Source organism: Diospyros lotus, chromosome 14, assembly GCF_014633365.1.
Source record: "Diospyros lotus cultivar Yz01 chromosome 14, ASM1463336v1, whole genome shotgun sequence".
Classification (NCBI taxonomy): Eukaryota; Viridiplantae; Streptophyta; class Magnoliopsida; order Ericales; family Ebenaceae; genus Diospyros; species Diospyros lotus.
Window position 1 is genome coordinate 3,135,221 of NC_068351.1, and position 126,942 is coordinate 3,262,162.

A 126,942-nucleotide genomic window follows, 5' to 3' on the forward strand; every position below is an offset into this window, starting at 1 on the left:
GGCTTTTCAATGAACAATTTTAATAAAAGACAAATGAGGTAAAAATTTAAAACAAATTGAAAGTCTAGACTTAATATATATATATATATATATATAAAATGAAAGTGCCATGCATAATTAAAAACAAGATAAAATTTGGGTTTTTTTTTGGATAATTAACCCCGAAAAAAGGAAGAGTGGTGTGATATATAATATTTTTATAAAAATAAAAATAAATAAAAAGAATTAATATTTTGTAACGGAATGACATGGTATATATGACTTTAGATTAGTCGACTTTTATTAATTAAATAACTTATTTCCATTAAGAAGATATATTCAGTTTTGCATTAATTAAGCATGAATCAGTTTAGAAGGTATTTGGCTCATCTTACATGTAATTAAGGTGTATTTATACATATATATAAGTACACAGCGTGGGAGCCTTTTGTGGTGTTTGAGCTTCAATAGGAGTCAGAGTTGCATGTGTGTGCGTATATTTAGAGAGAGAGAGAGAGAGAGAGAGAGAGAGCATTGATACTCATCAGCTATTTTATACAGTTGTTTGAAAATTCTTTAATGGCTTAGGTTTGCGAGTGGAAGTTTGAGCTCGAAGAAAGTGACAAGTCACACGCACAGCATTACACATTCTGATTCAAGCAGCATACAGCCAATATATACGCCCATCGATACGCTTCTGTATATATATGCAGTAATACACACACACACACACACACACATATATATATATATATGTAAATGAGAGAGAGAGAGAGAGCAGTGGCTTGGCTATATCTATGGCTGAGGGCCTTTGAAAATAAGGGTAAGATAAAGGAGAGAGAAGGCGGAAGAGTTGGCTTAAGAGAGAGTGTGCGTGTGATGATTTTTCTTGCTGTTTTCTTGTGAACCAAACAGGGGTGATAGTAAAAACGGATGTCTAATGAGTAGGAAGAGTCCGAAATCTTGGTATATTTTCTGGGTTTTAAGATTCTGAGATTCAAGATTGTTTTTGGGGTTTTCTTGCTCTTTTGGCACAATCCGGCAGTCTGAGTATAATTTGAATAACTCCAAGGATTTCTCTGTTTGTTTTAGGTTAAACTCTTCGTGCTCTTTTGTTTTATTACTCTTTCTTCTCCTCAAAGCTACCATTTAGCAGTTCATCTTGTAAGCACTCGATCTTATAATTTGCATCATCGTCATCATCATCTTCAAAACCACCTCTGATCTCATCAGATGCAAACCATGTCTGGTGATCATGTCTTCTCAATCCCCTCTTCCATCAAAGGCTTTGCTCAAGAACCCGATTCAAACCCTAACCTTAAACACTCCACTGCTACAGGTGTCAAAAGAAGAAGAAATCTCCCGGGCACACCAGGTAAACCAACCTTCCAATTCTGATTCAGTCTATTCGATCCACGATATAATTAAAGATAGGATTTTTAATGACCTATATATATATATACATATATCTGATTACCTGATCCTTTCTTCTCTTCTCTGATTCATCAGATCCCGATGCTGAGGTGATTGCTCTATCGCCAAAGACCCTAATGGCGACCAACCGATTCATCTGTGAAATCTGTAACAAAGGGTTCCAAAGGGACCAAAACTTGCAGCTTCACCGGAGAGGCCACAACCTGCCATGGAAGCTCAAGCAAAGGACCAACAAAGAAGTCCGGAAGAAGGTGTACGTATGCCCGGAAAAAGGCTGCGTCCACCACAACCCGGCTCGAGCTCTAGGCGACCTCACCGGCATCAAGAAACATTTCAGCCGGAAACATGGCGAGAAGAAATGGAAGTGTGATAAGTGTTCAAAGAAGTATGCTGTTCAATCTGACTGGAAAGCTCACTCCAAGACTTGTGGGACTAGAGAGTATAAATGTGATTGTGGCACATTATTTTCCAGGTACGCATATATATATTGATTCATCATCATCGATCAATTCATCATTCCTTCAATTTCTAGAATCTGTTTAAGTGCGTGCTTCAATTGAAACATGCAGTTTCATGTCAAAGAATTGATCATGTTTCGGTTTGGTTGAATTCAAGTTTCAAACAATAAATTTTGCATTGATTTAAATGAATTGTACGACTGTCCTACAGATGATTATATATATATAGTTGAACTCAAAATATATATACTAATCGCGGCCGATTTGTTTACAGGAAAGATAGTTTCATCACCCACAGGGCTTTCTGCGATGCCTTGGCTGAAGAAAGCGCAAGGTTCAGCTCCGCAACAGCTACAGATGCCAACTTCGCGAACACCGAGGCTGCTCAGCCCAATTTTCACCCAGGGATAGCCGGAATTTCCCAATTTGACGGTGGTTTCGGGCCATTGTACGGCGGTCCGGCGGCCGGGGATTCTTTACTGGAGGAGCAGCAGCAGCAGAACCCCAGATTGTCACTGTGGCTGGACCAGGCAAATTCTCAAATTACTCCCATTGACATTGCGGTGAATTCCGATGCCTTCTCTGATCATTTGGTACAAATGGCAACTCCGAGCATGTTCACCCCGTCATCAATGGTAAACCTCGGAGCCTCCAAAACCACAAGCCCCTCCTCGCTATCTCAACCGGTGGTTTCTCTCCACTCCAACAGCCAGAACCACCACCGGAAACCGACGTCCGAGCCGATGTCGGCCACCGCCCTGTTGCAGAAGGCGGCGCAGATGGGGTCCACGGCGAGCAAGCCCTCGCTCCTGGCCAACAGTTTCGGAGTGATGAATTCATCTTCTCCTTCTTCTTCAAGGGAATCCAGCTTGAACCCTTTGTCCCAGTTCAGAAACGAGCTGCAGCAACAGGATGTTCATAGACAAGCAAGAATTGGGGGTCGCCCCAGTCTGGGCTCATTGACCAGAGATTTCTTGGGCATGGGAGGTGATGAAGATGGTGCAGCTCCATTCTTGCCTCAAGAACTGGCCAAGTTTGCTTCCATGGATTCGGCCATGGGTTTGAGCCATTTCGCCACCACCCATTGAAACCCAAAAATGTTAATTCTCACTTCATTACCATTAACTACACTCTAGTGTGGTTAATAATTTTGGAGCATTGAGAGTAACAAAGCCACCCAATGTTCAGTATCATCCATCACTTGCTACTGTATTTCAATAAATCAACCACCTTGGAATAATTAATGCATGTTAAATTCATTATATATATATATATACGTATATATAGATCAAGATGTGAACTTGTGATTGTCAGATGGTGGTGGTGGATGTCGGAGGCGGACAGAACAAGAGGTGACTTAGGGACTCACCCATGTTGTTTTATTGTTTCATCTCGCATATGTTGTTTATCTGTGTGATAGCCTCTGGTTTCTTATCTTCTCTCTCTCTTGACCCCACCCTCCATCTTGTCAACGTTGGTGGGCTTTAATACAATACATTTTACAAAGCCCCATATTTTTAGTTTTTGAATTTTGTATTTATTTTAGTATTAGGTGACCTCATAAAATTCTATTAATGTATATTACATTAGTTTATTATTTAGACGATTGCTATTGATATTTAATATCACACTTTTATATATATTAGTGTATTATATTATACATATAAGAGTTGGGGGATGATTGGGCTCATGCTCTCCCATTGATTTTGTTTATGTCAAAAAATATTATATTAGTTAACGTAAATTACATAATAATTTTGTTATATTATATGTCTAATCAATAAAAATTTATAATATATTAATATAATTATTCCGACATTTGCAATTTCAGTTATATAACATATGCTACTAAAAGTAATTATTCAAGTGCTATATTGTCCCAAACTAATAAGTTCACATCTGAAAAGATAAATTTGGTGCAGTGCCTTTGAAGCCATCAGCCCATCACTCTAGGCCTAGAACTAAAAGGGCGGCTTTTGGCTTTCTGATGCACTTTATTCTGCAAAAGGAGAAGTATTGGGGAAAGATATTGGAAAACCTTCTGGAAGCTTAACTTTTACACAATCTTTGCATGGTTACACAATCTTCCATTTCAAAAATTATAACACTTTAAAAATTAAAATTGTTTCTAATTTGGGCTTAGTTGGGCCTCTAGTTTTCTTGTTCATAACTGATTTGGGCCACAGGCCCTTTACTATTCTTGATGTACCACAAGTATGGTGGTTTAGCAAACTGATATTGTAGTTGGGCCTGTGAGGCCCAACTGGACTCTCAGCCTACAAACCTATAAAAAGCCCACAATTTTCGATAAAAAAAACTAGAGATGTCAAAAGGGCCGGCCCGGCCCGAGTCGGCCCACGAGCTTTTTAAAAGGGTCGGACCGGCCCTTTTACTAAAAGGGCCGGGCCCGGGCCCTTTTTCCATTGATAGGGCCGGGCCTGGCCCACGACCCCCCTACAACGGGACCGGGCCAGCCCGTGGGCTAGAGGGCCGGGCCCTTAGCCCACAGGGCCTAGTGGGCCGGGCTCGGTGGGCCCGACCATTTTTTTCTTTTTTTAAAAATAATACATATAATATATACATATATAAATATCAAAATAATACATATATAAAAATCATTTTTTTTCTTTTTAAAATATTTTATATCTTAATTCTTAAGTTTTAAATATTATTTCATCATTTTATATTTCAAAATTCTATATGCCCTATAAATTTTCTTATGAATTGATATGAAAAATAATGTACATATAAAAAAGAGAATGTTTATTTATAATTTAAATATATAAAAAATTTAACTTAAAAATTTTAAATAAATTGATGGTTATTATTTATATATATTGAGAAATTAAATTTTTTTAGTATCCAATATCAATAATTACTAAAGAATAATAAAATTAAAAAAAAAAAAGAGTAAGGGCCCAACGGGCCACGGGCCGAGCCCTTAGATGGGCCGGGCCGTGGGCCCAATTTCTTTGGCCCAGCCCATTTGAACAGTAACAGGCCGGGCCAAAGCCCAACCCGTCCCGACCCTTTTGACACCTTAAAAAAAACTCTAGAAAATTCATCTTCTTACTAATAATTCTTTAATTATTTTTTAACTTAATCAAAATAATTATTTAATAATAATCATAAACATTTGGAAACAGGTGACAGTTATTTTATTTTCCCCAAGGTTATTATTCTTATGTAATATTTACCAAAATAAGTAAAAAAAAATTCGATAATGGTATTTTCCACGTGGATAGTTAACCAAAGACTCATTGTCCACGTGTTTCCCACTCATTGGGTCAAGTAACGTGGAGGGACCTGTAAATCCCTGGACGCATACAGGCAAACCATTCCCTGCAAAAACAAGTTTAGTAAACATCGACTCATCGAGTTCTTCGGTCCCTCCAAACGAAGAAGAGATTTGGAGAGAAAGAAACAGTGAGAGAAGATGAATCTGCTAGGGCTTGCGTCGCCCATGGATTTGGTAGCGTGGAGGGGACTCGTCTTCACAGCGTTCATCCTCAACTTTGTCTTCGCCTGCCAGTTCCTCCTCCTCCAGCCACTCGTCTCTGCCCTAGGTAACACTTCGACGTTTTATTTTTCTTCAACCTCCGATCTATTCTTCTTGAATTTCACATTGATTTCGCGCCTCTACATGTGTTCATAATGTGCGTGCATGTTGTGTATATGTATATGCGTGTGTTGAACCTTAGCAAGACTGGAAAGTTCGAAGATTGGCCTTGGTTAGTCTGCAGTCTTTCTATTTTGTTTATTTGTTGAATAATGAGATTAGGGACCATATTTTCGTAAGTTATTGGTCTATTTCTCCATTTATTTGACGAGTTGTGTAAGGAGTGGATCATATCGTGGCGCTGGAATTTTGGGATTTCCTTAATTTAGTATAGCCTGGTTTCTATTCGGATTTTGAGTCTTCTCTGTCAATGAAAATCTAATGCCTACGGCCTAAACAACTGGAGTTAAAAGAATGTTGAGAGTCTCTTCTTGTCTTCTCCAACTTTGGATGTTCTGGCCGGAATCAACCATTGTTAATGCCTTATTCCCGGGTATAATGTGAGAGTTAATTGATCTCTGGCGATTTTTTCTGGCATTCCTTTGTGAATCATCGGACTCAAATATGTGTCCTTTCTCCTATTTTCCAGTGAACATTACACTGCATCGCAAGATGACAGCTTCTGTGAAACAAACATTAAACGTGAAGGTTTTCACGTGTGCGATGTAACTAAACTTTAAAGCTAGAGAAAAAAAAAGGGGTTTTAGAAAAAAAAAACATAATTAATGGGCCTCCTAAGAAATTTTTACTAGAAACAGAAGAAACTGTGTAGAAACATAAATAAAACCAATGATAGAATGAAATGAAGATATAGAAAATGTCAATTTGAATGTGTGCCAGTAGACAGGCAACTGTGCATGTGGTCTCATATGTTCATTTTCCCGCACGAATCAGTTTGTGTGGTGCAACATGTGATATTCCCTTTACTAGTTTTGTAGTTGGCCTCGGGCTTCTCAACTAGAAAATTCAAATTTGAAATGTGGCGGTTGGGTAGATGAATGAAATAAACTTGTGCATATAAACTACTATCTATTTCACCCTTTTGAGATAGTAGGACTTTTCCTCTAGACATTAAGCTTTAATTCTGTTTTCTGCCTTTCTTTTCATTCAAGAGCCTTGTTGTGGAACGGAAAGAATTTTTGAACTTAGATGCTTGGTGCGTTCATCATGGTATGTGTTGCAAATTTATGATTCAGGTTTTTCATGTATATATAGGGGTATATTTTTTTATTAGTCTGATTTATGAGGGATTTTAATCCAGAACAATTTTCTTGAGTTTCCAAACATAAATATAGTGCCTTTGAATTAGACACATACTTCCTGCCATCATCCTTGGAAATTCCACTGGCTTTTGGTGACATATATTGTGGATATGCAGATGGGAAACCTGGTGATGCTGCTGAGTTGTTTGAGAGAGTTACACAAAGTGTAAAGGTGAAACGATATAGTGAGGCTCTTGATGATCTAAATGCTGCTATAGAAGCAGATCCAACACTTTCAGAAGCATATTGGCATCGTGCATCTATACTTCGTCAGCAGTGCAGGTTGTCATTTGGATGTTCTGTTTCCCTGTTCTGACAAAATTTCAATTTTGCACCTTCTACTAAGTATATTTTTCGTTAGAAAGTTATGAAATTCAACTCTTGATATCCATATATTTTCAGAAATTATTAATGAGATTCGGAACAACTGTACAAACAAAAAGAAAAAGGAAAAAGGAAAAAGGGAGTGATGTCCATAGATTTTCTTTGATATTGAGTTTCTTTTTCTGTATGCAACAGAGAAAGAATAAGTAAGAAAAGCAATGCCAAAAAGAGAACCTTGACAACTACTCTCATGGACACATCAATGGAAAAAGACAAAATTGTATCTAAGAGGGAACATCCTCCAGTAACTACAAAAATAAGGAAATGAGAATAGTTCATTTTAACTAAAGAACTGTCTTATGATGCCCTCAAAGGTTATGCAATTACAATCAGACCAAATAAAACATAAGATACAATGAGGAGTAATTATTGAAGTGGATCTCAACCTATTCCTAGGACAAGCCTTGCCTTGTGCCAAGCTCTTAAGAGCTTCAACATGATAGCCAGCATGATGCATTCAACCCTACAAATTAGAGAACAATAAACTCCAAGGACATCTATCCATAATTATTCTGGCACTTCCTCCTTCTAGATATCACTTGCATGCATCTCCTATGTGTTTAAGCTTGATTGAGATTACATGCTAAGATCACTTCAAATCGTCTTCTACTTTATCTTACAGTGTGTTGGTCTTTTTTTATTTTTTATTTTTATGTTTCATTTCATAACATTTTTATAGAAACCTCATGCTTGTGAGGTTGGTCCATTCACATTCAAAAACATATTGAATTGCTTCTCTCTCTCTCTCTCTCTCCCTCCCCCTCCTTTAATATCTGATTGGAAAACTATATGATTCAGGCAATTTTTGGCTAATGTAGATATGAGGAGTCAGAGAAGAACTATAGAAAGTTTCTTGAGATGAAACCAGGAAATTCTGTTGCAGAGAAGGAACTTTCTCAATTATTACAGGCTCAAACTGCACTTGAGACAGCCATGACTCTCTTTGATTCAGGCGACTTTATAAAGCCAATGGATTACATTGATAAAGTCGTCCTTGTATTTTCTCCTGCCTGTTCACAGGTATTGACTTGGCCATCTTGATCAAGCTTATTTTCATGAATGCTGTTAATATTGGAGTTTGATGAGTTGAGGCTTAGTATGGGAAATAATAGAAGTGCATCTTTGATGCAGGCTAAACTTCTTAAGGTGAAGCTTTTGTTAGCTGCTAAAGATTATTCAAGTGTCATCTCTGAGACAGGATATATTCTTAAAGAAGATGAGAACAATTTGGAGGCCTTATTACTACGTGGTCGTGCATACTATTATTTAGCTGATCATGATGTTGCTTCAAGGTTTGTCTGATGCCAGAGGTTGAGCTAATCTAACATCATCAAACCCTTCTCTGGGAGTGTTTTGTTGGGGGGGGGGGGGGGGTTGTGTGTGTGTTTTAGAAGAAAGAAACAGTAAAATATCAACACTTAATCCCACTAGTTGAGTTCCTAACATTTTTTAATCTTCTTCAGGCATTTCCAGAAAGGTCTACGTTCAGACCCAGAGCATACTGAGCTGAAGAAGGCATACTTTGGATTGAAAAATTTGCTGAAGAAGACTAAAAGTGTAAGCTTGATAAGCTTTTCTAGGTTTTCAATAAGGCCATCTATTTTATGTTGTTATCATCTTCAGACCTTAATTTTCTTCATGTCTTTATTTTTTGAGTGCAGGCAGAAGACAATGCAAATAAGGGCAAACTGCGTCTTGCAGTGGAGGACTATAGAGCAGCCCTTGCACTGGATCCAAATCATCTTGCACATAATGTACAGCTGCATCTTGGTTTGTGTAACATCTTGGTTAAGCTTGGTAGGGGAAAGGATGCTGTAGATAGTTGCACAGAAGCACTTAACATCAATGGGGAACTTGTTGATGCTCTACATCAGGTTTCTTTTCTTGTTTCTTTCCTCCAGTGAACTTCTAAAAGCAAATTTATAGGACTTTGTGTGCATTGAGATATGTGGAAATGGATTCAATTGAAAAGATGCCTTCTCTCTGAATGAGCATTTGTTGTTGAGGATCCTTACTGCTTTGAAGGTGTTTGACTGGAGAATATGTTTTTCAGAGGGGTGAAGCAAAACTTCTGATAGAAGATTGGGAGGGAGCTGTTGCAGATCTAAAAGCTGCAGCTGAAAATTCACCTCAGGTATGAAATGTGACCATAATCTGCAGCAAAAAACTTCTAATTTATGATTTGAAAACATAATTTGGAGAATTCTTCAGTTGCCTCTCCTCTGCTTATTTTCTACCTGATGGTCCTTATGATCTGTGACCATGAACTGCTCTACGGTCTGATTATCAGGAATTTAGATGACCAGCATGTTCATTCTCATTAGTTTCTGGTTGTTTCTCTTGTTTTTTTTCAGATAGAACGAGTGGGTTGGGCGTAGCTTTGTTGTTTTCTTCAATTTTCTTCTTTTTTTTTTTTTTTTTAAATCTATTAGTGAGCTTTGGGTTTGATTTGAAGTATTATTAAATGAGGCTTCATGATCACTGGTTTACTAGCTTGCACGAGGGGATTAATGAACATTCTCTTGAATGCGCACACCAAGACTGGGCGAGGGTTACCTATTCCTCACTGCTCATTTTCTTTTTGTCATTTTGTGTAGCATGATAAGACCTTTCCTCTGCTTATTGCTTTTCCATCCATATCCTATTGTATTTTGATTGGTAGCATTTTTAGAGAAGATCAAAATAATTGTTACTTGGTTAGTTTACTAAGGGCTCTGATTCTTGTTATATTTTTATTGATCTGAAATGATAAAGCATCGAGGCAATTGTTACTCATGTCAAGTTGGGTAACGTGAATATTCTGCTAGCTGCATCTATGATATTCTTGACATGTTGTATGAGCCAGCTTGATCTGATTGTATTATTTTCTACTAAGCTTCTTTGTAATAATGCTTTCACTATTCTTTGTCTTGGAGGGGCAGAACGAGTTAAGCAATATGTCTGATGCAAGACAGTCTTAAGATGGGGGAACCAAAATTTCTATTGCGTGTGGGCCTAACAACAAAAACAACAACCACAAGCCTTAATCCTACTAGGTGGGGTTGGTTACATGAATTTTTGACCTCCAACCATTTGTAGCCGTTGCCATATCCTCCACAAGGCCATTATAGCCTATGTCATTTTTAAGTGTTTTTCATCAAAGTTTCTTTGGTCTTTTTCTTCTTCTTTTGCTCTAGATGTGTCTACCAGTCTTTTTTTCACATGTTCAAACCATTGTAATTATGCATGGCCTGAAAATGCAAAATAAGCTCATCATAATTTAGCAGTTGAAATTTTGTACTTGCAGTCATTTAGCTGCTGGTATTGCTGAAAGAAATTAAAAATTTAGTGGTTTAATGTATGTGCCTGACTAGTTTATTTTTTTATATTTATTTCTTCTAAATCATAAACCTGTATGGTTTTGGAAGTAATACCTAATCTGCCTGCAGGATATGAATATTCGAGAAACATTGATGAGGGCTGAGAAATCTTTGAAATTGAGCCAACGCAAGGATTGGTATAAGATTTTAGGAATTTCAAAGACTGCATCAGTATCAGATATTAAAAAGGCTTACAAGAGACTGGCTTTGCAGTGGCACCCTGATAAGAATGTTGACAACAGAGAAGAGGCAGAGGCCAAATTCCGAGAAATAGCCGCTGCATATGAGGTTTGATAAATTTAGTTCCTTTGATCTGTGTTTCCTAACAATTTGTTCTTGCTCACATGCTGTTTGCGATCTGAGGTTGCACATACATTTTATGTTTAAGTCACAAAAGTTTCTTTGGTATTCAAGATTTGTTAGTCCACCAAAAATTTGTTACTTTATCCCAGTCTGTCTGCTTACTTGAAGTCATAAAGCTAGTGAGCTAACATATCACTCCCAGTCATAAGCAGAACCTAAGCTTTAGCAGAATAAAATATATCCCCTTTTGTTTAAGGTTTCTTACTCCTTGCACTCCATGAGGTTTTGGAATTTACAGTGACCTCTATTTTTGACTATAGTTGCAAATGTCCTCTCCTTAAGCCTTTGTTTGGGAGATGGGTGGGGTGGACGGAACAATAGATAACAGAATGGAATATAAGGGTAAGGAAAGCACTATAAAGTTTGTTACCCTCTCACTGTTTGAGAAGAATAAAATGTAAATGAGCGTAATATAACTTATTTTATTTGGATGTAGAATGGAAGAGGACGGAATGGTAAAAAGGGGAAAATTAAGTTACTATTATTCCCCCAATTCACTTTTAAAAGAGATATACAAAAATTGTTATAAATATCAAATCATTAGAACAATATTTAAAAATTAAAGTAATAATATGTACATATGAATGGAAGGTACAAAAATTGTTATAAATGTTGATGTGCAAACCTGTAAAATAACGTTCTCTAAGGGCAATGTTAATTTAGTTTAAAAATAATTATATGATTTTTTTAGATTAAGGACAATATTAGATTTTTATAAAAAAAATAAGGATAATATAGTAAAAACAGTGAGAATATTTAAAAATGTTTTCTCTTCCCCCTCCTTACACCCTGAATCGGGGTGTAAGGAAAATAGAGTTACGGGAGGGGAAGGGAGTGTGTCAGTACCCTTCCCTCCCCTTCCATTCCATTATGAAACTCTCCCAAACAACATAAAGAGTCTTCCTTCCCTTCCCAAACACCTGGCTTTTCACTTTATAGTCTTTTGGTTTTGTCCTTGATTTTACTATTTTAGGATATGTTTATCCAATTGGGTGGGGATTAGGTGAGGCCAGATGCACGAAAGACTTGTAAAGCACTGGAAACTATTCCAGTCTTTGTTTGAATTGTTTTGGTTCAGTTCCATTATAGTATTTGTTCCGTATTGGGTTTAAAAATTAATCAATCTAACGATTTTGGTTTGTTTCAGTTAGGTTAAATTCTTAAACCATTTTCTAGACCCAAACTGACCCAGATTGAGGTAGGTCGCTTGCATTACTATATATATAATTTATGTATCGTTTCTTACTTTTTCAAAATTGAGCAAATAATCTCATGTGTTGTGACTTGGTCAATGTTTTATTTTGATAAAGTTTTTTTAAAAAATAACTTCAATTCATGAAAACATGGTTTGGTCACTTGGAATTGAACCCACATACTTGACAACCAAACTGAACCAACTTGGATTGGATCCTCATCCAATTCCAACATTAGTCCAGTTTCCCCATTGTATGCATGCATGTTCTCTATTATTCAATTGTGCAACAACAACAATAACAGCTCCATGCCTTAATCCCACGAGGTGGGGATAGTGTCAAATTATGCAATCAGGCATTTATCTTTAATGGTTTTTACACATGGTAAAACCTTTGCTTCCTTAGCTGATATCCTTCTGATTGCTAAAAGTTTCATGCTTTACTGTCCTTTGACAGGTTCTTGGAGATGAAGAAAAACGAACCAGATACGACAGAGGGGAAGACATTGAAGACATGGGTATGGGTGGTGGTGCTGGATTTAACCCCTTCGGTGGTGGGGGGCAGCAGTTCACATTTCACTTTGAAGGAGGGTTTCCTGGTGGTGGATTTGGTGGATTTCATTTCTGAGCTTCGTCCTGTAGCTGAGTTCAGCATTCGTAATATTCAGAAAGGTGGTCAAGAGGGCTGCTGTTTTCTATAATTGCAGGACACGCTTATTTGACTCTATATGTCGGGTTCGTGGTGGTGAAACTGTTGCAGGCCAGATTATTGCTACAAGAAAGTCATGACTATTTGAAGAGGTTTTGCTGTGGAATGAGAGAATTCATTGTATACAACTCATTTGAAAATGGGATTTATCACCATTCAACTTTTGTAATAGGTTTTTCTGGACCCCAGTAGGCGTTGGGATCGAATTGAGTTATACCAAATTTTATTTTGTGTCAAATGAAAAGCTATTTAGAAGATTTCACAATTAGCTATTTCTTCTATTGCCCCTTTCCTTCTTACCAATCTACTAAGCTGAATGTCACAAAAAATAAGCTTGATGCCTGGCTACAATCAGAACAACCATGCAGGAAGAGAGAAAACATGCCCGAGTTGCTGTGTGTTCTTATTGATAGCAGCAAAAAGAGAAGGGGAAGAAAAGAGAAGGGACGCCCACTTTGTTGGCTTCTTTGGACGCCTTCGGGCTTCAGCTGAACTTCTATTTCATCGTGCAGTATGGATTAAACTGGGGTGTTTGTGAGAATGAGAAACAGTTAGGTAGGTTGTTCTGTAAAAGAATTGGGTCTTCATTGAGTGGGGTGAGATGGGAATTTGGAGGTGACTAGTGCGTGTGGTTAGGTGAAAGGATGAGCCGAAGAGTTGTGCGCTTTGAAACCCCATTAATTCATGAATTTGGCATACCAATCCTGATGAGCTGTTCTGCTCCTCTGTGGTGATCTTTCTTTTCAATCACGTCCTTCGCCAACACCTCACTGCTTAGCCTATCTTGTGCCTGATGTTTCTCTTGGAGGTTCTTTCTTGCATCATAGTCATGTTAGAAAGAATGTCAATGGTTTTAGGGTCAAGCAAAGCACCACTTGGATTCCAATTCCCTTGGGAGCTAGATCTGCAACCATTCACTCACCAAGTGATTTTTGTCTTTTAGATAAGAGAGTAATCTATCTGCGTCTGTAGATTCTTAAAAAGTTGCTTTTCATGATTGCTGGCTGAAATTTCCATCAAAAGATTCAACCAGAATGAGCCTGGTACCAAGTGAATGAAATAGCCAGGGGAGAGAGTAACAGAGGGGCACCGGTTTTGCTCAAAAAAATTATTCATTCAATGAACACATAGCAGTAGCAGAAAGCCTCTTGTCTCGAAGGATAAAAAAAAAAAAAAAAAATCAAACACACAAATTCAGGGCTGCAACAAAAGAGCTTAGAAAGGTCACTGCACTCAGAGCATGGTGAATCACTGGCATTGCACCAGAAGCTTGAACTGAGGCATCGGCAGTGGACACTGGAGTAGATGGGGACTCTTTCACAGGCTTTGATGGTGCTGGAGCAGGCGCAGGCGATGGAGTTACGAAGAAGCGCCTTGGAAGGAGAACCTGGTCCACCGCATATACTGCTAGGTGCCCATTGGTATAAACTGTGTTGGATACTGTTGTATTCACAAATCCACTTGTTAAATTCACCTGGCTCCCCGATATGGTTACGTTTAGCGGGTACTCAACTTTAGTACCGGCCTCTGTGCTCACCGGGTTGCTCACGGTTTGGAACTCGGGGAGGGAAAAGTACGAAGATATGAGATGGAATTTAACGAGCTGGGACTTTTGGTCATCATTGTATGCGTTCAGAGCGCCTGCTGAGAGGTTACCAAAGGCATAATCATCAGGGGCGAATACAGTGAGGCCTTGGCTTGATGTGTTGAGCTGCGTGTAAATGTCGCTGTCCATCTTCGTGCTCCTTAGAAGGCGAATGAAGGTAGTGAAGTGGCCAGCCTTCTCAAGGATTGCAGTGATGTTAGGTGGACCTGATGATGCTGGACCTGGTGCCATAGACTGAACCACTGGGGGAGGCAGAGCGACAGGAGCCTGTGCCGGTGGGGGAGCTGCCGGAGCCTGTGCGGGAGGCTGAGAAAGAGCAGTGGAGCAGCAGAGGAAGATTAGTAGTAGTTGTAATGGTGAGAAAAGTTGCTTCACCATCTTCATGGAATTTTTTTTTTTTTTGAATATTGTGGGCTGAACAAAAGCTTAATTTGAAGTGAAACTGAATGGTTGTGTGGGATATGCTGCACTGGAGTTGGGTTTTTATTGTGTGGGGTAAGATGGGAAGTGAATGTAAAGTTAGGTAAAAAAGTTTCTCTTATATGTTGGCAAGAGAAATTCATGCCATAGCTATCTGTTTAAGGTAGAGAGAAAAGAGAGAAGTGAGGTGTTGATGGTGCTGAAGCTGCTACTGCTTTGCTTCAGAATTGGGGGAAAACAGCAGAGAGTCTGTTGATTGAGCTTTTGTGGATACAGTTGAATGATCTCTATTTTGTAGTGCTTTCTACAGCCTCAAGAAGAAATCTTTTCCTTCAAAATATGGGTTAAAGTATCAGATCAATTTGATGGTGACCAAGAACTTGCTAGGATTAATCAGTTTGGACACTTTATTCATCTAATTACAGCATAAGCTGAGCAATGGAACATCGCCAATTTCACGCCAACTTTAGTAATCATTGCAAATTGGAACTCAGTTTCTTGGGATTACCGCCCTTGCGCGATCACTTATCACTTGTGTTCTTGATTTCGACAGAAAAGTTAAATCGTAGGCGAGTTTTTGGCCCTTGCTTAGGCCGAGTATCAAACTCATGACCTATTGGTACTAACCTTATCGTATCACTTGTCCGTCACTTGAACTATGCTCTAGGGACAATTGGAACTCAGTTTCTTGATTTAGTAAGATCTTAATCTAAATCAAGGGAAAAAATAGTGACATTTTCTTAATTCTGTAAGTTGTATGAGTTGACAAAATGAAGCAGAACAGCATCCATTATTTGATATTGGTTGTTTTGATTATTCCTTGCAATTTTAAGTTTCCCAGGAGACCGAAATAGATCGCTGGCTTCTGTTTGAGAAGATGGAGTTTGTTTGTTCACATGACGAAGGAAGGACATATTGTGCTCCGCATTAATGAAGACTTAGCACACAAGAGAGTTTTCTAGGATTTCATAATTCATTGGGCATGGTTGAATAATTCATTGGACCGAGTTGGCTACAGTGCAAAAGGTTAACTAGATGAAGCAACTATTATATGATTCATATCATGGGCTGCAAATAGGCGGCTAAGGGAATTATGATGCACAAATTAGACTTCTACTCTTCTTATTTTTTGCTGATAAAATTAAGCAATTCTTATGTTTTAAGTTTGGATTCTGCAAACTGAAGTCTTGCATTTCGATTATATCAGAAAGGTTCTGCTAACAAATTTGCATAGTAAGTGGTTTTGGAAACATGTAGTCGCCAAGTGATCAATTGAATGAGATGAGTTGCCAATCCGCACAAGAATGCTCTTATCTTGTTTGTTGTCGAAATTTATCCATTAAATCCAGCAGGTTAAAGGAAAGAACTAACTTTATGGACTTTCATTTTTTGCAGCATAACAAGAAGCAAGATCAATTGGTCTCAGTTCTGGCCATGATTTTGGAAAGAGAGATAAGAGAGTTTACTCAGAAAATATCAACTTGATACAAGTGAAAACAGTACATTATAGAAGACGAGGCACAATCAATATCAAACAGCAAGCCACTCAAGGGAATAAAGATAAGGCTGCAATAAGAAAGCCAGCAAAAAGGATTGCATTCAGGGCATTGTGAATCTCTGGCATTGCACCGGAAGCCTGAGCTGAGGCATCTGCAGTGGACACTGGAGGCGGTTGATCCGTTTTATCGGGCTTGGAAGGTGCAGATGCAGATGCAGATTCAGATGAAGATGAAGATGCAGATGTAGATGCAGTTGCAGTTGAAGGCGCCGATTTAGGTGATGGAGCTCCTGAAAAATTTAATGGAAGCAGCACCTTATCCACCTGATATACGGCTAGCTGGCCATCAGAATAAATTGTGCTGGATACTGTTGTATTAACCAGTCCAGTTGTTAACTTCACGTCATTCCCTGATACCGTTACATTTAGCGGGTATTCGCCAGTACTCCCAGCCTCTGTGTTCACGGGGTTGCTCACAGTTTGGAACTCAGGTTGGGAAAGGAAGGAAGAGATGAGATGCAATTTTATGAGCCGGGCCTTCTGCTCGTTGTTGAATGAGTTTAGAGAACCTGCTGAGAGCTTGGAAAAGGCCTTATCAGTTGGGGCAAATACGGTTAGGCCTTGGCTTGAGTCGTTGAGCTGTGAGGTAATCACACTATCCATGTTTGTGGTCTTGAGTAGGCGAATTAAGGTGGAGAAGTGAGCGGGCTTCTCAAGGATTGCAGTGATGTTTGGCGGACCTGATGGTGCTGGACCTGGCGCCAGTGGAGCTTTAGGTGGAGGCTGAGCTACTGGAGCTTGCGGTGGAGGCTGAACAACGGGAGGTTGTGCTGGAGGCTGCACAACAGGAGCTTGTGCTGGAGACTGAGCAAAACTCGTGGGGAAGCAGAGAAAGATCATTAAGAGTGGTAACACAGAGAAAATTTGATTCAACATGTTTTTGGACTTTCTTCAGGTATGTGTAGAATGGGAAGAAGTACTGCTTTAAGATGAAAATGGAGAAGAGTTGTGTGGGAAATGTGGTAAGGGAATTCGGCTTTTATGGAGCGAAGTGAGTTTGAAGTTAGGTAAGACAGTTGCTTTTTATGGTAGCAAGATAAATTCATGGCGTATCCATCTCTGTAAGGTATAGAGAATAGAATACAGAGAAGTGAGGTGATGAACCATTTTCTAGCTGATTGAAGTTTTTGTGCACGGCTGCAAGTTCAGTTCGGTTCAATTCTAAGTTAAATCATCTTCAGGAACAAATTGGCCTGGATTGAGGTTGTTTATCTGTTGATTCTTACTTGTTTGAAGTTTTGCAAGAATGCCATTTATGTCGTTATTTGTTCAATGTTTTATTTCAATAAAATTAGTATAATCTCTACTCCTGAAAACACAGTTTGGGCTTAGAATTGAACCCACATACATACTAGAGTCCTGAACTGAACCAACTTGGTTTGGTTCCATCCCCACACGGGTCCGGTTTCCCATTGTATGCATATATGTAGCAACAACAATTCCATGTCTTGGGTTTATTTTTAATGCGTTTTTCAGTTGGTAAAACGTTTGCTTCCTTAGCAGATACCCTTCTGATTGCTAAAATGATTATCGCCATTTAGCTTTTGCAATAACGACCCCACTAGGCCTTGGGATCCGACTGAGGTATATCGAATGGACAGCAATTTAAAAGATTTTGGCTTTAGCTATTTCTTCCATTGCCCCTTTGCTTCTGGCAAGTCTACTGAGCACAATGTCACAATAAGCATAAACCCCAGAAAAGAAGCTTTTATGCCTGGCCACAATGAGCACAACTTTAGTAAATTCGTTTACATTACACTATTGGACAGAGCAGTGAGGTGTTACCATCCAGCTTGAAGAGAAAAAACATGCCGTAGAAGCTGTATGTTCTCATTTATAGCACAAAAAATTTAGAAATAAGGAATGAAAAGATTAAGAATGCCCAATTATGTGGCTTCTTTGGAGACTTCTGCTGAAATTTCTTTTCATTATGCAGTATGGATTAAACAACTGAATTGATAATGAAAAAGAGGATGGTTAGGTAGGTTGTTTTGTAAAATAAATAGATCCTCATTGAGTGAGGTGAGATGGGAATTTAGAAGTGATGAGTGTCTATTGTCAAGTCAAAAGATGTGTTCCGACTTTTTGAGAGTAACTGTCACTATTTAAAGAGCTCCACTATAGAGTCAAAGAAGATCACAGAGAGATTTACAAAAAGAGGTAAAAAGTCAAAATTGCCCCCGCCCCTGCTTCTCTTCTCTCCCCTCCCATGGACGCTGCCCTAGCCTTGCCATCGCCCTCGCCTCGCCTTGTCGTTTCGCCTCGCCTCTGTTGTCTTGTTGCCATCGCCACCTCGCCTCACCTGATTGTATTTGCATCTTCAGCGACGATCGGCGAGATGAGGTGAGGGCGGCGATGAGGCCAGGCAAGCGACTATGGGAGGGGAGATGAGAAAAACATGGCAATTGCAATCCATAGGAGGGGGAGGGAGAAAACAGGGCGTGTAAGCAACGCTGCCCGGATATCCCAACCGCCCGGTCTATCCGAACGAGAGCGCCTACATGAGAGAAGAGAAACAAACACAAGACAAAAATACCCTGGCATGCATACATACGAAAAATACAACAGCGGAAGCAAAATAATATACATGCACGCCTACAAGTACCCTGCTGGAACAGCAGTCAAGGAGTATATAAAAATATACAGACACCTGTGCCAACGATAAAAGATACAAGGAACAACCGGGCACAGTCAAAAATGAGAGTCAGAACTCTTAACAAAACATCAGAGAAAACGGGGGCAGCTAACTGTACACCCTACCGACACGGCTGGCTACTAGGTGGCACGGTCCTCGCCCTCGACTTTAGCCTTACCCTTACCTGGAATGATGGAAAGCAAGGTGAGTCGCAAGACTCAGCAAGTTTATATGAAAAGAAAGGCTGTAAACGAAACAGAAGAGAAGATCACCCCAAATATAAACCCACATGTACACACAAGTCATGTGACGCAACAACGCAACAGTGCCGCATAATAAAACATATACCGGTCCTTGGGGCCCACATAGAACACCTGGCACCCAAGTCCCATACCAACATGCCGCTGCCCTGAAAGGCAACATAAATCACCACAAACCTGTGCGCACTATCCCGGGTCGGTACTCCCGTCACCCGTATCCCTGTCGGTACTCTCGACAGCCGAGCCAAAGGCTCCCTCGGAACGGTACTCCCGTCCGAGAACTAATAACTACCGGTAACCATGCAATGCATATAAAATGCAAGGCGTAATGAGCACCAACGTGATACAAGGCGCCCATACATCCAGGCATCAAGCCATGCTCCGCCCAAGTAGTAAATCACACGCGATGCATATGCCCGTGCTGGATGCAACCTGACTAATCTAAAATGTCCGTGATCAAGCATAACCAAATCATGATGATCCCATCATGCAGCCCGAACCCATGTGCATACCAAACCATGCAACAAAAATGAAATAATCAGGCATGCTATAATCACATAACGGTAGAGTAGGTTAGCAGTGCCTGACACCAGTCAGCGGTTAGTGACCAGGAGAGACCATCTGACGGCCTAAAATAGACCATACAACAGTTTCACCGTCACCGAACGGCTAACCCTTGCCCCCACTGCCCAACCGCTCTAGCCAATAAATAACCGGAAGTCTAATAATAATACCCGACAGCTAAGAACCTAGCCCCGGGTGAGTACGACATCATTCCCATAGGCTTGGGGGTGATACAAACCCTCGTAGGCAACTAACGAATAATACCCTCGAAACCAGGTTAATAAATTAAATTATTACACACACCGTTTAAATTCCATAATCTATTAACAGTTAAATCCAATGAAGGGAGGTCAAATAAATTGACATCAAAAGAATCGACAATGAGGGTATATAGAACTTGCCTTTTCGAAGATAGCCTTAGGCTCAATTTGACCAAACGCGGTCAAAGTTATACAAACTGTAATATTCCAATTATAGACAAAATTAATAAAATTGGGCCCCAAATGAAATTTCAACCGCAAAAAATATTAATTACTAGCTGAGGTACATACTTGGATAATTAAATCAGGGATTAAACGGAGTTTAATCCGATTTTTGAAGCCCAAATTCCTCAATTTCCCTCACGCATGCTGATGTTTTTTTCTCTGTAATTTCCCACTGCTCGAACTGCAAAAATTACGCCCGAAATCGGGCTTAAAAATTCGGCCGAAAGTGAGCAAGGGAGGGGGCGCCACGTGGCAGCGCGCGGCAGGCCGCTGGGGGAGGCCACCGCCTCTATCAAAACGACGTCGTTTTGACGTCAAGGGCTAAATTAAATCAGCCAAAATTCCTCAGCCTCGCGCGCCTGCCCGCGGATTCGATCCCGCGTCCACAGCCTGGTCGCCCGCTCGCGCCCGCATGCCTATTCAACCTATATAGAATTTAAGTTATATTTAAGGTGAATTTTTGGCTTTTCCGTGATTCATGCCAGCACTCTTAAGTTTCCATTAATCACACAATCACCCCCTATAATAATTACAGAAATGCCTGAACTTTCTAAAAATCACACAAATTAATTAATTTTAATTTTTTTTCTCTTTCTAGAAATTCCCAAATAACAAAATTAATTATCTTAATTTCTTATTTCCATAAAATCATATAATTAAATTTTTATTTAATCCTAACAACTTATTTTAATAATTCTTTTAAATCCAATTACCCCAAAATTAATTTAATTACCATATACGGGGCGTTACAGGGTGTGGGAGCAAAATCGTCTCTTTGCCCCCTTCCAGTAAGCCTGTCGAGCTTTCTATCATTTTTCTTATTTAAATTCGCAACCCAGATTAGCCAAAGAGTCGTGCAGTGAAACCCCGTTAATTCATGAATTGGGCACGCCAATTCTTATTAGCTGTTCTGCTCTTCTGTGGTGATCATTTTTTTCAATCACATCCCTTGGGAACACCCCACTGCTTAGCCTTTCTTGTGCCTGATGTTTCTCTACAGCTTCTTTATGGCATCATAGTCATGTTAGAATGTCAATGGTTTTAGGTCAAGTAAGCACCATTTGGATTCCAAGTGATTTATGTCTTATAGATAGGGAGTGACGTATCATTGTCTAAAGGTGCTTGAAGAGAAAGCTGTTTTTATCAAACTTCCATGAAAAGATTCAACTAGAATGAGCCTATTACTAAGTAAACATAATAGCCAGGGGGGAGAGTAAAAGAGGGACACTGTTTTTACACATAAAATTTATTCATTCAATGAAAACATAATAGCATTGGGACATCAAAAATCTCCATCAACCAGATCTAACTTAAAACAGCCTCTCGTCGAAGAAAAAAAATGGTCAGATGCAAAAAGTCAGTGCGGCAATAAAAGAGCTTAAAAAGGTCACTGCACTCAGAGCATGGTGAATCACTGGCATTGCACCAGAAGCTTGAACTGAGGCATCGGCAGTGGACACTGGAGTAGATGGGGACTCTTTCACAGGCTTTGATGGTGCTGGTGCAGGCGCAGGCGATGGAGTTACAAAGAAACGCCTTGGAAGGAGAACCTGGTCCACCGCATATACTGCTAGGTGCCCATTGGTATAAACTGTGTTGGATACTGTTGTATTTACAAATCCACTTGTTAAATTCACCTGGCTCCCCGATATGGTTACGTTTAGCGGGTACTCAACTTTAGTACCGGCCTCTGTGCTCACCGGGTTGCTCACGGTTTGGAACTCGGGGAGGGAAAAGTACGATGATATGAGATGGAATTTAACGAGTTGGGACTTTTGATCATCATTGTATGCGTTCAGAGCGCCTGCTGAGAGGTTACCAAAGGCATAATCATCAGGGGCGAATACAGTGAGGCCTTGGCTTGATGTGTTGAGCTGCGTGTAAATGTCGCTGTCCATCTTCGTGCTCCTTAGAAGGCGAATGAAGGTAGTGAAGTGGCCAGCCTTCTCAAGGATTGCAGTGATGTTAGGTGGACCTGATGATGCTGGACCTGGTGCCATAGACTGAACCACTGGGGGAGGCAGAGCGACAGGAGCCTGTGCCGGTGGGGGAGCTGCCGGAGCCTGTGCGGGAGGCTGAGAAAAAGCAGTGGAGCAGCAGAGGAAGATTAGTAGTAGTTGTAATGGTGAGAAAAGTTGCTTCACCATCTTCACGGAATTTTTGTTTTTTTGAGTATTATAGGCTGAACAAAAGCTTAATTTGAGGTGAAACTGAATGGTTGTGTGGGATATGCTGCAATGGAGTTGGGTTTTTATTGTGTGGGGTAAGATGGGAAGTGAATGTAAAGTTAGGTAAAAGAGTTTCTATTTTATGTTGGCAAGAGAAATTCATGCCATAGCTATCTGTTTAAGGTAGAGGGAAAAGAGAGAAGTGAGGTGTTGATGGTGCTGAAGCTGCTACTGCTTTGCTTCAGAATTGGGGGAAAACAGCAGAGAGTCTGTTTGATTGAGCTTTTGTGGATGAAGTTGAATGATCTCTATTTTGTAGTGCTTTCTACAGCCTCAAGAAGAAACCTTTTCCTTCAAATTATGGGTTAAAGTATCAGATCAATTTGATGGTGACCATGAACTTGCTAGGATTAATCAGTTTGGACACTTCATTCATCTAATTACAGCATGAGCTGTGCAAGGGGGCATCCTAAATTCATGCCCACTTCAGTAATAGTAGGTGAATTGGAACTTTGTTCCTCCATTTAGTAGCATCGTAATTTACATTACACTGGTAAAATAGTGCCAATACATTTTTGTGATAAGTGCTGCAGATTCTAAGGGGGCCATAATTACCTAAATATCAGGTCACTCTAAACGACGAGCAGCTGGGCAAGCATGCTATTGAAGACATTATTGGCACAGACATGGGAGTAAGGGTCAACGCCTTTTACTAGGAGAAAAAAATTAGGTTTATATTTTCTTAATCCTGAAAGTTGTGTGATTTGATCAACTGAAGCAGAGCATCATCCATGATTTTGTTGAATTTTGACTTAGAAGCTGCTGATATGGTTTGAAGGAGTCAAAATAAATTAAAATTATCCATAATCAATAAATTAGCAACTATCTAATATTGTTTGTTAGCTGTTTTGGCTGGATGTTATGTCATATTATTCTCCACTTTATACTCATTTCAATTTATATTTTAGCTATATAAATTGAAGTTTACGATTGAATAAAATATATGACTTTTGCTTTGCTATTTTTTTCCCTTTCCTTTTCTTCTTTCTTCATAAAATACCAACAGATTTAATATTGATCGTTTCAAATATCCCTTGCAATTCTTTTTTTTCTGGGACTCAAATAGCTCACTGGTTTCTGTCTGAGAAGATTGAGTTTGTTTTGTTCACAAAGGAAGCAAACATTGTGTATTAATGAAGATTTATGAAGTAAACAGTAAAAAGAGTAGAAAATTTATTAGAAAGTTTTCTGGGATTTCACAATTCATTGGGCATGGTTGAATAATTATTTATCATGAAAACATGAATTAGGACAGGCAACCGTGGAGAATGTTATCGAGATGAAGCAGCTGCCACTTGTTTCATATCACATGGACTGCAAATAGTTTGCTAATGAAATCTTGTACGATTCTCCTTTTTTAGTTTTTTTTTTTTTTGGTTATTTTTTTTGCTAATACAATGAAAACATTCTTATATTTTAGTTATTCTGCAAACTGAAGTCTTGCATTTCAGTTATATGAGAAAGGGTCTGCTCACAAATTTGCATAGTAAGTGGTTTTGGAGCCATTTAGTCACCAAGTGATCCATTGAATGAGATCTGTTGCCAATCTGTACAGGATAACTCTTTAACTTGTTTGTTGTCGGACTTTAAATCCAGCAGATTAATGGAAAGAACTCCAGCAGATTAATGGAAAGAACTAACTTTTTTGGAATTTTCTGTTTTTTTGTTTTTTGTTTTTTGGGCAGCACAACAAGAAGCAAGCTGAATTAGTCTCAGGTCTGGCCATGATTTTGGAAAGAGAGATAGAGAATTTACTCGGAAGATATCAGCTTGATACAAGTGAAAACACTACATTAATATAACGAACTGCACAATCAATATCAAATAGCAAGCCACTCAAAGGCATAAAGATAAGGCTGCAATAAGAAAGCCTGAAAAAGGGATTGCATTCAGGGCATTGTGAATCTCTGGCATTGCACCGGAAGCATGAGCGAGGCATCGGCAGTGGACACTGGAGGAGGTTGATCCGTTTTATCGGGCTTGGAAGGTGCAGGTGCAGATGCAGATTCAGATTCGGATGAGGATGCAGATGCAGATGCAGTTGCAGTTGAAGGCGCCGGTTTAGGAGATGGAGTTCCTGAAAAATTTAATGGAAGCAGCACCTTATCCACCTGATATACGGCTAGCTGGCCATCAGAATAAATTGTGCTGGATACTGTTGTATTAACCATTCCAGTTGTTAGCTTCACCTCATTCCCTGATACCGTTACATTTAGCGGGTATTCGCCAGTACTCCCAGCCTCTGTGTTCACGGGGTTGCTCACAGTTTGGAACTCAGGTTGGGAAAGGAAGGAAGAGATGAGATGCAATTTTATGAGCCGGGCCTTCTGCTCGTTGTTGAATGAGTTTAGAGAACCTGCTGAGAGCTTGGCAAAGGCCTTATCGGTTGGGGCAAATACAGTTAGACCTTGGCTTGAGTCGTTGAGCTGTGAGGTAATCACACTATCCATGTTTGTGGTCTTGAGTAGGCGAATTAAGGTGGAGAAGTGAGCGGGCTTCTCAAGGATTGCAGTGATGTTTGGTGGACCTGATGGTGCTGGACCTGGTGCCAGTGGAGCTTTGGGTGGCGGCTGAACAACTGGAGCTTGTGCTGGAGGCTGAGCAACGGGAGCTTGTGCTGGAGACTGAGCAAAACCTGTGGGGAAGCTGAGGAAGATCATTAAGAGTGGTAACAGTGAGAAAATTTGATTCAACATGTTTCTGGACTTTCTTCAGGTATGTGTAGAGTGGGAAGAAGTACTGCTTTAAGATGAAAATGGAGAAGAGTTGTGTGGGAAATGTTGCCAGGGAATTCGGCTTTTATGGAGTGAAGTGAATTTGAAGTTAGGTAAGATAGTGGCGTTTTATGGTTGCAAGAGAAATTCATGGCGTATCCATCTCTGTAAGGTATAGAGAATAGAATACAGAGAAGTGAGGTGATGAACCATTTTCTAGCTGATTGAAGTTTTCGTGCATGGCTGCAAGTTCAGTTCGGTTCAATTCTAAGTTAAATCATCTTCAGGAACAAATTGGCCTGGATTGAGGTTGTTCATCTGTTGATTCTTACTTGTTTGAAGTTTCGCAAGAATGTCATTTATGTCATTATATGTTCAGTGTTTTATTTCAATAAAATTAACATAACCTCTACCCCTGAAAACACAGTTTGGACTTAGAATTAAACCCACATACATATTAGAGTCCTGAACTGAACCAACTGTTGTGTGAGAGTGTATATGTGCTATGCGTGTGGGTGTATTTGTCTCCCATTGTTTGGTGAGGAGATTTTAAGTAGATATAAATAGCTCAAATCATAATATTGGGTTTGGGGGCTAAAGGATACCCAAATTTTGTGAGCGAGCTAACTCACATGCGCATGCCACCGTCCGTCTAGTCGGTCGGACATAATCAATAAGAATAAAATAATATATTTTTAGTAAAAATTTATTTAATATATTATTTTATTTTAATCCGGACATCTTTTTGGAAATTGCTCTCCAGAATTCCTGTTGTCGCGGTCCTAACTTCCCAATTTTTTGCAATTCATGTCGTGGTCCCAAGTGCCACCAACGTGTTTTCTGGTTCTATCTCCTTTATGTCGTGGTCCTAACTCCTTTTCCTTATTTCATGCATGGTTGCCCGGCTCTATATTCATAAATTCGAGCCTCCAAGTCCAATTCGTGGGGTTACACAATTAGATGATCTATTCCTTTCTCTTTATCCTTCACATTCCACACTGTTCACCAGAGAGTTAATCGCTTCATTTTTCCAATCCTTCTTCTATTCAAAATAGAGAGCTAAATACCCCTGCGAGTTCTGCTAGCTCCGGTAGTTCTTGGTTGATGTTCTGTTAATCAGATCGTTTCATCCTGTTAAGACTATCGTCGTAGTTTGTTAATTGTCGGTGCAAGACGATTCTATCTTCAAGACAACACGTTTACACAACTCAATCTATCATATTTTCTGTTCATTGTGATCATGCCATCTTCATAGGCCATTATTTACAGTTTTCTTGTACCAACTTTTATGTATAATTATTGTTGTTATCCCAACACCAACTTGGTTTGGTTCCTTCCGCACATGGGTCCAGTTTCCCATTGCATGCATATATGCTACGAAATTGGACCGAATACAAATCACGAATCAATCACACACAAATACAAAATTTTACGTAGAAAATTTAAATTGGAAAAAATCACGAGTATAAAAAACAAAAATATCACTAAACAAAAAAATATTATTACAAAAGTGATATCATTATATTAAAATATCACTAAATAAATATTATTATAATAAAAGTGATATAGTTGCAACTAATTTCAGAACATTAAACACTTATTTATAGATCTAAAATTATTTATAGATATACATATAAAATCATATCCTGATTAGAAGATGATTCGTGAGAATATTCTTTCAAATTAGATAAATCTCAATTAAAATTGAATTTGACAACATTTTAAATAACAGTCAAATTCGAAGTTATAATTACGGTCAATTAAGAAGTTTCAATCTCAATCTAATTTGAATTTCAAATCATAATTATAACAATAGATGCAGCAAGAACAACAATTTCATGCCTTGGGTTTATTTTTAATGGGTTTCACACTTGGTAAAACGTTTGCTTCCTTAGCAGATATCCTTCTGATTGCTAAAATGATTATCGCAATTTAACTTTTGCAATAGCGACCCCACTAGGCCTTGGGATCCGATTGAGGTATATCAAATGGACCGCAATTTAAAAGATTTTGGCTTTAGCTATTTCTCCCATTGCCCCTTTGCTTCTGGCAAGTCTACTGAGCTCAATGTCACAATAAGCATAAGGCCCAGAAAAGAAGCGTTGCTTTTATGCCTGGCCACGATCAGCACAACTTCAGTAAATTCGTTTACATTATTACACTATTGGACAGAGCAGTAAGGTGTTACCATCCAGCTTGAAGAGAAAAAACATGCCGTAGAAGCTGTATGTTCTCATTTATAGCACAAAAAAATTAGGAATAAGAAATGAAAAGATAAACGATGCCCAATTATGTGGCTTCTTTGGAGACTCTTGCTGAAATTTCTTTTCATTATGCAGTATGGATTAAACAACTGAATTGATAATGAAAAAGAGTGACAGTTAGGTAGGTTGTTGTATGAAATTAATAGATCTTCATTGAGTGGGGTGAGATGGGGATTTAGAAGTGACGAGTGTGTGTTGTCAAGTAAAAGGATGTGTTCCAACTTTCTAAGAGTAACTGTCACTATTTAAATTTGCAACGCAGATTAGCCAAATAGTCGTGCTGTGAAACCCGTTAATTCATGAATTTGGCACACTAATTCTGATCAGTTGTTCTGCTTTTCTGTGGTGATCATTTTTTTCAATCACATCCCTTGGAAACACCCCACTACTAAGCCTATCTTGCGCCTGATGTTTCTCTACAGCTTCTTTATTGCATCATAGTCATGTCAGAAAGAATGTCAATGGTCTAAGGTCAAGTAAGCACCATTTGGATTCCAAGTGATTTATGTCTCATAGATAAGGTGTGATGTATCATTATCTATAGGTGCTTGAAAAGAAAGCTATTTTTATCAAACTTCCATGAAAAGATTCAACCAGAATGAGCCTATTACTAAGTAAACATAATAGCCAGGGGAGAGAGTAACAGAGGGACACTGTTTTTGCTCATAAAATTTATTGATTCAATGAAAACATAGTAGCATTGGGACATCAAAAATCTCCATCAACCAGATCTAACTTAAAACACGAAAAGCCTCTCGTCGAAGAAAAAAAATGGTCAGATGCAAAAAGTCAGTGCGGCAATAAAAGAGCTTAAAAAGGTCACTGCACTCAGAGCATGGTGAATCACTGGCATTGCACCAGAAGCTTGAACTGAGGCATCGGCAGTGGACACTGGAGTAGATGGGGACTCTTTCACAGGCTTTGATGGCGCAGGCGCAGGCGCAGGCGATGGAGTTACGAAGAAACGCCTTGGAAGGAGAACCTGGTCCACCGCATATACTGCTAGGTGCCCATTGGTATAAACTGTGTTGGATACTGTTGTATTCACAAATCCACTTGTTAAATTCACCTGGCTCCCCGATATGGTTACGTTTAGCGGGTACTCAACTTTAGTACCGGCCTCTGTGCTCACCGGGTTGCTCACGGTTTGGAACTCGGGGAGGGAAAAGTACGATGATATGAGATGGAATTTAACGAGCTGGGACTTTTGGTCATCATTGTATGCGTTCAGAGCGCCTGCTGAGAGGTTACCAAAAGCATAATCATCTGGGGCGAATACAGTGAGGCCTTGGCTTGATGTGTTGAGCTGCGTGTAAATGTCGCTGTCCATCTTCGTGCTCCTTAGAAGGCGAATGAAGGTAGTGAAGTGGCCAGCCTTCTCAAGGATTGCAGTGATGTTAGGTGGACCTGATGATGCTGGACCTGGTGCCATAGACTGAACCACTGGGGGAGGCAGAGCGACAGGAGCCTGTGCCGGTGGGGGAGCGGCCGGAGCTTGTGCGGGAGGCTGAGAAAAAGCAGTGGAGCAGCAGAGGAAGATTAGTAGTAGTTGTAATGGTGAGAAAAGTTGCTTCACCATCTTCACGGAATTTTTGTTTTTTTGAGTATTATAGGCTGAACAAAAGCTTAATTTGAAGTGAAACTGAATGGTTGTGTGGGATATGCTGCACTGGAGTTGGGTTTTTATTGTGTGGGGTAAGATGGGAAGTGAATGTAAAGTTAGGTAAAAGAGTTTCTCTTTTATGTTGGCAAGAGAAATTCATGCCCTATCTGTTTAAGGTAAGAGGGAAAAGAGAGAAGTGAGGTGTTGATGGTGCTGAAGCTGCTACAGCTTTGCTTCAGAATTGGGGGAAAACAGCAGAGAGTCTGTTGATTGAGCTTTTGTGGATGAAGTTGAATGATCTCTATTTTGTATAGCTTTCTACAGCCTCAAGAAGAAACCTTTTCCTTCAAATTATGGGATAAAGTATCAGATCAATTTGATGGTGACCATGGACTTGCTAGGATTAATCAGTTTGGACACTTCATTCATCTAATTACAGCATAAGCTGTGCAATGGAACATCCTAAATTCATTCCCACTTCGGTAATAGTAGGTGAATTGGAACTTTGTTTCTCCATTTAGTAGCATCGTAATTTACACTGGTAAAATAGTACCAACACATTTATGTGATAAGTGAGATTTCAAGGGGGAAATAATTACCTCAAATATCAGCTCACTGAAACGACAAGTAACTCTGCTAGCAAGCTATTGAAGACATTATTGGCACATATTTGGGAGTAAGGGTTCAATGCCTTTCACCAGGAGAAAAAATTAGGTTTATATTTTCTTAATCCTGAAAGTTGTGTGATTTGATCAACTGAAGCAGAGAATCATCCCTGATTTATTATTGATTGTTTCAAATATCCCTTGTAATTCTCTTTTTTCTGGGGCTCTAATAGCTCACACTGGTTTCTGTCTGAGAAGTTTGAGTTTGTTTGGTTAACATTACAAAGGAAGCAAACATTGTGCATTAATGAAGATTAATGAAGTAAATAGTAAAAAGAGTAGAAAATGTATAAGAAAGTTTCCTGGGATTTCACTATTTACTGGGCATGGTTGAATAATTATTTCCCATGAATACATGATTTAGTGTAAAAAAAAAAAATTAATAGCAGCTTAGTCTAAAAAAAATTACAACTCACCTCAAAATTTATGATATAGTCAACCCCTGGCCATAACCCATTTGTAAGTAGAAAATTATAAAACTAAACCCACTCAAATCCTATCATTAATTCAAACAAACCAAAATAATAGTTTTTTAAAAATTAACTTTTATCATTAATTTCAAACCCAAATTCTATTTTTAATTACATAAAAATTTTATTATATTATTTTTTAAAAAATTTAACCCTCTCAACATAGATTTTTGGATCCACCTAGTTGTCACAAATTTGCATAGTAAGTGGTTTTGGAATCATTTAGTCACCAAGTGATCCAAGATAAGATAACTCCTTATCTTGTCTCTTGTCAGACTTTAAATCCAGAATATTAATGGAAGGAACTTTCATGAAGCATGCTGAATTAGTCTCAGGTCTGACCATGATTTTGAGAAGAGAGAGAGAGAGTTTAGAGGATGTTTGGCTAAACAGTTTGATCACTTATAAATTAGGCAGTGCTTTTCTTTAAAATATTTGGTAATACAAATTAGTTTAAAAGTTAAGTAACTTAACCACTACTATGATAGTATTTGAGAAAAGTCGGTACCCTTAGCTTTTATAAAAGAAGCTATTGCATTGAATGATGCTATTACTATTTTGCCCCCAAACATTTTTAATATTTATATTCCTTGTCTTTGTCTTCTCCCATCTTCCCTTGAGTTTCTGTCGTTATTGTCATTGCAGTTGTCGCCTCTTCTCTAGATCCGTTATCTTTGCCTTCCTTTCTTTAGATCCGCTATCGCCGTCATCCAACAGGGCTGCTGCAAGCTGTCGTCGGGTTGGTGGGTCACGCTCGTGGGCTACCGTCCCCATCGACCGTTGCCCCTATCTGATTCAATTTCTCCTCTGTGGCTGATTGTTCGTTACCCCATCGACCACTACCCCTATTTGCTTCAATTTCTCCTCTGTGGCCGGCTGTCCGTCGCCCTATTGGTCGCTGCCCGTCACCTTCGCCACCCTCTTCTCCTCCGAGCTTCTCCTTCCCGTTGCGTGTATATATATATATATATATAACACATAATAATTAACATATATAATATATAATTTATCAATATTTAATATAAAATTTTACATCATTTAATATTATGTTTATTTTGTTCTTTTTGTCATGTTTTAATAACTTATCAATTTTTTCAAACCAAACACATAATTATTAATTGATAACTTAAAAATATATTTATCCAAATACATTAAAATTACTTAACTTTTAACTTAATGAAAAAAAGGGGAAAGCCAAACACCCTCTTACTCAGAAGATATCAACTTGATACAAATGAATACAGTATATTAATAGAGCACACTGCACAATCAATATCAAACAGCAAGCCACTCAAAGGCATACAGATAAGGCTGCAATAAGAAAGCCTGCAACAGGGATTGCATTCAGGGCATTGTGAATCTCTGGCATTGCACCAGAAGCTTGAGCTGAGGAATCGGCAGTGGACACTGGAGGAGGTTGGTCCGCTTTATCGGGCTTGGAAGGTGCAGATGCAGATTCAGATGAGGATGAGGATGAGGATGAAGATGCAGATGTAGATGCAGTTGAAGTTGCAGGTGCGGGTTCAGGTGATGGAGTTCCCAAAAAATTTGATGAAAGCAGCACCTTATCCACCTGATATACGGCTAGCTGACCATCAGAATAAATTGTGCTGGATACTGTTGTATTAACTATTCCAGTTGTTAACTTCACGTCATTCCCTGATACTGTTACATTTAGCGGGTATTCGCCAGTACTCCCGGCCTCTGTGTTCACGGGGTTGCTCACAGTTTGGAACTCAGGTTGGGAAAGGAAGGAAGAGATGAGATGCAATTTTAGGAGCCGGGCCTTCTTCTCGTTGTTGTACGAGTTTAGAGAACCTGCTGAGAGCTTGGCAAAGGCCTTATCGGTTGGGGCAAACACGGTTAGGCCTTGGCTTGAGTCGTTGAGCTGTGAGGTAATCACACTATCCATGTTTGTGGTCTTGAGTAGGCGAATTAAGGTGGAGAATTGACCGGGCTTCTCAAGGATTGCGGTGATGTTGGGTGGACCTGATGGTGCTGGACCTGGTGCCAGTGGAGCTTTGGGTGGAGGCTGAACAACTGGAGCTTGTGCTGGAGGCTGAGCAACGGGAGCTTGTGCTGGAGACTGAGCAAAACCTGTGGGGAAGCTGAGGAAGATCATTAAGAGTGGTAACAGTGAGACAATTTGCTTCAACATTTTTCTGGACTTTCTTGAAGTATCTGGAATGGGCAGAAGTACTGCTTTAAGATGAAAACGGAGAAGAGTTGTGTGGGATATGCTGCAAGGGAATCGGGTTTTTATAGATTGGAGTGAGTTGGGAAGTGAGTTTGAAGTTAGGTAAGACGGTGGCTTTCTGTGGTGGTAGGATAAATTCATGGTATATCTATCTCTCTAAGGTATAGAGAAAAGAGAGAAGTGAAGTGCTGATGGTGCTGATGCAGCTTCTTGTTCTATCAACAATGATAGAAAAACAGCAGAGAGCTAGCTGATTGAAGTTTCCGTGAAGAGTACAATGATCTTCATTTGAGTGACAGGTTTATGCAGGCAAGTGAAGTGACATAATCTACTTGTTTCCTCAAATTTTGTGGTCGAGTATCATATTAAATTGATTTTGATTCTTGACAATGAATGTTCTCCAAAAAGTCATTCTATTTATTTATTTTTATACATTTTTTTTGTGACCTTCAACTGCTTCTTATACAATACAAGATAGATGGAACAAAATTGGGAATTGAAAATTTAGTTTCTTGATTTTTTAGAAACAAGTTTTCGAGCATCTTATCAATTATGCAACAATGGTAAATCAATTACCAGCTGATCCATCTTGTAACTACTATACATTTGAAGGGACTTATCAACTGCCATCAAACCAACAAAGCTCCCGAAGCAAGCCTATAAACTTTCAGCAAATTCGGCACTCTCATCTTTTGGTAACGCTGCAAAGACCCATTACAGGCACAAGAAATTTAGGATGCGTTTTCTTTGCTTTTCAATTTTTAGTTTTGAGTTTTGAATTCATTTTCAGTTTTCTGTTTTGGTAATCTATTTTTAGAAAATTAAAAACGCGTTCTCTTTATCATTTTGAAAAACTATTTCTCAAAACAGAAAATTAGAAAACGCGTTCTATTTGAAATTTTAAAAATAATTTTTTAATGATATTTTATTCAATAAATTTGATTATTTAGTAAATTAAAAATATTTAATGTTTATAAGTTATTAAAAAAATTCTACATTTTAAAGTTAATGAATTTTGTAATATTTTTTTTATTATAATAATAAAATATGAATAAATAAATAAATAAATGTGTTTTGAATTTTGAGTTTGTTTTGGATGAAAACACTCAAAACAACTTTTTGTTGTTTTGAGTTTTCTTTATAAATATGTTTTTTGTTTTCAAAAATGTATTTTTAAAAACAGTAAAGAGAACGCATTTTCATTATTTTAGAAAATTAAAAACTAAAAATGACTTGAAAACAGCAAAGAGAACGCAACCTTAGTCTTTGAATCCTACCATAGAAAAAGCTTAGTTGAAACAGCTTCTAGTTTCAAGCATAGCTAAACAATGATAGAAGTTGTGATGCCTGCTAATTTCGAGTACTACTGCACCTCAGTGGTGCTGGAAGGCTCTCTTCCGTTTTATTGGCAGTAGACAAAAATTTTGAATCATTCAGATACCAAATAATTTTAGTGGTTTGAGTTAATTGGTGACCTCTGTGTATTGGTGCTTCCATTGTAGCTGTTTCCTTATTACTGTGCTGGGATTTTTTCTAAAAGCAGGCTTGGTAACTTGAACAAGAACCTAAGAAATGGGTTTTATTCAATCAGTTAGCTTAATAAGTTGTAATTGGGAAGTTAAAAAATTAAAAACAATATGGTGAAATTGGGTTGATAAATTGATCTTAATGGTCCACTAAAAAGGGGAAGCCAGGGTCAGCAATAGAACTAGTAAAAGTTGGTGAATAATTAAGGATGGGCTGAGTGGCATTTTCTGCATCGTAAATATAATTAGCATGCAAAAAATGTGTTCATTCTGTCTATGATTTTGGAGAAAGGGGGGAGATTGAGAGTTTACTCAAAAACAATCGAAATGATATTAGTGAAAATAGAACAGTAGTCGTACACAAAATCAACAACAAACAGCTCTCATCTCAGAAGATTGAACCCAAGGGATGTTGCTAATGGACACTGGAACAGATGGAGACTCTTTCTCAGACTTTGCTAGTGCGGGCGATGGAGTCACAAGGAAATGCTTTGGAAGTAGCACCTGGTCCACCGCATATACTGCTAGCTTTCCATCGCTATAAACTGTGTTGGATACTGTTGTATTCACGAATCCACTTGTTAAATTCGCCTGACTCTACGTTTAGCGGGTGTTGAACTTTAGCACCGGCCTCTGAGCTCACTGGGTTGCTAACAGTCTGGAACTCGGGGAGGGAAAAGTATGAAGATATGAGATGGAATTTAACAAGCTGGGACTTCTGGTCATCATTGTATTCGTTCAGAGTGCGTGCTGAGAGGTTACCAAAGGCATAATCATCTGAGGCGAATACAGTAAGGCCTTGGCTTGATGTGTTGAGTTGCATGTAAATGTCGCTGTCCATCTTCGTGCTCCTTAGAAGGCGAATGAAGGTAGTGAAGTGGCCAGCCTTCTCAATGATTGCAGTGATGTTAGGTGGACCTGATGCTGCTGGGCCTGGTGCCACAGACTGAACCACTGGGGGAGGCAGATCAACTGGAGCCTGTGCTGGAGCGGCTGGTGCCTGTCCTGGAGACTGAGCAAAACATGTGGAACAGCAGAGGAAGATCAATAGGAGTAGCAATGGTCAGAAAAGCTGCTTCAACATTTTGGTGGATTTTCTTCTAGTATTCAGTAAGGGTTGAAGAAGTTGTTAATTTGAGGTGAATAAAGAAAGCTCTGGATGTTATGCTACCGACTGCAAGGGAAATGGGATTTATAGAGTGAAGAGAGTTGGGGAGTGAATTTGAAGTTAGTTGAGAGAGTTTTTCTTATGGTGGCAAGAGAAATGCAGGACATAGCTATTGCTGTAAGGTGGAGAGGAAAGAAGTGAGGTGTTGATGGTGCTAAAGCAGCAGCTAGTAGTTTGATTAATAATGGTGGAAAAACAGCAGAGAATCAGGTGATTGATCCTGGAAAAATTGAAGGATGTTCGTTTAAGATTGGTTGGAACAATCTTATGAAGAATCAGTTTGGATACCTTTTTCATCTAATTACAGCTTCATGCCAATTGAGTAATATAAGCATATAATATATGTGCCATGACATTAACATTTGTTTCATTTCCACATTTGAAGCACAGAATGAACTAGAAATTTGGAAATCCTTGTTGATCAGAGGGTCATTTTCAATCTGGCAATAGGGCACGATCAAAGACCATAAAGGTGCAATAGGCTTCAAGCAGAGTTATAGAAGATTGGGTTAAAAAATCATTTGGAATTCTCCAAATGTCACGAAGTGGCCACCCGCTTCTGTTTGACAAACTTGAGTCGGTTTTTGTCACGCCCCAATTCCAGAGACCATGACCGACAATACCCCCAAAGAAGCCGTAGACTCCAATAGGGAATAATAAACTTTACAATACCGTTTATCATCTATTATTTTAAACATTCCAAGTTAACTAGGAAAGTTACTATAACCTTTATTTCGAAACTACCAAGGGTTTCCCTATAGAGGTGGCTACCATCATAGGTCACGCTAGAAGGGGAAGGTCCTTTACCTAGTCGTGGGGCAAATTTTCATGATACATGTAGACCTTGAGTCAAACAAAACCAAGGCGTTAGTGTAAGAGATGGAAATCGTACCTATAACAATGGCATTGGAGGCCTCGACATCCTATGGTGTCATGGTGAATACCTTTGTGTACCCCCCATTGTTGCCTCCACCATGGCCACATTAGCCTCTACTTCCTCGACCTCTACCACCTGTGGGTTGTGGTAAGGATTGAACTGGTGCTTGTGTTTGAAGTGGTGTTGCCTGAGCCGCTCCACGCCCTACCCTTTGTCGAGCATAGGGGGAATCCTTCCTAAGGTGACCCATCTGACCACACTCGAAACAAGCTCTTGTCTATCGTCGACACGATCCGAAATGGAATCGCATGCACATAGGACAAGGTGGTATTCCCATACCCCCCTGGCCACCCCCTCCAAATCCTCCTTGCTTCTTGTCCCCCCTGTCTTGGTGTGGTCGTTGCCCCTATCCGTTAGGCCCTCCACCTCCACATCCTGTGACATCACTCCTTGCCTTCTTACACTGTTCTCTTTCAGCTCGCTTGGCCATAATCCTTTTCTCTATTAGCATTGCTCCACTTATTGCGCAACCATACGTAGGAAGGTTAGAAAAAACCACAACCTTATAGAGGGGCCCCACCAATCCATTCACGAAACGTTGTACTCTTTCTTGCTCGGTGGCTACCAACTTAGGAGCGAATTCCGCCAGGCATGTGAACTTGCGGCTGTATTGCTCCACTGTTATGTCGGGTGTCTGCTTCAATTCTTCGAACTCTCGAGCCTTTACCTTCCTCATAGCATCAGGGATGAATCGCTCCCTAAAATTACTACTAAATTCCTCCCACCTTAGCAGTGGTGCACCTGGCTGTTTAGCTGCCTTCATATGCTCATACCATGTAAAAGCAGGGCCATCCAATCGAAAAGCAATACACTCCATTATCCTCTGCTTGCTACATCCTAGTGCTTCGCAAATCTTTTTACACTTACTCAAAATTGCTCCAGCTCCACCTTGTCACTAATTTCATCAAACCAAAGTAGGTTGTATTACATGAATTCTGTCAGGTGGACGTCTACTCCATGACCCAACTCGTCTAGTAGTGTGTCATCTGCCTTGCGACCCTGACCCATCCCTAGGCTTCTCCAAACTCTTCAGTATCTTGCTTACCGCTGCCTTCACCCCCATTTGAATTTTGTCCTCGATAAATTGTGGTAAGCTAGAAGATTTGCCTACTCCTCTAGTGTCTTGGTTGATGAGTGGGTTCCCATCCCTTTGGTAATGGTAGTCACTATCTCTATGTGGTCACCTACCATGGGCACCCCAAGTAAGTATGGGCAAGCCACGGTCGAAAGAATTTGTTTGTCCTCTTCCAAGGCCATGGCCACCCCCACGATGACCGCCACATCTACGTCTTCGGCTAACACCTCCTCATGTCTTAGGAGGCATGATTCTCCTATATGCAATATTTAGACTGTGTTATCATACAGAACAAAATAGGATACCAAATAACATAGAACTTCACATACACAATCATAATATGCATGGGGAAATTAGAGTTCTTGGCAAGGCAAGGTTGTGAATATGCCGCGATTCATATTCATACCCATTCTGCTAAAAACTTGCTCTGAGAGTACAATATATGCAATACAATGCATGTGAAAGTGTTTAACCCCTTATTCATGTACCCAAGTGTCATGTCATTTTCATTTTTACATCCCAAGGTCTTAAGCCTAAGCTCTGATATCACTTTTGTCACGCCCTAATTTCGGAGGCCGTGACCAACACTACCCCCTAAGAATTCGTAGACTCCAATAAGGAATTGTAAGCTTACAATACCATTTATCATTTATTATTTTAAACATTTAAAGTTAACTACGAAAGTTATTATAATCTTTATTTTGGAATTTAAGTGTCCAGCGGCCTGAAATCACCATTTGATTACATTGTCCAAAATTAATTAGAACACAAAGAAAGTAACATTAATTTCCCCATAAACAAGACCAGTGAAGTGTGGTGAACGTGTTGTAGCCTGAAATGTGTCTAGGGTATAAACAGTAGAATTGCTTATCACGATCCTTACTATCAGAGTCGAAGCCAACCTACAATTCTGAAAATATTAAGGGATAAGTCTATTACTAACTTAGTGAGAGGTAAAGAGCATCATCATGGGGGAAATATAGAACCAATGCATCAAAAATAAATTATCATGCCAAGAAATAATAAAAACAATGTAGGAGATAACGAATAAGCATGCACATTTAGGAGTAAACAAGTTAGAATCATAATTCACATATTCCATTAACTTAGGGGTGGAATGACTCTAACCCACAAATTATACTTCAGCAAAACCATTCACGCCTAATTTGAACATAATGACAGAACCTCTCACGTCGGATTTGTATATGATGGCAGAACCTCTCACGCCAACAAAGGTGGACCAACTCTCACCCTAATGTACACGTGGTGCACTAATAGCTAACTTTTATTGTAGTTAGCAATATAGGGTTCTAATTAGTTACTCCCTTTAAGACACATTTTGTGCTACCATTTAGTGTTAGAAGTGTCACATGCAGTGTATCAAATATAAATATCAACATGCACACATCAAGGCAACATGAATTATATTTTTCTCAAATGCAAATTAAAGGAATTTAATCAACTACTATTAATATGCGCAATTCAAGCAACATGGATTTTATTTTCCCAAATGCAATTAAAAAAATGTCATTGTGATAGTATATAAAGAATACCAAGATGATTAGAAATATGAATGCAACAATTGTCACTATAATACAATTTACCTACTCATAATGTTATATTAGATTTGGAATTCCCTCAGTTGTCTCTCAATTAGGTTGTGTCAAAATCACCTAAAAAATATTAAACTACATGAGAGTTAAATTAAAAAAATGCAAGATCTAAAATATTCCAACCATCTAAAACATCCATCTTAATTGACCAACAAACCACAAATGGGATGAGCACGGAAAAACAAGTGAGGTGAATATAATTCTAACCCTAGGCTTTTAAGGAAACAAGTTGAACTTTAATAGAATATGAGGATTAAGCTTTACCAATTAAATTTAGATTTTTAAAAATAAACTTGGGCCGATTTGAAATAAAATTGGGCTTAGCCCAAATTGGATTTGTGTTAATTACTAAATTAAAATAGGAATTGGTTAACCATTGAATTGGCTAACAATGTTAACATACATCTATTTAAGAAGTAGATAAACGGGGGACATCATAAGTTAAACCAAATAAATTGAGAATTGGACAAATAAAAATATCATAACCTTAATCCAAATAAATCAAGGATTAAATAAACAGGAATATTACAAACTAGGCTCAATATTAGGTATTAAATCAGGAATTGGATAACCATTGGAATTGGCTATCCCAACTACTCTTTTATCAAATTGGGCATTAAATAAATCTGGATTGACTTGGAGCAATCAGGTGTAGCCTATCCATGGATTGGATTAGGCTTGCACCAACCAACCAAACACCCTAAATCAAATTTTGGGGTTTGGAAGATTTCAGCTAAGGGTTGCACGTGGGTGCGTGTGTTGAGGGAGGGGTGTTGGCCGCCGGCGGTGGCTTCCGACCACTGTCGTCAGAAGCTGCCAAGCCACGGCCGTCGCTGTTGGGGTCAGGGTTTCATCGAGAAGAAGAAGAAGACGGAGAAGGAGAAGAAACAGAGGAAGAAGAAAACGAAGAAGGCAAGGCAGAAGAAGACGAAACAGGAGAGGCGGAATCGGATCTGGTATCCGAGAGTCCCAAAGATGAGTCTGAATCGAGAGGGAACAGAGAGGAAACGAACCAAGATACCACAATCTTGGCCATGGCGCAACCCCTCAAAGAAATCAAAATCGATGGAGTGGCGGTACAGGGCATTTTATTACCTGTGAATCTCGGCCACCCACAGCACCGAGAAGACGAAGAGCACGAGAGAGAGAGAGAGAGAGAGAGAGAGAGAGTGTGACAGGGACAGAGAGATCGCGAGAGAGAGAGAGCTTGGAGCCCTAGTGGCTCTCTTTGCCACATGGGCTTGGCACCCCTTGGGCCTCTCAAGAATAAGGCCCAGAAGTCGGGCCTTACAGTTTCGGTCTCCTTGCGTAGAACGCAGGCATTGTGAATGAAGGGTGCGTTTTTAAATGGAAAGAAAATAAATTTTAAATAATTAAATTGTAATGAAAATAAAAATTTTAGGCACTGTGAATGAAGGATGCTTTTTAATTTTTAGTTTTGAGTTTTGAATTCATTTTCAGTTTTCTGTTTTGGTAGTCAGTTTTTAGAAAATTGAAAATGCGTTCTCTTTGTCATTTTGAAAAATTATTTTTTAAAATAGAAAATTAAAAAACACGTTTTTTTAAAAATTTGAAAATATTTTTTTAATGATATTTTATTCAATAAATTTGATTATTAATTAAATTATAAATATTTAATATTAATATATTATTAAAAAAATATATACATTTTAAAGCTAATAAATTTTATAATATTTTTTTCCATTACAATAATAAAATATAAATAAATAAATATGTTTTGAGTTTTGAGTTTGTTTTGGATAAAAACACTCAAAATAATTTTTTGTTATTTTTAGTTTTCTTTATAATTTTTTTTTATTTTCAAAAATATATTTTTAAAAACAGTAAAGAGAACGCGTTTTTAATATTTTAGAAAATTAAAAACTAAAAATGACTTGAAAACAACAAAGAGAACGCAACCTAAAAGTTTAAGATGTTTGATTGGTATAATTTTTATTTGAAAAATAATATTATTTTTTATCTTTTATTGTTTGATTGATAATATTTTTTATAGAATTTGATTATTTTCTTAATATTTTGTGTTTGGTAGGTATTATTTTTTAAAAAAATTACACATTTGACTTCACTCTACGAGGCTAGAAAGTATAGTATAAGAGAGTTTTAAGGCATTTGACTTCACTGGAAGGAATTTGCATTGAGACAGCAGCAGAGCGCGAAATATTAACTGGACCAAATGAAACCTGCAGCCAGGAAAAGAGAAGCGTGCCTGCTATGATTTTAGGGGAGAGGTCACTCAAAAACAATCAGTTTTTATTATAAATAAATGCACAATCAATTTCAGTAGGGGGGAAAAATGCAATCATTTCGGTGTAATCAACATCAAACAACTCTTAAGTCCAATGTATGAAGACAATGCCAACAACGACCAAATATGCGAATGACATCGCATGGTGAATCATGGTAATTGCACCAGAAGCTTGAACTGAGGAATCGGCAGTGGAAACTGAAGGAGGTTGATCCGCTTTATCGGGCTTGGAAGGCGCAGATGCAGATGCAGATGCAGATGAAGATGAAGATGTAGATGCAGTTGCAGTAGCAGGTGCAGGTGCCGGTTCAGGTGATGGAGTTCCAGAAAAATGTAATGGAAGGAGCACCTTATCCACCTGATATACGGCTAGTTGGCCATCGGCATAAATTGTGCTGGATATTGTTGTATTAACCATTCCAGTTGTTAACTTCACCTCAGTGCCTGATACTGTTACATTTAGCGGGTACTGACCATTACTGCCAGCCTCCGTGTTCAACGGGTTGCTTACAGTTTGGAACTCGGGTTGGGAGAGGAAGGAAGAGATGAGATGCAATTTTATGAGCCGGGCCTTCTGCTCGTTGTTGAATGAGTTTAGAGAACCTGCTGAGAGCTTAGAAAAGGCCTTATCGCTTGGGGCAAATACGGTTAGGCCTTGGCTTGAGTCGTTGAGCTGTGAGGTAATCACACTATCCATGTTTGTGGTCTTTAGTAGGCGAATTAAGGTGGAGAAGTGACCTTGCTTCTCAAGGATTGCAGTGATGTTGGGTGGACCTGACGGTACTGGACCTGGTGCCACTGGAGCTTTCGGTGGAGGCTGAGCAACTGGAGACTGAGCAACTGGAGCTTGCGCTGGAGACTGAGCAAAACCTGTGGGGAAGCAGAGGAAGATCACTATTAGTGGAGACAGTGAGAAGATTTGATTCACCATTTTTCTGGCCTTTCTTCAAGTATCCACAATGGCCTGAAGTAGTGCTTTGAAGTGAAAATGAGGAAGAGTTGTGTGGGTTATGCTGCATGAGAATTGGGGTTTTATGTGTGAGGTGAGTTGGGAAGTGAGTGTGAAGTTAGGTAAGAGACTGTTTTCTTTATGGTGGCAAGAGAAACTCGTGTCATAGCTATCTCTGTAAGGTAGAGAGAAATAGAGCAGCTATGTTTTTCTCCTATCGGTGGAGGGAAAGCAGCAGAGAACCATCCTTATGAAGACATCTTTTTCTTCAAATTTTGGGTTCAAGAATAAGATCAGTTTTATGGGTTACAATTGTTGTGTGTGAGTGCATATGTGTTAATATGTGGGAGCGTTTGTTATCCCACACTACTTGATGAAAGAATTTTAAGTGGGTATTAATAGTCCAGATCATAAATTTAGATTTGGGCCCCAAGGAACACGAACACTCAAATTTTGTGAGCGGGCGAATGCATACCCCCACACGCACTACCGTCCGTCCAATCGATTTAGATCAAATAAAAAAAAATAATATATTTTTTTGTAAAAAATTTATTTAAAATTATATATTATTTTTCTTTACCCGAACAGCTTTTCGGAAATTGCTCCACACTCTCCAAAATTCCAGTGCACATTGAGGTGCTGTCGTGGTCCCCAGCAACTTTCTTATTTTTCTCTGCCTATATCTTTCCAGCATGTCGCGCGAATTTTCTACTGTTTTCAGGGCCAGTTTCACGGCTTGTCTATTGGGATGCCTGTCAACGTGTCGGGATGGGTTTGGTTATACATAATCGAACTCCATCCCTCTGCCAGAGTGTTACAAAAAAAATTTCAGCCATTTTACTGTTCACCAGAGAGCATAAGAGCTCGTTTTCACTGTTCACCAGAGAGCTCAATTCCTTTCTCCAATCTTTCTTCTATCCAAAACAAAGAGCAAATACTTCGAGTTCTGCCAGCTCTGGCCGTTCTCGACTATTGTTTTGTTGGTAAGATCGTTTCATCCTACTAAGACTATCGACGTAGGCTACAAGCTGCCGGTGCAGAGCGATTCTATCTTCAGGACAGCGCGTTTGCACGACTCAATCTATATTAATTTCTTTACTCGTTGCAGTTCCGTCTACTTCGGCCATTATTTACAGTCTTTTGTTGTACCGATTTTATATAATTATTGTTGTTTTCCCAACAACAATAAACTTTTCCCCATAAACTACGAAATCGTTTTGGTTTTTTGCTCTTTTCTGTATGCTTCATTGCCACTTTAGATTTCAAGGGAAGGACCCCTTGCCTGGGGACCAACAATCCCTCAGATCAGCTCATCCAACTTTAGCCAACTTACAAGCTTCAACAAAAGTTAGGTCCTTATCAGTCAGAGTGATCTGTCTTTAAATCCTGCTACCAGGCTCGAATACAGAGCCCGAAGGTGAAATTAGCTGCAACCAGGATTAGAGAAGGCTGATTGAAAATCGTATGAGGTTGCCAAATGTGCAATGAATGAATTTTTTAGTGCTAAAGATAAAACAATCTACGGCACATGAAAAGACTTCATATATAACAGAGTAGCAAAGATCAGTCCTCCTAGCTAATAAAATCTCCAAAAAGCTAGAAAGTTAATCATTCATCAGTATTAGAATTCACCAAATCATACTCCAAACCAATGCTTGTTAAGAGCAACCAAATCTTAAGAACAGATGTGTATGAACTGGGACATAATTCAGGACAATTTATCATTAGACGGTTGAGGCATGAGAACAACCACGTATTTCTGAGAGTAAAAAATGGCTAGGTTTGTGGATATGAATAAAAATGCGCAAGATAAGAGAATATGTCAGCGAAGACATGGCTATGCCTATGAGCTTGGTGGATTAACCCCTTTGGTTTGGGGGAAGAAAGAATGCTCTTTATGAATTTGGAAAGTCGCAAGTCCTTTCTTAATGACCGTATCCAATGAGCTGAGATTTAGGCAATTGAGTTGGTTTTGTTCACATTATAAACTAGTAAACGTAGTAATAAACCAAATTTTATGCAATAATTAGAAAGCAGCATATTACAAGATAGTTTTATGGGATTTCGCCATTCACAGCACAGATTGGAGCTTCACAATGAATAGTGAATTATGAAAAAACCAACAATAATGCCATATGTTAGTTCACGAAGCAGCTTCTGGATGGTTCGTGGTTGTGATCTGCAGCTAGCAAATCAAATCAACTCAAACAATTGTAATATAATTCTGATGCACTATTTTGAAAGATTGCATCTCAACTATGTTGGAAAAGTTGTTACTTTTCCATTGGAGCTTGTTCAGTAACCATTCAGTTTCCCTAGACTGAGTCGCTGAGATAGTTTTCTAGATGGCTGGCTGACATTTTATTTTAAAACATCAGCAATAGGAGCAGTAAATGTGTTTGATTCTTAAAAATGGATGATAGCTAAGTGTTTTCTGTATCAAAAGATAATCATGCCCAAATGTGATCTTTCTGCCCATGATTTCGTAGAGAGTGGAAGAGTCAAGAGGGCGATAAGAGACTTCACTCAAAACAATCAAATGATATTAGTGAAAATAGAACAGTAGTGGTGTACAAAAACACAATCAATATCGGACAGCGCTCAGGTCAAATGTGTAAAGACAATGCTGCAATAAGAAATGCTACAAGGGACATTGTACTGAGAGCTCGGTGAATCACTAGCATTGCACCAGAAGCTTGGAGTGAGGCATCAGCAGTGGACACTGGAGTAGATGGAGACTCTTTCACAGGCTTTGATGGTGCTGGGGCAGGCGCAGGCGATGGAGTTACGAAGAAACGCCTTGGAAGGAGCACCTGGTCCACCGCATATACTGCTAGGTGTCCATCCGTATAAACTGTGTTGGATACTGTTGTATTCACAAATCCACTTGTTAAATTCACCTGGCTCCCCGATATGGTTACGTTTAGCGGGTACTCAACTTTAGTACCGGCCTCTGTGCTCACCGGGTTGCTCGCAGTTTGGAACTCGGGGAGGGAAAAGTATGAAGATATGAGATGGAATTTAACGAGCTGGGACTTCTGGTCATCATTGTATGCGTTCAGAGCGCCTGCTGAGAGATTACCAAAGGCATAATCATCAGGGGCGAATACAGTAAGGCCTTGGCTTGATGTGTTGAGCTGCGTGTAAATGTCGCTGTCCATCTTCGTGCTCCTTAGAAGGCGAATGAAGGTAGTGAAGTGGCCAGCCTTCTCAAGGATTGCAGTGATGTTAGGTGGACCTGATGATGCTGGACCTGGTGCCATAGACTGAACCACCGGGGGAGGCAGAGCAACCGGAGCTTGTCCCGGTGGGAGAGCCGCCGGAGCTTGTGCTGGAGGCTGCGAAAAAGCAGTGGAGCAGCAGAGGAAGATCAATGGGAATAGAAATGGTGAGAAAAGCTGCTTCAACATCTTTATGGAATTTCCTCAAGTATGCAGTATTGGCTGAACTTCTTAGAGTGAATGAATGAAGCCCTGTTGATTATGCTGCAAAGGGATTGGATTTTAATAGTGTAGAGTTAGGTGGGAAAGTTTTTTTTTTTTTTATGGTGGAAAATGAAATTCTTGCCATAGCTATCTCTGTTAAGGTACAAGGAAAGAAGTGAAATGTTGATGGTGCTGAAGCAGCTAAGTAGCTTGCTTAGCAATGGGGAAACCAACAGAGTAAATGATTGGATGTCTTGTGGCTACCACATCTCCATTTTGCTTGCAGTCTTATTGATAAACCTTCATGTCCAGATTTGGGATACAATTAACAGATCAATTTAGCAATGAAATGATGCATTTAGGACTTGGATGATGGATTAATGAGTTTGGACAGTTCTTTCATCTTTTTGAAGCATAATCTGTGGTTGGGAAAATGGAAACCACGCCAGCTTGAGCAGCAATATTTAGGCTATATTTGTGTCAAACCAGCTTCAGCAGCAATGTTTAGTAAATGATTTTTACTGACAGATTACAACGATGGCACAAATTTAGAAGTGTATCCTCTCCGATTCTCAATAAAGGGTGTTATTAATGCACAAAACCCCCTCCGTTTTATGAGGGTTAGTAGAGAGTCTCCTCCTTTGTCTCTTGCAATGAGTTCAATCCACATCAAATTCATGGAAATGAAAAACAAATTCAGGCAGTCCCATGGCCTCTATAATCTGAATTTTACAGAGTTCTTTTTTTTTTTAACAAATTCAAGGATTGTTGTTGATAAATGATAATTTATACAGTTCTTGTGGACATGAACATTGATAATAATGCAGCAGAACAAGACATCTAATCTGAAGAAAAATTCAAGGAAATGCTTAGCCATGGCTCATCTATAAACAATTCAACAATTATCACTAGAAAAAGGGGCAAAACTGCAATAAGTCGTGTAACAAGCCTGGATTTTGTCATTAACAACTACTAGGACCTGAAACTCACTTGAAATGTTCTATTGATATCACAAATGCACACCATGTTCTATAATTCAAGTCCTGGCCAAGGATTCAGCAAGCTTGATCTTTTCGATGTTTGTGCAGCTTCTGACAGGAATAGCTCAGGAGGAAACTTCACCAAGAAGATTCTTCAGAGAGCCAAAATCTGTATTTCAACTAAATTTACATATATCTAAGTTCTACATAAGGTAGGACATCATAATCTTGAATCAGCTGGCATGATGGATTCCTGAGTCCCGTTTGGAGTTCCAGATCGAGGGTCTGCTTGTGACATACTTCCAGTTTCTGGCAACTGATGTGGCTGTGTTACCTCCTGGGAGCCCTGCTGTTGATCAGGCTGAGAATTCCACCGTGCCCTTAATTTCATGAACTTAAGAAAGATGGAAGACCCACTCATTGCGCCTCCAAACCCGACAAGCATGGCGAGAAGAACTGCAAGAACTGCATGCACATGAAGCTGTAGCTTCCACACAAACAGACGGAAATGTTTCACTTTAGAAAGAGCACCCTCCTTTGCCTTTTAGGATATTACCAAAATTTCTACACTATCAAAGGAATGGATTAAAACCAGTTGAGCAATGTAAAGTAACTCTTACCAGTGAGTAAAAAAGGTGAGCAAAGAGAACAACCAGCGCGAACTGAATAATAGCATACAGCCAGGCAAAGTTTCTCCTCACTGAGGGCAGAGTGAGAAATCAGTATCATATCAAAGCAAACTCATGCTTGCAAAGGGTCTACAATTACAAAAAAAATATATTTTATATACCCATAGTTGTCGAAGTTATGGATGCAAGGAGACCCAACATGCAGGAAAATGGAAGCGATATGGCAATTGCACCTGATCCCAGCTTTTTAACCTGAAAAGCAGAAAATGGTATAGGAACATAGGCAGACTTGGAAGTTATGTATCTCAAAGTAAATAAACTTACCAAAAGCTGCTCTAGAAAGCAAAAGTACGCAAGCATGCTGACGATGACAAGAACAGGAACATCCTGCCAAATTCTTGTAAAAAACAAAAATACTACTTCAGGCACCAAAGTAAAAGTTAACAGATCTTGACATCACTTCATTTAAAAATAAATAGAAAATGTAAAATCAGAATTATATCAAGACAATACATTACAGCAAGATACTAGATATCTCCATGTAGCAATTACAAAGTACCCTTGGTGATATGCCAGTAACAATCAAACAAATAATAACTGCGAAAAGACAAACCGAAAAGAAAAAACATAGACTAGGCTTCTCCTTCTAGCCATTGCAATAGAAAGCATCATTGACTTGCCTGTATGGAGTAATTTCAGCTTGCCAAAGTAATCTTCTTCCTTGGAAGTTATATATCGGTGCATTTTGAATTCGCAAAAGGGTGACAGGTAGGTTTTGAACCTCTTTTTTGCACACATCACATGTCTTGTTACCTTTGATGCTAAACCATTTCACGGCACATTCTTGGTGAGCCAATGCAAGCTCACCCTTACAGTTACATTCCATCTTTAAGGTGTCAGCACCCTCTCCAAGTTCAACCATGCAGATCCTACAAATAGCTTCTTCTTCAGCAATATTTTGACCAGCATCACTCTTTCCATCTGAACCACAAGAACTTTGAGGCATAAGTTGGTTATCTCAAGTTTAATCTCCGGACAAACTCAAACATATTTCTTTTTTGCTCAGTAACAAACTCACTATATTTCAGCATTGGTTTTAGAGGACTTTCCATCTAATATCAATGTTAAGGAAAACTAGATACAGGAAAAATCTTAGGTATTGCTCCAAGAAAAATAAAAGTAGTAATAATAATAATAATATCCAGGCATCACTTTGAATGGCCCATTCGTAGAGCAGTACCGATTCTAAACTTAGAATCTGTTATCAACGGGCACCATAGATTCAAAATAAGGTATAATAATCTATGGTCTATCAAAAATGCAATACTGTGTTTGGCTCCAGGTGAACTATAGCTCTTTTAGATATATCACAGCCATTCCCAGCTTGCTGTGGATCCAACTCCATTTCACACCAATCTTAGTCAATTAAATTTTTAAAAAGCCCTTAAGTGACTTTTAGAGGAAAGTTTTCAAGTGAATGGATAATGCCATTCTCAAAACAGTTGTAGTTGGAAGAGAAGAGAATACCAGCATCTTTTGCTGGATTTGTGGTCAATGTAGCAACACGAAATACAGCACTTGATAAACCAATCTGCCTAATGCTTCTGGCTTTAATCAAGTCAGGAACGGAATATGAACGATGGATAGGAACCTGAGTCCCACTTTCCTGTAAAGTGACAGATGCTACAAGAATTAGATTGAGATTTTGACAAAATGATTAATGACTGGAAAGAAAGTGCAAAGACCAAGTAACCTCAACTCCCCCAGCCCCCCACCCCCCAAAGAAGAAGAAGAAAGGTCAACTAAGTGTGTGATGACTGCAAGACGAATAGGATATCAATTTGGTTTAACTCAACTGCATCTTTAAGGTTGCACCAGGTGACTGAAGGATTACTTTGTTAAAAGATTTAACGTATGATTCTAACAATATGATAAATGACCCAGTACTTTACTACCAGTTCATAATAATTAAGGAGTCCAAATATTAGCTCTAGTCATTATAGAAACTTCATGAGCACACATCTTCTTCAACAAGCAGATGCATATAGTGCAGAAATGAGGTCATTTTTTATCTACTTATCAGGATGATAAGTCAAATAAAGAAAAATATTTGATGCTGAAAATTGACAATGCACTGGATGAATCTTTAGACAATGCATGCTAAAAAATTGGAATTGACCATGAACTTACAATAGTTGGCAAGCCTATGAGAATTGCTAAGAGTTCAGATCAATTTGAAATAAAAATTACAATAATTAAGAAGGAGCCTAAATAGGAAGAGCAAAAAAGGGATTGATGAAAAAATAAGCAAATATTATCATTTCCAACTTGAAGGATCTCTTCATCCAAAAATTTGTATCATGATAAAGCATTATTAAGATGCAATAAAAGGTGTAAAGGTAACATGGGGCAACACTTACAGCATAATCCTCAATTTTGTTCCCTCCATGCGTAGACTCTGGATTTGAGTGCACAATTGGGGTAACTGGTAAAGATGAAGGTCTTCTCATCTTGGGCATAAAAAATCTTTTAACAGACAATGTTCTTATAACCAAAGGCTTCTGCTGTGTCCCTGCTGGTGAATCTCCTAAAGCTAGGATTGCAGCTTTCTCTAACTCCGAAGTAGAATTCTGGAATTTGAAGCTCAGTTTTGGAAGCAGGCTTTTTTTGTATGATTTACCTCTAGATGAAGTGGGACTTGAAGAGCCCGTGGACCTGCAATAACTAGGGCTGGGCATTGGTGAAAAATTCATTCTTCTGGCCATTGGACTTGGTGCCAGGGGCATATCTATTGCAACAAAATGCTCACTAGGGCCCTCAATTGTTCTTGAGGGAATCTCCAAGGTCATGTTTTGACTCCGTGGGTGTTGACTGATTGGTGGTTCTTCAACTATTTCAAAACAATCTCCAGCCTACAGTAAATCAGAAGATTCTACATATATCATGTAGCGATTATGCATTGGCAGTGAACCCAATGTCCAAATCAATGAACTATATGCAATGAAAATATTGTACAAACCATGTCATGCATCCTAATTTGAATAACCATGTAGAACTAAGAACAAATGAACTATCAATGAAAAGCAATTTTGAACACATATATTGCAATAATTCCTCATTTACGTTAAACACATGGCACAAGAAGCTTTTGGGATATCTAGAGCTAAGAAGTCTTTGAAGGGTTTTAGTGCAATTGCAATGGAAAACAGATTGTACTAAGTTAATGGTGTAGAATCCGATTTATGCACACAGATATAACACAGAGTCACATGTACAAGCAGCTAAAGGGGAGAATCATGTGACAGTTATTAAAATGATGTTACAAAATAGGATTCTTTGTGAAGTAAAGGGGAGAATCGTTTAAAGGGTTAAAACAGTTGAGTCCACAAAGAGAGAGGAAAGAACCTATAACAGTATGTGAGATTTTCTGAATATTCGAAGATACCCAACCCATCAAAGAACTTAGAACAAGAATCATGCAGAAACCAATAAATTAAAGCCATAAAGTTTAGAAAGACAGAGAAGTAAAATTCAAAAACCAAAATACCTTCTGAATTGCAGGAGAAAAGGGGGGACCAAGTGGGTTTTTGCAAGCCCCTTCAGCACCTTCCATCTAAATTCTCTGTATATACATACATACATACATACATATATATATCACATGGAACCCATTGAGTCTCTGAGTCAATCAACAAATGCTGATCAGCAGAAATTATTGCACAATCCTGCAAAAACCTCCAAACTGAAGAAACAGAGAGAGAGAGAGAGAGAGAGAGGGTTTTGGGGTGGTGTAAAGCGTGGGCAAGGGAGGAGGGCTGTGAAACAACCAAACAAGCAAGAGAGATTGTTTCGCTGCTCGTTAGGAAGCTGTTTGTTTACAGATACGACTCAAATTCTTCCGTTTGGAAGGGACTAGATTACAATTATATAAAAATATCTCCGAACAGATTACTTCATTTCAGTTCAATTAAATTCGGTGGAGATCTAGTCAAATCACAAACTAATTACACCTCAACATTACTTTAAAACAGTTCAGAATTATCAGATCAAACAAACTTCTACAGTTTCAACCACAATGCCACCCGCCCTACACTAAAATGGAAAATGCTCCGCAATGTTAATTGGAATGCTTGAGTTGAGACCCATCTTATTAAATACATTTATTAAGATATCTTAGAACTATTACATGCAACCAACACCCAATTTAGTGTTTATTGGAATTTTATAACATATCATTCCACTTGTAAATAAATGTTGATTAACTTATCCTAGTTTACAATTCCAAGGTCAACTTGATAGTAAATAAGAATTTGAGATAGAGAATAAATCACAGTTAAATTATCAATCACATAATCAAATACAAAAGCTTTATTTGAAAAATCTAAATTGAAAAAAATTATAAAAAAAAATAAAATATCACTATGATAATATTACTACTATAATAGTGATATTACTATAATAATTTTAAGATATTAGATACTTATTTCTAGATTTAACATTCATCTATTAATATATATAAAAAATAATTTATATAAATCTATACTTTGATCATAAAATGAGTCACGAAAAGAAATAAATTTTTTATTATAAATGTGTTTCAATCTTAGTCAAATTTAAATTCTAAATCACAATTATCACAAGTCAAATAAATTACTCAATTTTAAAAAATACGAGATAAATTATTTTACTTTTAGATCTAAGATCATGCTAGCCCCTATGCTAAATGTGTTCTTAATGTTGTTGTTATATATATTTCTCGCACTATTCCTTATAGGTTAGACTTAGTCCAGTGGGCCGACCCAATCACCTAAAACCTAGAAGGTTCAAGTGACATAGTCAAATAAAGCTCATACACCATTGAAATCCGAGCTCATATTGCGGATCCGTGTGAGCTCCTAACGCGCCCCAAGCAAGACCTCTAGCGAGCTCCTTGAGATCTATTCAACGAGCTTTTGATAAAGCTCATAGTTCGTTGGCCCAACCGTTCAGCTCGCTAGCCTAAATTCTTCAACTCGCATAGGCAACAAAGCTGCTGAATAGCCTGAAGCGAGGACCCACTCACTTTATCCAAAAGCAAATCATATTCCTCGTAATGAGGATTTCACTCTCAATTTTATACAGAAGATAAGGACTGTTTGTCCTCCATTATATCATCTTTTTATTTTTATATCTTATGCAAATTGTAAATGTTCCTCATTATAAATAGGGGTCAGAAATATCATCAAGGGAACAACAAGAAAAATAATCAGATACCACCACTCTGGAAGAATAATCAGGATACGGTCGTAGAGTAGGCATCGTTCTAATCGAATCACGTAAAAAAATTTTGTGTTCTTCCCATCTTGTTCTTTCTCTTTGTATCTTGGACTCACGGCCCAAACGAATCACGGTCGACTAAAATCAAACATGGAGAGTTGTCTAAAAACATAACATTTTAATTCTATTAATAGTGTCGCCTCTATTCCTAATCAAAATAATTTTAAACAATATTAAATGTTAAAATTAAATCTCATGCCGTTACAGTTTATGTCTTTTTTAAGCACAATAACTAATTTAACTCCCAATCTTAAAATATAATATATGATTATATTAAACGTTATAATATATAATTATAATCATAATTATGTGTGCGTAAGCAGACAGCAACAGCAAATGGTGCTCTCTGCTTACACGACAAGCACTGATCATTGCAAGGAGACTTCCATGCGTTAAGAAAGGTGTAATTTGAGGTTAAAACTTTGTTTTTTATTTTAATCGAGAGGAAAAAGAAGTTTTATTTATAATTATTGTAATTTGAGAATAAATTTTGTTTATTATTATAGAATAAATTTACTTATCAATAATTTTGTTTATTATTCGTGAAAAATTAAAGTGAATTTAAAAAAAAAATTCTTGTTTATTATTGTCGCAATATAACAAATAAAATTTAATAAACGAGAGAGATAGAACACAACAAGAAACAAGGTATTCAAAAATTACACCCTAAACAAATAGAGAGGAAAACGGAGGCCAACTCGAAGGTTGTTTTTGTGGATAGCAACTCCTCTTTTTTCAATTATGCTGCATACGTTTCTCTTCTTGTATAATTTCTTCATCAAATAAGGACGAATATTGTATAAAACTCTGAAATTTTTGACATCGTCTATTCAAATTCTAAAATTTTTGACATCGTCCATTCAAAGTAAAGATGATTGACTTTTGGTGATTATCTTTTTTTTTATTTATTAAATATTACTTATTGTACGATGACAATAACACTTTTTATTAAAGGGAGATAAAATTTAAGATTTATATCCTTTTAAAATAAGATCAAATGGGGAAGAAGAGGAGTAAAATCTAAACCCACTTTGTATTTATCAAATAATAATGTTTGAAGCATACGAGGCAGGCTTGACTTGATGTGCAGGCAAAGGAGTATTATCTTATTGGTCTGCAGAGTCAACTAGCTTTTTAATGTTTGATTGGAATTAATTTATAATAATTTAAGATAAATTTCTACTGATTTTGGGTTTGACAATCAGTTTAGTTGCCTGTCACTTTGCTTTTGTCTAATGTTAAAAATTAATTGCAGCCAACCTAAGGTTTGAGAACACAAAATTAAATAATTATCTTCGTATTAAAATATAAACTTATTTATGGTCTTTGACCATTAAATTTTAGAGAGATTAAATGAGTTCTATCATATTGTTTAGTTTTACGTAAACTGAGTCACTAAATTTTATTGAATCCGTCACTTTGTATTTTTAAAAAAAATTATTATTTGTACACTAATTTTCTAACAAGAGGGATGAGTCTAAATGGTGCAAGGATTGGTTGTACCTATTGCTCAATAGAAAGTCAGAGAAGAGGATTATCTGAAGTTAATAAATAATAAGAATTATTAAAGTTGGAAATGTGAGTGTTAATGATTTAATTTGATTTGTCACAATGGATGTTGATATTGTGGAGAAGGTGGACAGAGAATGTCAGAAGAATAATTCAATTAATAAGGTCTAATCATTGGCCCAACTTTTAATATGGTTTGACAGTGACCCTAGTCTTTTTAATAATAATGAATAAGTGAAATTAATCCAACATGGTTGACAATTACTGTAAAATTAATGTATTAGATCATGTAATATGAATTTATTAGTATTAATCTTAGGCACCAAGCAAACTCTCCATGCACATATTAGTTAAGATAACGTTAGAGACGTATCAGTTATATGACACATGCTTATTAAAAAAGATTAATGAGATCATGTATTATTATTTCATAGCATCTCCTATAATGAGTATGATTGTGTATCATTTTGATTATTTTTTGTAAAAATTTCGATTAGTTTTTGTTGATTCGATTATCAATGTCGGATAACTGAACAAATTGAATCGGCTAAAATTACAAAACGACATTATTTTGGGTGTACTATAAAAGAAAAATAGTAGACAAAATCACAAAATGGTGGAAGATCGAATCGATTTTTACCCGTTCAGTCCTTCTATTCTATCTTCTTCGGTCCTTCGCTATCGTCCATTTCCCTTCCCAACTCCCGTCGCCTAGCCCTCTTCCCACCATCATCATGGACCCTTTCTTTTTGGTCTCTCCATTTCAAGACATGAAACGTGAACATGATCGCAGAAATATCCAAGAAGTTGTTCTACAAAGCAAAAAAGTTTGACAGTAAAAATAGGAGGAACTTGAGAGTGACAATCAAGGAAAAAGATAAAGAGAAAGAGAAAGAGAAAGAAAAAGAACAAGAACCACCATAACAAAAAGGCAATTCAAATTGAAACCAATGAGAGTCACGGAAGTGGAGAAAGTGTCGCCAGGGAACATATGGGCTTGGGCCCCTTCGATAAGTTTTCTGGTAACTTGTGGGTTTGTATTCAATATTAAAATTTAGATCTACTAAAATTCAACCATTAGATATTTTTTATTTTTGGGTATGTGAATCAATAAGCCGAGACGAATCTTATGGTCGATTTTGATCATCGGAATCCGCCATAGATGGTGGCTGGCAACGTTTTTTCAAAAATGAGTTTTGAGTTTTTTTACAATAAAATTAATTTTTATATTTACAAAAAATCAACTATTTGATCAAACTCATTTTTTTATATATGAACTAGCACGATTGGGGGAATCCAATGATCGATTTCAATCATTAGAATCACTAGCTAGCTAGGTGGCTGGTGCAACACTAAGGCCATCACTTTATTCAATTATTTTGTAAGTTTGTTCAATTTTCAATTCAATTCGGTTACCACGATTTAGGTTTCAATTAGTTGGGGTTAGTCGTTCAGTTTGATTTGATTATTACATGTGATTTAGTTTGGTTCAGTCAATAATTTTTAATCAGTTCGATTTGAGCCAGTTATAATCGATTGCACATCCTTACTAATGAAAATGCAACATATCAATTATAACTCCTAACATATTCATTAGTTAATGGAGATTAAGTTCCTAAATAATAAGGTTTTGTCATCTATGGCTAGCTCGATATAGATTGGATTGATGCCAATTATTTAATATAATCATCGAAAGACAATAACTCTAAGCAAATGACCATTGATGACATGAAGAGTTAAAATAGAAAGTTGAATGTTATGAGGCGAAATTCATATTTTTAAATTTTTTATAATTATTTAAAATTTTTATTATTTAATTATATTTTTAAACTTAATTTTTGAATCAATTTAATTTCTATATTTTAAATTTTTTTTCGTATAGTAATTCTAACTTTTCATTATTTCGATTACACTTCTAAATTTATATTTTCAAATCAATTTAATATTTATATTTTATCATCTTACTTTATTTTTTTTTTTACACATTATAGATAAAAGTATATGAGTTAAATTAACTCGAAAATATAGGTTTAGAGGTGTAAGAGAAATAACAAAAAATCTAGTTAACCACATAAATAAAACGTAAAAGTAAGAGGATAAAAATATAGATTTGGCGAAGTAATTTTAAAGATTAGTTTTTCTTTTCCTTTTTTACAACGGATATGATCATGCAGGCCCATAGGAATTTGGGCCTAGCCCACTTTTTGACCCAATAGTTTTGTGGGCTGAATGTGCCACAAGGACATTAATCATAGCAGAATCATTTCATTTCTTCCAAATCATTCTAACAAAGGTTGCAAAGCAAACTGATGCATTGACTCAAACCAGTTTGTATTAAAGCCCTATCGAGGGCAAAGGCAAATAGTAGATACAAGGAAGGGTGGATTCCATTTGCCTGCCTGCCTTTCTGGATAAAATCTAGCTCACAAGTTTCCTCATCATATCTAAGATCGATCCACATCATTTAACTAAATCAAACCAACTCAACTGACTTCATCGTGTACTTGAGATGGCTTTGAAGAGTGAGTACATAAACTAAGAACAACCGCACATCATCCAAGGCAATAACTCCCTTGGTGATTCCTTTTAGACAGAGACTTTGAGATGTCATCCTTTGCATTTGGTGTTTAACATTGGTATTGTTTAAACACAATAATAAATTTTTAAATATACAAGAGTGTCTTGAAGGGATAGAGAATGACCTGTTGTTAATAGATGACTTGAGTGTGAATGACCTACTTGTGGATGACTTGCAAGGAAGAAACTGATTAGGGGTGTGAGTGAGTGTCCCACACGAGCTCTATAATGTTTAAGTCTGTCTTTAAATGAATAGATAGAATGCAAAGAATAAGTAGAATTGCAATAGTCTTAAATTTCTAAGCATATTTTTACCAGATGAGTAGTCTCTTATTGATAAGTGGAGGGAGAGTCACAATCTTCAACGAGTAATTTGGGCTCTCTTTCAGATTTGTAGGTGAAGATATCAGAGCACGAGAGTCTTTCAAAAAATAATTGTCAAGTGATTCATGAATTCTCAAAAGAGTCTTTCTATGGCATCGAGAAAGGCTTCTAAATGAGGTCACTTGGTCTCGGTTTCGGTTATTCAACCATACTAGTCTTTAGATGACCTCATCGACCTCAGCCACACTAGTCTCTCAACCAAGTCTTTCACGAGCCTCTCACTTAGGTTTTTTGATCACTTGAATTGGTGTTTCTCAGTCTTAATCATCCGATGACTTATTGCTCTTGTGTCTTGTTTACGTGAATTTTTTTTTTCAATAGACTGTTTCTTTGGGTTTGGGCCTATTCTTGGACATGAACTCATTTTCTTGAACACAAGTTACACAACAAACACTTTTTTGAGGATGGCCCATCATATAATTCATTGATTTATAGGTAATAAGCTGATGAAACTATCTATACATGTTCAAATAATATTAAGAGCGAGCATATTTCAGCGAAAGAGTGATGTTTTCATTGTCTTTTTTATTCTTCTGAAATCAACCCATCTAAGCATATGCAAGAATCTTCAATCTTTAGAAAAACCCATGAAGCTCAAAGAGCCATACACAAGGTCATATCTGAATATTGCTCCATTCTTGAAGGACACTGCTGCAACAAACTGAAAATCAGCCAAAGTCATGCAAAGAATTGAGTTTTTATCACCTATGATTTGGTCTTTTCCGTGTAAAAACCCAACAAGCTTGTGAGAAAGAGATGAGAGAGGGAACGAGATACAGAGATGAACAGATAGAGAAAGCAACAAAATGCCATGCATGGCTCCTCACACGCCATTGATGAAGGCCACCGATTCGCCGGGGAAACCTCGCCGATGGCATGCGGGGAGCCAGGCATATGCACTACCGTTGTTGCCTCTCTTGCATATACATACCTTTAATAGCTAGAAATCTCCAAATTCTGGACTCTGTACCAGAAGGCAGCTCTGCCTGCAATGTTGACACTAAAGCCTTCAAACATACACAAAAGACCACACCTTCGTACTGCCTTCTTTTTCGATGGATGTATTTATAGATGAAGAGGGTAGCTTGTCTCCGAAGCCAAATCACAAGAAAAATGAGTTCTCACACGGCCCACACCTCCATACTGCCTTCTTTTTCGCGTTTTCCTCTCCACTTTCGCCTCAGAAGCCAACTAAACAGCTTTTGGGTTGGCTGGACTTGCATAAAAAGCCATGGATTGCTGAAAAAAGGCAATTCAGATTGAACCAGCACCACCTCCTTTTTCCACCTTTTCTTTGTTTGGAAAATCCATGAGGGTGCTTGGTAGGTAGGGTTGGAAAGTAAAGGGGAAGGAAGCTACGGGTGAGGGAATGTAAGGCCAATCGCTCTTTTTGAATCGATCCTCCTCTGCTTTTCATCGATATCTACCTTCTTTTCCACGGATCAAAGCGAAACAGGCGGTTTTATTTCTGTTTTTCTTGTGGGGACTAGGTTGTCTCCTAGAGCGCGTAACATGGATGACTTGGCCTTTTATCCGTGGCTATAATACTGTATCGGTTACCTAATCTTTATACATAAATACAGAATTATGAACATACCCTGCCAGGAATCTTCAAAGCAGCATCATTGATTAATTTCCCACACTTGAACCGGTGGGCTCTACATGACGAGTGACCTCTCAAGCAATCGTTGGGCATCTGATTCGAACTGGAGATCGACCACAAGTCACCTACCTAAGTGTTTTTCATACTGTCTTGTGGACTCTGCGATTTCCCCAACTAGCCCCAAGCCTAAAGAACTTTCTCCACTTCCAGGACACCCACATCCAAAGAATCAATTTTAATTGTCTCCACCATGGCTAAAGTATCTGCATTTGGATTCTTCCTAATCAGAAAGCACCAGAATATGCTAATAAACTATCTTTCCTCTTCAGTCTCATCTTGCCTGCAAAGGACATATGTGTGTGTGTGTGTCTATATGTAATTATATATGCTTTCGATGAACTTGCAATGTTGTCCAACATATATATTCAATTCAATAAAGACAGCCAAAGCACGGGGAAAAGGAAAAGAAAGTAAAAGAAACAACATGAAAGAAAGCACCTCCAACCAAAGATTGATAAATATATCATACCATAATAAAAAGAGAAATGGAATCAGGAGGAAAAAGAAAACTTTGGTTAATTGAATTAAATTGTTATATATGTACCACAACCCCATTTTTCTTGTTGACTTTGCTATTTTTTTATTTTTTTTACTTTTTCTCCTCAATGAATGAATATGAAAACTCTGTTCAAAATTAGGGTAAATTACCCACTAATGAGTGGATAATATTAACATGGAAAAAGAAAAAGTTTTTGAGTGCCCATCTCAAACATCAACTGTTAATTAGGTGTTAGCTTAAAATAATTGAGCTTTTTCTGTAAAATCAAAACATTTACCAAAATGTCTAAATATGTTTGGGATGACTGTCCTTGCACGGTATCTGGTGTTCGTGCCCTTGATTACGATAGAGAAGGTAAATCACAGATTAGGGTTTTGCGCAGGACAAGAATCAAACTCACAACTCATCGAATTGATATCAACATATTATTCATTCGACCACTCGAATTAGACATTTTTGAAATATGGTGATAATAACTATTGTCGATAATAAAATATACAAATATAGCAAACATCGATGAATTTACTGTACTTATAACTACAACCATTGAGATCTATCACTACTTTTAACGATGCCAGGGTTATTTTTTTTTTTTGTTTTATTTATGCTAATTGATAACTTTTTTGATGGATAGTTAGAGGAGGAATATATGAAAATATATGAAACAAGTGAGTGGAAGAACAGTGAAGAGTGGAGCATTATAGAAAGTTGACAAATACTAGATAAAAAAAAAAAGCCAATGCATGTGCAAAATATGAGTACGAAAGGTTTCAAAGGCCGATTTTGATTCATGAAGTGTGGGGACTTACGCTAGAGAGTATTAAAGTAGAGTCGGCCCAACGAAATTGGGGGTTCTATGATTTGTTGAGGGTTTTCGAGTATTAATTTTTATTAAAAAATAAATAATACACTTTTTTATACAAATATTTCATTATTTTATTAAAAAAAGTTAAAATTCAATCAACTACAAAATATAATAATTAACGACAATAAATTTTTAATTAAAATATAATGTCTTGGAGATAAAAAAAAAAAAAAAGAAGAAGTCAAACAACTTATTACAATAAACAAAAAAAAATAAAAGTAATTTTTCTTAAAACTCTAAAAACTCACTACGAACAAAAAACTATACATTTATGATTCTTTTATAGAAAGAAACAAATTAAAATATTAAACTGATAACATTAAAAAGATAAAATTCATCAATAATGAGCAATTTTAGGTGAGCAACGATTAAAAATTGAAAAATGATGAAAAGATGTTAAAAAAATTATAATATTTTGTATTTAATTTTTTAATAAAATATTTATTATTAAAAAATAATATATATATATTACAAATTTTTAAAACTTGGGGCGTTCCAATTTTGGGGGCTTATGCCATAACATATATGGCTTTATGGTTAGGTCGGCCTGTATTAAAGATTTAAATTTTTTTTTAAAAAAAAATCTTATATATTATTTATTTGTCTCTTTCTTTCTGCATAAAACAAATAAAAAAAACATATATTTCTGATTATTTTCCTGTAGTTTCTTGACATGGCAAGTGATGGCATTATGAGAGTGGAGCATTATAGAAAGTTGACAAACATTAGATAAAAAAAAAAGAAGCAAATACATGTGCAAAATATGAATATGAAAGGTTTTTGTTCTTTTCAGCCCAAAAGGGAATGATTGGATGGACGGCTTGAGGCAATAGAGAATCGTACATTGGAAGGTGACTGGTATCTACAAACACTATAACGTTCAAGTAAGTAAGAGTTTAAAATAATAAAATTTTTGCAGACTGGAAAAAACTATACCTTGGTCAATAGTTGGCTAGCTTATATAAGAGAGGAAGGAAAACTTCCTTGCGTGTCATTGGTTATTACAGGTGAGTTAAGAGTCTAGAATCTTGGGACAGTTGAAGTCTGTTCTGAGCACAGGAATCTTGACATGGTGATGAGAGGATGGAGGATGTTACTGAACTGATGTCGATGGGATGGATCCTAGGGACCGGGCCCAATACTAAACAACGGACTTATTTGTTGGGATAGGTTCAATGGAATTAATATGGTCTAATTTCGTAAGTTAATTTTAATTCATGAACTGTGCGGACTTACGCTAGAGAGTATTAAAAATTTAGATTTTTTTTTTCTTTAAAGACAATTCTTATATATTATTTACCTGCCTCTTTCTTTCCACATAAAACAAATAAAAAAACATATATTTCTGATTATTTTCCTGTAGTTTCTTAACAAGGCAAGTGATGGCATTCTGAGATTTCTCTTTATGACAGCTTAGGGGATATAAATCAAGAGACCTGCATTTTGATATCTTAGTATTAACAGACTCAATTTCATGTTTCTTCCAGCCAGTTAGGAAATTTTTTGAGCAAATTAGGTGTCAAAAGAACAAAGACAATTCTCATAGTCAATGCCTCAAATCACTGGGAAAAAAAACCCAAAAAAAGACGAGGTTTCAAGGGAAAGAATCAAACGAAAATGAACATATATAAACCAGATTCACACCAATCAATCAAGAAAAGAAAAGAAAAAGGTATATATGTGCATGAAAATTTGAAAAAAGAAGAATTGTATTTATATATGGATGCTAGAAAAGCATGGTTAATTTCATGGATCATGTCCATCAGTCTCTCTTGAGTTTCCGCAGAAACCAACAAAGAGCTCAACCAGCACACAAAAAGATTGAGAGCTGGGTATCTAGCTAGGAAGAAGCGAAGAAATTAAGGCCAAGAACTATGAATCTTCGTCGTCTTCCTCGTATGCTTCCTCAACAATGGTCTCTAGTTCAGGAGCATTTGAAGGCTTAAGTGGGTATATGACATGAGGGACAGCAACCTCCATCCATGGACTTGAGTTTCCAATCTTCTTGGCCATCGATGGAGACCAAATTTACAGGCTGATCAGATCCCAGAAAGGCTGGCTGGCTGATGATGATTGAATTAATATTCAAGAAGAGAGAGAGAGAGAGAGAGATTTGAATATTATTGGGAAGCTACTTTGATCTGTGAGAAAGAGTTGATGATGAGTTGATGGGGCTGGGAATGGTTTTATATATAGCGGTGGGATCCAAAGGATCAGTACTAAAATTTGCACGTGGAGAATGAGGAAAATAGAATGTGTCTAAGAAAAGAAGTCACCAACTTCTGAAAATTTGTGGACATAATTAAAGAAAGAAAGGGGCAATTTGAATGGCCTTGAGACTCTTTCGGAGCGGCCACTCTTTCTTTTTAATTAGGTGATGCCAAACATGGAACTTTCAATGTGCTAGGTGAAGGGTCAAGCATCAAACATGTGAAAATTGCTTGCTACCCATTTATATAAAATAACTTTTTTTCATGTGGAGACACATCTTTTTATGAAAAGAAATACGAGTCAAAATGACGCAGTAAAGATCAACAAAAAAAAAAAAAAATAATTCATCAACTAAATTGAAAGAAAACACCACATAATCACAAAATTTGTGAAAATAAAAATTCCCAAACTTGATTAATGATCTAGAAGGAACCCAAGTCTAGAAGTTTGATAAGAGCCTTTAAATAGAAGCCAAAAACCCTAATAAGGGCAAAATGGTAAAATAAAGAAGGTTCAAAGTTGATGATTTCGACAGATTTTGAGGCCCCAAACAACACGTCTTATTAAAGTTTCCAACCGTATCTGGGTGCGCTCATAACTCCTCTCAGATTGAAAGTTACAATTTATTAAAATCAAGGTGCGCAAATTAGGCATGATTAAATTTTTGATAATCTGGTCAACCCATATGTTTCTCTGAGATCACGTGTCGCTTCTACATCACAAAACACAATGGTTGAGAGACAAAATAATTAAAAAGTAATTTATTTAAAATTTTTGTACCAATAAAATAATGAAGGGTAAACAGGAAAGTAAAATTAGATTTAAAGCAAGTAATTTCTATTAGATTACTATATTCATAATAGTATTGTACCTTCTTCCAATAGTAAATATCTCCATAATGGTGCCAAGTGTCCGGTAGAAGGACTACCAACATGTGTTGGAAAACATTAAACCCATGTCAAATTCAACTACACATGCTGTGCTTCCAACATATGCAAGATCATGACCGAAAGCAACTGAGCCTCTTGTGCACCGTTAAGAAAGTAAATTTTTATGATATTTATCGATATTTGTACTTTTCATGGTTATCGTTTATAGTATTAAAAGGATAATATATAATACGATAATAATATAAAAAGTATGATGTATAATACAATCTCTTTTCGTTATCTTTTTATGAAACTCAATGGAATATGTTTACTGGATTTTAGTTTAAGCATGCCCCATAATGTCAGAGGAATGGTTTGAGCGTTATTTGGGGAATTTTATCGAACATCTTGAGTGTATCTCATCACGGCGATGCGACCAAGGTAATCAATGATTGAAGCGACGCTTATGGGAGAAATGGGATTAGAAAGTTTGATTATTTACAAATTCCCATGGAAATAGAATGTACAGTATCTAGACAAGAACTAGTTCAAGTACGAACAAGAAGCTGCTGGATGGTTGACAGAGATGATGATGATGATGATGAATCAATGATGTTTCATAATCAGCCATCTCTACCTTCACTAACAACCAAACCATTCAAACCCGCATCACAATTCGGCGCCATTTCCTCACCGGCTGTATCAGAAGATCAGAAGGAAACAGAAAAAGGCACCGTTATTGGTGCGTGAACCTGTGTTCTCCACTAGGAATCTTGATCGTCATACCCCTCGTTTTTCCCCTCGTTAATGGTTTCCAGATCAGGCGAATTGGAGGGCCTGCTTGGGTTGATGAAGCGGCTGGGAGCAACCTCCATCCAGAAATGCAAATTCTTAGCCACCTTCACCATGGAATCAAAGCAGCAAGCTATTGGGTTGAAACCTCGATGATCGATCAACGAATGCCACTCCTCCTTTGTGGCGAAGAAAGAGGGATCCTTTCCTTCCAGGACTCTTCTTGTGTTGTTGTGGGGTGGGGGATTATAATGAGTTATGCCCTTTATATAGATTTGGTCAGGCAGAGAAGAAGCCCTAATTGTGCGGGCCGGAAGAGGAATGAACGGACCAAAAATATTATCAAATTATGTTAACAGAGAGTACTTGAGTTGTGGACAGAAGACTTGCTAGGAAAAAGGACCTCCGAAATTAAAAAAAAAAAAAAAAAAAAAAATTCCAAATTCCAATCATAACACAACTCACAATTACAAAACCTATATCGTCAATTATTTTTGTTTATGGTCTTGTTTTTCCGGGTTTTCTAAGGCACCCAAGAGACCATTGGTCAGGGGATGTGGTGTAAAAGCAAGAGAAGAAAGAAGTGCAATGTAATGCAATGCAAGAACAAAGTTTAGGTACCACCAGTACCCCTTGGGTACCTTAAAATTCACCCTTGTTTTAACCAGCTGGCGTCCAATGACAGTTGAGTGGCAAATAGAAATGCAGGCAGCCAATGGATCCAGTGTAAAGATGGAGATGAAACAAAAACAGACAAGAGAAGAGAAGAAAGAAACTTGAGAAACTGCTGCAAGTGAGAAATAGGATTTCCAAAGTGGTTTCTATTCCAACAGGAGGACCCTTCCCAGCTAATGGCGCATGCCTAAAGTATCCTTTCTAATCGTCCTCCTGTACTACTGGGTAATGGAAATTGGAAAAAAATCACACGTTGAAGTTGAATCACCTCAAAGCAAATTCCAAATCATCCAAAACTCACAATTTTTCCAAAAACCCAGAATCATACTCTATCAGATTCATCACCACACAACACAAACATTCAACATTGCCTTCGCAATTGTAACTTGGGGGTCCCTGAAAAGAAAACCCATAAATTGAAATGGGTTAAGGAATTCCCCCAACCAGAAGAAGAAGAAGAAGAAGAAGAAGATCATTCAAAGCTCACAAGTACTCCAAATCGGAGACACAGAAGTGAGCAAAATGTAAAATCCGGGGAGAGCTCACATATCAGTCCTGAGGAATCTCAACGTCGCCGTCGGCTATCTCCTCCTGCAGATCCTTCGGGTTCTTCCCGTCGACCGTACATCCGACGGACACGCACGTCCCAAGTATCTCCTTCACGGTGCCGCTAAGATCCTTCGCCATTGATCTCGGGCGCATGATCTTTGCGATCTCGACAACGTCGTCGAGCGAAATGTTGCCCGTGTGCTTGATGTTCTTGGTCTTCTTGCGGTCGCGCTCGGGCTCCTTGAGGGCCTTGATGACGAGCGCCGCGGCGGACGGCACGACGGAGACCTTCGCCTGGCGGTTCTGCACGGTGAGCTTCACGGTCACGCGGAGGCCCTTCCAATCCTTGGCGGTCTCTTTCGCGATGTCTTCACCGATTTTCTTCGGAGAGAGGCCCAAGGGGCCGATCTTGGGGGCGAGCGAGCTTGCCGCGCCGACTTCGCCGCCGGTGACCCGGACGTAGACGTCGACGACCTGCGTCGGGTCGAACTTCGGCGGCATTTTCCGGCGGTGAAGGAAGAGAAGAAGGGAAGGGAAGTGAAACTGCGACAGCTAGCGGAATTCTGAATTCAGCTTTTAGGGTTTTCATATGAAGCTCTAGGGTTTTCAGAGTGGCCAAAAGACGGTCTCGTCCTTGGGCCAGGCCCAAAACTCCAAATCTCCATTGATAGATGGATGGATTGATTGATTAATATAAATTCTCATACTTGAACAAACAAAATTGAATTAAGACAACACAATCACCATCATCATCTTCTCTATATCAAAGCCCAGATTCTACAGGTCTGTTTGTTGCAGAGCAACGAGTCTTCTCACAGAATTTATCAGAATATCTAATATAAGAATTATTTATGCAGTGAAAATCATCTGGAAGCTAGAGTCCAAAAGTTGACAAAAAACGAAGGAGAAGCTGCAAACCAGCTGATAAACGCCATGGCAGTTGCAGACTCGAACCTCGCGCAGTGGTTCAGCGCGCATCTGTCGAGATCGCTTCCAATGAGGACTGTGATTCCGGCGGATGCACATGCAGCAGCAAATGTAAGAGTTGATGTGATCTGCCCAAAAATCAAAATGAATGTAAGCAGCTGACTTTGAATGTTCGCAGATACAGTAACATTACGGGTTTTTGTCCCAAAGTGTTAGCTAAAAAGTGACTAATGGGTCCCGAATAAGCTACCACCGTGGGATTGAGCCGAAATCTAGTGAGATGGGGGGAATTGACACGAAATTCACTTACCCCATCACCAATGGCAAAGAGACCCACAATTCTGGAGTTCTGCAAGCTTCTTCTGACCAGAAGGGCATATAGATCAACTATAGCAAGAGACAGGCTCCATAAACTTTGCAAGCCCACAGCTGCAACAAGGTAGCTGGAGCAACAAAAATAAGAAGCCTTGTGAGGAAGAACCATGGCACCATAAATTGGGGATTATGATCTCTCTGGCACATCACTCGTCAAGCATTGCAACCAACAAACTCAATAAGAGCTAGAAAATAGAGAAGATGACAGAAGAAACTCTGAAAGCGGGGAGGGAAGGGCAGGAAGAGAGTGATAACTTAATATTCCCAAAACAAGTCGAAGTCAACGTCTTCCATCCAGTACAATACGCAAGCCTCAATTAAGATCAACAAAAACAAAAGACATAAAAGGAATAGCTAAAAATGATCATCAACTCTAGACATATTTTGCAGGCTGGGTGAAAATTTCGTCATGTGAAACTTTTCTGAAACATTCCTTCGGTAATACTAATCGTTGTTTTCTGGAACACCCCTTGAGTACCCTCATTCCCTTCCACTGTCATATTGCCGAAGGGGAAATGAAGAGGCCATGCAACACGAGCAGTCATATGTGCTACATTTGCTTCCTTCCCAGTTAGAGGGCCAGTTGCATCATATCAAGAAGATTCAAGAAATTCTAGGCCAGGAAAGGAGCAGTAAAACTCAACAGCTCTAACGTTTTTGGCCCACAAGAAGACACCTAATCTGGCCCTAAAACTAATCAATCTCCAATAGAAATGATGGTGATCATTTCAGGAAAAGGGGCACAGAGAGAGAGAGAGAACCATAACCATATATCCATTCAACAAGACTTATTTTGAAGTACTACATCAATCACTGGACCTGGTACCTTAATATCAAAAACCCATAGCTCCTCCTGATTAAACAAGAATTTACCTTGGTTTCTTGTAAAATAAGATTATGAGACTACTAGCACTTCTAGATGCTGTAAACAGTTTCTAATTTCTGAGTGAAAAGCATCATCGCCAAGATGCATGTCTGCTTAGAGACATTTCTAACATGCCTTCAATCCTGAGTTAATAGTTTGTGTCATGAGCTTCAGGGGAAAAAAATTGGAATGTGGTCGTCTATGGTTAATCCATGTAGATCTATTTCGGAATCATCTTGATAATTCTAGATAAGCATCTGATAATCTCAAGAGTATCACTAACAATATAATTTAAGCCTGCAAAGTCCGCTTTACTTATCACTATCTCCCCGGCCAACACCCCCCTTCCGCTTTTAAAGAAGGGGGGACATAAGTGGACTACATTCTGTAATTTAGTTATCTAAGTAATTAAACATGTCTAATATTTATCATCGGTAATCACTAGACCCTTGAACAAAATGGGAACCTGATAAGAATCTGTGTTATTCAGCCAAGCAATGAATTTTATAACAAAATCAACCATCTAACCGTAAGAAGCATCATTGCCTGATGTTAGATTTCTTCCCCTGGCTAAAAAAATATATAAATTTTCTTTAGCAAGAAAATTCAATTCTATGGACTAGTTCCACCACTGAGGGCATTTATAGACATTGTTAGTGTCCTGTTTCATAGAGAGGCCACATTTTATACAAATGATTTATAGTGTTGCTATGGTGTAAAAGTATAAGTAAGAATGGAATAGAATCATTCTCACCCCCACATAAATCCATTACCAGAGGTTCCAATACAGAGACTAGTAATTGAGACTTTTTCTTTCGTTTTTTTTTTTTTTTTTTGATAAATAACAATGACTGTAGATACTTGAAATAGGCAAACCCTATACATAAGAAGATTGGAAACTATGGGTTTTCACTCGAGAAACTTGAAGATCATCCATAAACTGAAAAAATGAGGACCTGAGAAAAGAAGAATCCGTCTTTAACCGGGATAAGAGGGAAAAAGAAATTTGCAACTGTTTAAACAAAGAAAAAGGAACTATATTTGCCTTCAGAAGTTCAATCTCTCCAAATCACACACATACACACAATAACAGCAAACAATCACAAGCCTTTGATCCAACTAGGTTGGGAGAAACACACACACAAAACAATGCCCGAACTGTACCCTCAGAGCCTCCACATCCAAGAGAAATCTGACAGAATTTGGCATCACTCACTCTACACCCAAAACCACATGCACAAAACTACATACTACTGTGAACACCAAACAACGAAAGAAGTCTAAACCATGGATTCACCACTTTCCTTACACATGAAGCACAGATCGATAACTACCTGTCTATGCTTTATTAGGAAGTTAGAGGTAAGAATAGCATCCCCCTGTAACAGTCAAAATAAAGAAAGAAAATCCTGGAGGAACAATGATGCTTCAAATGGCTTTTAAAGGAAACTCGACTCTCACTTTGTCAAAAAAAGCATTATAAAAGGAACAAACTATGAATTTCTCTTAAGGTGGACAGCAAACCCATCTTTCTCCCCTTGACTGGCCAAGGATACTAGGATGGCAATAAAGCAAGCCATAAAAAGATATGATTGAGTCAATTTGCCAGTCTAGTAGGCTACATCCAGATGAAGAGATGGAGAAGGAGAAACAGTAATTAAAAGGCACGTCCCTGACAGAAGGAAGAGCAAAAATATTAAAAAAAACTATCCTTAGAAATGGAATGGAACAGAAATGCGTGAATGGAATATATAAAATTTTCTCCCCATTTGGGAGAATAGGGGATGGAAAGTAATGTAAAATACTTTCTCCTTGTTTTGGAGAGCAATGAAAATGAATGAGATGAAAAGAAATTAAACAATGAATGACCATTAATATCCTTTTAGTGGAATTTGTTAAGTCAATGGCAAATTTGAACTTGTGGAAAACTATTAAGGTTAATGTTCTCAACACGCAAAATTAAGTTTTCCATCCATTCTCCCACAGTTTGGAGAGACGAAAAGTAGGTCTTGGAAAATAATAGATGCAAAGTGTTTCTATCTATTTCCATTCCATTCCATAACTATTGTTCTCCTAAACCAGGAGAACCCTCTTTCATCCATTTTCATTCCATCCCCCTTCCCTAAACACACTATAAGGGATCTATCACCATGCCACTTGTCCTCCCAAAACATAACCCTCATTCCATTGCACAGCCAAAAATGGATGAAATTAGACAACTCCCTAAGCCATCATAATAGCTCTCCCAAGCCCAACCCCACGAGGAGAAGCAATCATACTAGGAAGCCAAATTCCCGAGTACACTCATACTTACTCTCCACCATTCTTCTCCAATCATTTTCCTAAGCAAAATGCCAAAGCCATTTACCTGGGAGTATACAAGTATTCAAGTGTCTAATTCCTAACCCTTAGTGCTTGCATGAAAGAGAAATCTGATCCCAGCTAATTAAATGGTACCTAAACTCATCATCCAAACTGCCACAAAGGAAGTCTCTTTGAAGCTTTTCCTGCCTCTTAATCATATAAGAAGAAGGTAACAATAAGGAAAATGCATAACTAGGAGGCTTGACAAGGAGTGTTCAATAAGAGTAACTCTATCTCCCTTGGATAGGTATTGATATTTCACAAACGCAAAACTTGTCTCCCAATGCTCCAGTTTTTCACTCCAAACCTCTAAAATAAGTGCAAGGAAGATGACCCGGCTTACAACCTAAGGAAGCTACAGCTCCTCTATGACTAAGACCTGCCACAAAGCTATGATCTCACTTTTGTCTGAGATAAGTTTTAAGCTTGAAATGGCTTCGAAACGGAGAAAGACAGGCCTCAAAATATATTCTTATTAATTGCAGGAGTTAAGATGAAGATTTAGCATTTAATCAGGGCGCATCAAACTTGACAAAATAGTAATCCAAAAAAACAGAAATCTTGTCAAAATACACTCAATGGTAAAGCGAAAGCACATTTCTAAATTACTAGCAAAGATAAAACAAGAATAATTTCCCATACAACCGATTTTAACTTTGTGACTGCAGCAACTAAGAAAAGCCCACAATTGTGACATTTCATGAAAAATTCCCAGTGTTTGTCCTCTATATTGTTTTCTCCAAACTTTGCAGATAATATTAATTACCCCTCAGCTACCTGCAGAAATCAAAATTCCTTCTAAAAACTTTTACCAGACTTGCTGTGTTAGAGAAAAGGAAGATTTCTCGAGTTACAATTTAAAATAAAATAAAACTAGTTGTACATGTATGCTTTCATTGAATAACCAAGGAATTGGTTCTTAATCTTTCTTTTCCCATCTTTTCTCTTTTTCTTTACTATTAAAGAGGAAGACATAAACATACTGGAACAAAACATAATCTACACATAAACCCAGACGGGGCAATATCATCGTCGCAGGAATTAATCTATTACCAAAAAGCAGAGACGGTGGGGAAATCGGGGGTGCTGAGCATGACGCAGAGAGAGACGAAGGCGGAGACGAACTGACAGAGACGGAGAGCAAGGCCGCCGAGCGTTCCAGGCATGCCTTGGACGTCCTCCATCCTCACCCTCGGCGGCGCGACGTTTCCGGCACCCTCCGTGGCCGGCGGAGCCTCCACAGGGTGCACCACCGCCCGGCTCACGTTCATCCCGTCCGCTCGCACAGATCACTCACAACATCTCCATGCACGTATACAGACATAAAAGAAAACCCTGATTCAGAGGTGAAGGGTTGAAATCAGCTTCGATTTGGGAACTGCAACAGTTTGATTCGATGCGCATCGATCATAGATTCGATTCCAGTTTCCAGTGACGCAACGCGATCAGTGGTGGCTCTGTTGGTGTTCAATGTCTGTGCGAGATAGAACCCTCAATGGGAACAAAAAAAAATGAAATTATTTTAGAAATAAAAAATAATAGAATGAGTAGACACGACGAAGAGGAATGAATGGATGTCGGAATTATTCTTTGGAAGTATTTCAAAAGATTACTTACTGTTATTGATTTTTTAACGTAATTTAGTAACATTTTAATTTTATTAATTAATAGAATTAGCCATTAGCTAGCTCCCTTCTTAATAATCAAATTAATCTCACGTTATTCTTTTAATTTTGGAATTTAAAATAATTTCAAGAACTATTAAGACATTTTAGAAAATACAACAAGTACCAATAAAATTTAGTGTTATGTTGAAATCTTCCCTTTATTATTAATTAATTTAGGTTAAATATTACAAAATAATTAAAATATCCTTATATTTTAAAAATATTATCCCCATTCTCATTGTTATTTTTCACTACTCTCGTTAATTTTTTCGCGCATTCATCTCTCTTTTTTACGTTTGATAGAGTTGAAAAATGAGGATAGAATTCCAATTCTCACTCTAACTCTTAGGAATTTCAATTCCTTGATTTCAAGGAAAATATTTGCTTTTTGAACTAAAATGGAATTCGAATTCCATGAAATTGAAAAGTTGTTTCATAGAATTTTCTGAAATTTAGATGAAAAATGAATTCCACCCTCATTTTTTATGTCTATCAAACGCACCTTTAACGAAGAGGGACGTAGATGACGGTGCGACTCTCTCTTTTTTTTTTCTCTTTCTTTTTATGATAAATCTATATTTGATTTAAAAATAATTTATAGATATTTGTTCACATTCAAATCTAACAAAGTTTGAATAATTCTTCATTCATTTTCAAGTAAAATTGAATATTTGAACTTAAATATATTTTAGAATCATCTCTTTTTTATCTTCAAATAAGACATCGTCAGTCACCGATGTGTTATTTATTTTTTCAAAATTAAAATAAAAAGAATAAGAAAAAATAAAAATAATAATTTGAACAATCTTTTAATTTTATTTTTATCATATTTAAAAAAAGCAGACCTTCGGTTTTTAATTTTTAGCCCAATTTCTATTGACAAGGCCAAGCCCTCTTAAGCCCAATTCTTACTCAACAAGGCCCAGCCCGGTTTAAGCCCATTTAACCCGAAACATGTAACGTCTTATGATTTAAAACAAAATGCATAATTTTTACAAAAATGCTATTTACACACTTAGGTTTCATATTTGTAGTGAGATTATGTGTTAATGTCTTATATTATATGTCATATGAATATAAATATATAAGATATTAATACAGAATATTACCGTAAATGTCAAACTTAAGTAGTGTTCAAATTTATATTTTCGTAACAATTTTTACATATTTTTATATTTTTCCTAAAAAGATGAAAATGTTACATCCAATAATCTTTAATTTTCACAAAGTGAATTGGCAGCTCAAATGAAATTTTACCATATCTTTTATAATATTTATATATTGACATGTTATACATTTATATTGATATGACATAAATACTATATATCAATAATGATGAAAGATAAGATTAATCACCATATACAATCTCGAGATTGATTCATCAAAAACTACATCTGCAAGAGAATGAGACGGGATTTGGTCATTCGATATGATTTTTTATGTTTAAGTTAGTAATTAAATTTTAAAAAATAAATGGTAAACTTGTAGTCATATGATTTTACTTATAAGGATTCTTTCCTTATACAAACTAAAAAATGAGAGATATTTAAAATTAGTCCCGAAATAACTGGGATTCGAGATCTCCTCTAAAATCTTTGAGATTAGTTGTTATCAAATAGTAAAATCTTTAATTTGAATTCAAAAAGGGATAAGCCTATTAGATTCGACTCGAAAATCTTTTTAGATTAAGATTTAAAAGTTAAATTTAAAATTTTCATTTAGATGTAGATTTGAGTAAGAGAAAGCAGTACGTGTTGTCTATCTTTATTGGCCTGAATCTAGAATACGTGACGACGTTGGATTGATTTTCACATTTTAATAATTTTATTATGTCGACATAATTAAAAATATCACAACTAAATATTCAAATAACATTTCTACAAAATTAATAAACAGAGTTTTCTTTTATCTGTTTTCTTCTTATCTTGCGTCATATCCCAAGGGCAGACCCGACAATTCCATAACGTAATCTGGAAGCCAGAAAATTAATCCCAAGGCCCTTAAATAAATACAAAGCATTTAATAAGTGTAATAGTTACGGGTCACATTAATTATTATCTATATGTAATTATCTTATAAAACTGTACAATTCACGTTTATGTAACTTTGATTAAAATAGATAATATTTATACGATATAATCAAAAATCAACAATATCGTATCGTATCATAGAGCGATATGAGTAAGAAAAGCTCGTAAAATTGAAAACCCATATCAAAATAAAATTATGTAACCCACATATCCATATGCTTCTTAACAAAGCAAACATTAATAGGTTGGGCGTGAAAGTGTTTGTTATGAAGGTATGTATGTATGTATGTATGATTAGTTGTGCATCTCAATCTCATGGGTAGAAACCATGGCATGAATTGTGGGTTCTGAAAACAAAGAAGACAATTGTTTAGTTATTTGCATTGCAACGTATGGTGAAACAATGCTTTGGAAATCAGCATTGTCTCCTTTTCTCTATCTCTCTCTCCTAATAAATTATTTATTAATTTTTGGGTTATATTAATGAGTATTGTAAAGTATTTGTTAAAGTGTATTTAATACATTGTAATAATTACGCATTATTTTCTAGAATACAATATGGGTTTTGCTAAGACACTCGATAAGGAGCATTTAATCCACTTAATTTTTAACATTTGAATATGTTTATTAGTTGGTAAAATATTAGAAAGAAACGAGTGTATTACATGTGATTTCACGTTAATTCAACTATTTTTTAAAATAATATTAGAAGTCATGACTGATAACGGTATATCACATTCTTACTAGAGAACGTGCTAGATAGAAAAGACAAGATACATATATAATTTTTTATTTTTCTTCAATAAAAAGACGCTATATAATTAATAGCACATTCATCGATTATTATTCTTAATATTTTTTTTTATGATTAAGATAATTGGATTAGTTGTCACCTAATAAGATTATATGTACTAACTCACACAATATATATGAAAAAAAAAGAAGACTTTATTCAAAAAGTGACAATTATAATTTCAAGAATTAACAGGCAAACTTGCCGTCTCGTGTTTCAAACTTGAATCGAACGATAATAATCAAATTAACCGTTGTGATAAAAAAAAAAAAACTTATATATATATATATATAGCTTTTAGTGTTGGGTTGGTTTATAACTTTGAAGTGGTCAAAGAAAGAGTAAAAAGAAGAAACAGCGCGATCGTCAAAACGCCGCAACACATGCATCTCAATCTCAAGGCCCCCCCGCACGTGAACCCCTTTATTATTGTTGTTGTTGACTCTCACTCTCACTGTCACGTGTGCTGCTGCTGCTGGCTATTTCTCCTTGACTTTGTGCTTCCCCCTCCTACACCTATCTCGCATTCTGAGCACGAAATATGGGTTATTCTAATCTTATTGTTTAACAACAAACACCCCTCAACTCAAGCTTAATTTGGGTACACGGCACTGGGCGCTGTTTGTTTGTTTAGTGGTTTATTATTACCTTGAGTTTAAATTAACTAATGTAACGTAATGCACTTTTATATTTTAAGGTAAAAGGTAGAGCAAAGGTTGGACATGGCCCACACTCATAATAGAGTGAGTGAGTGGCTTCATTTTGCCTTTCCTTTTGGTACATTAAACATTATTATTACCGGTCTGGTTTTTTTGCCTTTGTATTGTGGGGGCGGGGGGTGGGGTTTGGGTTTGGGATTGGAGATCTGTCGCGTCACACGTGGCAGCCACCCACTTGCAAGCTATCACTTTTCATTCATGATCTCTTGACAAATCTGTGTGTCGTATGGAACATGCCTTTATATCTGTACCCACCATGTTTGTCAACTTCCAACATCTACTCCCCCTTACTAATTCTTCCCAAGTTTTTGTTTGTTTCCATTCCCAATTTTCAATTCCTTAATTTGGGTTCAAACCGTTTCTTAATGTGCATATATTTGTATGATCCGCCTATTTGTATAATGAAGTGAAATTTTGTAGTGTCTTTAAGGTTATATTCCCTGTCAAATAAAATAAACTATCTTCAGAACAAGAAGAAGAAGAAGACGAAGATAAGTTTTTATTTTCACTAGAAGAAGACAAGCACAAGCACAGTGGCATATATATATATATATATATATATGGAACTTAACCTTCTTAGAAGGCTTGTAACTGAATCCCAAAGATAAGGTCTAGTAAGCTTCTTGTAGGTCCAGCTAGGAACATCACATGTCTGAACAAAATTGGAGGTTGTTACCAACAAATCTTCAATTGTGACATGAAATATTGAACGAACACCAAACTCAAAAATTTGCAGAACCAGAAGGAATAGAGCTAGAGATTGGATTGTATTGGATTGGATGAAGGGGTTTTTCCTACATCTAGAAGTAAACTAAATGCAGTCAGTGCAGGGATCGATCATCGATGATGATGAAGCATTCAGAGATGATGATGAAGCATTCAGAGATCAAGCTGTACATCGGGAAGATTTTCTTGAGTCTTTTTTTTTTTCTTCTTCTTCTTTTTTCTGATCTTTTCCTCCATCTCTACAGTCCTAGATTGTCGCTGCCTGAATCCATGAGAATGGTCAGCCTCTTCGCCGTCTTCATAAAGTCACTGGCAAGGCAAGGACAATAGCGTGGGGTGGGATGGGATCAATCAGTTTTAATCTTAAGAACGAACCACAAAATAGGAACAGACATTGACAGGAGAGATCACATGCAGAAATAAAAGGGCTTTACCTGAATGGTTCCCCTCCAACCTGCTTGGTTGAACCAGCCACATCCCGGTAGAGGACATGGTTCAGCATCTCAGAAATTTCAATGCCGAACATCCTTGCAAGCTTTCTGTACAGTTCTTCGTAAGACCCTAGCTTCGAAAGATCAAGAGTGCGACCCACGTCCTCATATTCCATGAAGACCTTACAGTGACCGGTTTCCAAGCTGGTCTCTGTTTGTCGGTGATTTTTACCCCATTGAAGGCCTTCGGAAGATAAGCGCTCAGGCAGATGAAATGCAGAACCAGAACCATCAGAAATGTTTGCCATTTTATCTGCATTCCCATCAGAAGAACTATTTCCAGTATGAACAGGGGAAATTGTATCGCCAGAGCTGCTTAGAGCGATCTGCTGCTCGGTGAGTATTGGTTGACCAAAAAGCACGAAATGTGTTCCTTTAGTAGTTGCTGGTTTCCTCTCAGTTAGGGTAGAATTTCCCATGGTCAGCAAGCAAGATACATTCTCACTGTTGCTCGGCTTGCGGGTGGTAGGGGGATTGGACAGCCTAATGGGGGTGGCAACACCGTTGAATGGTGGAAGAGTCGCTGCAAACAGACTGGATTGTATTTTGTTATGGATGTGGAGGTCTGATAAGGGTAAACCATATTGAGCATGCCTGGCTCCCTGCATGCCAGCAGGAGCATTGTCGGGAAGACAACTAAAAGGGTTGCCGGAAAAAGTTGGCATTTGAAGTTGGCCGTCAAGAGGGAAATCTGGGTTTTGTGGTAGTCTCAACTTTTTCCGTGGAGGTGAAAATGGGGATAAATGGATGGCGGGCATGTTAGCGACCAATTCCACCAGCCATGGGCTTACATGCTTGACATTTTGAAGCAAATCAGGTTCATCCCATGTCACCTGCGACATATTTGTTAATCGAGTAAGAGCAAGCATGGGATTAGGAGAGACAAAATTCAAATTGCTGATTCTCAATTGGCAAAAGGTTTAAATGTTCATCAAGTTCCCAAACAAGTTATGGCCTCAGTGTGTAACTTTAGCAAAATAAGATAGCCATATGTCAAAAGCTATTAGAGATTGTTTGCTTCAAGGGAATTACCAAGAACAGATTAGCAATGAAGGCAACTCTAAATAAGATAAAAGAGAACTCTACTCTAGTCATGATTAAAAAAAATTACATGGAAAATGCAAAACCAGAAAATAATTGTGCAGAAATACTGTTTAAAAACATGAATTCATCAGTAGTACCTCTTCAGGATACGGTGGAAGATCCAAATTGCCAGAAATAACTAAAAAGAACTTGTCCTCACACAGCATACATAAATACAAAATTCTTAGGAGAGAAAATGTTGCACATATTCAACACAGGTGGGGACAACATAGTGGTAATATACTAACCTTACAGTGCAAAGCACATATGAGATATAGTGAGAGAAAAAGAAAAAGGGTATTAGCAGTCAACAGAATCTGTATGGTACCTGAAGAAGTCTCCAAGGAGAATTAGGCCAGCGAACGGGATCTGCAATCTGAATAGAGGAGATGGTTCCCATGAACCAACTTATACGTGAAGAATCCTCAGTTTCAAAGGCCATCTTGAACCTCATCCCAGGGCACCAGCGTACCTGCCATGCCGTCTTCACAATTGAGGTTTTCACACAGAACTCCGGAGTACCAGCCCGGGGATAGAAAACAACCTCGAAGGGCTGCCCACTGGCAGCCAAGGTTGCTGCTTCAATAACTGATTCAGGCCTCACTTTTCCCCTGCTAGTAGAACCCCCACTACCAGTTGAATTGCCACTATTACCATTTCTCACTAATTTATTCTCATCTTCCCTCAGAAAAGCTGAAAACCCTCCATATGGCGAGAAAGAATTCCCGCCTGCAGGATTCCACCCAGATGACGACTCATGTCCGCCTCCAATTCCTTTCTTTGCCCGTCTGATTCCAACACAAAGATCCCCATTTTCTGCTCTCAAGAAGACAATCGAATCGCCTGCAACAAGCTTCTTGTGGTTCACAAAAGTGCTCCATCCAGTAGTCAAAAGATGGCGCCTTGGTGTTCCCCTGTAAATATGACGGAATTTCCAAGTTTCACCATGAACATCCTTGGCAAGGATAGTCTGAACTGGAGGATCTGCAGAGTAGTCCAATCGCGGAAAGATTGTCTCTGCGCAATAACGAGGAACCGAAAATCCTCCGCCATTATTAGCATCCGATTGCGTCAATGTCTTCGCAAATGAAGTGGGTTTATCTTGCACATCATGTCCATTAGTTCCACCAAGTCCATCATCTTCATAATCAACCTCATTACTATTTAGGGGAACCAACCTAATTTTCGCATAAACCTCATCAGTCTCTGGATCGGCCATGAATTTAATTGCAGAAACCCTGCAAGCAATATAAGCAGGAATCCTGGGGCAATTTCTGAAATCGACGAGTCCACATGCATGCTCAGCATGCCCTTGAGGAAAATAGAAGACATTCGAATTCACCGGTGGCATTTGCACCATACTACCAGCACAAGCATGCCATAGCTGTGAATCCAAGCATTTATCGGGTTCCTTCATTTTTTCTTTGGAATCTATGAAAGTAATCATCGCAAATAAGTAATGTAATCAAACAAGCCACTGTTGACAAAAATCCCTTTCTTCTTCAGATGGTTCTTCTTGTTCAACATTAAATTCTGTAACCAAGTAAACCATAAATTAAGCAGGAGGTAAATACTAGTGAACATAATAGAAAATATAGGAAAAGAACAAACTCAGCCAATAATATTCATTTCTTACCTTTCTCTGCACTCAGCAGAGACCAACACAAGAAATACCAAATAGGAATGTTATCTATTGAAACAGAGCTGGAAATTGGAAAGTTAGCACCCGCGTTTTCATCTCAGAACCCAAAATACTCAAATCTTCCTCCAAATCTCCCCCGGAAAAGCCCTAAAACTCACAAAAGTCTTCGATTCCTGACTGCCGCCGCGATACCCAACCCAAAAACCAAATTCAACTGAATTCCGAACCGTAGATGCCAAATTCAATCCGAAACCATTCATTCTCGTCGATGTCACAACTTCAAGTCGCGTTCGGCAGCCTGACAAAGCCCTATTTCTCCGAAAAACTCTTCTCTGAACAACTCCAACTCGCTTCAGAAAGCATCAAGCTCCACACCACCGCGAAATCGACACCTCCCCGATCGAAACCCCTCCACCACAGTCGCCAAACTCAATCCACCACACAAAAAAAAAAAAAAAAAAAAACAAGAAACAATTAAACCAAAGACCAAAGACCAAAACAAGAAATTTCAACGAGATCTACACAGCTCCGGGAACCACCAAAACAACACAAGAAAAATCTCCCCTCCACGCCCCCTCCCCTCTCTCCAACTACGAAAATATCAGCAACAAACTAAACTTTCACACGAAACCACCGGCAAGCTCAGCAACACAAACAGATCGCAACCAAACTCCAACAACACAGAATCAAACACTACCTCCCCTGCTCTTTCGCCAAAACAATCGCCAGAAAACGCCTTTTTCTTTCCCGCAGATTCATTCAAAATCTCCACTGTTCCCAATCACCACAACAACAAAGCACCAACACATTGCCTATACACACACACACTCACACACACGCAAGTATATATATATATATGTGTGTGTATGTATATATATATATACGCATATCTACAGAACACATCTCCCTGTGCTTCTAGCTTATATGTATATATATATATATATATGTATTAGTTAGTAATTTTTGATTTTCTTACCATTTTCTTCGGATCTGAGGAAGCTCTGTTGTACTTTTGGCAGCCAGCAAAACAACAAAGATCTCGAAAGCAAGCAATCCATTATTTTCTTTAATTTATTCATTAAACTACGCTTTTATTCATTCTCTTTCTTTCTTTCTCCTTGTCGAGTAGTCTTAATTGCGTCTCGCGATATTTTGAAATTCTCGAGGGGCTAGAGTTAAGTCATGGTAATTGGTAACCTTAAGCTGCACCCTCGCCTCTGCTCTAAAAGCAAGGCAGGCAGGCAGCCTATGTTAACCTAACCAAACAAAGAGTTAACCGGGGTTTGGGAGTTGACTGTGGTTGGGTTAGCTAACTGGACATGCGGGTTAGGTGAAAACGGAACCGCGTGTAAGTTTCTAACTGTTTCTCCTTTCTATTCGCGGGGTATCAATGCCGCCTTTGCACCACTCGCTTATCTTGCGCGTGTACCCACGCTCCAGCCATAGGATGAGTTGATTTCACGCGCGCCAATTTTACGCGCTTTCATCCCCTACGACGTTATTTAAAGTCCATAAACTAATAATGTAATTTACTCATTTTAAATAATAATTTAATTTTTATTACTACAATTACTAAATTCTAATTTTTACTAAAATTTAGTCTCTTTTAATTTTATATTAAATTTTATTAACAAAAATTGAAGAAAAATAGATTAATATAAACCCCAAAATTATTTAATTATGAGATTTGGATTAATTTTAAGTTTTATGAGTCAGTTTTCATTAATACAAAATTAAAAAGAAATTGAATTTTAATAAAATTAAATTTTAATAGATATGATAACAAAATTTAAAATACAATGACTAATTTATTATGAAATATAAAATTTGATGACTAACAATATAATTTATCTCATTTAAAATATTAAAATATGATCAAATAATATTATATTTGAGTGGTATTGAGTTTCATTATTGTTATCATTATTTTTGACTTATAAATTTTACTTTGACATTCATAACTAGAGATCTGTTTTAATTTCCTTTTAATGTTTAAGTTTAAAATCCCATGTTTTACTTTTTTTTTTTTTTTCTTCTTATCTAATAACACCTTTCAACTTAAAAGGACAATAATGGTATTGAGCACTTAGTTTTGACACTTAATATAATATTTTGTATTAATATATTATACATTTATATCGACTACTTGAACCAAATAAACAAGTAATTTAGAATAATAATTGGACCAAATACATTTATGTTGTCTTACGAGTGATTATTTAGACCAAATAAACAAGCAAAAGTCGAAATTATCGACCCATTAAGACCTATTTTATTATAAAATTTCAAAAAGTTATAACTTTGATTCAAAAAATAATCTCTTTAAAATTTCAAAAGGTTATTATATTTAAATGGCCCATTAAGCCCATTTAAATATAAAAAATAAACCACATATAATCTCTTTAAAAATGTCTTAAAAGGCATTATTGTACAATAACTTAAACGAAAATATTATTTAGACGCTTAAAAGTGATAAATTACGTAACATTTTTTATTTTATTAATATAAAAAATATCCCTCTTAAATATTCAAATATTATAATTTTTTTTTTAAAAAAAAGAGTAGAATACACTTACATATTGTAAAATTAAAGTAAATTTATTTAATTTTGGACTCATGGAAAGCAGGTTGGACCGGCGTCTGATGGGATCTAGAAATGCTTAGAGCATAGGGTAGACCTTGACTTGGGTGTCACAATACATGTAGAAAAAAATGTACTATTATATAAGTAAGCTTAAGGATTGTTCATATATTAATGTATTATATTTTAAATATATTTATATAAATATATAACACATTAATACATAAATAAATAATATATATATATATAAATTTACACACATATTAATTAATTAATACTTTTAGAGATTCAATTAAGTTTTAGTGTTATGAAACCCAAACAATAAAGTGTCACCTTCATTTGTAAAAATTATTTATTAAATTTATATGTAAATATAAAATTTATTTCTTTTAAGTAAATCAAATAATATATTGTAAAATTCACGAAAGAATTGAGCCGTACTCAAATACATGTCTTTCTCTTGCCTTTTCTAAATATATTAATTTTTTATTTTTAATTTTATGCTCCAATTATATAAGATAAGAAGAATTATTATAGTAAAATAGTTGATATTATTTTAATTATATTTACTTGTTTACCATAATAACCTTCACTATGTGTATAATCATTTTAGCGGTAGATTACATGTTGAAAGGGTATTATAGTTATTTTCCAAAATAACTATTTTCAGAATTTTTGAATTATTAAATTATTTCAAATCTTAATAACTAAGGGCACAGGACAAAAGCAAAACAATATATATTTACTTATAAAATGTAAAATATATAATTAAAGAATACTTATATATATATATATATAAAGAAAACATATAATTAAAGAAAAAATATGTATCTACTTATAAAAAATGCATATAATATTTTATACGACAAAAATATGATTTTATATAAATATAATATTAAATTTATATATTCTAATATATATAATTTTACATTTATATATATATATTAAAAGGGTGGAATCAAAATTAATAATTCTGTTCTCAAAAAAATAATTAAGAATTTACCTAATCTTACTCTAATTATGAGTGAACATTCAATCGGTTCAACTATTGAATCAATCGAAGTGTTCAAATAGAATAGATCAAATCTATTTAAAAAAATCAAACTTAATCGACAGAATAGATGCTTAAATTGAAAAACTAAATAAAATTAAAAAAATTGAACCACTTAAAAAAATTTAAAATAAAAAATTTGGTAAAAAAAATAACCTTGTTTTTGACATTTCGATTGATTCAATTATTTCAATTTTTTCAATACGGAGATTAAACTAAACCAAAATTGTCAAACTTGAAACTGAATCGAATTGACTTATAATTTGAACCGAACCGAATTGAACTGATAAATTTTAATTAGTTTAATTTAATTATTTTGATTTAACCAAAATGTTACTCACCCCTAACTTTAATTCTAGTTGAAAGATTATTAATCCCACCCTAAGTGGACCGAATAGGTTCAATGGAACTAAATTTTCTTGATATTCTTAATTATGATGTCGCAAAGAAAAATCACAATTACTTCTATTTTTGACTATACTATTTTTTTATTTATTTGGTTTTTGCCTTCAGAATATTTCTCCCATATGATTATGAGTTGGAAAAAGTGTCTTTTGACACTAGGATTCGAATTCGTGACTATCAAAGTCATTGGGTCACTCTTAGCAAAGATATACCCAAAGCCTGAAGGGACAAAAACCACCATGATATATTGATATTGCCTGACTAATAAGAGTGTCACAGTCGCTAACAGGTTGTGTACTAATTAATGTATCAAAACCAAGATGAAAGAAGAAAATAAAGAGTTGATTAGGGCAGGACCCTAGAAATTATGGGTGATTATTCACGATACGATGATGGTGCACCCCAACTCTGAGAAAAATATTAAAATGCACATCATGGGTGGAAGACCTAATAAGTCTAGCAATTCAGATTTAATTGAAAGTCTAGATCTAAATCTAAAACAAACCCAACGCCCAAGTACACGCTCATATTATCTCACTTGCTCTCCAAGTTCACGTAGGAGATTAAATTCGATAATTTACTTGGCATAATTTTCACTTTTTACTAGAATCTTAGCATCCTTTTATAAATGTACGAGTTTTTAGAAATCAAGTATTTAATTAATTACGTCATTATTATATCATTTACTCTTAATTACGATAACTGACTTAAGTATCGAATAGTTCATCAGACTGATTCCTATTCTTCTTTTATAGGTAGAATAAGGCGAGATAAGCTTGAGCTCAAGAATCACTAAAAATGCACCATCATCGAAAAACACTTGAAAGCATGCCGGCTATGCAAATTGAAAGATGATGGATCCCAAAACCCTTATTACTAAAAAATAATATTAAGAAGCACATAAAGTATAAAAATTCTGTATTTAAATAATTTTGTATACTTATAAATATATATATATGTATGTATAAGTTGGCGTAGTCTTGGAGACATCATTATTATGTTAAAAACTAAGCCCACTCTCGCTCTCATCTCAGAGCATTGAGACAACGACTCATCAACCATATCATTTGCTCCCATTGGGTCACCCTACCCTACCATTTATCCTCCCAGTTTGTCTACGTGCATGATTCCTATGAATCTCTCCACTAAAGAGGGTCCTAAAAATTAAAACTTTAAACTGAGTAGAGAAATCTCAATTAATTTAAGTTGATTTCGTGACAAATTAAATTTGGTTTTACATTTTCTAAACTTTGATTACTGGTTTGGTTTGGTCTTGAAGATTATAATAATCTGAATTTACGATTACTTTTTAAACAGCACCACAATTAATTGTACTCATATGTAACATTTTCTCTAATGTTTTATTAAAATGAGTAACATTACCATGATATTAAAACTGGCCCTCTATTTATTTATATATTCGTGTAGTATAAAAATATATTTTTAACTAAAAAAATCAATATATATGTGCGTATGTGTGTGTGTGTGTGTTAGTGTAGCAATTAATACATGGTGACCCACAGAGAAATGTTGGTGGGTTTTGTCCCAAAGGTGCTTGAGACATTGCATGACCAAATGTATGTGCATATATATATATATACATGAGCCATTTAGACAGCCAACCAACCCACACAGCAAAGGGTCCCAATTAGACATGCCCATCTACATATAACCAAGGCTACCATCTCTAATAATAATATTTCAAAAGATGTTAAATTATATATAACCAAGGCTACCATAAGCCTTTGTCAAGATTATATATATATATATATATAATTTTATATTAAAATGGACATTCACAATGTACAAAATTCCTCGCTTTGCCAAAATTGTATTTCCATACCGTAGTGGGCGTTCACATTATATTAATTACCTTCCCACTACGTGACGCATTTAATTAAATTATTGCTTAATAAAGGATACATATATAATTGGTGGGCTTTAATTAGTTAAAATTATAATATATGTTCTTAATTACATAATTATTATCTTAATTATAACATACGATACTCCTTACGTTATCAAAATTATATTTCCATATTGCATCTCTTGTCGAAATCATCACGTTTTGATGATAAAAGGAATAACAGCCCAACATCCACCATACTGATCACAAAAACTCTCAAACTTCATTCATGAGAGGAGCTGAATCAAAGTGATGGATAGAGGGAGGGCGGTTGGGGAGGTCTTGTCAAATTCCAAGTATGCATATAGATAGATAGATAGATAGATAGGCATGGATGGGGCCAAAATATTTGGTGAAGAAGATTAATAATTGGAGTTGCATTAATAATGTTATTATGATGATATATGGCAGCACTAGACAGTAGACAGCTAGCTAGCTAGCTAGGTGTCCAAGGTATAAATACCACTCTGGGTTGATGAGATCAACAAGAAGACAAGGAGGAGGCTTTCACATGCCTCACTCACTATGGGGGCATATATATATATATATATATATATATGGGACTCCTACAATTGCATCTATTTAGCTGTTTAATTTAAAGCCCCCTAACTAGCTTAGCCTAGCTGCTCAATGCCCTCATCTCACCTAGCATGGTCCCTTTGGTCGCCATCTGATTTTCTACACCTACATAACAATACAGTGGTAATACATTAATTAATGTATTTAATGTATCTTGACGAATGTACAATTAACAAAACCCTAATTAATAATTAAGTTGAAGCTTAATTTACGTTTCTTGCCTAGCAACTATTGTTAAATCCTTGTGACGCCCTACTTTTTTTCAAGTGCGCGTTAATTTGAAATTTTAGAAATATTTTCTTTTCAACATAAATAATTTTCAACAATTCCGTTCTACTTTCTCAACATATCAAACTTAAAAATTAATAATCTAAGACAAGTAACATTATCATTAGGGGTGTTTAAAAAAATCGATGCATTGCGGAAACAGGTTAGATCGAACCGAATTGGTCAATTTTTTATTTTTGTGGTAAAAAACGGTTTGGATGCTGTACAAATCGTGCGATTTGTATAGTTGGCAGTTCGATTTTAAACCAAATCTCCCAAGAAAATATAAAAAAATTATAAAAAATTATTATTATAAAATTCATCCCCAACTAGGGGTGTACACAGTGCGGTTTGGCTGGTCTGAACCATTTTCAGTACGCCTAGTGCGGTTTGACGACCAAACTAGACCACGGTCTGGATTGGTGCGGTTTACCGCGATTTGAAAATAACATGTTGAAAATTCAAAATTCATTTTTTTCTTCCTGAAGATTTCAGAACTCACCATGATGCACATTTTGAGGAACCAGACAATATCAAAAGATTACAGTTTGACTAAGCTTTTGAATTTTTAAGCAATTTTTATGTTTTTCAGTCATTTTATTCCTTCCAATCCCAAAATAGAAAGTAGTTTTCAGATGTAAAACAAAACAGAATGAGATCTAGAATTGCATAGATTTAGGATATCCTCTCTGTTACAAACCAACATCAGTAAATCTAAAACCAGGCATAGCCACAACAAACAAACACACACACACACACACACACACACACCAGATATTAATAAAAATACACACACCTACCTATTGGAGAATCGGTCTTCGCTGCCAGGTACACTGAACGATCCTCGTTTGTGAGATCGGCGAACTGTTTCCTCTCATCTGCCTCGATCTGCCCGAGCTTCCTCTCCTCTGCCTCGATCTTCTCAACTTCCTTTCCGCTTCAGCCTGAGCTTCCTCTCTTCTGCCTCAATCTGTCGGGCTTTCTCTCCGCTTCGGCCCGAGCTTCCTCTCTCCTCTGCCACGATCTGCCGCAGCCAACGGTGGAACCTTGAGTGTGGGCTACCACGATAATCCAAGGACAAGGAGAAAGAGAAAGCAGAAGGGAAGACGGTGGAATGTTGCAGCAGCAAGGGCGATTGGATGATTCCGATTGAGGGGAACTGGGGAAGGGTTGCGCGAGTGGGGGAGGGCGGAGAGGGGTTGCTGATTAGAGTTGCATAGGTGGGGGAGGGGGCTGTCGATTGCGATTAATTAGGGATTAGGTTGCGGGTAGGGGAGGGGGCTCTGCAGATTGCGATTAGGGATTAGGGTTGTGGGTGGGGAAGGGGGTTGCACGGGTTTATGGGTGTTGTTATATATATATTTTTAATTTTTTTTAATTTTCTGGGTGGTTCGGTTTAAACCGAACCGCCTATTATCCAAACCGCGAACCGCGCGATTTGGACAGCCTTCAAACTGTTTTCGACCGTAAAAAAAAAAAAAATTGACCGGTTCGGTCTGGCCGATTTTCGCGATGCACCGATTTTTTTGAACACCCCTATCCCCAACAATCCCCTCCCCCACCCGCGCAACCCTAATCGACACCCTAGCCCCTACAATCGCAAATCTCTCGGTTATTTTCTGCTTTCAATGTTACTAACATCCCGCATCGAGCGATAGAAATGACCAAAATAATTTACCTTGATGGGTCTACGCGAACTTCCAGGGGGTCATCCATCCTTGAGCTTCCCCAGCTCAAGCACGCTTAATCTGGGAGTTCTTTGCCTATATTCAGCCCAAAAGATATCCAGTTGGTATTGTTTCCTTCATTACTTATTCTCGATATATACTATCATTTTTCAGGCTCTTGGGGTATTACATTCTCCCCCATTGAGCATATAACGTCATCGTCATGCTACCTTACAACTGGTCCCAGATTTTCTCCTTTTTGGGGGCTATCATCCTAGAAGTATGCTAGAAGCCGCTCCTTGTACAGGCCCTCGACACCCGACACCACTCTCCGCTCTCATCGGACCGTCTTCACCAAGGGTCGACTTTGATATCACCTGTAATATCCTGTATCGAGCGATAGGAAGGACCAGAACAACTTACCCCTGATGAGTCTACATGAACTTCTTAAGGGGTCACCCATTCTTGAACTTTTTCAGTTCAAGCACGCTTAACCCGAGAGTTCTTTGCCTATATTCATCACAAAAGGTATTCAGCTGGTGTTGAATATATACTACTCTTCTCTAAGCTCTTGGGGTATTATAACACTATTTTGACTTTATTTTCTGCTCATATTTATTTACCTTTGATTGTCTTTATTTACCATTTTTAAGTAGCATTTTTAGTGGTTTTAAGGCTCACTTGTACCAAATTTTCAAATCGCGGTAAACCACACCAAACCAGATCGCGGTTTGGTTTGGTCAAAAAATCGCACCAGTGGTTCGGCATGCTGAAAATGGTTCAGACAGATCAAACCGCATCGCACACACCCCTAATTATCATAAAATGCAGAAGCAGTATTAAAATCTCAAATGATACATAATCGTAATTCCTTTATTTGTAATACAGAAATCGTACCATTGTTTTACATGACATCTTCAAAACAAAATACATAGAGATTAATCGCTTAGCAACACAACTCAACACCTCAAATATAATCAAAATATATGCTAAAGGTTTCCAATGTAATCAATGGCTACATCTCGATAACTTCATTTCCCTTGGCACCGCTACTTTCACCTGGAACGTTTAAATATTCAAGGATATTGTCCAAATTAAATACTGAATCATCTAAGTGAGAGTTCAAAACATTCTCGTGAATGTATGCAAGACAATGAACGATAGACATATCTCAACATGTCCCAACCCAAAAGAATCTCATATAGCGTTTAAACCATTTCACGAGAAAGAGCAATCTCTCTAAATGCAACATAATCACCTCGACGCATTGGCATAACACAATCCTAGTTTAAGAGGGGCAATATCAACGTAGGAACCCAACACGTGCACAATCATGTCAGAGATTACGTTCCCACTCTAAAGCATCCTGAAAACACTACCTATTTCTAACACACATGCGAATGTGACAACCACAACATATAATGATATAGTACATAAAACGATATTTCAATGCATGTATTTCAATGCACACTTAAATAAACATTTTAGATGAACCATTCATATGAAATCAACTATTCATATGCCAAAACCATTGCATAAAACAAAATCAAGTTTCAAGAAGCAACTCACGGTGAACCAAATTCACAAGTCAAACCAATTGTTTGGTAGAACTACTCACCTTAACTATAATTCATAATACCTTAATTCTCATGTCCAATCTCGATTTTCGTTCTAAGTCTCAAATAATCTTATTATTACTCAACTTCGAGCCCCAACGATCCATAGATATCATATTTATTCAAAAGAATATCAATATCTATTTTCTTAATTTTCTCTTATTTTCTCCTCAATAATTCTAAAATAAATATCTCCTCAAGATTTTTCTCGAATTTTTCTTCATCATAATTCATAAAATATTTTTAGAAAAATATTAAAAAAATTCCAAACCTACCTCGGGCTTCGCGCGTCCTCACGTGCTGTTCATCTTCTCTGATCTTCCTCTTGCCACCAACGACTGTAAAACTTCTCTGATATTTGATTTTGATTCACCTAAGTGAAGTACTCCTCAAGTCGGTCACGTTTAACACCCTTGGATGCCCGAAACACTGATTAGTAGTGCTCCAAACATCCAATTAAAGCCTCGACTCCAACGACTTATCCAAGTTTTTGACCACATTTGAAACCCACTTAAATCCTCATAAAAATACTTCAAATTCTTTAGAAATGATGCCCATACACCAAAGAACAAAAGCCTCTTATCCAATCTCTCAAAAACACTTCAAAACAAGAACAAATTGATACCCAAAACCTTCGAAACCCTCGATTGAATTCTCGACTATTTATAGTCGATTTCGGCTAACCCACTGGCCAATTAGAGGCCTTGCTTGCTCTCTAATCTTCTAGGCCCATGCTAGCTATACCTTGGCAAGATTCGACCGTTCCATTGCCGATTTTGGATCCACGTGCGGCGGTTGGGTCAGCCATGCTGCTGACAATAAGTTCTGGAAATTACAATTTTACCCCTCTAATTATTTCTTTTGCATTTTAGGTCTCATTTTAAGTCTTAGATTTGTATATTTTACCACGTAAACCCCTAAGTTCCATGCTTCTCAATTGGATCAACAAATTTAGAAAACTATAATTTTTACCCCCTTTTTTTTAACTAGAATTAAAAATTACACTTAGGTCTGAATGCATGTTTTGATCGTAAACCCTCTTGTTTCATCTTGAAACCAGTTAAGAGTTGTTCTATTCACAAAATTAGAGTCTCCTCAGGGTTCCGTGAATTTCTTGAAGTCCTTTATCATCATTTGGTTTTTTAGGTTATAACTTAGCTGTATCAGGAACTATATCTATTCCGATTGCTTTCAATTTCATAAATCTCGTCTTGTGACGCTCGTCGATGTCATATCATTTTCTTTAGACATCTAAGTTTCGAGACACTATTTGTCATCGATTCGATAACTTATTTTACTATTAAACTAATTTTTTGATATTTTAATCTCATTTAAATTATGTAACAATCTCATGCAAACATAGAGTATTACACGTCGGATCAAGCCAAGTTGGTGGCAGTGGGCGGCTGAGCTCTGCCCCTAGAAAACAAAGCTACATCCAAATCACCCGGTACTTGGTGTGATCTTAACTAATACAACCATCGAGGATTTCATTTTAACATTTACTTTTAGTTTTAGACGATGACTTTTATTTTTAACTTGCGAGAAACATTACACATTAAACGTTACTAAATTATAAAATTTGTTCTTTATATTTTGAAAATTATATTGACTTTCCCGCTTTAAATGGGCTTTAAGAAGGTCATGTAAATATACATAAAACGAAAATGCTATTTTGACACATGACATGTAAGTATATGTAAAATGTATAATAAATTGTTACCTTTTGGGCCGGTAATCCAATTGGAGTGGGCCTGTTTTGTGGTAGAGTTGGTTTCAAAGCCCAATAAAAGTCCTTCAAAGCCCAACATAAAGAGATCGGCCCAATATGGATCTCGTCTTCCTTAAACCGCAAGAAATTAAACCAATTGTTCCAACAATTGTGGGAATGTCATGACAAACAGGAACAGTCAGCTGCAACATTTGCAGTAGAACAGATTACAATTTTCATGGGTGTGGATTAATTGAGAAGCTTAATTTGCAGTAGAAGGAGAAGCTTAACTTGAGCTTCTACCATGGCGGCAGGACTTTCGGAGGAGGAATTGAACAGATGCTTCAGCCTACTTTCCACTCGCGACCACAAATGCCATCATTCAGTCCCCACATCGTATATATGAAGCTCCAGATGATAATGGAAGAACCACACCCCTATATATAATTACTCTCTTCATTCAATTTCTAACAAAAATGATAAATCTTTGTGATGAATCTATATTTCTTTGATCTCTGTTTACCTGGATTATCGGCTCTGGCCTCTGAACCTGATGGTAGTCCAACTGCCGGTGGGGACGAAGACAGTATTTCTCTCCGGCGGGTCCATCAAGTTGAACTTCGCCGTATCTTTACTGGGGTCCAAGTTCCCGGTCCCCCTACTGAAGACTAAGAAGTTGAAGCCGTGGAGATGGAAGGGGTGCAATTCAACCGAGAGAAGGTACTTGTCTAGTAAAACCAACTCGACGGTGGTATTGAAATCCAGCTTACTGAGCCTGGTTCCGGATGCGGTTGCGAGATTGGCAGTTAGCTGTGCGCCGGTGTAATAGAACGGCGCAGGCGGTCGGCCGGGAAAATCGGTTCTGAAAACGCCGGAGATGTTGAAGAGATGGGTCTGTAAAAGCCCCACTTTCGGCATTTCGAAGGTCGCATTGTTCAGAGAAGCCACCAATTTGGTTCGCTTCCGGCAAGACGGGCAAGAGTTCGTCCCTAAACCTATGGTGTAAAACAGACGCCAGTCGATCTGGAGAGGGACGGTGGGCGGAAACTGTACGGCATTGAAACTTCTCAGATTGCCATTGTACTCCAAAGCGAACTAGGAGTCGTTTTGAGCCGGTAATCGGGGCAAGCTCGGAAGAACTGTGTTTGAAAGACTTTGTATTGTAGAGTGGCGCTCGTCGTCTTGTCGTCGACGGCTATCGGAGCGTCCATGAAGGCTCTGGCGGCCATGAAATACTGGCCCTGCGGCTGGTCGGCGTTGACGAGGACATTGGTGGTTTGGCCGGGAGCGATCAGAAAGCCTTGGATGGTGAATAATGACCCTGGAAAGTTTTTACGAACCGATCCAATAACAAAGTTTTTACATTTCTCAGAGCATGGAAATAATGGCCCTGGCTTCCCATTAATTGTGTGAGCATCAGAGAGGGCTGTGGTGGCAACCCCAACTTATTAGCTTGGTTGACAGTGGTTTCAATATCTTGATTCCACCATTCTCCTGCATCAAGACACACATAATACACCCGTAATATGTCGTTCGATACATCTTTCAGTTTTTTGGGTAAATCTGACCTAAGATTATGTTGGTTTCTTGATAAGGTTGAGAAAATGGAAATGGAGCGCCTTTGCTTGGCCATAATGACAATGGCGCCATGAACATTTGCTCACTTGCTCTTAGACAGAGGATATGGGCATGCCACCATAGGGTTCCCCGTCGGCCCGTAACAGTGAAATTGTAAACATAGCTGCCCCTGCCCCCGGTTTGGATCGGACACTGCGCTATATATATGTGCGTGCATCTGCCCATGCCTGTAGAAATTGCAGTAGCATATACTACAAAGTCAGTAAAAGGTTGTGCACAAACATACACGACTCTCTCCGTTCTCGTAAAACGAACAGTCTCGTGCACAAAGAGCATTTTTTTTTTCCTTTTTATGTGTTCTCAACAATAGAAACAATATACCTACCAATGGATGGAGTTGGTGACATTTATGAGGACTTGATCTCCTTCTCGGACATAAACAGTGGGGCCTGGGAACATTCCATTCAGTCACTATTGGTTTGGCACATTGCACCTAATCAATCATCAACATCAACAAGAAGACAAACATATTAAACTTAGTCACATTGAAATTATTTAAGATGATCGAACTAGTGGACAAATTAATTAAACCCCACATTGAACTTACGCTGAAGTCGTACTTCTTCAATGCAGCATGGCAAGGGATTGTGAAGAGGAAGAAGAAGAGCATTATTCCTTGCAGCCAGTGAAGCTTTTGATCCACCATCTGAGATGAAGTTTCTTCTTCTTCTTCTTCTTCTTCAGAGAGACTTGAGCTTCTGGGTTCTAAGAGAGGTTGATTTTATATATAGTAGAGCTGGTTAATTGCCAATATATATTGGGATTAGGTTAAGGAAAGAGGAGAGGGTTGATCAAAGCTTTGAAGCAACTGTTGGGGAGAAGTTGAGACATCCATTTAATGTTTGTTAGAAACGCATCTAATTCCCAAGACTCTATTTTTAATGCATAAATAAGTGCTTATATGCTGAGCATCTCTGTATTTGATTCACAATTTTTAATGGGTTCGTCGGAGAGATGGTTGGGTGGTCTCTTTAGGCACAAGAAGTTAATTAGGGTTCTTAATTGGGCCTTCTCCATTTCTACGAACATAATTGGATCCATTACTGGGTACCCAACGACCCGGATTAATTTTTCAATGAGTTTGGTCATGCAATGACTCACCATGTCAGTGCTTAATTCAATGTTACTCTGGGCCCGAGGATCCAACAAGAACCCAGCCCAGCCTTGTATAATTGGGCTTGGAACCATTTATCGGAGCCCGGACTGGTTTCTAAAGATGAACCCCACTCAGGGACAGAGTTCACTTTTAACTATGACTACAAAATAATTATATTCAATGCCATGTTTAAAGGGTAGAGCTTGTAAATATGTTTTATTTATTTTTATTTTTAGTGGTACAAAATTGTTGGTGAGGTTGTGGTGGAACAAGTTAAATGCATGAAGAACCACTCAAGATGGTACCTTCCTTGGTAATACTATTTGAAGAAAGATTTAAGGTTTTAATTTCGAGTTTAGTGTTTGACAATTGGTCCTAAACTCGAATAAAGGAGGAGAGTTGCGTTAGGTAGCCAACAGCCAGCGTAAAACTTAGTCGGATCCAAATATGAATTCTAGACAAACTATGCGTTAGAGCGTAACCCATATAGAAGTCTAGAATTCATGTAGCCGACCCTACATAGTAAGATAAAAACTGGATATATTATTATTATTGTAGTGTTTGACAATTATATAGATAGTTAGAAATTACATGATTCATAGACTTAAGAGTGAGGATGAACAGTCTTAAAGCTTTTCTCGAATTATTAGTCTATTGACTCTTGCCAAATGAATTAAAAGACTTCTCCAAGTTCTTGTTCACTAGATTTTTCTTTTCCCTATAATTAAAAAAAAAAAAAAAAACGAGGTTTTGGAGTGTAGACAGGAGGAAATGGTAGGGCCAATCATGGGTCAGGAAAGAGGTTGGCTCTGTTGTTGCAGCCCATGGGCCATGTTTGGTTATAGTGGTCCAACTCACCCCTTCCCTCTAGGCTGTGAGCCTGTGCAGTTTTGGGTCCTACAACTACTCTGGCCAAACCCACAAAATATATCGACATGCTCCCGAAAAGGCAAGGTGGTCCGAGGTACCTTTTTTATTTGCTTAGTAATGAAAAGACGTTTCTAGTCCACGAAACTTTTTATTTCTTGTTAAAAAAAGGGCTATTCCAATTACTAGAACTCGTAACTTTCTGGTCAAAAACCTTAAAAAACCCACATGATACATGATAAATTGTTAAAAAGGTGATTGTTGTGGTGTGTTGTATCTTCAACTACTTCTTGAGGAAATATGATTTGATGATGCAGAAATCCTCCTTATCAGAAATCCCTTTATGTGATTTCCTAATCACTGCCATGGTCATCCAACACTAGCTGCCTCCAAGCCACAATGCTTGTCCTTTCCATAACACTAACCAATATGCCCATTCAGAGCCCTTCCATTTCCTCCTTTGCTATCATTGCTATAGCTTCTCTCTTCCCATGCCCTATAAACAACTACTGTTGCTACTTCGTGCACAAAGAGATAGACAAATAAGGACTCAGTGATTATAAAAATGCCACTGCTATATAATTCTGTACACACAAGATTTTGTGAAAGTGTTATTCGGAGTGAAAAATGCGCATTCAATGGTCATGACGGGAGACCAAAAGGGACATCCCTCCCATTTCACCAGAGCTGACCCTTCACCTACCAAATGCTTTTTGGGAATTCATTCAAAATAGTGCCTAAAGGCACTGGAGAAAGGAGGGAGATAAGCAGTCCTTTCATTTTGCCGACGAATTGATGGCCTTGGCGCAAGCTGGCCCCTTTTGTCAACGCTGGAGAGGGGTCTCGGCTTCAATGCCTGTCTTTTTTTCTCATAATGAGCAGAGAGGAGGCCCCTCTCTTGACTTGCCCCCACCCCCTTCTCCTTCAGCTGCTGGTCTTTGGTTGGATTGATGTTGTCCCCCTGTCTCTTCCTCACAACCTTAAAACCCAACAGACAAAATAACTTCAAAACAGGATGATAGCATGTCTACAACACAGTAGCCCTCCCGCCTTGCTCCTAACTAGCTACACTTGGCATTTTCCATTCGTCCATATGTGAAAATAGTCTCCATAAACTCGAAAGGGTAAACCTGACCCTCCCTGGGCATGTAGGTTGTAACGATTGGAGCCTAATGCACTAAGATACCCTTTTGGTCAATGCACAATTTCAGCGACGAAATTATAGTGCTGCATGCATCTGACCCTTTTGATTTGACTGAACTTCAAGGCATAAAAACCTCTTACGATTGTTTCTTCGCGATCAAATGATGTTGATACTGTACATATAACTTAGGTTGATACTGCCTTATGCTTACATTTTCAGAATCTTGTACACTAAACTGCCTTTTCAATTACTTGACTTAGTAGACAAATTCTAGCTGGTATTCGTAGAGAACTAGAGCGCACAATCTTCTTTCCCTAAAAAATAAGCAGAATCTAGTGAATAGATACACCACCAAGAAGAAGAAGAAGAAGAAGAAGAAAGCAGAGAACAAAACGATGTGCTGGATAAGCTACAGTCGAAAGGGAAATTTCATTTTCATCTAAGTACTTTACAACTCGAAAAAGGAAAACCAAACTTCCAATTGAAGGGAATAGTGAAACTTGACATGTTCAGGTCATTTGCACCAGTAATTTACAAAAAAGAATCCCTTCATTAACGAAATTATCAATCTTTTTGAAGTTAGTTCTTTCCACTGCCGCATATCCATCTAGTACACTTCTTCATGAAGTAGATCCATTTTGTTTTCACCTTGAAATGTCATAGGTTTCAGGGTAACTGAGCTGCTCCACCTCCCAGCTCAACTTCGAAGCAACTATTTCATGGCGAGGAACGTACTCCTATTGAAACCAAAAAGTACAACATAGGGAACATTAACTAATTTTCCTGCAAATGGATTCACTATATCATAAAAAGATCATCCGTAGAAGCAAAATTGATGATACTTGGCAATATGGACACATTAATGAGCTAACTAATCTGTAAATGATCTGAAGTTAACTCAAAAAGATTTGTATGCATGAGAGCCTTTCAGTAATACGACAACCTCTGTTCAAGGGGTTCCAAAAGATTGTGATTTAGCCAGCCAACAATTTCCTAAGCTGATGCACTGTCAGCGCACCTTTTCTCATTTTAATGCAGAAAAGGTGTAAGTTATTTGATGCAACATTCATGAACCGGGAAGCTAGGCCTCAAAATTTAACAGTGAAAACCATAGGTGGATATAGAAATTTTGCATTCGGTTACTACCTCTAGCTTCTTCACCAACTCCCTTGCTGTTGGTGCGGACACAATGATATGCCGCGCAGTCGGATTTATGAAACCTTCTTCCACAGCCTTGTCAACAAATGACAGCAGAGAATTATAGAATCCATCCACATTGAGCAACCCCACCTGCAAAAGGGAAAACAGAGAAGTAATGTGCTGTTGATGCTCCTTGTTAATGCTAAAAGAGATCATTAAAGTAGGGATTCCATATCCCAACCATAAATCTTACCGGTTTATCATGTATGCCAAGTTGGGCCCATGTTATCACTTCAAGTAGCTCTTCAAGAGTCCCATATCCACCTGAATGTAATGAAACATGAGTTTTCTTTGTCTAATTGTTTCTAAATACCAAGAGCTTAAATAGGTACATTCTTTAGTTTTTTGCCAGACACATTGAAAAACCAGATAAACATGACCTCACAACCTCAGATAACTCAAGAAAATGTTACTGATATTCAGATGACCTGAAGTTGGCTCAGCAATCGTAACTTATCAATCAAGTCTATTCACTGATTGGCAAGAGATAAATGCTCTAAACTTCCTTAAACTAGAGCTACAAGATTGGTTGCGGCAGAGAAATCCACGTTAAGAGTGGTGGTTGTCACGACCTGATTGTAGGGGCCGTGACCAAGTTCGTATCAGAGCTTAGGCTTCACATCTTTTGGGACTTACCAGATTTCGATAGAATCTTCTGATGCACTTGACAGTATACATTGCATCCATGGAGCAAGGGTCTAGCAAACTTGTCCACGACTCAACCATTGCTAATGACTAGTAGGGGACCCAACCTTATGGTCATGACAGTGGCAGAGCATTCGCAGTACATAAGAGAAATAGTAAAGATGGTTGGGGATATTAGCTTCTTGAAGAAACACAAAGGGGAAGGGAAGGCGGAAAAAAAAAAAAAAAAAAAAGAGGGAGGTCAAGGAGAAGCATGGGGGAAGAGGATAATTCCAAGGAAGATCCAATGGAATATGAGGACAGGAACATCTAATGGGCTAAAACTGTCAGCATAAGGCTTTATTGAATTAACAAAACAGAGTTGCTAGAGCATGAAATTGTTTACAAACACATCCTTTCGCTGACTGTTCAATCATTTGATGGTTAGGCCAGATTTACTTTGATTAAGAATGATTACCATCTGATGGTCATCATAGTCTCATGGCATTGAAGATGTTAGACCAAAAGTTTTATGCCCTGACTTTTTATATTTTCAAAACTTGGCATTTATTGACCCCATTCTCTGTTAGAACTGGGGGCAGTAATCTTCTGGCAGCCTATTCAGGTCATAATGTCTTCCACACTGCTATATAACAATATACCATAACTTATTCCAAGCCTTTCCATGTTGAGAATTGAGGCACTGGTTTAGTTGTAGCCTATCAATTCTGAAATTACTGGTTTGCCCCTACAGGTTTTCATCATCTTTGGAATTGTTTGGGCGCTAAAGGATGGAAACTAGCAGGTTGACCATGACTCCTTGTTGGGTGCAGGAACTGGTGCCTAAAACTATCTGATAAAATAGTAACTATCTCCTCCCCTCTTTACCCTTACATATGGCGGGGGTAAGTTGCTTTCTATCAGAAGCTATTACTATATAAAAGGAGGAAAAAAACAAACAAGGTAAGCAACTGAGGGAGGTATTCAGGATCAGAAGCTCTAATTTTCAGTGAAAGATGTTGATAGGTCAACAAAGTAGGGTTTGAAAGGAGGGCTCTAATCATGTGCCTTGGGGTTGGTGAGAAAATGTTTCAGAGTGGTGATCATTTATAGAGTTCACACAGTAGGCATAGGATAGGAGGTATCCTTTTCCATTTGTCTTCTGTAATATGAACATCCTTGGATATAAGGCGAAAAAGAGTTTGCTTATTATATTCCTATCCCTAGGATCAGTAACTGTTTTCTAAACACAGAAACAAGTATATATTTCTTCTTTCACAACTTGTTTCAAACATGTAGAGTGCAGTTTCTTAAGGAACAAGCTAAGGCAGTAAGAACGAATCTGATCTAGTTAAAGTTAGTGCCAGCTCCAACTTTCTCTTTCTGATGTTACTTTCTTACAACCAGCAACTGAGACCAAGCCATATAGAACTACACACATTGACTGGGGGGCTTCTTGCAAGACCATACAAGCCAAAACAAGGGAGATATGGTCAATCTCTGATACTAGAATTAGAAAAATAAAAGCACCTGAGAGTGTTCTGCTACCATGTATTTGCCTAAGAAGTTTAGTGCAAAGTTGAGAACTTTTCCAGGGCTTATACTAACCTGGTAAGGCAATAAAAGCATCTGAGTGCTTGGCCATCTCTGCTTTTCTTTGGTGCATACCTGCCACTGCCTTCACTTCCCCCACTGTTACACCAGTTAACTGCAGAAAGGTACCAAGACCCAGAAAGCCAAAAATGTTAAAAAACTGAAATCTAAAGAAATCTTTAGAGAGAGAGAGGGGGGGGGGGGAGAGAGAGAGAGGGAGGCTGGGAATTTGAATGGATTGTTGTGCACTTGTGCAGTGAAGCAATGATGACTATTGCAGGTAATGGTGCATTTAGTCCAAAATCCTTGAGTCAGCACCTATAAAGAGGCTTATACAGAATTTGTATATCAAGTGATGCCAAGGAGAAAAAAACAAGGAGGAAGGCTACTGGCTGAATTGATGAATAAAGATGGAACAGAAGAGGGGTAAATCAGAATAGATCATATGAAACCCAAAAATGTACACAAGTGGTGAAATGCCAAACACCAAAGTGGTCCTTTGGATAAGATGTTCAGAATAGTTGTAAGAAAGGACCAGGAAAGAAACAAATCTTAAGGACCAAACAAAACCAGGGGGGATAAAAGAAGAAGAAGAAGAAAGAAAAAGACAACAATCTACAGCAAAAGTAAAAATAAAATGAAATTTAAGGATGGAACTAGCACTAGAGCATAGCCCACAAAAAATTAAAAAACAGATCCATGGAAAGATAGAAAAAGAAGAAACAGTAGATTAGTGGGGTTTTCACTGTAACTCCTTTTAGTTTAAACAGAAAAAGGGTTGAGACTTTTATGATTGTAGCAGACATACCTCTCGAGGCATGAGCGTCTTGGGAATAACCCTGAGGTGAGAGACAATAACATGACAAAATTAGTTGGAATAGGGAACAAAATCAACAACCACCTCAGACCCAACTCATTGATCTTGCTAATTAATGATTTCTTTATTGTTTTCCTTTTTATTCTTTTTTTTTCCAAATTTAGGTTTATATTTATTGGGCCAAAATTGGAGGAGTGGAAGAGAAGAAAGCTCACCCAATGACATGGCGGCCACCATCATGAACAGCCTGTGAAACCAAGCCCATTAGGCCTATGCTGCCACCTCCATAAACCAGATCGATGTTTCTTGACACCTTCAAAGCAGAGCAAAGAGAGGGTTTGTAAATCAAAAACCAAAAAGCCCATCTGAATGAACTAGACCCTAATGGAAATGACAAAAGAGAAAAAGGTTAAATGCAGATTCCTCATTAGACCTTCAACAGTGGCATTTCTAAGTACATACCTACATATATATATATATACATATATTCCTTTCCATACAACAGACAGAAGAGAAACAAAGAGTAAACATCCACACCCAAAGAGAAAGCAACAAAACTGTCCCATTTGAATCCTTCAACGAAAACTTGTAAACCAAAAGCAGAACCCAGATGGAGCCAGACGGAGAAAATCAAAAGAGACACATTCCTGATAAAACCCATGTCAGAGAACAAGGGTTCATCCATCAACAAACCAAATGAATAGATATCACAGAAACAAAGATATATAAACGGCCATTGATGATACGTGAAGAAAGCAATACCAGTTCCTGGCCAAGCTCAATAGCGGCATCCTGGTAGCTGCTCTTCTTGCCCTGGCTACTGCCACAGAAAACACAAATCCTCTTGAACCTGGATTGCTTCGCTTCGCTCTCTCTCTCCATTGCCGCCTTCTTTTTATTTTTGTCTCTTTTATATATCTCTGAGCTTTTGGACAAACTACAAATGGCTGAGAAAAAGCGAGAATCTGGCCTCCTCTTCTTCTCTATCAACTCTGGCTAAATGTTACTATAAATGTGTGTGTTTATGTGTATATATATATATATATATAGAGAGAGAGAGAGAGAGAGATGGAACGGATGGAATGTGCAAATACGGTGGTGGATATACAGTGGCGTTTACAGGCGCTAAATTACGAAGCATCAACTTGCGCTGCGCTGTTTTTGATTGGTGCGGCCTCGATCGCCCATATATAGAAGTTTTGCCGCGTGAGAGCTTCGCACGCTTCTATCCTCGCACGTGAGAATCGCCCGCACAAAGACACCCGCATTAAAGGTTATGATGGTCCTTGCCGGAATTTTTATAATCTATTTATTACATTTTTATTCCTTAATTTAAAACCACACCGTTATTAATTATTCACAAATGTATTATTATATTCAATAAAATAGAAATAATAATACACTTTATTTAAAATAATAAATTACCCCCCCCCCAAAAAAAAATATTTTATTTCTTCAATAAAATAAAATATTTAAAAGATAATATTAACATAATACCAAAATGCCCTCATTGCTGCTTATATAATATAGATATATATATATATATAGCAGTGAGATGCCAAAACCGTTGAGAAATTCAGGCACGCCTGTAGCACTGGATGTTTCCTGATTCTGTTATTTTGGTGAGGATATTCTTGGAATTTCATTTCTTGAGGGTAAGAGGCCGCAGTTGGTGACTCAATTTAGAAAATGATCCTTTTTTTTATTTGAAAACAAAAAGTTCAATTTCATCTAAAATTAAACTTATAAAATGATAGTTTTAAACTCTTTTATCACAAAGTTACGAGTTCGGATGATGGCTTAAACAAACTCAGATCGAACTTTCTAAAGAGATGTTGTCAAATGGTTAGAATAAGTACTTGAAGACCAGCGTTTTAAGTAATGCATGTAATTGTAATTATAGAAAAATGGAGAATTTTAAAACCCAGAATGACGGGGATGGCACCACGAACTTTTAACTAAAAATGAGATATGAGCAAACTAGACAAAATTATTAGTCCCTTCAATGATAAAAGGATACTACTACAAATGGTAATGCAGAGATGATAGAAGTGACGCTAAAGGTGTACCAGGTTGGTTGTTTGGAATGAGTCGTCTAGCTCAACGGCAGCACAGCACCCAATCGCCACTTGACTCGTCCGTGAATTCATTCAGATCCAAGTCTTGAGGGTGCAGGCAGGCAGGCAGGCAGGCAGGCTAGCTACTGCTTCAAAATAATATATCACATCATCGGTAGTAGGGGCACAACACACACAGAGGGAGGGAGGGAGGGCTTGCTTTGCACACATGCGCACAAACAATGTATGTATGGGTGCATAGGGCTGGAATTCAGAACGTCAAAAGGATGCCATAAAGCCCTGTTTGGACACACAGACAGAGAGAGAGAGAGAGAATTGAATAAAGAAACATGTGGGTAATGGGGGTATTGAGATTGTGCCCTCACCCACCCTCCCTGCCTAGACACAGTTGTTGTATTCATAGGAAACATTTTATTTTTATTTTCACACGCCATTCCCTTCCCCCCTCCCCCATCCCCATCTCCCCCCCCCCCCCCCCCCCCCCCACGCCCTTCGCCGAGCATGCTGTCCCCCATCCCCATCCTCCCCCCCTACTTCATTGCCCTGCCCGTCCAGTCCTCCCCATTTTCCATACTCTCCCACCCACAAGCTAGAAATCTTCATTTTTACACGTAATTTTAAAAGTATAACCTTATTGTTATTATGTATGTACACGTGTTTGTCTATCGCTTTTAATTTTTAAAATACATATATTTTTTTTACATAGAATGGCATTGATCATTATTATCTTTATATCGGATAAAAAAATTCATTTAAAAATAATTAAAAAGAATTGAATTGAACCTAATGGAAACTCTAACTTAACAAGAAAAGTAGTTAAAAAAGAGATCTAAAAATCATAAAAAATTTAAGTAAAACTTGGGATTGCGTCCTTTGTGAGCTCTCTTACTACTCAACTCCAAAAGATGGTAGAAAAGATAAATCAAGGATTCCGCAATAGCCAACAATCAAATACAAGTACACCACAAACGCGAGGATGAAAAGTCTTTCTTGCACTTTTCTCTGTCTATAGAGGCTAAAAAAAAATTAAGTAAAATTTACTTTTATAAAAATGTTACTATCACAATTTTTTTTTATAATGATGAAATATATAATCATTATTAAACTCATAAATAAGTTTAATAAATGCTATTACATATTATACTTAAAAAAAAAAAACTATTATTATAAAGACATCGTGTGAGACAAAAATATTATTTATCCGTACGGATTGCTTTCCACTTATCTCATAATCGGAAACCCCCTCCCCAAATTTTTTAAAATTGGATCGTGCTTTAATGCCCAATTTAGCAGCCTAGCTAGGTTGCAGGAACTGATCAGCTAGCTCATGCCAACAAAACACTAAATTATTGTGTGTTACATTAATTAATAATAATTGTTTAAAGTTTAAACATCCCCAATCCCCAAGTATTGGCCTTTCTGGCCCTATCTTCCTTTTAATTAATCCTTGCTCTTCATTACGCCCATTCCCTGAATTTTGATATTATTATTATAATAAACTTGCAAATTGTAATCACCACTTCCTAATTAATTAATTGATTAACATTAAGGACGTAATTGTAAATTACATTCGTACACACACGCATGCTTGCTTGCACGCGCGTTCATAGCGCAGCATGTTTTTGTGTGTGTGGGCGCGGCGCGGGAAAACGGTGTTACGTTAACCAAAGCGTGTTAATTCTGCTTTGTTGGCTTATTAGGCGACTGACTTACATTTAATTTAATTATAAAATTGTTAATTGACGATGCAGGGAGGGTGAACGAGCAGTGAAATTAAAACACTGGATTATTATTAATTGTACACGTGTGCAACTTCATGTAATAACAAGACGTAGACTTCGTTTTGCTAGGCGTTCCTTTTTAAAAAATTTAAGTTCGGTAATATTTAAATTATTTAAAGCATTTAAGTTAGATAGGGTTTAAATTGATAATATATTTAGATAAATATATACTTTTAAACTATTAGTTAATAGTTATGTGTGATTTAAAAAAATTAATAAATTATTAGAATGTGATAACAAGATGAAAATAGATATGTTATTGAATTATAAAAAAAAATATAATATATATATTAATATTGTTATTCTATATATACACACGATTATATATATGTATACATAGACAAAGACGAAGGAGATGGACGAACGAACAACGATGGGAAGCGACTGATGGGGGCAATGGACAGACGAAAGGTGGGGGTGGGAATGATGACGAGCAAAAGCTGATGGGAGGCAACGGACAAACGAACAACAACAAAGAAGACGGGGGTGATGGCCGATGGTCGGGGCGACAGGGGTGGGTGAGAGGTAGCGAGTTGAAGAAGAAAGGCAATGGCTAAAAATTACTCAAAAGGTTGAAGGTAAAATGGTCATTTACTTAGTTAATACAGCTTATTTGATAGTAGTGTTTTGCAAAAGTTGGGAGAGGAAAGCTTTTCAAAACATTAATGTACGAGCATTTAAGTTATATACATACGCTCTTTGTTCAAATCAAACACTTATAACAAATAAGTTGGGGTAACTTAAAAGTTACGACACTGACTTATAAGGAGTTAAACTGCCTAGCCAAACAAAGTCGTAGGATGCTGGGCTATAAATATATCGTTGAAATGAATAAATTTATAATTTTCATAAAATTGAAAACACATAAAAAATGGTTGAAAGGCCATTTTTGATCTAGATGTCTTAGAAATCAAAAGCCATGAGACCTAGATCAAAAGGTCAAGACACCATAATGGTCTCCCAAAAGACCAAGGTATTGGTCTCCCTGAGACTTATAACGGGAGACTATTACTGTCCCTTAGAGATTGTTGTAATCAAGTTTCATCCTCTCCCTGAGACTTATAACGGGAGACTATTACTGTCCCTTAGAGATTGTTGTAATCAAGTTTCATCCTAGAGCTTGTCCTTTAAATTTTTCTTTTGATTGGGAGGTCTTGAACTAAAGCATAAACAAGATAACTCTGAAGATTTCTCCAAAAATCGTGTGAAAATGATATATATTATTTATAAGAATGTTAATTCTAATAAGTCTTGAAATATCAAGGGGACTTATCACAAAGTTTCATATTCCTCTATAAATAAGTTCTCATTCTAAAAAGAATACATCTCTTATACTGATTTTTATATTATATTTAAGTTTTTAGTGTCTAACTTAAATATCAGAGTACTTACATACGTAAGGACTACTCTGAGCCGTCTGATTGTTTTTTTTTCTTATAGAGTTCAAGTGTTTTAATGATGACATTTTCAGTTAATAAATTTATTGTTGTGTTCAAATAATAATAAAAATAATTTCTTATTAATATTTTATGAAAATAATTAAAAAATATTGATAATTAATAGACAGGTCCGTTTTATATGTTAAACTTGTTAATCACAATACGTGATAGTTAATAATTCATATCTCTTCTAAATAATTAAAGTCTAATCATTTTAAAAAAGAATATAGTAAAAGTAAAAGATAAAATTATCTCTTAATACAAGACAAGATTTTTAATTGTAATTATGATTAACAATTCAATATCATGAATAAACTTTTGCTAATATTCTAGCAATCTTGAATTAATTGTTATAATCAAAATTTGGTTCGAATGATCAAAGAAATTACACAGCCAGCCCAACTATTTGGCAAAATTTATGAGAATAATATGAAGAAGGGGCTCAAATTTGGAGGGCAAAAGTGGAAGCTTATGATTGGGAGCTAGAATTATTCTGGTGGACAATAGAAAAGACATGAAGTCATCATTAAAACTTCCTATTCTGAAATGCACTATGATATATGCAGCAAGCTTGTGGTAAAAGGCTGCTCACCCCACTGTAGGAGAGCCCCCTCCCCTCCCTTGTCCCTTAGCCTTTGGCCATATGGGCGTAAGTGCACTCCACATCCTTGCACGACACTTGGCCCCAACCCCCACTCCAAACTGTCCTACTCTTCAGCGTCCTACGATAACGACCCCAAATTATATCCATCACATAATTAATTACGTGAACCCTCATACGAGAATTTGGTTTTTTTTTTTTTCCAAAAAAAGAAAAAAGAAATTTGAACTCCAACTACTTGGAAAGATTTTTTTACCATCAAGACAACACCTAATTAAAGTCATCGACCCTAATAGTGATTCGCCCAATTTCCTCCAATCAAAGGTTGAGGTTGCTTTCTTTCGGATTGCCCCCCAGCAATGACATGACATGTGCCAATTTACCCATTTCTGCTGCCCCAAATTTGGGACCCTTCCTATCCGTAGACCTCCCATGGCTTCTTAAAGTTGGAACATTACAAGGAGTGGCTGTCTCCCCCCTCTTCTAAAGCAGCATTTCTTCTTGTGTCCCATTTTCAAACCAAGTGTATGTCCCATACATACATACATACATACATACATACATATGATAATTAATTCTTTTTATAATAACATTTTTATTGCACAAAATTCTCGCCTTATGAGAGTTAAAAAGAAGTCGTGTTTTAACTATTTAAACCCGAGATCTTATAAATGATATCGGTTAGATTAAAGTATATTTTGAAAAAACTAATATATATACCAACAACTACTACTCTTGGTAGCATCCAATATTAATTAAAGTAAAATGAGAATCATCAAAAGCAGAAGGCTTTTCACTTGTGGATAGCAGGTTTAAACACACTTTTGCAATAATGTTGTTCTGTTTATAATTTTGTTTTCCATTGGGAAAGCTGAATTCATGACCCAGAAAATCATCATTCCTGCAGCTGCGGTTTGGATGCCATGAAAATGTTCATTTGCTAGTTCTTTCCGTGCATCACTGCAGAATGTGATGAGTGCAACTTTTAGACAACATTTTAATTCCTTTTAAAGGCTATGGAACATGGATATATATAGATATATATACTCTTCCCCTGAAAGTAATTTTTTAAAAGTAAATAAAATAAAACAGCTTAGATGAAGGGACACTTTTTCTGCCTGCAATACATATATATATATATATATTTTCAGACTGTTTGGACGGATAAGAATGGTCCCAATACATGTACAAGTGATTTGGCAACAAGTGCTTGGAAATTTCTGCAGCTAAATGGATGCCCTTCCCTCTTAATTCCCTCCCTATTGTAGGCTCAAATTCAATTGATCCACCATTAAAGGGCACCTCAACATTTCTTTTATAATTACTCACAAGGACTTGTGAACATCCGCATTGGTATGCAAATTACAGTACAATATTTAAGTCACGTATATATGATACAAGTTTCCTCTCAGTGTCTAACATTTCTTTTCTTCTTTTTTTTTCTAAGATAATAGCTACACAAAAGTATGCAAAGGCATGATCCAAAGTTCTCTTCAATACTACTTTGTGAAATTTCTTCTATAATATAAACATCTATGCCTTTCCAGGGATATTTTCAGACAATTTTTTCGTCTTTACTTACAAGTTCTTTTAATGAGTAAGTAACAAATTTCGATTCACAACAATTAAACTATTCACGAGGACCAGCTAACATTTAATATCACTACATTTCAACACCATCATCCATAATGGCCATTTCTTCAACTTTGAGGGGGCCAAACCCTAAACTACACCACCCCTGTCCTCCACACACATCAAGACCTCATGCTCGTCCCACTTATAAAATTATCACTCTCATATTACTTTGGTGAAAACTTATTGATAGAAAAATAGATAGTAGGTGAAATACGTGGAACCCTAACCCAAATAGTGGGTGCCATGTCATCATCATGTAGAGGGTGGTGGAAGAGAAGAAAAGGGTACCCCTACATTTGCCTGCAAAAGCCTAATTTATAGGGATTGGAATCCTTGCTCGTCCCGATCTGAGCCTTTTTGACCCAATCTTATGATGCAGGATTAATTGTCTTCTCCCTCACTTTTTCCCTCATTCTTCATATTCATATTCACATTCCTTTTGGAGGCAAATGCCTCACCAAATTTGCTCCAACACAATCCAGTTTGATCCCAAGAAGATGTCTTATTGCTCTTCGATTTTGCTGGCAGTTGTTATATATATGTTCATTTTGGATAGAATTTGTCTATAAATTCTTAATTGAGACTCAAAAACTTGTGACCCCACCAAAGCTAATAGAATGTTGACAAATACACACACACACACACATATATATATATGAGCAACGGGTCTTGTCTTAATTAAACAAAGGAAAACCTGACAGTTATTACCGTTTTGTTGGTCAAGGTTTCGATGTGATTTATGCTTTATTTGGAAACTATTAAACCATAAAAAGGCACCAAAAGATAGGCCAAGTCAATCCTGTCGGCAGCTTCTTCTGTTATGCATCACCTCCCCTCTCTTTCCATTCCAAATTTCATCAACCGAATGCAGAGAAAACCGCTTGATTTGGACAACATTAAAGCACACAAATTAAAATTATAAAACAGTGACATGCTCTCGAACTTTCAGAACGAATATTTTTTTAATAACATAAGAGTCTTTATAATCACGTTTAAGAGAGTTGCTACCTCGCTTATTCTACCTTAATTTGTTTGTTGTCTTTATCAAAGATAGATAGATGCAATAAGACTCACCAATCGAAATCAGTTATATTTATATAAAGGGCACTAATACAGGTGTTGATGGAAGCATGCATGGAGTAGCTTTAATTGAGGCATGGATTAAGGGGAATGGAGGTTGGTCTCTAAGATTATTTTTAATAGTTATTATTATTAAGGTTATGGGCGTCGAGGAGGGAAAAAGTTATGGTAATTCACTTGGTTTCTTAAATTATATTGAGACATCACACATGCCACACTCTCGCCTCACACTGAATTGGGGAATTCAGTGGGTGATGAAAGATGCATGTCTTTAGGTGGTGGAAGCCATCACGACGGTCCAAAATGGCGGCATCCATGCATGCATGCATGCCTGTTGTGTCCCTTATGTACATATATACATATATTAAACCAAACACATGTTTCAAAATTATTATTATTATTATATTAACTATATTATATTAAATTTAGCTCTAGGTATAGGTATCCATAGTTTATTTGGCCTTTCGGTCATACAATACGAGCCCGAAAGTAATTTAATTTAAGTTGTGGGTTTGAATAGAATGATTTTAAATGATATAATTTATATTATTTGTATTTTAAATTCTTTTATTTTTGGAAATTTAATTTTAGGGTTACTCAAATCTAAATATTTACAATGATTATGTAAACAAATTTTAATTAATTAATTAATTAATTAATATTGCTAGATAAAGATATCATGCGTTATTGGATAACCCTTCTAAATTTGTATGAAGATTGGTTGATTAATTAATTAATATATAGTTATAAAGGTGACAACGTGGATCCGTACCCTAAATATATATATAAATATATGTTCTGATGACCAAGTTAGGGTAAGTGAGTAAAATAATCAGCATTACTAAAAGAAGGTTATTAATTAATTAGGTTTGTCTCGAGAAATTAGGGAAGCTAAGTGTGTTTTATATAAAGCCTTAAACAAAGGGAATAAACAAAGGTAATATAATCAATATATTGATGGAAGAGTCATTCCAAAGCATGGATACTTGGTTGCCTGTTCCTTCATACTAATTAATTTTTAGAGAACCAAATGAATATTAAAAAAATAAAAAAATATCCTCAGCAAAAAGAATATATAAAAATAGAAATTAAAAGGCTAAATAGAAAGAAGAAGAAACAAGATTATATATATTGATGATGTTTTGAAGCCAATCACACTCTCGATCTGTCTAGTTTTTATATCCATGATTGATTTTTTTTGGTCTTTGGGAATATATGTTTAGTTTTCCTCGAGCTCAACCTGCAAGAGTAGGGGAGGGGCCAATCGCCCAATCAATTCTCTGATGATCAAGTTAATTAGTCACTTAAACTTGAATGATGTAATAATTATACAATCAGTATATAATGATCAAAATATTTGTCTCTTAAGAATTTTGGCTCTTATATAAATAGACACACGAATAACTAGTGAAGGACCGTGATTATGCCACGTGGCCGATTGAGTATTGGCCTAATTAATGTATGGTTAAGATTGCCCCGTGTGGACAGTTGGATCTTGGACTCGTGGATTGACCAGCCAATTACAAGTGACATGGCTTATAAGGCATTGGCTTAATTTGATTTGATCCCAATTCTTTAGGCCAAACTCGTCACTTTGATTGAGACTTCTCCTCATCACATATAAACCTCCGTACAAGATTATGCATCTAGTTAGAGTGTAGTCTTCAAAATTAAAACTATATATATATATAAATATATCCTTGAGTTCTCTTTCAATGATGTCTATTGTTCTACAATATTGGTGTTCATGCTTTGATGGACATGTTTCGACATAATTTGTTTTTGTTAAGAAAAAGAGAAGTATAGAGTGACTAGCTAGATACCATAAGAACGTACATTTCCTCACTAGAAAACGTCTAGTTTGGGTTACATATATTTATTTTCTATAAAGGCAAGCCAATTAGTTTAGTTCCATTACAGTATATATAACATTAATCTTTACAGTCGCTTTGTATTTTTGTGAGATCTATTACCGTAAACAAATTTATATTTGAAAATATTATAATTCAATCACGAAGAGTGTCTCCCTAACAGCTGAGCTACCATCATCATGATGGGTATAATCCATTTTTGTGAGTTGATCTTTTTGAAAAATCCAAACCATTTTTAGGCGGCCAGCAGATGGTCAAGTGTGGACCAATCCCAGCAGACTATGCAACACCGAAAGGCCTCAACAACAACTGATCAATGGCCCCATATGCATGCATGCATGCCCAAGCAATTCTTACATATATATATATATAATACGAGTCGTTAAACAGAAAAAATAATTGATTGTGATGGATTCAAAGAAAATTAATTAATGAATGAAACAGCAGAGAGGTTAATTCCGATTAGGGTTTCGGGGACCCTTAATGCTCCTGTCTTCTTCTTTTTAGCCTTTCCCGAGCTTGTCCCATCTTTTAAAAGCTTTTCAAAGTTCCTTCCCCTTCTACTTTCTCACAAGACAGCAATTCAATTTTCCCGAGAAAATGAAAAAGAAAGAAAGGAAGGAAGGAAGGAAAAAAGGAGAAAGCATGCAATGCAATGACTAGGGCATGATACTTACTACCCAGTTAATTGAAGAAAAGGTGCCACCCCATTCTTTCTCAATCCTTTCCAAGTTAATTTAATGAATAAATTAACAATTAACAAGCAAATTAAGGCCATGATGAGCTGAAAGTAATTGCCGTACTTGGCTTTCATCTCTTTCAAATTAAATACGTTCATTCTTCAACTGCTAATTAGTAGAGAGAAAAGCCACTGCTTTTCAGACCAAAAGCAAAGCCAGTGAAGACAAAAGTTAAATTCGATCATTTGGCAAGCTTAAACCGATGAATATAATATGTATATATACATACAATATTAATGGTTCTCTTTGGCTTCAAGTCAAAGATAGGAAAGTTCAAAAGCTCCCTAGAGAATGATTAAGGCCACCATTTTTTTTTATTTTTTTTTATCTTTAATTAACTGATCGACGACTGGTCTAACTCAAACCCACTTTCGAAAAGCCAGTTGAAAAGCAGTAGGGTTTTTTGAATTTATGGATGGAACATGCATGCCACAGCCAGATCGAGTTTTCCAGGCATCATTGCGCCAACTTTACTGGAGAATTATAATCATTTCTTAATGATGCGCTTTCATGGCGATCAGTTTATGGTTTCTGGGAATCCATTAATTAGGCTTTTAATTCTCATTCTTAGTCAAAGTCTCAGTGTTTCTGTTTCTCTTTCATGCCTCTTCAAGCTGGATTAGTTCAAACTACCTACTTCCTAATTGAACTTTAATGTAGATTTTCTCTGCCTTTAGTGTGTAATGTGTAATTTCTTACTTTAATTTCAATTAATTAGTATCTGATTTAACAGTCTTCAATCGAATTGCACTTTTTGATCGATTTAATATAGACCTTCAAATATATAGGCTTGATTAACGGTGCTTTTTTATTTTTTATTTTGTCAAATGAGACTTGATGACCAATCAAGAATCAAAACTCTACTAGAGGAAAAGATTATTTTATGCTGGAATTAGGGTGACTAGCTCGCTTTTTTGACAAAATTGATCGTTTAAATTTAATATTTTAAAAAAATAACCTCTTGGTTATGTCTAGAGAGAGTTGATAGAAAAAGATAAGTAATTTTATTACCGTTATCAAGGGTTATGGTTAAAGAGTTTTAATATTTTAAATAACGTTATTTAGTTTATATTAAATAATGCTAATATGACAAATTAAATATAATAATATAGGATCCACCCATTTAAGTTATTATGTTAAAATAATTAATAGATGAATTTCACATAATTATTATATTTGAATCGTTACATTAACGTTATTTAGATAACATTATTTAAGAAATTAAAATTTTTTTATTAAAAAATGGGAAAGCTAAAAGGAAAGATAAGACTTCAATTTGACAGCAAGAGATATTAGCCCATGGGCTTGAAGCCCAACTTAAAGCTGAATGGATAGCAAGTCTACTTAATGGGTCGATGTTTTGAAGTTACAGCCCATTATCCGATCGATCATACAGAGTACAGTAAGCTTGCTACATGCTTGTCCAAGATTAAGGCCAATTCGGCTGAGCGTTTTGAATTACAGTTTTTAAGTGGTGTAAAATTTTTAAATTGGATACCATTTAAATTGATAAGGTATTTGAATAAATATATTTTTAAGTTATTAGTAAATAGTTATGTATTTGATTTGAAAGAATTGATAAAATATTAGAACTTGATAAAAAGACGACAATAAACATGTTGAATAACATAAAATTTTATAATTAGATATTGATAAATTATACACTATTATTAAAAAATATATATATACACCATTAATTTTTCTTCTTCAAATATATTATCATTAGATTAATATATATATATATATATATACTTACAAAAAGCTTCGGCAATGGCAATGGCGACAGTTAGGACTATAAATAAGCCAAGCCGCTCGTGAGCTACTCGGCACTTGAGTCGATAAAAACTCATTTGAGATCATTTTTCAGAATTTGTTTAATAAATAAGCCAAGTTTGAGCTAGATAAAGTTAGGCTCAATAAGGCTCGTGAGTTGCTCGATTATAGGTTCGTGAGTTAGCTCATATAAAAATTTATGAATAATTTAATATATGTATTTTGAATTTTCATATATTTATTGAGAATATTTACAAAATCATATATTTTAAATAATTTTATTAAAAAATATGTATAGAAAAGTTATAATACTTCATGAATTTATATAATTATATACTAAATATTGAAATTCTTGAATAAATTTATCATTAGTTTAATTTATTATTTACTTTATTAAATAAAATTGAAAGTCGATAAGACTCGTGAGCTTAATGCGAGCCACAAGATACTCGGCTTGATTATAGATGAATAGACTCATTTATAAATGTGGCTCGATTCGATTACAGCCTTAGCGACAGTGACAAGCTAGGGCGACGGTGAAGGCGAGATGCAAACAGATAGGGTTACAGTAATAGCAATGGCAACAAACAACGACAGCGGCAGCAACTGGAGACGGATCTACTAGCGGCAAATCAGTTGATGTAGAAGATGAAGATGGGGTATGATTAGAAATAGGTTGAATCTATGAGGGTAAAATCGTCATTTAACTAGTTAACACAAATAAAATGGAGCCATGTTTTGAAAAAGCTAAGGATCAGGGGTTTTTGAGAAAAGTTAGTGTTTTGAAAAAGCTAAGGATGGGGAATTTTTGAGAAAAGTTAGTGTGAGAGTTTTTAAGTTATTTAATTTTTAAGCTCTTTAAACCATTTAAATACATAACAAAATAAGCTTGACAATTTATAAGGTAAATGAATAACTTATAAACTATCAAACTGCCTAGCAAAACAGGCCATAATTTAATTTCTACACCAATTTGAATGGAACAATGATAAATAGTTGATGGTCTTATTATGGGGGTTGATTTGGATTTTACATTAACTCAGGATCATATCAATGCTTATAAAATGGTACCCGTAATTAGAAGTGTTCAAAAAATTCGCTGGATCGCGATTTCTGGCCGAACCGAACTGAATCGGATTGAACTGGCCAATTTTTTGAATTTGTGGTTCGGTTCGGTTTGGAAAATTGCCAAACCGTGCGGTTCGCAGTTTGGCAGACCGGTGATTCGGTTCAAAACCGAACCGCCCGCACATATATAAAATATAATTAAAAAAATTAAAAATTAAGAATTAAAAATATAAAATATAAAATGGCTTAGGGCGCCATCGGGCATCACATCGGCTTTTTTCCTTCCTCTCATCTTTCTCTCCCCTTTCCCCCAAACCCTAACCCGAGCCCACCCACCTGCCACAGTCTCTCTCCCATTGGACCTTCAGATTGCTGGCGATCGACACCAACCCACCGGCGGCCCTCACATCGCAGGCTCTAGTCGCACTTCGCAACAGTCACTCATCTTGACGCCATCACCGTTGCCTCGCAACAATCCGACTCCAAGCGTCCCATCTCCTTCTTCCCCCATCGTTTTCGATAGCCGATTCGCCGGTTGCTGGCATCACCTCTTGACACCGTTGTTGCCTCGCAGCAGTCCCGTCGCCTTCTTCCCCCTTTTCGATCGCTTATTCGCCGGTTGAGGTAGACTCTCTCATTCTCTCTCGCACAACTGTTTATGTTGATCTATTTACCTATTTTTAGTCAGAAATGTTTGTTGATTCGGCGGTGGAAGGACAAATGTTTGTTGATTTATTTACCTCTTTCAGTGAGTTGTACTTTCTCTAAAATGTCTGTTGATTCGGAGATTATAGTAAACAATTTTGTTCTACTATAATCTCCTCATCCTACCTAATTTATTTGAACAGAGAAGAGTTTTGCTTATTGATCAGAAAAGGACCAAGCTATATGCAGTGACTTTGAAAGAAAAATGAATTGAAGAATAAAAAGGTTAAAATTAATATATCTTTCAAAAATTTCAATCTCCACATTCACTCTGTTTGCCGACTAAAATATTATACAGCCAATTTAATCCTTTATTATTTCCTTGCAAATCCTTTATGACGCTACATGTTGCTGTGTTGAATGTCCAGTGCCTTGTTTAAATTCAATTTCCAGAGTAACTAATTTTCTCTTAAGTTCTTGATTTTTGAATACATGCATACCCTAGTAAGAAGAAGTCTCTACTCTCATGAGATCAACAGAGACTTATCTACTTATCTCAATTGTTCCTTTGTCTCTAATAGTTGAGTTCGGAGAGTTGCTTAGTCGACCAATGAATCCAAGCTACTTAGTTGACTTGTAGTTAGCTAGGGTTTAGTTAATGTGAATTCCAAATAATTCATTTTCAAGAAAATATCTCAAATTTTTGATTGCTTCAATGGTAGATGGAATCAGATAGTAATATCGATCCTGAATGTGTGAGAAACATAAATGAAAATCAAATGACTGATACGACCATTGAATCAAGTAGTGGCTCTAAACCTCCGTTGCCATCTAAGGACAAAGCTGTAAAAAAGAAACCTAGGCAGCAATTTGAAATATGGGAACATTTTACAAAAAAATAAGAATGATTATTCTAAGCCTAGAGCTGTGTGCAACTATTGTGGCAAAGATTATGCAAGTGATACTAGAAGAAATGGAATAAATACTCTTTGGAACCATATAAACAATCAGTGTAAGAAGAATCCTTACAAATTAGAAGATAAGAAGCAAAAGATTTTACATTATCTAAAGAAGAGTGACAGTGAGGATGGAAGTGGATCAGGTAGTAATCTTGTAGCTACAGGATTTAGTCAGGTAGCTTGTAGGATGGCATGTGCCAAAATGGTTGTCATTGATGAATTGTCATTTCAATTTGTGGAGTAGGAAAGGTTTAGATTATTTTGTAGTACTGCATGCCCTAAGTTTGATCCTCCTTCACGCATTACAATTGTTAGGGATATAATTGGTCTTTACAATGAAGAGAAGAAAAAATTGAAGTCATTTTTTGTTAAGAATTCACAAAGAGTCTCTCTTACCACTGATACATGGACTTCTATTCAAAATATTAATTATATGGTGCTTTCAGCTCATTTTATAGATTCTGAATGGAAAATGCAAAAAAGAATATTGAATTTTTGTCAAATTTCAAATCATAAAAGAGAGACAATTGGTAAAACAATTGAGGCATGTTTGAAAGAATGGGGGATTGAGAAGGTTTTTACAATCTCAGTTAACAATGCTGCTTTTAACAATGGGGCTATTGGGCACATGAGAAAAAGATTACAGATTTGGAAGAGTGCTGTTTGTGATGGAGAATTTTTACACGTGAGGTGTTCGGCTCATATTTTGAATTTGATAGTGGGTGATGGCTTAAAGGAATTGGATTACTCTATTATGGTTGTACGTAATGCAGTTAGGTATGTTAGAGCTTCTCCTTCAAGATTGAAAAAATTCAAAACTTGTGTGAAAAATACATGTAAAGAAGAGAAGGCTCTTGTGTGTTTGGATGTGCCAACAAGGTGGAACTCCACATATTTAATGTTGGATCATGCACTAAAATGTGTTGATGCATTTAACTTGTTGGAAGAAGAAGATTTGCTTTATTCTCAATATTTTTGTGAAGATGATAGAAATGGAAAAAAACATATTGGGCCACCAAATTCTACAGATTGGGAGAATTGTGCAATATTTTGTAAGTTTTTGAAGACTTTTTATGATGCTACCCTCACATTTAGTGCTTCCTTGAATGTTACTGCAAATAGTTATTTCCATGAAATTTGTAATATGTTTGGTAGACTAAACAAATGGAGTTCATGTTACGAATCAATCTTGAAAGATATGGCTTCTAGCATGAAGAGAAAATTTGATAAATATTGGGACAACATTAAAAATCAAAATATGATTCTTTATGTGGCAGTTGTACTTGATCCTAGGTACAAAATGAAATATGTGGCATTTTGTTTGCACAAACTTTATTCTGAAGATGAAGTTCAAACCATTATGGATTCTATCAAGAGCACTCTAGGGAAGTTAGTGAATTTTTATGCATCAATTGAATCAGATGAACAAGGTGGGACAACTTCCAGACCAAGGTTTCCAGTTGTGGATCCTGATGAGGATGATACTGTTAACATGTTTAAATCCGATTTTGAGAAAGAATGTTTTCAAGATAATGCTACTGAAATGAAAAATGAGCTTGAAAGGTACCTAGTTGAACCAAATGAGGATATAAGAAACAAAACTTTTGATATATTGGCATGGTGGAAGGTATCTTCGACAAAGTTCCATGTCTTATCAGTGATTGCTAGAGATGTTCTTGCCATTCAAGTGTCAACAGTAGCTTCTGAGTCAACTTTTAGCACTGGAGATAGAGTGCTTGATTGCTTTCGAAGTTCGTTGAGTCCATCTATGGTAGAAACATTGATTTGTTGCCAGAATTGGTTGAGAGCTACATCTTTACCATTGGATATGAGCCCAGTATTAGAAGAGCATGCTACTTATGAATCAGTTGAATCTAGTAATTTTTTATCTACTCATCAAACATGTTTATTATTTTATTTGTATTAACTATTAACTTTAACATTTTAATTTTCTAATTTTATTGTTTTCCTTAATATTGCATATAAGTCCGTTATGAAAAAAAATTTTCTCAACCTTGATTAGTAATGAAGTTAAAGACTTTGGAGCATGCTTGTAAACTTTGAACTGTGTGTGTGCTCCATTTCCTTTGTTCCTAATCTCTTCATGCTATATTTATACTTATTATTTCTTTTGTTCCTAATCTCTTCATTGTGCAGGCTTTTGTTCAATTGGCTACTTAGAGATAAAGTTAAAGGACGTGTTAGTTTGGTGTTAGAGCTATCTTGCACCAAACTAGAAGTTTGAACTTTGATTAGTGATGTGTTAGGTTGGTGTTAGAGATAGTTTTAGGCTTTTGATTACTGTTATGGTTGTCTTTCCTTTATTCTGTTTGATTTTGAGTTGTCCTATTGGTTCTAGGAAAAGCCTGCATTCTGTTCCATTAAATTTTATTGGTGTTAGAATGAGTTGTCCATTTTGTTGCTGGTAAACAGGGAATTTGTAACTGCATTCTGTTCCATAAATTATGTTGGTGTTAGAATGAGTTGTCCATTTTGTTGCTGGTAAACAAGGAATTTGTAACTGCATTCTGTTCCATTAAATTTTGTTGCTGGTAAGCATTTTATTTTTAATGTTCTATTTTTAACTGCATTTATATTTAATGCTTAATGTTATATTTTTAATTGCATTATAAGTTACGTTGACCATATGGATTAAATTAGGTCAGATTAGTGTAAATAGGGAATTTGCAGCAAAAACATAAATTTAATATCGGTTCGGTTCGAACCGGACCAAACCGGCCCGGACCGAGTCAAATGCAAAAAAATTGAACCCGCGGAAACCGAACCGAACCGAATCACAAACTGTGGTTCGGTTCGGTTTGATTTTCCGCACCAAATCAAATCGCTCGGTTTGATTTGGTGCAAAACCGACTTTACGATTTGGCGCTTTAAATCGGTTGAAAAGTGACCAAATCGAACCACAAACACCCTTACCCGTAATTGAACCACCCGACCAAATAAAAATTGGGTCCATCTTAATTATATATAATAATTTATTAATCACAGATTTAACTTTAGTGATTAATTCCCATCACCTATTCTCAAACGAAAAGATGGGTTCCAATGGCTTCTGCAACGTGGTCGAGAGATCAAACTCGCAGCTTCGGCTCCCCACACGCATGCTCTTTCTTGCAAACGTGCCCGTTTGAATATCTGCAGGTGGCTCAGCCGCTGAGGGCCGCTGCGAGCACTCCCTGGACTTGAGCGCCGCAGCCTGTCGCAGCCGCTTGTAGCGGAACCACGCCGCCTGTATAAAACACGCAGCCCAGGTCCTCCACTGGTGAGAGTGAAGCCTGAAAGTGTGCTTAAGCTGCTTACTGTGCAGCCGCCGGAACTTCGTCGCCACGAACTTGAGGTCCTCCGAAATGAGCGCAAAGGCTTCGACGTCGGAGAGGGCCTTCACGGTGCGGGTAGACGACGGGAGAAGGACCCCCTGACGGGGGTCCAAGGCCCACGTCAGAAGCTCCTCGCCGCAGAAGTCGCAGGGGCCGAGCCGGGAGGAGTTGAAGAAGCCGGTCCGGCCGCCGCCGGTGGTGTAGGAATCCAGATGGCCCCGAATGATGAAGAGCATCTCGCCGACGGGGTCGCCTTCCCGGACCAGACAAGTTCCCGGCGTGCAGAGCACCGGCTTCAGCCTCTCGCATATGGCGTCGAGAATGTGTTCTTCCATCTGATCAAACAGAGGAACCTGTCTTCCCCGTAAACAAAATTCGGATCAGCTCAAATACGTGTTCAATCTGTGAAATCAAGACTGATTCGTTTCAGTTATTTACGTTTTTAAAAAAAAAAACATAAAATTTTAGCTACTCAGCGTTACCCGACGAACTAGACTAAGGCAAAGGTGTCGCTTGATGTCTCTCCGGAGATCCAAGGGAAGGCCTCTGAGGATGGCTTCTTCGTCGACTCCGCGAGTGGTGACCCATCTTTTCTGATCATAGCATCGAACTCGCTCTCTCAGTTCATGTGGCAATTGTCGATGGTGCATCCACTGTTCTGTATCGGTCTTCTTGATTCTATATTCTTCCAGCCTCATCCTTGTCGACTGAAGGTATGCCTGCCATTAGCAAGAATACGAGGCTTAATTTCATATATTCAGCGTGCAGTTTGGAGAGTGGCCAAGTTTGGGTGATGATGAGGGTGAAATTAATCTCACCTGCATATTCCCAATAAGCAATGCGAAAAACAGAAGCCCAAGAATGGCAATGATGAGGGTGAAATTAATTTCTCCAACACAGATGCTAGGATAGAGATTCTGCCCTAGAGAGCTGCATGCAATGCATGATCAATCAATTAATCAAGACCCAATATATAATAATTCTGCAAGATAACACCTTAATTTTTCAATCTTGTTCTCACTATAACTAACAGTATAGTGTACACATAAGAAGGAAAATTTTGGACATATAACTATATATACCTTAGGCCCCTTAATCCCCACCAAAGGCAGTAGAGGTACTTGTTCAAGAATCTAGACTTGGTGACACCAAGGATCACAGCTTCAGCATAAATCCCAAACTGGAAGAGATCGGCTTTGGGATCACAGAGGTGAGAGATATTGCTGGATCTGAACCAAGCAGCTCTGCTCGAATCATCCACTCTTCCACAGTCGAAAAACCAGGCCTCGCAGCTCTCTTCGTTATGGCCGCAAGCTTCCTTCCAGCACCCGGCTTGCCGCTCTATCGCAAGAAGGTGCCAACTCGCACCTAGAACCTAGCTTGATGAGAGAACGAACCAATTAAACAGACAGTCTTTGGGTATCAGTAGAAATTAACCAAGACATTGATTTTGGGTTTGAAAGAAAATTGTGAATGAGTCTGAATGAATGAAATGGATTTTACATGGCTGGCAAGCAAGAAGAGCATGAGATTGTAAGCTGCTCCCGCCCAAGCTCTCTCCATGACGACGCCGGTGGCCTTGATTATTTGAGAAGAGAGAGGGAAGATGAGGTACAGGCGAAGGAGGAACTGGATGATGACAGTGAGGCGGAGGAAGATCTTTAAGTTTATCAGATTTGTACCCCTCAAGTACGGCACTGCAGCCCAGGCCAGCAACTGAGGTATATGCATGGCATGTAACGGTTTGTTTAGTATATCAATGGAAGTGTGTGTGAAGCTTAAGTCCGATAAAAATCTAAATTAACAACTAAAGCTTGAGCGTTTATGGACTCCGCTTGAGAAGAATTATACAGTACCTGAGGCAGGGGTACAGCAGCCAGCAAGTCGAGCCAGAAGTCTTTGTGGAGATACCTAGAGGCGATCTTGGAAGGGTCTATAACCAGTTCTCCTCTCCCGATAACCCTAGACGAAGGAGAAACGTAGGCCGTCCGGAACCTCACGAAGATCTGGATCGTGTAAAGTAAGTCGACCATCGATCGGATGGCGGTGAGCGTCACCTCCATCGCCACATTGATCTGAATGCACTCGTCTTCTCCGACGACGGGCAAGTACAAGAACAAGGGGTCCACGAAGAGAGAAACCAGGCAGGCGACGAAGAGGCATTTGTTCCACTGGTTCACGACGGGGCCTCGGGGATCCAGAATCGTCTTCTCCACCACTTCGTAGTCCTCCGAGAAGACTCTGGTTAGTTCTTTTCCGGCTGGTTCATTATGTGCTGATGATTCCTTCTGATCCGCCGCCATGTTCCAGCTGCATGGGTTGCAGAGCTGCTTCCCCCTGACCACTTTGGTGAAGGCGAGGAAGCCGCCTGATCTTCTCGCCGAACTGGTGCTGGGCTTTGGAGCTTCAAGATCGTCTTGGAATCTGAATACACATGATAAAGGGGAATTGGAGTGGATTCGAAGTACGGATCACGACTTTTAAAGGTATGGGTTCTTAACATAGAATTAATTTTAATCAGACAAACAGAGATATCCGAACTGAATTAATTTCTATGGACACAACAGGAGATACAGAGTACAAACCTGACAGATTTGGAGTTGCTCATAATAAGGGTCATTTTGTGATGAGAACTGTGACTTCAATTGGCAGATTCTATATAAATATATAGGACCAAAATAAGAAGAAAAATAAGAAGGGAATCAGAATACGACAATGAAGTATATAAGTATATATGTTGAATGTGCTTTGACTCTTTGATGACCTTAATTATTATCAGCTTAATTATACTAGACGCCATGCATAAGAATCTTGATCAGAAACAAACAGCTCAGACTAGCTGGCTAGGATATCTTTCCATGGCCATACGCGAGGAATATATTTAGTCCAGGAATCAGAGGACCTAGCTACATAGCTAGCTGGTTGGAAGAGTCCAATTCTAAGAATACAACTGCCCAAGTAATTAATTAGATACCTTATCCAATTTCTGTACAAAACCCTAACAAAAATGTCACAACAATAACAATAATATACGTTTTTGTCATTATTATATCGGAGTTGTAGTCTAATGGTAGTTTACTATATCTACTTAAAAATATAATAACATTTATGCCATTTCAAATATTATATTTGGCAATAAAAATAGCTTGTGGATCACAATATATATGCTTGTATAAGGATGAAAGCCTTTTATCCAATTAACTAATTTAAACTTATATAATATGTTTATAAATAATCCAATCTAACAATCTTTTTTCCTCTTTTGTGGGTTATCTGCTAATGCTCCTCATGATATTATACCCAAAGGCTTCCACTAAACGAAGACCTAATATGTACATTTATATCCTTAAAATATGTGTTATTGGAAATTATTTTACTTTTCTCTATTTCTATCTCTGCTAACCCTAGTAAAATAATGTGTCTACGGGAAGGATTAGGGCTTCAAAGCAGAATGGTGGGCTTGCCAGTTGCCATAATTGAAAATGGGCTTGTAGGGAGTGAGCTGAACCCAAAGCCCATCTTCCTCACTTGAGGATCCCTAAAGCAGTGAATTACTAACAACAGTTAGACATGGGCCACACTGCAACCCTCAAACTAGCTAACTAATTGAGGAATGGCTGGAAGTATCAGATACCACTTTGTTGGAATATATAAAAGCCCTGAGGAACTAGAAGGAGAGAGAATATTATCATGAAAAATATCTTTCTTTTAATTCTAGAACAACCGTACTCTCTACTATATAACTACATATATATTTATAGACTATCTAACGTGTCACACGTTATACTATGAACCACCCCACTTATCAAAGTTTTTACCACAATTAATCCTAAATGCCTCTTAAATTTCCTATTTCATGCATGTAACCCTAGTAAAAATAAGGGGTATATGTCAAGCATTGGGGCTTCAAAGTAGACCTGTGGGCTTGCCACGGGGGAAATGAATTAATGATGAGTTGAATACAAAGCCCATCTTTCCCATCACATTGACATGACAAGTACCCTAAGACGTAGTAATGATGAACATATATATGTATGGGACAGGGACATTATAAGTTGTTAGAGTACAATAAACTGTGTAATATGATACATCATTTTCACGTGCCATGGCTAAACTGGGTACAATGAACCAGTTGTTCTAAAACGAATCAAACAGACATATTAAACCCTTTGCAGGTTGCAAACCCTAAAAATGTCAATCTAGTAACAAGTATACAAGGGCCAGATTCTTTGGCAGTTCAGTTTGGCCACTGGGACCAGCTTGGAAGCCATGAAAAGAGAGATTTAGAGAGGGAACACCAGTTTTATATATATAAATATTTTCAAGGTCCATTAGTATTGTTATTATTCCAATGGCACATTATTAAAGAAACAATTAGTGATCAGGAAGATGTTTGAAAATTATAGGGTTTCTATGCCATCTAAGTTCAATGAACATATATATATATATATATATATATATGTCCAGTTTGCTCTCGTTCGATCGATTGATCCCAGTAAGTAGTTTAAATTAATTAATATATTGGTTGGTGCTTTGACATGTTATGATCCAAATATAATATATATTAATTGCTTTTGTTAACATATATTAATAATTATAATATTTATATATGAGCTGATGCATGCATTGAATTATGGCTAACTACTGGATTAAGCAAGAAGTGTCCCAATGCAGAAGTTAAAATTTACAGACAAGCTCCAAAACCCTAGGCTGCAATTGAACCAGGTTTGGATCCACATGTGCTTTGGTGGGAATTAATGGAGTCCACAGGAAATAATTGAGGCTAATTACTTAAATTGAAGGCAAAATTAAATTAAAACATAAGAGTTAAACTATATATTATTTCTTTTGCCCGAAATGGTCCCAAATTGAACTAACATTTCGTTCTCTTAGAATTCTTGTGATTTTTAGAAAGTGCGTGCTACATAGATATGGGTCTTGGATATTGTATCTTTTCATTTTTTTATAAGATCTTTTGTTATGTTTTGTTTAGAAGATATTTTGTATCAATGTATTGTAATTTCTATGGACGAATGGATGAAAATCAAGATAAGACATGACGATGAATCAATTATTATACAATTAGGTATCACAGATATTATTATTTCATGATAATAACTTTTTTTATATATTATTAATTTCGTAAAACTTTTCACACATAGGTGGGTTGGAACTAAAACTCTAACACATCTATTATAATCGTCAATTATTTCAACAGAGCGGATATACTAATATCGATAAAAAAGACAATAATTATAGTAGATGTAAAAGGAAAAATTCTCAATTTTTTAGAAGATGATAAACTAATTTATTTTTTCTTTTAATAATGATAAGTGATATAATTATTTATTTTATTATATAAACAAATACCATATCTTAATTTTATAAAATCGTGTTAATAAAATATTTTTCTAAAATACCCTTTATATATTTTCCTCCCTCAACTCTACTAACCCTTGGAAGGGCTATTCTAGAATGTCCCTACATAGCATTCCTACTTATAGGTTTTAGGGTTTCTCAAATACTTGTCTATATTCTTGTAGATTCAAGAGAATAATATATCCAACCCTTCCTATAGTGAAAATTCTTTTATAAGAAAAATAGCTGTTAAATAATTATCTAAATTAAATAATTAAAGTTAAGACTGTGGGTCTAATTAATTAAATAATTAGCTATATTAAAGTTAAGAGTGTGGATAATTATATAACTTTCATATGGATGGATGGGAATTAATTCTCTGTACCTTGAGCCATCTAATGCATGCATGGTAGCAACTTTTCATGATTAATAAACAATTAATTAAATCAATTCATGATATAAAATAAGTTGAACAAACACATGTGCTTTTTGAGATAAATGTTCATCGAACCCTTGTTTTGTAACATTAGCTTAATTAAACTATTCTTGGCTTTCTAATTAATAATGATGGTTCATTTATTGTTTAGTCGACCTAGCTACATTGAATATGGTTGTTATGCATAAAATAAATCATTAATTATATGCTTGAGTGGGTGTCTTGGGGCACCTTAATCAAATATATCCTTAAATGGTTTCTTATCATTTATTGCTGCTAAAATTAATTTTATTGTCACATATATATATATATATATTCTTTGTTTTAATTCATTAACCATGAGAAATTGTAAGAAGAAAAAGAAGAAGAAGCTCTATAGTTTCATATGTTGTAAGAAGACAAGCATTTCTTTTCTCTCTTTTTTTTTCATTAATTAATTCTAGGTCACTTGATCATTCAATATTCAACATATATATAAAGGCATATATATGCCACGTGAAAAAAAAAAAAAAAACTATTTGTATTTGTTTAATGCCACATTAAAGCTATTTGGTCATACTACCAGTGCATGATTTTAAATTAAAATCAGCAATATCTTATTTAGAACTGAATCACATTTATTTTAAATGCATCAATAATCAATCTACATAACTATTATAAATTTTCAATTACAAGACACTATCTTCCACCACCAGGTGATAGTCTCATGGTGTCTTATCATGCTTTGCATAGTTTAAGAAATGATGAGTTTAATCATACACATGATATTAGTGAGACCATACAAATATATTATGTTTATTGAATTTTGAAAATCATAAATAAGAATATTGTCCATCTCGTCACGTTTACTTTCTCATATAAAAATAAGAATTAAACAAAATCAATTAATCTAAGGTGATATGTGGCTCTCGAGCAACATCACACTAGATTGCACAGGGTTAGGCGACATGAGAAGGTAGGGTGAAGGGGGTGAGGCGGCATGAGTAGCAAAGGGTAGAGTAGGGGATATGGAACTCTCATCGAATGCGAATAACATATCAATTTCGTTAATCCATATATATATATAATATATTCTCATAATCTCAATCTTATCCACTTTATCAATAAAATATATTTTTACTCAAAGTTAAAATACTAAGAAATAAAAAAAAAAAAAAAAGGTAGGCAATAGAGTCGGTAGGGGGTTTCAAGTAGACCCATGATGGTAGGAAGGGAATATCACAGTCAATGGCTCCGTGGATGGACCCTTTCACGCCCTGCAGCAACCGGACAAACTCAATTGGTATTTAGTGATGAGCCATATGAGCAACTTACAACATCTACATCTCTCTCAATAAATGTCCCAATCATGGACAAAGACAAATCTCAAATATCACTTTCACCACAACCCCCCACCCCCCAAGTTAATTTCACTTTCACCCCCCCGCCCCAAAGTTAATTTCAAGCCCATGATGGTGAAAGTTTGAAGCTCCATGGAACTATAGAGAACAAACTTAACTGTCTGCCCTCTGTTAAGATTTTCTACAGTTAAAACGTTTAGACTAGAGGAGAGGTCCAATTAATGAAGCTTAGAACCCTAGTTTGCATATTAAGTAGAGCATAAGTTAATTAGTGAGAATTACCCCTTTCCTTGGCCAATTGCACTAATAATAAATTAACATGTCATTAATTGCTGACTCATATGTTGGGGGTAAAAGAAAAAAAAATATCAAAATGAGATTTGACAACATTTTCCTTTCCATTTTACTATTGTTGGGAATGAATTTTGGATTCAATGAGCATAATAATATCTTGTTGAATGATAATGAGATTTAGTTTTTTTTTTTCTTTTTGAGTGGATTATGCAACCACTCAAATATAGTTGTATTGTGACAAGTAGAGGTCCAATACTTTGAAGAGTTCACATATGAGTAAATCATGGGCCTAAATCTACAAACTATTCTAACAGTTGAGGAAAACAAATTCATTATAGAGAGAAAACAAAATAATTCGAAAGCTGATATCTTTAACATTAAGTGGTAGAGCAGAACTAGATTGAAAGAAGAAAGATCGAAGTAGAACAAATGAGGAAGGGATTGGAAAATGATAGCTTATGTTTTATGTCTATATCATTCAAATATGAAATTTTTAAATTTATTTCAATTTTAAATGGGTAATTAGGACTTATTTTAGTAAATATATATTCAAGTGAGTTTTATTTTCACGGCTCAAAATATAAATTTTGATAATAAAATCAAATTTAAAAATCAAGATATATTGTTATAACATATGATTAACAAATTCTAGGAAGTTTAGGACCTAATTTCATTGTCCCAGAGCAATTGTAGGTTTATTTTTATTTTATGAACCTTTTTCTTAAAATATATTGACCTTTTCATTATAAGTCCAGAATTATAGCCAAGACACACTTTTTAGTATTTAAAGGTAAAATTGTTACTCTAAAATATTAAAAAATAAATTTTTATTTAAAATATTTTATTTTTTTGGCGTTTACGTCTTTTCGCAAACGCTCCACACCACTGACCCCAACGAATGGCACAGGAGATAAATTAGGGAATTTGATGACTCTCAGTTTCGATTCTAGAATAACACTCTAATCATAACGGAGTAGACTCTAAAAAAATTCACCAAGACCACTAGTCTATATTGTCAGGGACAAATATTTTACTTTTTACTTGCATGCGTCACTCTTTCTAGATTTTTTATTTTTCTTTGAACAATCCATGCATGTGGGCCGAATAAAGTTAAATTTAAGATGATTAACATAATTTTACTTTTATTTGTCCGAAATGGAAATCATGATACATAACTCATTATTATAAGAAACATTTATATCTATATTATTATCTAAACA

At 37.0% G+C, this 126,942-nt stretch overlaps 16 protein-coding genes and 1 pseudogene across 19 annotated transcripts; 2 read left to right on the top strand and 15 right to left on the bottom strand.

Annotated features, from left to right (window-relative positions):
* Positions 1 to 484: 484 nt before the first annotated feature.
* Positions 485 to 3,139, top strand: LOC127791228 (zinc finger protein JACKDAW-like). Its single transcript, XM_052321083.1, has 3 exons — positions 485 to 1,354; positions 1,489 to 1,885; positions 2,146 to 3,139. The coding sequence occupies exons 1-3, from the start codon at positions 1,213 to 1,215 to the stop codon at positions 2,957 to 2,959; spliced, it is 1,353 nt and encodes a 450-aa protein (XP_052177043.1). The 5' UTR covers positions 485 to 1,212; the 3' UTR covers positions 2,960 to 3,139.
* Positions 3,140 to 5,209: 2,070 nt separating this feature from the next.
* LOC127791068 (dnaJ protein P58IPK homolog) lies at positions 5,210 to 12,985 on the top strand. Its single transcript, XM_052320813.1, has 9 exons — positions 5,210 to 5,437; positions 6,809 to 6,974; positions 7,895 to 8,096; positions 8,208 to 8,368; positions 8,540 to 8,633; positions 8,738 to 8,950; positions 9,130 to 9,210; positions 10,505 to 10,723; positions 12,448 to 12,985. Exons 1-9 carry the CDS (start codon positions 5,308 to 5,310, stop codon positions 12,616 to 12,618), a joined length of 1,437 nt encoding a protein of 478 aa, XP_052176773.1. The 5' UTR covers positions 5,210 to 5,307; the 3' UTR covers positions 12,619 to 12,985.
* Positions 12,986 to 13,879: 894 nt separating this feature from the next.
* Positions 13,880 to 14,683, bottom strand: LOC127790114 (fasciclin-like arabinogalactan protein 12). Its single transcript, XM_052319406.1, has one exon. It carries the CDS (start codon positions 14,681 to 14,683, stop codon positions 13,880 to 13,882), a length of 804 nt encoding a protein of 267 aa, XP_052175366.1.
* Positions 14,684 to 16,271: 1,588 nt separating this feature from the next.
* LOC127790115 (fasciclin-like arabinogalactan protein 11) lies at positions 16,272 to 17,159 on the bottom strand. Its single transcript, XM_052319407.1, has 2 exons — positions 17,080 to 17,159; positions 16,272 to 16,977 (listed from the first exon to the last, which is right to left on the bottom strand). Exons 1-2 carry the CDS (start codon positions 17,157 to 17,159, stop codon positions 16,272 to 16,274), a joined length of 786 nt encoding a protein of 261 aa, XP_052175367.1.
* Positions 17,160 to 21,570: 4,411 nt separating this feature from the next.
* On the bottom strand, positions 21,571 to 22,374 carry LOC127790116 (fasciclin-like arabinogalactan protein 12). The gene has a single exon (XM_052319408.1). It carries the CDS (start codon positions 22,372 to 22,374, stop codon positions 21,571 to 21,573), a length of 804 nt encoding a protein of 267 aa, XP_052175368.1.
* Positions 22,375 to 24,344: 1,970 nt separating this feature from the next.
* On the bottom strand, positions 24,345 to 25,115 carry LOC127790117 (fasciclin-like arabinogalactan protein 11). The gene has a single exon (XM_052319409.1). It carries the CDS (start codon positions 25,113 to 25,115, stop codon positions 24,345 to 24,347), a length of 771 nt encoding a protein of 256 aa, XP_052175369.1.
* Positions 25,116 to 28,208: 3,093 nt separating this feature from the next.
* Positions 28,209 to 29,012, bottom strand: LOC127790118 (fasciclin-like arabinogalactan protein 12). Its single transcript, XM_052319410.1, has one exon. It carries the CDS (start codon positions 29,010 to 29,012, stop codon positions 28,209 to 28,211), a length of 804 nt encoding a protein of 267 aa, XP_052175370.1.
* Positions 29,013 to 31,421: 2,409 nt separating this feature from the next.
* On the bottom strand, positions 31,422 to 32,329 carry LOC127790120 (fasciclin-like arabinogalactan protein 12). The gene has a single exon (XM_052319411.1). It carries the CDS (start codon positions 32,327 to 32,329, stop codon positions 31,463 to 31,465), a length of 867 nt encoding a protein of 288 aa, XP_052175371.1. The 3' UTR covers positions 31,422 to 31,462.
* A 1,785-nt stretch (positions 32,330 to 34,114) lies between these two features.
* LOC127791074 (fasciclin-like arabinogalactan protein 11) lies at positions 34,115 to 45,442 on the bottom strand. Its single transcript, XM_052320820.1, has 2 exons — positions 44,716 to 45,442; positions 34,115 to 34,398 (listed from the first exon to the last, which is right to left on the bottom strand). The coding sequence occupies exons 1-2, from the start codon at positions 45,310 to 45,312 to the stop codon at positions 34,261 to 34,263; spliced, it is 735 nt and encodes a 244-aa protein (XP_052176780.1). The 5' UTR covers positions 45,313 to 45,442; the 3' UTR covers positions 34,115 to 34,260.
* Positions 40,992 to 42,234, bottom strand: LOC127791073 (fasciclin-like arabinogalactan protein 11). The gene has a single exon (XM_052320819.1). It carries the CDS (start codon positions 41,882 to 41,884, stop codon positions 41,039 to 41,041), a length of 846 nt encoding a protein of 281 aa, XP_052176779.1. The 5' UTR covers positions 41,885 to 42,234; the 3' UTR covers positions 40,992 to 41,038.
* An 824-nt stretch (positions 45,443 to 46,266) lies between the features above and the next one.
* On the bottom strand, positions 46,267 to 51,036 carry LOC127789755 (uncharacterized). Of its 3 annotated transcripts, none has more exons than XM_052318724.1 (8): positions 50,484 to 51,036; positions 49,357 to 49,868; positions 48,464 to 48,602; positions 47,617 to 47,917; positions 47,261 to 47,333; positions 47,098 to 47,188; positions 46,928 to 47,007; positions 46,267 to 46,794 (listed from the first exon to the last, which is right to left on the bottom strand). In XM_052318724.1, exons 2-8 carry the CDS (start codon positions 49,783 to 49,785, stop codon positions 46,528 to 46,530), a joined length of 1,380 nt encoding a protein of 459 aa, XP_052174684.1. In that variant the 5' UTR covers positions 49,786 to 49,868; positions 50,484 to 51,036; the 3' UTR covers positions 46,267 to 46,527. The 3 variants fall into 3 exon arrangements, with proteins under 3 accessions (XP_052174684.1, XP_052174682.1, XP_052174683.1); XM_052318722.1 differs by having other exon boundaries at positions 49,357 to 49,848; positions 50,484 to 51,035; XM_052318723.1 differs by having other exon boundaries at positions 46,267 to 46,788; positions 49,357 to 49,848; positions 50,484 to 51,032.
* Positions 51,037 to 64,424: 13,388 nt separating this feature from the next.
* On the bottom strand, positions 64,425 to 65,502 carry LOC127790655 (60S ribosomal protein L12-like). The gene has a single exon (XM_052320238.1). It carries the CDS (start codon positions 65,344 to 65,346, stop codon positions 64,846 to 64,848), a length of 501 nt encoding a protein of 166 aa, XP_052176198.1. The 5' UTR covers positions 65,347 to 65,502; the 3' UTR covers positions 64,425 to 64,845.
* A 64-nt stretch (positions 65,503 to 65,566) lies between these two features.
* On the bottom strand, positions 65,567 to 70,912 carry LOC127790654 (CASP-like protein 5A2). The gene is made up of 3 exons (XM_052320237.1): positions 70,430 to 70,912; positions 66,083 to 66,215; positions 65,567 to 65,900 (listed from the first exon to the last, which is right to left on the bottom strand). The coding sequence occupies exons 1-3, from the start codon at positions 70,645 to 70,647 to the stop codon at positions 65,709 to 65,711; spliced, it is 543 nt and encodes a 180-aa protein (XP_052176197.1). The 5' UTR covers positions 70,648 to 70,912; the 3' UTR covers positions 65,567 to 65,708.
* A 4,207-nt stretch (positions 70,913 to 75,119) lies between these two features.
* Positions 75,120 to 79,646, bottom strand: LOC127790814 (auxin response factor 18-like). 2 transcript variants are annotated; one of them, XM_052320511.1, is made up of 4 exons: positions 79,504 to 79,646; positions 77,214 to 78,418; positions 75,746 to 76,635; positions 75,120 to 75,620 (listed from the first exon to the last, which is right to left on the bottom strand). In XM_052320511.1, exons 2-4 carry the CDS (start codon positions 78,330 to 78,332, stop codon positions 75,551 to 75,553), a joined length of 2,079 nt encoding a protein of 692 aa, XP_052176471.1. In that variant the 5' UTR covers positions 78,333 to 78,418; positions 79,504 to 79,646; the 3' UTR covers positions 75,120 to 75,550. The 2 variants fall into 2 exon arrangements, with proteins under 2 accessions (XP_052176471.1, XP_052176470.1); XM_052320510.1 differs by lacking the exon at positions 79,504 to 79,646 and adding an exon at positions 78,522 to 79,495.
* Positions 79,647 to 86,281: 6,635 nt separating this feature from the next.
* Positions 86,282 to 92,594, bottom strand: LOC127790121 (laccase-11-like; annotated as a pseudogene).
* A 2,859-nt stretch (positions 92,595 to 95,453) lies between these two features.
* On the bottom strand, positions 95,454 to 100,459 carry LOC127789583 (cytokinin riboside 5'-monophosphate phosphoribohydrolase LOG1-like). The gene is made up of 7 exons (XM_052318516.1): positions 100,052 to 100,459; positions 99,505 to 99,602; positions 99,281 to 99,311; positions 98,488 to 98,587; positions 96,449 to 96,519; positions 96,202 to 96,345; positions 95,454 to 95,792 (listed from the first exon to the last, which is right to left on the bottom strand). Exons 1-7 carry the CDS (start codon positions 100,169 to 100,171, stop codon positions 95,700 to 95,702), a joined length of 657 nt encoding a protein of 218 aa, XP_052174476.1. The 5' UTR covers positions 100,172 to 100,459; the 3' UTR covers positions 95,454 to 95,699.
* A 17,531-nt stretch (positions 100,460 to 117,990) lies between these two features.
* On the bottom strand, positions 117,991 to 120,715 carry LOC127790603 (protein CNGC15b-like). Its single transcript, XM_052320176.1, has 6 exons — positions 120,151 to 120,715; positions 119,798 to 120,010; positions 119,377 to 119,669; positions 119,113 to 119,224; positions 118,777 to 119,013; positions 117,991 to 118,647 (listed from the first exon to the last, which is right to left on the bottom strand). Exons 1-6 carry the CDS (start codon positions 120,595 to 120,597, stop codon positions 117,991 to 117,993), a joined length of 1,959 nt encoding a protein of 652 aa, XP_052176136.1. The 5' UTR covers positions 120,598 to 120,715.
* Positions 120,716 to 126,942: the final 6,227 nt, after the last annotated feature.

Coding starts and splice junctions, on each gene's coding strand:
- LOC127791228 (XM_052321083.1), top strand. CDS start 1,213: ATGCAAACCATGTCTGGTGATCATGTCTTCTCAATCCCCTCTTCCATC. Junction 1,355..1,488: donor AAATCTCCCGGGCACACCAG/GTAAACCAACCT, acceptor CTGATTCATCAG/ATCCCGATGCTGAGGTGATT. Junction 1,886..2,145: donor TGTGGCACATTATTTTCCAG/GTACGCATATAT, acceptor ATTTGTTTACAG/GAAAGATAGTTTCATCACCC.
- LOC127791068 (XM_052320813.1), top strand. CDS start 5,308: ATGAATCTGCTAGGGCTTGCGTCGCCCATGGATTTGGTAGCGTGGAGG. Junction 8,369..8,539: donor GATCATGATGTTGCTTCAAG/GTTTGTCTGATG, acceptor AATCTTCTTCAG/GCATTTCCAGAAAGGTCTAC. Junction 9,211..10,504: donor CAGCTGAAAATTCACCTCAG/GTATGAAATGTG, acceptor ATCTGCCTGCAG/GATATGAATATTCGAGAAAC.
- LOC127790114 (XM_052319406.1), bottom strand. CDS start 14,683: ATGGTGAAGCAACTTTTCTCACCATTACAACTACTACTAATCTTCCTC.
- LOC127790115 (XM_052319407.1), bottom strand. CDS start 17,159: ATGTTGAATCAAATTTTCTCTGTGTTACCACTCTTAATGATCTTTCTC. Junction 16,978..17,079: donor AGTTTTGCTCAGTCTCCAGC/ACAAGCTCCTGT, acceptor ACTGGCGCCAGG/TCCAGCACCATCAGGTCCGC.
- LOC127790116 (XM_052319408.1), bottom strand. CDS start 22,374: ATGGTGAAGCAACTTTTCTCACCATTACAACTACTACTAATCTTCCTC.
- LOC127790117 (XM_052319409.1), bottom strand. CDS start 25,115: ATGATCTTCCTCAGCTTCCCCACAGGTTTTGCTCAGTCTCCAGCACAA.
- LOC127790118 (XM_052319410.1), bottom strand. CDS start 29,012: ATGGTGAAGCAACTTTTCTCACCATTACAACTACTACTAATCTTCCTC.
- LOC127790120 (XM_052319411.1), bottom strand. CDS start 32,329: ATGTTGAAGCAAATTGTCTCACTGTTACCACTCTTAATGATCTTCCTC.
- LOC127791073 (XM_052320819.1), bottom strand. CDS start 41,884: ATGGTGAATCAAATCTTCTCACTGTCTCCACTAATAGTGATCTTCCTC.
- LOC127791074 (XM_052320820.1), bottom strand. CDS start 45,312: ATGTTGAAGCAGCTTTTCTCACCATTTCTATTCCCATTGATCTTCCTC. Junction 34,399..44,715: donor CAGTATATGCGGTGGACCAG/GTGCTCCTTCCA, acceptor GCGGTGGACCAG/GTGCTACTTCCAAAGCATTT.
- LOC127789755 (XM_052318722.1), bottom strand. CDS start 50,549: ATGGAAGGTGCTGAAGGGGCTTGCAAAAACCCACTTGGTCCCCCCTTT. Junction 47,918..48,463: donor AAATCCAGCAAAAGATGCTG/GTATTCTCTTCT, acceptor CTTGTGGTTCAG/ATGGAAAGAGTGATGCTGGT. Junction 47,189..47,260: donor GCTTTCTAGAGCAGCTTTTG/GTAAGTTTATTT, acceptor TCTGCTTTTCAG/GTTAAAAAGCTGGGATCAGG.
- LOC127790655 (XM_052320238.1), bottom strand. CDS start 65,346: ATGCCGCCGAAGTTCGACCCGACGCAGGTCGTCGACGTCTACGTCCGG.
- LOC127790654 (XM_052320237.1), bottom strand. CDS start 70,647: ATGAACGTGAGCCGGGCGGTGGTGCACCCTGTGGAGGCTCCGCCGGCC. Junction 66,216..70,429: donor CCCACCGTCTCTGCTTTTTG/GTAATAGATTAA, acceptor TTGTTGCTCCAG/CTACCTTGTTGCAGCTGTGG. Junction 65,901..66,082: donor TCTTTGCCATTGGTGATGGG/GTAAGTGAATTT, acceptor ATTTTTGGGCAG/ATCACATCAACTCTTACATT.
- LOC127790814 (XM_052320511.1), bottom strand. CDS start 78,332: ATGATTACTTTCATAGATTCCAAAGAAAAAATGAAGGAACCCGATAAA. Junction 76,636..77,213: donor CTCCTTGGAGACTTCTTCAG/GTACCATACAGA, acceptor AATATGTCGCAG/GTGACATGGGATGAACCTGA. Junction 75,621..75,745: donor GTTGGAGGGGAACCATTCAG/GTAAAGCCCTTT, acceptor TTGCCTTGCCAG/TGACTTTATGAAGACGGCGA.
- LOC127789583 (XM_052318516.1), bottom strand. CDS start 100,171: ATGGAGAGAGAGAGCGAAGCGAAGCAATCCAGGTTCAAGAGGATTTGT. Junction 99,312..99,504: donor GGTGGCCGCCATGTCATTGG/GTGAGCTTTCTT, acceptor CTCTCACCTCAG/GGTTATTCCCAAGACGCTCA. Junction 96,346..96,448: donor TTGGCATACATGATAAACCG/GTAAGATTTATG, acceptor TCCCTTTTGCAG/GTGGGGTTGCTCAATGTGGA.
- LOC127790603 (XM_052320176.1), bottom strand. CDS start 120,597: ATGGCGGCGGATCAGAAGGAATCATCAGCACATAATGAACCAGCCGGA. Junction 119,225..119,376: donor TGGGGATTAAGGGGCCTAAG/GTATATATAGTT, acceptor CATTGCATGCAG/CTCTCTAGGGCAGAATCTCT. Junction 118,648..118,776: donor GCCTTAGTCTAGTTCGTCGG/GTAACGCTGAGT, acceptor CGGGGAAGACAG/GTTCCTCTGTTTGATCAGAT.